Source organism: Eschscholzia californica, unplaced genomic scaffold (genome assembly GCF_041429995.1).
Source record: "Eschscholzia californica isolate CP2 unplaced genomic scaffold, dmEscCali1.0.p SCAF_5, whole genome shotgun sequence".
Taxonomy (NCBI): Eukaryota; Viridiplantae; Streptophyta; class Magnoliopsida; order Ranunculales; family Papaveraceae; genus Eschscholzia; species Eschscholzia californica.
In genome coordinates, this window is record NW_028238472.1 from 38,025,692 (window position 1) to 38,163,963 (window position 138,272).

The window sequence follows — 138,272 nt, forward strand, 5'->3', positions numbered from 1 at the left end:
ATTTAACTGCAAGGACAATCTGACTGTCTTGAACGTTAGTGAGGTTTCCGAGTTCCTTGCAAGTTCCCTCCCCAATGGAGAGGAGCAAAACGAGATTCAATGTAACAATCTCATCGTTCTGACTGATTTCAAGAAGACAAATTTTGACATCAACAACTTGAAATTGATTAATGATTTTGAAATTAACTAGGGTTGGGGTTTGTGAGAAAAGGATCTGTTTCGTGTTCTTGAAATTGAATCACCTTGATTTTGTTTGACATTTTAATTACAAGATTAGAGTTTTGAGATGTCATTAAGATCTAATGGTTCATTGAAATCTCAGTAAATTAGAAAGGCTGTGAGTTAACAAGAAAGAAAGAGACAGAGAGAGAAAGGAGGGAGAACTAACGAGAGATAATGAGAACGAGAAAGAGATAAAACAACAAGAGTGGGAGGAAGAGAAAGAAAATAAATGAGGAGATGAAGATTAGGGGGGAAAAGATAACAAAGTCAATTTTGCACCTAAAATGAAGATGCCCCTATGTCAAATCTAGTTAACCAAATTTTTTCGATTGGTAGACTTTTCTTTATGCCCCAAAAACCGTGGCCTTATAAAATAAGGTTTCATATTGGTTTAAATTTCAAAGTTAGATAATTTGGCGCATAGAGATTGTCAAGTCTTGATTGAATTTTCCTTTGCTAGATAATGAAAAGAGATTTTATTTTCTTACTTCTTTCTCTGTAATCTCAATCTTTAAAAGTAAATTGTTCTTATATATGTCACTTGATGGAAAAATTAGTTGTGAAAATTTTTATTGGTCAAAACTCAAAAAAATGATTACTACAACAACTAGAAATCCTCAAGAGTACACGACCTAGGTTTAACTTAGTAGTTTGTAGAAAAGTGTTAAATGAGGAGGAAATCGGAAGGGATTGATCAAATGAGAAGCTAATCTTAACTTCAATCATCCAAATTAAGGCGGGGCACTACTAAAAGCACTTGGCTTTTTTGTTATCTTTTAGCACCCAAGCTATTTTTCAGAAATTTTACCTTGTCAGAAAATCGAATGGGACGAACTCTTTTTGATTATTTTTATGTGGGAAGAAAATTACATAAAAGAACACTCAAAATCTGGTGCTTATAAAGTGTTCGGTGGACCTTAGTCAAACTAATAAGTTGCCTGCTTATAGCCCAATGGTCGGGTGCGTTAACAACACACATTATGGTAATTTTCTGACTTGATGGTGATGATATTGTTTAATTATGGATTTTAAGATTTTCATGATTAGAAATTTTTTGAGTTTGATTAGTAATAATGATAGGATGATCTTCTGAAGCTAATCAAAATAATTAAGTATACACGGGTAACTTATTTTTTATTTATGATGAATTAATATGATTTTGGTATGAATTGATTTTGTTTACGTTATATATTGAAATTAAGATTATGGCAAGAAGTTGAATACTTTGAATTTAATGTTGGACTGCTAAGGATAGTGATGTTATGTTAAATGTAGAGGTTTTTGGAGTTTTATTTGCAAATTCAATTCGATTGAGTTGAAATAAGGTACCGCACGATATAGTCTTTTGTCGAGCAATTCTGGGTCTTTTAGAATACTCGGAAGGACTATCCTCACACACAAAAGTTGTATATTAAGATGTCAGTTTTCAGGTATAATAGAAGTCATTTTGAGTTTGGAGAAGAAAGTTATGGTTGTTAGAACACGCAATGTACGATTAATAAAATTAGTGCACTGCTGCATTCTGTTTGGGGTTTTCAAAAATGTTGTACTTTAACATGACAAAGACTTTTGAATTAATTTTACTATGATTCTGAACTACTTATGTGTGTTCGACTCTCGATTTTGTTAAATATATAGACATTATTCATTGAGGTTAGGATGACATAATGATATCGGTTCAACCCGTGTGAAATTGTTGAGGTTAGGATGGAAATACAGTAAAAAAGTATTTAACTTTATAATTTCATGAGAATGAGATCGACTTCGCCTCTTTGAAAAAGGTGGTTCGACTTGAAATGACTGACTGACTGTCTTTTTTTTTTTTTTTTTTACAACTCTTGAATCTTGGATGTTTGATGAAGATGACTGGAACAATTATTAAATCACAAGAATTAAAAAAAAGGTAAAAATTATGCAGAAGTTCGGGGATTAAAACTGAAACCTATTCAGATACCATGTTAAATTCACAATTATGTGATAATTGGTGAGATAGATTGAAATAGTGGATATGATAATTTAACGTGATTCAGTGAAGATCTCCCCAATCTTCCATCCTTTCTCTTATGTTATCTTGTTTCCTAGTTAATCCAGGAAACAAGATAATATTTTATCTAATAATAGTAGATAATTACAAGAAATATCCTAAATTTAAGAAACTTAATCTTTTGGATCATCAAATATCTTGGGTTATCTTCAATATCTTTGGACTTCTCTTGATTGTCAAAGCTCGTCTCTGGATACATCACGTGTTTCACACATACCCAATAGGAATTGACTCGTGCATTAAAGAGAAAAGGTTGATGAGAGAGAGAGAGAGATCATGCTTCACCTTCATGTGTATTTGGCCTCCCTTAATTATGAATTTTTTTTTGAGAAATTGACTACGATCTTAACATACATCATGAAGATGATGAGCACGATAACCGTCTAATTTAAACGATAATGAAAGAGGCTTAAAGTTCGACAACATGAACGATGCGACGACTTAATGGGCTTAAGAGGGGTGTCCAACCGCTGCACCAAAGGATGGTGGACCCCGTTGAAGTGACATTGATGGTGGAAAATGGTGGTGGTGGACTGGTGGTCGTACTTGATGATTATGGTCGAAAATAGTGGTGGCGGTCCAGACAAAGAGTAAAACACAAGTTTTGGATCCAAAAATAAAATTGTAATCATCCAAATTCTATATGGGCTCAAACCAATGTTGGATGTGCCAAAGCAATTCCCAAAGATTATTATTGTATTTGAATAAATGGACAAGAAGGAAGGAGAACATAAAACTTTTTTAGCATGGCTACCAACCTCTATGTGGGGTCCCAAGAGTGTGCCGAAATGCCGCGTCCCATGTAAAGCAGAAGCATGGTTTATGCGTTATGTTGTCTAAGGTGTGTCTAACACAGAGATTCTCCAGTCAAAGATTGGAAAGCAAACTGTTCCTTCACCAATTTATACAAAAAAGAAGAGGAAGTCCAATAAGAAGGGCAGGCCTATCAACTCATATCTAATAAGTTTATACTTTTGTTATAGGAATATTCATATTTTTGTTGTATGGCAAAAACCTATCTACCATAATTTCTTATTATTTCTATTCTTGCTTATCCACATCTAGAATAACCCACTTTACTAGAATTTGGTTCTCTCTTGTGTCATGTGAGCACATAAGTGTGGTGTTGATTCCAGAGGTGATGAGACAAGAACTGCAGAAAGAAAAATAAAATGACGACAGTTTTAGTCATCTAACTTTGTTCTAGACTTCTAGTGAACTTTTTCTTAGTACAGTTGCTATATGTTGCATGAGATTTAATAACTGTGAATATGTGATGCTCGTTTAGAATCCCACACATGTAAGAATCATGTAAAGGCATTTGGTTGAAGTTACGTTCTTGTAAATTTTGTATAGCGGGTCCTCATCCTCAACCTTAACATCAATATCCTTCAAATCTGAGATAATCCCGTCAAACCTGTTCATATTCCTGAATAGAAGAACCCTCTTCCATTCTACATGTGAATAATTTGGATTTTAAGTAAACCCGATTCGTTAAAGTTTTCTTCATGAAATTGCTTTCTAGCTTTAACCACACACTCGTCGCTGTTGTTTCTCCGTCTACTAGGAAGGCCACGTCCCTCTCAAGACACAACATAATGGTTGCCCGTGCTTCGAGATCTAACTCTTCCCAATCCTCATCTGACATATCTCCTGGTTTCATTCCCGTCAACGTCTTGTGTATTTTCTACGAGATTAGCAAATTCTTCATCTGCAACCGCCAATCAGAAAAATCGGTTTTCCCGTTGAAGTTCTCTATCTCATTTTCCCTGATTTGACCGTACCACTTCTCGATCCCATCTTTTCTTCGTTCAATCTCAACAAGGCTCTAGTACCAATTGTTAATACTAAACGTTCGCGGAAGCTATCGAACCTATCCTAGAAATTGATCCGATTATGAATATTAATCAAAAAGCTATGCGAAAAACTAGATATGCAAACAGAATTAATGAGGTTCGGCTTAAAGCCTACGTCATCGGGCGAACAAGAAATCTTTATTGAAGGATAGAGGAAGACGACTCACACAACCCGCAAGTTCGTCCCAAGATGGTACCGTATAGAAATTTAACCTTCTATACTAGATCCTCGACGACCGAGAAATTAAACACCGTTCAAAACTATGAACAAAATTTCTCTCTCACTTGCTCTCTCTCTCTAGCTCTCTCTAAAGAATAGTTGTTGTGTTTGTTGTTGATGTTGTGTGTTGAATAGGCTCTCAAATCCCCTATTTAAATATAATATAAGCCGACATAACTATAGGAATTAGAAACTCAAATTGGTATGCATCCACGGACCATATGCATCCACAATTCAAAACCGCCTACATCCAACCTACATTTCATAGTAGGCCCAAACCCAAATTTGGTTTGAAAGCCCACTTTCAACAGTATTTTCATAATAATGTTCAAGAAAACGACCAGAAAATAGTTAGACGTTTGATTTCAAACACAAGTGACAATGACATTGTTATGACAGTCTTTAGTTATTTAAAAATCAAGACATCTTTTGCTTATTGTGTAAAATATCTTCACTCCAGCTGTCCGACACTCATTTTCTAAATATATGATCCACAACACTAACTAATATATTATCTTTGGTTTTGTTGTAGGAGTTCAAACCTAATGGATAAAGGATCCCGATTGGCATGAATTCTAGGCGTGTTCTTCTAACTACGGGTCACATTGTTGATTGATTACACATCATTGACGAAGTCAAGGACATTGGCACTACAAAAAAAATGGGGTACTAGCAACGGGAGAATAACGACTAGTTTTGCAAAACCCTCGGTATTGAATACCATTCCCCATGGTTTTGTACAAACCGTTGGTAAAATCACTTTTTTGTAATGGTTCAACAAAAATCTATCGGGGAAAAGGTCTTTAAACGACGGAATCGAGAGAGAAAAACAAGAAGTTAGTTTGTTGGGTTTTTTAGAGAATGACCCCCATTTATTTAGCTATATTAGGGGGACGCCCCTAAAAATATTTTCGTTTAGGCGTTAACCCCCAAAGTTCATTTTCCGTTCAAATAGCCGTGAAGTAGTTGTCGTGCGAATCACATGCTCGATCTCTGACCAAAATACCCCCGTCCTAATTTTTAGTATATGACCCCCATTTATTTAGCTATATTAGGACTACATCCCCAACCAAAATACTTTGTCCATTCGAATAGTTTATCCCGAGCCAATACCTTCCCATCTCACGATCGGTTGAATCACCCTAGTTACATGTCGAACCACTAACTCCGAAGTTCGCCCATAGACTGGGTCATGCTCACCCCTAGCCAGAGGCCAGAGCTAGATCCAATCCACGAATAACGCTGGTTGGTTTACCCTTGTTACGTTCTCTGTCTCATAAGTCTGAGGTTCGGTTATAGATTGGGTCATACTCTCCCTGAGCTAGAGCCAATCAGCGAGTGACTCTGGCCGAGGTGTCACTTGTACTCCGATGACAGGGTGGATCGTGTCTTTACCAGTCTGAGGTAGTTGTACCAAAAAATTACTTGTATGGGTCAAGTTCAAGTTATAACATCCACCAAACAGAACCCAAAAAAGAATGGAAGAACAACTAGTAGTAGTTGTACCCAAAAATGGTGTAATTGGTTTCAAAAGTCTTCGTATCATAATTGTTTCTCACAAAAATCTGATCTTGAATCTGTTAGTCATGTTTTAAGTAGATGGTATCCATTTCTTAGACATGGGTTTCGAAGAAAAGATGATATCTTAAAAGATTTTGCTAGAGAAGAATTGAAATCTAGAATAGAAGTAGAAGACCTAAATTGAAGAAGAAGGAGAAGGAATCAAAGAAAAAGAAACCGAGGAAGAAATTCATTCATGTTAAATCGGTTTTCAGATTGTCCTTCAACAACTAACCAAGATTCAGAGCAAAAAATAGAACTCAAGTTGACAACGAAGAAGAGCAAAAACAAGAAATTGGTGAACTCCAGATTGAAACCAGAATCCATTTGTTTAGATTCAACAGATCCACAAACTGAAGAAAAATCTGGATTTTATAGTGAACATTTTAATATTGGAAGCATCACTTATTCGAAAAGACGAAGGAGATACTACAGGTTGTGAAGTTGATGGTTGAGAGGAAGAAGATACTTGAGCAATAGGTGTTTGTGAAGCTCCAAGTGGTATTTTGGTTGGGGGTGTAGTCCTAATATAGCTAAATAAATGGGGGTCATATACAAAAAGTTAGAACGGGGGTATTTTGGTCAGTAGGCGCGCATGTAATTCACACCACCACTACTTCACGGCTATTTGAACGGAAAATGAGTTTTGGGGGTTAACGCCTAAACGAAAATGTTTTTAGGTGTGTTTCCCTAATATAGCTAAATAAATGGGGTTTTGGCCTAAAAAACCCTAGTTTGTTTGTTAGTGACGGTTTTATTTGTTATTATCGACGATGCATGCGTGAAAATCAATTCCATCCGTCGTGGGAAAACAATTGCTTGTGAACATTTCATAAAACTGGCCATTTTCCCAAAATTGCCCAAAACATTTCCCATTTACTAAAATTCCCAAAATCCTTCACTTTCTTTCTCCATGTACTGTTGCGACGTTGTTTCCCTTAGTTGTTATAATCTCCATCTCGATCGGTCTAGTAGTCCCTTCTCTCTTTCTCCATTTTCAACTCTGTTTCTCCATCTCGATCTCCATTTTCGTCTCCTGACTTGGTAAGTACTAGTTTCTTGGTATTCTTTTGTTTTTAGTAATATCTTTCTACTGTCTATCTTGTCATTCTTGAGAAATTATTAGTACTCACACGTTGATAAACTTTGTTATGCAGGATATGCATGGATTTTTGATAGGACAAAATATTTTGGATGAATTTTTAGCCCATCAATTAGTAAACATTACCCTATACATTTTTTACATGCCTGGCCTCTTTGAACACAATTTTTAAAAAAAATTTATTCATGTTTGACATATTGAATGTGATACATATTCGTTTGGTCGAATGGGTGAAAATATTTTGTTGCCTTTCGCGTGTTTGAAGAAATAATCTTTTAAGGGGTTAGGCATTTTGCGATTTAAAAAACAGGGGATGATACTGAAAAAAAATAAAAAATATCGGTGATGGTATAAAAACCATTAGTAATGCATTCTTGCCGTTTATAAACGGTAGGCAATAAGTAGTACAATGGTTTTTTTCTTTTTTGTAACGATTAGAGTATAGGAAATGCATCGGTAATTTTCAAAATCTAATGACGGGATTTAACAAAAACTGTCGATAATGTTTGAAACATCACGTACAGTTTCTTACACCAGTTGCCGTCAGCAACAGTATGACCTACTCCACTTGTAGCGACGGTTTTTAGTCATGGCAACATTTTTACCAATTATATTTTATTATTAGTGACGTTCAGAACTGTCGCTAGCACCCTATTTGTTGTAGTGTGGGTAAACCCATGAGTTTCATAACACTTTTACTGAATTCTGGCAGACCAGCTCAATGTGAGAGCACATATCAGAGACATAGATCTAGGCTCACATCCTAGCAATAAGATTCATCACACATTCTATGTCTCCTGATGGTCAATAGAAATACTTCAATCGAAGATCACAAGAGATATTTAGATGATGACACATATCTCTTTTAATTATATGTGTTTGCGACACATTCTTAAAGAATTCTCAAAGTTATCCAAAACCATTATGGAATTGGCTATGAACCCAGATAGTAACTTTTTGAATTATTGCAAAAAGAGATGCAGAATGCAGATGGTGTGTCTTTATTGATTTGAATATATATGTAGAGGAATCGATTCCAAAAGTTATTTTCACCCTGCCTTTATGCAAAATCAAATGGAACCAAAGCTTTCTCATAAAAAAAAATGGAACCAAAGCCACCTCAGCTTCAAACAGGATATCTAGCAACTCTTTGGTGGATTACATAATACTTTACTAGTGGGGATCAAAGAAAAGGTAGATGTGCTCACTCTAACATATGCCATTATATGTGCATATCATCTTTTGAATTAATATACTATGTGATATCATAAAATACAAGTTGCAATCATGTTGATGTTGTCTGCCAAAATATCACGAGTGATAATGGTTTTCGAGTAAATTAAGACTCTACCGGTGACTCGAATAAAATAAAAGGTTCTTCAAAATGAGAATGCGATGCTTTTTTTGACGTACTAAGTTTTATACATAAGTTTTTAGGGTGGAGAGACACACATACTATGTTAAGTATGTTGTCGTTGCAGCAACAAAAAAGAGTTGCAAAAAAAAATGGCAAGTTTGTTTTAATCCACTTTCTCAAAGGACCTCAGACGCCCCCCTCACGTGTGGGTTCTTTGAGTCAAATGCGTTTTTTTTTTTCGAGTGACGTAGAGGGCATATGACTTTTAATTACCACGTACAGATGTTAAGTTTGTTGTCATGCAACTCGAAGTCAATTGACAATGAGTGGAGAAGATGCAAACATTATACTTTTGGTTGTTGGAGTGCCCTTGGCAATGTGGTACTATTCCCATATATTAGCCAACTAAAATAAACTACAAATGTGAGCATAAAGCCTCATTTTGATAAGATTTAAAAGGAAGTATTTCAACATTTACTGTCCATTAGAAACAAATAGTGAGCTAGATACCTAGTTAATTAGAGGTAACAATATTGAAAATTGATCAACCACAGTTTAATTTGTAAGTATGAGACATATTGGATATACGGTTTAATATGCATTGAGAGAATGGAAGCCAAGGAATCAAATAAAAGATTTATGCAAGTCAAATAATGAGCACAGTCTGTCTAATTCTGCCCCTTCAAGAATGGTTGGGCTACTTCTCATTGGCCCTGGCTTTCAGAAACTAACTATGAGATTTTACATTCTTATTCTTCAGATTTATAATATTATTGTAAAAGTTGAAATAAGGGCTAAGAATATTCCTAAGACCAGGGTTAAGTCAAACCTATTTCTATTTGTTTACCTGATCCAAATTCCTTAACTAATAGGGAAATAAATATTAAATTGTTTTTGGCAGGTGCTTTGGGGTAACCAAGAAAATGTTTGGGGTGCAAAGATTTGAGTGGAAAAAGTTTTGTTTCCCTTTTATTCCCTAATAGAGAAATAAAATACAGTATTATGTATGGAAGAAAAAAAAAAGCAATTGTTGTTGGGAGAAGTCTTGGCTAGTTAGGACACGTCGGGTCAGTCAAGCAAGTCTCGGATATAACTAGCTCTGACCAAGTCCGAGATGTGCTCGGTCTTAGAGTCCGAGCGGGACTCGGAATTTTGGCCCAGGATGCGCCTTGGGCCAACCGAGCAAGTATCAGCTTGGGGCCAAGCAGGCCGGGAGATGCCATGTGGCCAAGGCCGAGAGTGTCCAAGGCCTTAACAAAGGCATGTCTCGGGCCATTTTGAGAAAGGTCTCCGACTGCATGTCGAGATTACTCGGGCCTTAACTTGAGTGGAGTGGAAAAAAAAATTTATTCCATTTCGCTCCAAATTTTTCTCCCATTTCATGTACATGTTTTTTTCCCGAAATTTGACCCAGACCAATCTAAAGGCAAAAGTGGATTTTCCATGAACTGATTTAGGAAATCTTATGAAATAAAATCAGAAGGCGACTTTTGCCAGGCTTTCACGAAAATAGACTAACCACCCGTTTGACATTGAGATGCCCTAATTATCTTCAGAAAAGCTACTCGTCTAGAAATTTGGGAAATGTAGCGAACCACGACTCTATGTCTTAAAGACTAATCCAAAGTTGCAAATTCTCATTGATATTATGAATGTCATATTAGGTTGTTATGTGCAGATGTATGTGAATGTGGAACTAATATGACCATAGAATTTTTATATTTGTTTTGAGTAAGGAAGGGTGTCTTTTGTAAAAAAAAAAAAAAAATCTTGTTTTGAGCACGGATGTGTGCCTTTTGTTATTATTATTCTTTTTTTTAGCATGATTGGGTGCCGCGTTGTAATTTTTAGTTTCAAGTTTATACAATCTGCATTTCGTTGAGTCTTGTAATTAGAGTTTAGGATCAATTGTCCATTGAAGAGCTAAAGGATGGGATCCTAGTACAAGTAGGAACATTCAATAGAGGTACGAGGATGGACATCTAGGTGTATAAAGACAAAAGAAGAATGATCCTAGCAGAAGACTAGATCCTCTTAGGTTAGGGCACATACTAGGATCCTTACTGCTATTAATTGTCTTCCACGCATCTACTTACTTATTTACGTTTTATGTCGAAGATGATTTTGTATGAGTTCAGAGTAATGCATTTTTGACAAAAACGTAAGAGTCTCGAGATTATAAAAAAAGAGTTTTGGATCTTGAGGCACAAAGATGGATCATAACAGATGGTGTAATCCATCAACCAAGAGTCATCAGGATATGATGAGTAAAGGAGTTTACTCACCCAAGACGTTAGGGTTAAGGGCATAGCTTAGTCTGCTTATCTCAGGGAAAATAAGATCTTGGAATCACTTTATTTGACCAGAGACGATTTTCATTGAATAATGTGGCAAAAAGGTTTTGCATAGATAACAAGTTTTATTACTTTCCATTTTCCTTTATGTAGTTTCCAATGGTGACAAAACTTGTGATCAACCTTATTTCAATCTTTGTAAGGGAAAAACAAATGAAAATAATTTCCTTAACTGGGAAAGGAAACTGAGAAGTGTTCTCAGATTCGAATACTTAGAAAACATCCTCGACACTCCAATTCCGACATTGACAGGCTGCCTCCACTGAAGAAGATTGTGAGCATGAAAGGGTTATCCCGAAAAGGTTTGAACCAGGAATACACCTTATATTAGCAACCATGGAACCAACTTTTTCAAAAAAGTTTCAAGGATATGGATGGCTACACGCTCATTTAATAACTAAGAAATATGTTCTAAAAGAAATTGTGATTGGAGAGGTATGAGACCTCTAAGGCTACACTAGAAACTCGCCTTGAAATAGAAAAACATATCAATTAGTATATAACATCTTCATAATTAGAGTATAGAATAGTATAAATTTGGTAGTTTCCATTCTTGTATATTGAATCACTTTGTATAAATACCCCTTGTAACACAACTCTTAATATATCAATGAAATATCATTCTTTTTCTGACATGGTATCAGACCATCGATCTTGATGCTTCAAAATAGTTGTGCGAAATTCTTCATCGAATCATCTTCATTCTCATTATTAAGTCTGAGTTGAATATATACTCAACATCAGATCTGTCTACTTCTCATATTATCATTAAATCAGTGATTTACATCGGTTTGTTTCTCTTCTTTAGATGAGGAGAGGACTGATACAATAAATTTCTTCATCGGGTAACACCATCAGTTTTAAGTTTACACAGTTTTTTTTGTTCTCGGCCATTAACTTAGCTTCTCTCTCTACTTCTTGTTTAAGAAAAGAAAAAAAGATTTATTTAGTTCTCCTATTTGTTTTTCAATGACTGGTGAAAAAGATACTCAATCTTTAATCACCGATGGGTCATCTGTTGGCTCCGTCACTGGTCACGACAACTCATATTTTTCAGCTGGAATTAAACTAGATGAAAATAACTATTCATTAAGGCATCAAATTACTGAGACGAAGGTTGCTGGAAAGGAAAAACATGGTTATTTGACAGGTGTTGATCCTCAACCGGAAAAGACGGATTCGTCGTATAACAAGTGGCGTGCTGCAGATTGTCAAGTTAGTAGTTGTCTATTTGATGCTATGCAACCCACTTTAAGCGACGACTTATTCGTTATACGGCTGCTAAGCAAGTGTGGATGCAATTAAAAAAAACATATTCTGATGGACCCGATGAAGCGAAAATATTTAACCTGCATAGAAGAAGTTTTACTAAGAAACGGAACAGTGGTTCCGTTGATAATTATTATAGTGAACTCACATGGATATTTCAGGAACTCAATTTGTTAAATCCGAGTAACATGGAGAACCCAACAGATAAAGAAACTAGACGTAAGGAAATTGAGTGTCTTCAAGTTTGTATTTTTCTTATAGGATTAGATTCTAATTTTGATCAGGTTAGAGGTGAAATTTTAAGAAAATGGAACCAAAGACTGAAATTGAAGCAGTGTATTCACATATTAAGCGAGAGGTTAATTGACAAGACACTATGTCACTTGAAAATACATCTTCCGAACCCACAACCTTAGTTACATCTAAATCCAAACAATATCGTCCAGGTAACCAGAGGTCAGACTCTACTCAAAATCGACCATCAATGAAGTGTACTAAGTGTGGCTTAGAAAATCATACAATTAAAGGTTGTTATGAGATTATTGGTTATCCAGCAGGATGGGTTCACAAAGGACCAAAGCAGAATACAAGCAGAGCATCGTTTGCATCTACAGACAACGCTCCAAAGATATCATCAGAATCTCCAGTAGGTACATCTAGTGCTACGACTTTAGCTACTTCAGGTAGATCATGCGATCCCTCATTTACTTGTAATATATCATAGATAATTGACACTGGTGCTACTGACCACATGACATCTAGCTTTGACGGTCTACATTCCACTAAACCATCTAGCCAAATCCATATTACTAGTGCTAATGGAACTACTTCCACTGTCCTTGGAGAAGGATCTTTTTCTCCCACTCTATCATCGAGTCTTGATCATGTCTTGGTTGTCCCTTCTCTTGATTATGACTTATTATCATTTCCACAGATAATTGATTCTTTAAATTGCACTATGTGTTTTTTGCCCTCGTATTGTCTTTTTCAGGATCTTCTTACTAAGGTCGTGATTGGATGTGGTACTAGAAGAGGACGGGTATTTATTTGGACTTGATAGAAGGTTGTAGTGAAAGGTTGAGTCAGACACATCATGTTAGAGGAATATGGATCAGAAAGAATGAAACAGTTTTGGTTTTGGCATAGGCGTTTGGGGCGCCCATCATTTAGTTATTTGAAACGTATGTTTCTAGATTCATTTTCTAAGTTTACAGAATTAGATTTTCATTGTGAAACTTGTATTTTGGCTAAAAGTCGTCGAATTTCTTATCCTTTGAGATTACATAAAAGTTTTATGCCTTTTATGATTGCTGATATTTGGTGTCTGGCTAAAAGCCCTATCATTAGCAGTTTCTGGTGGTTTGTGACATTTATTGATGATTGCTCCAAAATGACATGAATTTTTCTTCTCAAGCAAAAAAGTAAAGTTTTTGACAAGTTCAAATAGTTTCGTCAATATGTTCAAACACAATTTTCGGAAAAGATTATGACACTACGGTACGATAATAGTGCAGAGTATACTTCTAATGAGATGAGTAATTTTTATTCAAAATGACATTGTTCATCAAACGATATGTGCTAATACACCCCTAGTAAAATGGTGTTGCTGAGCGAAAAAATCAACATATTTTGGAAGTTGTTCGTGCTTCTTTGTTGGTGTTGCAGAGGATACTATTGACAACACTATTTCATCCACCACAATAGTTGAAGATGTGGTAACTCCACCTAACGAGTATGAGACATTGATGACTTCTAATATCTAACAAGAGGCAGTAGTTGAAGATATGATAGCTTCTGATCAGTCTACAGTAAATATTGAGCAAGATATCATTGCAACTCCAACTCCGCCTATAGTACCACCACCAGTCATCTAATCAGACCCTGCAAATTCTGATCCTCTACAGGTAACTGAACTAGATTCCTTTGATAATTCCTCCATTGTAGAAGGTATCGAAAATACAAGCTACTAGTTACCTCCTCGAACTACTAGACACATCCCCAAAAAACAATATGAACCTGATCTCATCTCGAACACAAAATATCTCATAGCTAATTAGGTATTTATGTATAGACTGTCTCCGTCATGTGCGTCATTTACATGTCAACTATCTGTTGTATCTATTCCAAGTAATGTGCATGAAGCTTTGAAGGACCCGAAGTGGACTCAAGCCATGAACGAAGAAATGGAGGCACTGCAAAAGAACTCAACCTCGGAAGTAACCACCCTCCTAGAAGGAAAACAAGTAGTAGGATGCAGATGGATATATACAGTTAGGTATAAGGCAGATGAAACTATTGAACGCTACAAAGCTAGACTTGTAGCCAAGGGTTACACTCAAACCTATGGTATTGGTTATTCTGAGACATTTGCTGCAGTGGCTAAGATGAACACAGTTCGAGTTCTCATCTCATTAGCAGCAAATTTAAATTGGCCTTTGCAACAATTTGATGCAAAAAATGCATTCTTACATGGTGATTTAGAAGAAGAAGTTTACATGGATCCTCCACCGAGATGCAAGATGAATTCTATCAAATGTAATATGGTTTACAAACTGAAGAAAGCTTTGTATGGGCTAAAACAATCTCCAAGAGCGTGGTTTGGAAGGCTTAGTAAATCCATGAAATTTTTTTGATACAAGCAATGCAGATCATACTTTATTTTTCAAACATAAAAATGACAAGATTACCTGGCTCATTGTTTATGTTGAGGATATGATAGTAACAGGAAATGATATTGTAGAAAGACTAGCATTACAACATCATTTGGCAAAAGATTTCAAGATGAAAGATTTTGGAGCTTTGAAGTATTTTTTGGGTATTGAAGTCGCCCGCTCGGAGCAAGGAATTTTTTTTGTCACAATGAAAATATGTCATTGATCTTTTAACTGAAACAGACATGTTGGAGTGTCAGCCAGCAATCACTCCTGTGGAGGAGAATCACAAACTTGAGTTATTACCGGACCAGGAGCTCACCAACAAAGATAGATATCAACGTCTAGTTGGCAAATTGATCTACTCATCACATATTATACCTGATATAGCATATGCGATAAGCGTGGTAAGTCAATTTATGCATGCACGGAGTGAGGCACACATGGATGTTGTAACTCGAATTTTGAGGTACTTAAAGTCCGCACCTGGTAAAAGATTGATGTTTTCTTCTCATGGTCATTTTGATATTGAAGGTTATACAAATCAGATTGGACAGGCAATGTAACTGACAGGCGATCTACATCTTGGTACTTCACTTTAATTTGTAGGAGGAAATTTGTTACTTGGCGAAGCAAAAAAGCAAAGTCTAGGTCAAGTGTTGAATCTGAATACAGGAGTATGACACAGGGAACATGTGAGTTATTATGGAGTAGAAACTTAATGGAAGAACTAGGTTTTAAATCCAAACAAGCTATGGAATTGCATTGTGATAGTAAAGATGCAATTGATATTGGAAATAACCTAGTGCAACATGACAGGACGAAACATATGTTTAAGGTAGATCGACATTTCATGAAAGAGAAACTTGATTTAAATATTATTAAGGTGTCCTTGCTCCGGTCTAAAGATAAATTAGCAGATATGTTAACCAAAGCAGTCAATAGTCGAATATTCTCCAACGCTTTAAGCAAGTTCGGTCACGAAGACATCTACGCTCCAACCTGATGGGAGCATCAATTAGTATTATCTTTATGATTAGAGTATAAAATAATATAAATTTGGTAGTTTCCATTCTTGTATATTGACGCACTTTGTATAATACCCATTGTAACACAACTCTTAATATATCAATGAAATATCATTTTATTTCAGACAAAACATGTATGCCCTCATGTTCTGAAATTGATTGGTCTCTTTGAAATCTTGGAGAGGATTGGATTTCCCTAATGCTATCAGTTGGCTACTCACATTATCCTACACTCACTTCATATCTAATCAAGTTCGATTGAACTATAACATGAGTGTTTGTGATAACTCCGTAGAGAAACTACTCATATTACTTAAACTATATGTATTTTATTATATATATATCCCGAATGTCAAATGTAGAAAGTGAACCACTAAACTTCAATGCAAGACGTGATTCTAGGAGCTCCTCACCTTTGTAATGATGTGGTTTTCTTTTGTTTTACTGATCGAATAATGATGTGGTTTTCGACTAGTGAAGATCAAAGTAAGTGAATATACTATTTAATTATGGTTTTTATGTGTGAAAAGATACATTAGTTTAATAGCTGTTATTTTAATCACGGTCAAAATACTTTGTCCTATGTTACAATAACAACATGAACAATTTCCATAATTTTTACGATATGCAAATAAAGTGGCCCAAAAAGACTTGAGAATAAAATAAACATCTCTGTAATACATCCCCTCTAGGAAACTCTAGACTTGTCTTTGGAGATCTTGTTCAATTCGTTTTTTCCACCAACTCCTTGCGTTTCCAATTTTTTATTTTTATGTGTGGAAATTCTACTCAAGTAGGCAAAAGGATTTAGATATTATTATAGTCTTTGTTCCACACGAATACCTTTTTCATAGGAGATGTAAATGCCTAAATTTAATTTTGACAAGTAAGTTAGTTGGGGTTTAGGCTTTTGTTATGTTAGTTGCGCTTTAGGCCCCTTCGGTTGGTAGGTAAGGGTTTAACTTAGACATCGTGCTTATTACATTTTGATGATGTATCAATGTCTTGTAACGACTATCCCAGTTCATTCCCAAAAGAATGCGATCAAAATTCCAACACTAGTTTTATTTTTTCAGTTTTACTTTTTCCCATTTTAGTGAGGAACACCATTTGTAGAGCGCCACTAATATACTGCCTACAACGGTATAGTATATAGAAAGCAGTTGTCTGGGTTAAAAAATAATTCATAATAATCCAAAAAGCAAGTAATTTGTTATATTAACTAGAAGCTGCAAAATATTATTGATATTGATACATGAAGCTAAAATAAAACTAGAAGCTGCAAAATATTATGGATATTGATACATGAAGCTTAAAATAAAAAAAGTAACCAGCAATCAGGTCATTTTTTAATTTTTTTTTTTTGGGTTCACAAAATGCCTTTACATATTAAACCCCTTTTTTGGTTCAGCGCCAAAAGCGGATTTGTAAAACGAACTAGCATCGGTCTTTTGAAGCTTCGAAATTGCCATTGTTGTAATCAGCAATTCTAGTTTCGGAAAACAAACCAAAGCTTTGGCTTCATTAGTGCACTACATATACGTAAGGTTATTGTTTGATTTTGGTTGAAACAATAGTATTTTGCTTAATTTTGCAGTTGAAGCATGATGTCGTTTGGTGAAAACAAGAAGTTTAATTTGTGTTTATCATAATGTAAACAAACAATAATTTGCTTCATGCTATATTGCACTTTGTTATTGAAGAATGGTGATGTTTGGTGAAAATAAATAGTAGTTTATTGCTGAAACATGTTTGATGTCAGAACGAATTGAAAATAACATACATATGATTGCTACACACAAACAATTGCTTGTATTTTCAATCTTTAATGCATTTTTGTGTTATACAACACACAGGGGTGGAGCCAGTATTTTGTTCTAGGCAGCGCTGACTTAAATAAAATTTCCATATTAATTTGTTCTTAGAAAGTATCAGTGCTTGTAAAAGAAAAATACATTTTTTATTCAATTACAATTGCTTCGTATGTTTAATGATTTTATGATAATTTTGTATTTCTACTAATAGACATGCTTAGGATTTGAGAAGCGCAAAAAAAAACTTAAATTACATTTGAGATAAATAAAAAAAAGTAGGACATAAACTCTTTCTCTAACCAAATAAATGAAACAATATACATATAGTAAACATTCTAAGCTAGCTGTCTACAAAGAGGAAATGTTCCGACATACGAGACCCTTCCTTTCGCTACAACGATTGAGACAAAGGATAGAAGTGGAAAAAGATTAAGACGGGAGAGAAACGTGAAAAAGAGAGAAGTGAAGAAAGACGAAGAGGAAGAGAGAAAGATGAAGTGAAACATACAAAAAAATATGTAAGGATAACGAAACAATAAAAATACAACAAATAAGCGCAAAAAGTAAATGGGCCAAAAAAGATGTTCCGACATACGAGACCCTCCCTTTCGCCACAACGATTGAGACAAAGGATAGAAGTGGAAAAGGACTAAGACGGGAGAGAAACGTGAAAAAGAGAGAAGTGAAGAAAGACGAAAAGGAAGAGAGAAAGATGAAGTGAAACATACAAAAAAATATGTAAGGATAACGAAACAATTAAAATACAACAAATAAGCGCAAAAAGTAAATGGGCCAAAAAAGAAGTCTGGACAAAATTGAGTGCCAAAATGGCAGTTGATTACGAATTAAGTCTAAAATTATGACTTCCTTATAAATTGAGAGCCAAAAAGATTAAGAACTAACCCAATCTATAGCCTGGCTTAGTCTTCAGATTTATCCGCCCTGACAACACATATCTAAAATTGTTGTTAGTCTTGAAAAAACTATTATATGTCTTGAACAAACTGTTGTTTGTTTATTGATTTTTCCTTTTCGTTTCTCATTCTTTTCTAGGTAACATGTTTGTCCCATTGGTCCAAATGCTTGCACCTGATAATCAACAGTTTGTATCAAGCAAACAACATTTTGTATCGAACAAATACATGTTTGTATTGATAAAACAATTGTTTGTATCAGACACATAGTTGTGTGAATCGGACAAGCAGATATTTGTATAGGACAAACAAATGTTTGTATGGGACAAACATCTGTTTGTATTGAACAAACATAAACATCACATTGTCTCAACGTCAAAAACACTTTGTCCCAAACAATCATCAGACCATACAACGAAACAAATTTAGAACACATCCAAAAACGAAGAAAACGAACGCAAAAAACAGCAGAAACAAACTTAAACAAACAAGAACAGAAACAAACTAAAATCATATCACAAATTTGAAGCAAAAAATATAAAAAAAATGAAGAAGCCGAATTCCTACCTCCTCACAAAAACAAATTGTAATGTCGGTTGTCCATAGAAAAATTTATGGTTGCCTTCAGTACTACCCAATTCTTATCCAGAGAAGTAAAGTTTAGGGTTATTTCCCAAATGGCCCCCAATTTTGTGACCAGCTTCCTGCATGACCCCCTACTTTAGCAATAATTTCCGTATGGCCCCCTTTTTGCATTATCTTTAACATTCCGTTACTCTCTCTCCTTCATCTCATTTTCTCTCTCTGCCGCATTATTTCAGCACGCCACATCATCGTCTTCACCGACAGGGGTTGCCGGCCGGTCAAATTTTCGGCTGGCGACCTTCAAAATTTTTTTCTCTCTCTAAAACAAAATTTTTTTTAAAAAAAAATTTTCTCCTCTCTCTCTCCCTAAACTCCGGCGAAGGGAAACCCCCTTCGCTGGAGTTTAGAGAGAGAAAGAAGAGAGAATTAAAAAACAAAATTTTAAAGAGAGAAAAAAATTTGAAGGTCGCCGACTGGCGACCCCTGCCGGTGAAGAAGACGATGTGGCGTGCTGAAATGATGTGGCAGAGAGAGAAAATGAGATGGAGGAGAGATAGTAACGGAATGTTAAAGATAACGGAAAAGGGGGTCATACGAGAATTATTTCTAAAGTAGGGGGCCAGGCAGGAAGCTGGTCACAAAATTGGGGGTCATTTGGGAAATAACCCTAAAGTTTACTTAGGGATGAAGTGTTTGAATTCCTACTCCTCAATGTGTCCCTCTGTGAAGTCCTTTTTTTTTTGTTGAACCTGTGAAGTCCTTTTTTTTTTTTTGTTGAACCTGTGAAGTCCTTACTCCCATGCATTACCACCTCCTCGACGTGTTGCCTTATGGGGTCTTTTCTCCCATGCATTAATTACTAAATATCGATCTCATATCTCATTTTTCTTGGTACAATCTGGTTAGAGAACTTTGGATTGAATATCTCCCTCCTCTCACTTTTACCTTGTAATATCATGTTTCTTACTATGACTTTTAGTGAGTAATAAACAGAGAGTATAATAACTATGATATCATTATAATTTCTATCTTTTTTCTTGATCAGTTTCTATTTTCTGATATTATAAAACTAGTTAAAAACATTGTGTCATCCACATGCCTAGACGAAGATATTGGCTTAAATTACCATTAATCAAATTATTTTAGATTAAACTGTTATTTAGTCATGTTATTTTATCCTAAAAGGTCATATTGATACGGTAGTGACTTTTTCTGTCATTAGACCAAATGTTTTTGGCCTAAATCATCTTTTTTTTCTTTTAGAGATGCATTATTATTAAATTACGATTATATTATAATCGGACAGATGAACATAATGTAAAGACACATAATTTAATGAGGTTCAGCCGGATATTCACGACCTACATCATCGGATAAAGCCAGAATCGCTACATATTTATTAACCACAATTGTGGGATTCGTTACAATAGTTGAATAGTAATCGAATGCTTAAACTCCTAGAACCCATCTCTTATTTATAGAGTAAATTAGGGTTTAGGATTTCCTAGTTTCTTCTAACTAAACTAGGAAACAATATAATCTTTACTTAATATTACTATTAAATAGTTACAAGAGATATCCTAAACATAGAAAAATATATCTTCGATATCTTTCATATCTTCCAATATCTTGGACTCATCTTGGTCGTCGGATCTCTTCATTTTGATCCGTCTCATATCTCAATACTCCCCCGCAAGTTGGAGCATGTAAAGATGTGAAGTGTCCAACTTGAAGAAAAGAATAAAATCACGTCTAAAAACTGCGCCTTACTTGAATTGGTCTGATTAGACGGAACAACTTACATAATCGGATTGACTGCAAAACCTTCGGCTCGGGTTGGTAAACAACGTAAACGACTCGCGGTGAAAACGTTTTCTCGTCTATGAAACTGTGGTGTACCTTGAAACGAACTTCCCAACTCTCCTTGGCTGGAATGAAATAAATAAAAGGAGTCTTCCCTTATAATTTGATGACCATGGTGTGCCTTGTTTTGAGCACATTTTAACACAATCTTCTTACCCTGGTCGGTTGATGGCAACCCAAAATGGGCAAATATTGACAACACTATTGACAACACTATTTCATCCACCACAATAGACAACACTATTTCATCCACCACAATAGTTGAAGATGTGGTAACTCCACCTAACGAGTATGAGACATTGATGACTTCTAATATCTAACAAGAGGCAGTAGTTGAAGATATGATAGCTTCTGATCAGTCTACAGTAAATATTGAGCAAGATATCATTGCAACTCCAACTCCGCCTATAGTACCACCACCAGTCATCTAATCAGACCCTGCAAATTCTGATCCTCTACAGGTAACTGAACTAGATTCCTTTGATAATTCCTCCATTGTAGAAGGTATCGAAAATACAAGCTACTAGTTACCTCCTCGAACTACTAGACACATCCCCAAAAAACAATATGAACCTGATCTCATCTCGAACACAAAATATCTCATAGCTAATTAGGTATTTATGTATAGACTGTCTCCGTCATGTGCGTCATTTACATGTCAACTATCTGTTGTATCTATTCCAAGTAATGTGCATGAAGCTTTGAAGGACCCGAAGTGGACTCAAGCCATGAACGAAGAAATGGAGGCACTGCAAAAGAACTCAACCTCGGAAGTAACCACCCTCCTAGAAGGAAAACAAGTAGTAGGATGCAGATGGATATATACAGTTAGGTATAAGGCAGATGAAACTATTGAACGCTACAAAGCTAGACTTGTAGCCAAGGGTTACACTCAAACCTATGGTATTGGTTATTCTGAGACATTTGCTGCAGTGGCTAAGATGAACACAGTTCGAGTTCTCATCTCATTAGCAGCAAATTTAAATTGGCCTTTGCAACAATTTGATGCAAAAAATGCATTCTTACATGGTGATTTAGAAGAAGAAGTTTACATGGATCCTCCACCGAGATGCAAGATGAATTCTATCAAATGTAATATGGTTTACAAACTGAAGAAAGCTTTGTATGGGCTAAAACAATCTCCAAGAGCGTGGTTTGGAAGGCTTAGTAAATCCATGAAATTTTTTTGATACAAGCAATGCAGATCATACTTTATTTTTCAAACATAAAAATGACAAGATTACCTGGCTCATTGTTTATGTTGAGGATATGATAGTAACAGGAAATGATATTGTAGAAAGACTAGCATTACAACATCATTTGGCAAAAGATTTCAAGATGAAAGATTTTGGAGCTTTGAAGTATTTTTTGGGTATTGAAGTCGCCCGCTCGGAGCAAGGAATTTTTTTTGTCACAATGAAAATATGTCATTGATCTTTTAACTGAAACAGACATGTTGGAGTGTCAGCCAGCAATCACTCCTGTGGAGGAGAATCACAAACTTGAGTTATTACCGGACCAGGAGCTCACCAACAAAGATAGATATCAACGTCTAGTTGGCAAATTGATCTACTCATCACATATTATACCTGATATAGCATATGCGATAAGCGTGGTAAGTCAATTTATGCATGCACGGAGTGAGGCACACATGGATGTTGTAACTCGAATTTTGAGGTACTTAAAGTCCGCACCTGGTAAAAGATTGATGTTTTCTTCTCATGGTCATTTTGATATTGAAGGTTATACAAATCAGATTGGACAGGCAATGTAACTGACAGGCGATCTACATCTTGGTACTTCACTTTAATTTGTAGGAGGAAATTTGTTACTTGGCGAAGCAAAAAAGCAAAGTCTAGGTCAAGTGTTGAATCTGAATACAGGAGTATGACACAGGGAACATGTGAGTTATTATGGAGTAGAAACTTAATGGAAGAACTAGGTTTTAAATCCAAACAAGCTATGGAATTGCATTGTGATAGTAAAGATGCAATTGATATTGGAAATAACCTAGTGCAACATGACAGGACGAAACATATGTTTAAGGTAGATCGACATTTCATGAAAGAGAAACTTGATTTAAATATTATTAAGGTGTCCTTGCTCCGGTCTAAAGATAAATTAGCAGATATGTTAACCAAAGCAGTCAATAGTCGAATATTCTCCAACGCTTTAAGCAAGTTCGGTCACGAAGACATCTACGCTCCAACCTGATGGGAGCATCAATTAGTATTATCTTTATGATTAGAGTATAAAATAATATAAATTTGGTAGTTTCCATTCTTGTATATTGACGCACTTTGTATAATACCCATTGTAACACAACTCTTAATATATCAATGAAATATCATTTTATTTCAGACAAAACATGTATGCCCTCATGTTCTGAAATTGATTGGTCTCTTTGAAATCTTGGAGAGGATTGGATTTCCCTAATGCTATCAGTTGGCTACTCACATTATCCTACACTCACTTCATATCTAATCAAGTTCGATTGAACTATAACATGAGTGTTTGTGATAACTCCGTAGAGAAACTACTCATATTACTTAAACTATATGTATTTTATTATATATATATCCCGAATGTCAAATGTAGAAAGTGAACCACTAAACTTCAATGCAAGACGTGATTCTAGGAGCTCCTCACCTTTGTAATGATGTGGTTTTCTTTTGTTTTACTGATCGAATAATGATGTGGTTTTCGACTAGTGAAGATCAAAGTAAGTGAATATACTATTTAATTATGGTTTTTATGTGTGAAAAGATACATTAGTTTAATAGCTGTTATTTTAATCACGGTCAAAATACTTTGTCCTATGTTACAATAACAACATGAACAATTTCCATAATTTTTACGATATGCAAATAAAGTGGCCCAAAAAGACTTGAGAATAAAATAAACATCTCTGTAATACATCCCCTCTAGGAAACTCTAGACTTGTCTTTGGAGATCTTGTTCAATTCGTTTTTTCCACCAACTCCTTGCGTTTCCAATTTTTTATTTTTATGTGTGGAAATTCTACTCAAGTAGGCAAAAGGATTTAGATATTATTATAGTCTTTGTTCCACACGAATACCTTTTTCATAGGAGATGTAAATGCCTAAATTTAATTTTGACAAGTAAGTTAGTTGGGGTTTAGGCTTTTGTTATGTTAGTTGCGCTTTAGGCCCCTTCGGTTGGTAGGTAAGGGTTTAACTTAGACATCGTGCTTATTACATTTTGATGATGTATCAATGTCTTGTAACGACTATCCCAGTTCATTCCCAAAAGAATGCGATCAAAATTCCAACACTAGTTTTATTTTTTCAGTTTTACTTTTTCCCATTTTAGTGAGGAACACCATTTGTAGAGCGCCACTAATATACTGCCTACAACGGTATAGTATATAGAAAGCAGTTGTCTGGGTTAAAAAATAATTCATAATAATCCAAAAAGCAAGTAATTTGTTATATTAACTAGAAGCTGCAAAATATTATTGATATTGATACATGAAGCTAAAATAAAACTAGAAGCTGCAAAATATTATGGATATTGATACATGAAGCTTAAAATAAAAAAAGTAACCAGCAATCAGGTCATTTTTTAATTTTTTTTTTTTGGGTTCACAAAATGCCTTTACATATTAAACCCCTTTTTTGGTTCAGCGCCAAAAGCGGATTTGTAAAACGAACTAGCATCGGTCTTTTGAAGCTTCGAAATTGCCATTGTTGTAATCAGCAATTCTAGTTTCGGAAAACAAACCAAAGCTTTGGCTTCATTAGTGCACTACATATACGTAAGGTTATTGTTTGATTTTGGTTGAAACAATAGTATTTTGCTTAATTTTGCAGTTGAAGCATGATGTCGTTTGGTGAAAACAAGAAGTTTAATTTGTGTTTATCATAATGTAAACAAACAATAATTTGCTTCATGCTATATTGCACTTTGTTATTGAAGAATGGTGATGTTTGGTGAAAATAAATAGTAGTTTATTGCTGAAACATGTTTGATGTCAGAACGAATTGAAAATAACATACATATGATTGCTACACACAAACAATTGCTTGTATTTTCAATCTTTAATGCATTTTTGTGTTATACAACACACAGGGGTGGAGCCAGTATTTTGTTCTAGGCAGCGCTGACTTAAATAAAATTTCCATATTAATTTGTTCTTAGAAAGTATCAGTGCTTGTAAAAGAAAAATACATTTTTTATTCAATTACAATTGCTTCGTATGTTTAATGATTTTATGATAATTTTGTATTTCTACTAATAGACATGCTTAGGATTTGAGAAGCGCAAAAAAAAACTTAAATTACATTTGAGATAAATAAAAAAAAGTAGGACATAAACTCTTTCTCTAACCAAATAAATGAAACAATATACATATAGTAAACATTCTAAGCTAGCTGTCTACAAAGAGGAAATGTTCCGACATACGAGACCCTTCCTTTCGCTACAACGATTGAGACAAAGGATAGAAGTGGAAAAAGATTAAGACGGGAGAGAAACGTGAAAAAGAGAGAAGTGAAGAAAGACGAAGAGGAAGAGAGAAAGATGAAGTGAAACATACAAAAAAATATGTAAGGATAACGAAACAATAAAAATACAACAAATAAGCGCAAAAAGTAAATGGGCCAAAAAAGATGTTCCGACATACGAGACCCTCCCTTTCGCCACAACGATTGAGACAAAGGATAGAAGTGGAAAAGGACTAAGACGGGAGAGAAACGTGAAAAAGAGAGAAGTGAAGAAAGACGAAAAGGAAGAGAGAAAGATGAAGTGAAACATACAAAAAAATATGTAAGGATAACGAAACAATTAAAATACAACAAATAAGCGCAAAAAGTAAATGGGCCAAAAAAGAAGTCTGGACAAAATTGAGTGCCAAAATGGCAGTTGATTACGAATTAAGTCTAAAATTATGACTTCCTTATAAATTGAGAGCCAAAAAGATTAAGAACTAACCCAATCTATAGCCTGGCTTAGTCTTCAGATTTATCCGCCCTGACAACACATATCTAAAATTGTTGTTAGTCTTGAAAAAACTATTATATGTCTTGAACAAACTGTTGTTTGTTTATTGATTTTTCCTTTTCGTTTCTCATTCTTTTCTAGGTAACATGTTTGTCCCATTGGTCCAAATGCTTGCACCTGATAATCAACAGTTTGTATCATGCAAACAACATTTTGTATCGAACAAATACATGTTTGTATTGATAAAACAATTGTTTGTATCAGACACATAGTTGTGTGAATCGGACAAGCAGATATTTGTATAGGACAAACAAATGTTTGTATGGGACAAACATCTGTTTGTATTGAACAAACATAAACATCACATTGTCTCAACGTCAAAAACACTTTGTCCCAAACAATCATCAGACCATACAACGAAACAAATTTAGAACACATCCAAAAACGAAGAAAACGAACGCAAAAAACAGCAGAAACAAACTTAAACAAACAAGAACAGAAACAAACTAAAATCATATCACAAATTTGAAGCAAAAAATATAAAAAAAATGAAGAAGCCGAATTCCTACCTCCTCACAAAAACAAATTGTAATGTCGGTTGTCCATAGAAAAATTTATGGTTGCCTTCAGTACTACCCAATTCTTATCCAGAGAAGTAAAGTTTAGGGTTATTTCCCAAATGGCCCCCAATTTTGTGACCAGCTTCCTGCATGACCCCCTACTTTAGCAATAATTTCCGTATGGCCCCCTTTTTGCATTATCTTTAACATTCCGTTACTCTCTCTCCTTCATCTCATTTTCTCTCTCTGCCGCATTATTTCAGCACGCCACATCATCGTCTTCACCGACAGGGGTTGCCGGCCGGTCAAATTTTCGGCTGGCGACCTTCAAAATTTTTTTCTCTCTCTAAAACAAAATTTTTTTTAAAAAAAAATTTTCTCCTCTCTCTCTCCCTAAACTCCGGCGAAGGGAAACCCCCTTCGCTGGAGTTTAGAGAGAGAAAGAAGAGAGAATTAAAAAACAAAATTTTAAAGAGAGAAAAAAATTTGAAGGTCGCCGACTGGCGACCCCTGCCGGTGAAGAAGACGATGTGGCGTGCTGAAATGATGTGGCAGAGAGAGAAAATGAGATGGAGGAGAGATAGTAACGGAATGTTAAAGATAACGGAAAAGGGGGTCATACGAGAATTATTTCTAAAGTAGGGGGCCAGGCAGGAAGCTGGTCACAAAATTGGGGGTCATTTGGGAAATAACCCTAAAGTTTACTTAGGGATGAAGTGTTTGAATTCCTACTCCTCAATGTGTCCCTCTGTGAAGTCCTTTTTTTTTTGTTGAACCTGTGAAGTCCTTTTTTTTTTTTTGTTGAACCTGTGAAGTCCTTACTCCCATGCATTACCACCTCCTCGACGTGTTGCCTTATGGGGTCTTTTCTCCCATGCATTAATTACTAAATATCGATCTCATATCTCATTTTTCTTGGTACAATCTGGTTAGAGAACTTTGGATTGAATATCTCCCTCCTCTCACTTTTACCTTGTAATATCATGTTTCTTACTATGACTTTTAGTGAGTAATAAACAGAGAGTATAATAACTATGATATCATTATAATTTCTATCTTTTTTCTTGATCAGTTTCTATTTTCTGATATTATAAAACTAGTTAAAAACATTGTGTCATCCACATGCCTAGACGAAGATATTGGCTTAAATTACCATTAATCAAATTATTTTAGATTAAACTGTTATTTAGTCATGTTATTTTATCCTAAAAGGTCATATTGATACGGTAGTGACTTTTTCTGTCATTAGACCAAATGTTTTTGGCCTAAATCATCTTTTTTTTCTTTTAGAGATGCATTATTATTAAATTACGATTATATTATAATCGGACAGATGAACATAATGTAAAGACACATAATTTAATGAGGTTCAGCCGGATATTCACGACCTACATCATCGGATAAAGCCAGAATCGCTACATATTTATTAACCACAATTGTGGGATTCGTTACAATAGTTGAATAGTAATCGAATGCTTAAACTCCTAGAACCCATCTCTTATTTATAGAGTAAATTAGGGTTTAGGATTTCCTAGTTTCTTCTAACTAAACTAGGAAACAATATAATCTTTACTTAATATTACTATTAAATAGTTACAAGAGATATCCTAAACATAGAAAAATATATCTTCGATATCTTTCATATCTTCCAATATCTTGGACTCATCTTGGTCGTCGGATCTCTTCATTTTGATCCGTCTCATATCTCAATACTCCCCCGCAAGTTGGAGCATGTAAAGATGTGAAGTGTCCAACTTGAAGAAAAGAATAAAATCACGTCTAAAAACTGCGCCTTACTTGAATTGGTCTGATTAGACGGAACAACTTACATAATCGGATTGACTGCAAAACCTTCGGCTCGGGTTGGTAAACAACGTAAACGACTCGCGGTGAAAACGTTTTCTCGTCTATGAAACTGTGGTGTACCTTGAAACGAACTTCCCAACTCTCCTTGGCTGGAATGAAATAAATAAAAGGAGTCTTCCCTTATAATTTGATGACCATGGTGTGCCTTGTTTTGAGCACATTTTAACACAATCTTCTTACCCTGGTCGGTTGATGGCAACCCAAAATGGGCAAATATTGACAACACTATTGACAACACTATTTCATCCACCACAATAGACAACACTATTTCATCCACCACAATAGTTGAAGATGTGGTAACTCCACCTAACGAGTATGAGACATTGATGACTTCTAATATCTAACAAGAGGCAGTAGTTGAAGATATGATAGCTTCTGATCAGTCTACAGTAAATATTGAGCAAGATATCATTGCAACTCCAACTCCGCCTATAGTACCACCACCAGTCATCTAATCAGACCCTGCAAATTCTGATCCTCTACAGGTAACTGAACTAGATTCCTTTGATAATTCCTCCATTGTAGAAGGTATCGAAAATACAAGCTACTAGTTACCTCCTCGAACTACTAGACACATCCCCAAAAAACAATATGAACCTGATCTCATCTCGAACACAAAATATCTCATAGCTAATTAGGTATTTATGTATAGACTGTCTCCGTCATGTGCGTCATTTACATGTCAACTATCTGTTGTATCTATTCCAAGTAATGTGCATGAAGCTTTGAAGGACCCGAAGTGGACTCAAGCCATGAACGAAGAAATGGAGGCACTGCAAAAGAACTCAACCTCGGAAGTAACCACCCTCCTAGAAGGAAAACAAGTAGTAGGATGCAGATGGATATATACAGTTAGGTATAAGGCAGATGAAACTATTGAACGCTACAAAGCTAGACTTGTAGCCAAGGGTTACACTCAAACCTATGGTATTGGTTATTCTGAGACATTTGCTGCAGTGGCTAAGATGAACACAGTTCGAGTTCTCATCTCATTAGCAGCAAATTTAAATTGGCCTTTGCAACAATTTGATGCAAAAAATGCATTCTTACATGGTGATTTAGAAGAAGAAGTTTACATGGATCCTCCACCGAGATGCAAGATGAATTCTATCAAATGTAATATGGTTTACAAACTGAAGAAAGCTTTGTATGGGCTAAAACAATCTCCAAGAGCGTGGTTTGGAAGGCTTAGTAAATCCATGAAATTTTTTTGATACAAGCAATGCAGATCATACTTTATTTTTCAAACATAAAAATGACAAGATTACCTGGCTCATTGTTTATGTTGAGGATATGATAGTAACAGGAAATGATATTGTAGAAAGACTAGCATTACAACATCATTTGGCAAAAGATTTCAAGATGAAAGATTTTGGAGCTTTGAAGTATTTTTTGGGTATTGAAGTCGCCCGCTCGGAGCAAGGAATTTTTTTTGTCACAATGAAAATATGTCATTGATCTTTTAACTGAAACAGACATGTTGGAGTGTCAGCCAGCAATCACTCCTGTGGAGGAGAATCACAAACTTGAGTTATTACCGGACCAGGAGCTCACCAACAAAGATAGATATCAACGTCTAGTTGGCAAATTGATCTACTCATCACATATTATACCTGATATAGCATATGCGATAAGCGTGGTAAGTCAATTTATGCATGCACGGAGTGAGGCACACATGGATGTTGTAACTCGAATTTTGAGGTACTTAAAGTCCGCACCTGGTAAAAGATTGATGTTTTCTTCTCATGGTCATTTTGATATTGAAGGTTATACAAATCAGATTGGACAGGCAATGTAACTGACAGGCGATCTACATCTTGGTACTTCACTTTAATTTGTAGGAGGAAATTTGTTACTTGGCGAAGCAAAAAAGCAAAGTCTAGGTCAAGTGTTGAATCTGAATACAGGAGTATGACACAGGGAACATGTGAGTTATTATGGAGTAGAAACTTAATGGAAGAACTAGGTTTTAAATCCAAACAAGCTATGGAATTGCATTGTGATAGTAAAGATGCAATTGATATTGGAAATAACCTAGTGCAACATGACAGGACGAAACATATGTTTAAGGTAGATCGACATTTCATGAAAGAGAAACTTGATTTAAATATTATTAAGGTGTCCTTGCTCCGGTCTAAAGATAAATTAGCAGATATGTTAACCAAAGCAGTCAATAGTCGAATATTCTCCAACGCTTTAAGCAAGTTCGGTCACGAAGACATCTACGCTCCAACCTGATGGGAGCATCAATTAGTATTATCTTTATGATTAGAGTATAAAATAATATAAATTTGGTAGTTTCCATTCTTGTATATTGACGCACTTTGTATAATACCCATTGTAACACAACTCTTAATATATCAATGAAATATCATTTTATTTCAGACAAAACATGTATGCCCTCATGTTCTGAAATTGATTGGTCTCTTTGAAATCTTGGAGAGGATTGGATTTCCCTAATGCTATCAGTTGGCTACTCACATTATCCTACACTCACTTCATATCTAATCAAGTTCGATTGAACTATAACATGAGTGTTTGTGATAACTCCGTAGAGAAACTACTCATATTACTTAAACTATATGTATTTTATTATATATATATCCCGAATGTCAAATGTAGAAAGTGAACCACTAAACTTCAATGCAAGACGTGATTCTAGGAGCTCCTCACCTTTGTAATGATGTGGTTTTCTTTTGTTTTACTGATCGAATAATGATGTGGTTTTCGACTAGTGAAGATCAAAGTAAGTGAATATACTATTTAATTATGGTTTTTATGTATGAAAAGATACATTAGTTTAATAGCTGTTATTTTAATCACGGTCAAAATACTTTGTCCTATGTTACAATAACAACATGAACAATTTCCATAATTTTTACGATATGCAAATAAAGTGGCCCAAAAAGACTTGAGAATAAAATAAACATCTCTGTAATACATCCCCTCTAGGAAACTCTAGACTTGTCTTTGGAGATCTTGTTCAATTCGTTTTTTCCACCAACTCCTTGCGTTTCCAATTTTTTATTTTTATGTGTGGAAATTCTACTCAAGTAGGCAAAAGGATTTAGATATTATTATAGTCTTTGTTCCACACGAATACCTTTTTCATAGGAGATGTAAATGCCTAAATTTAATTTTGACAAGTAAGTTAGTTGGGGTTTAGGCTTTTGTTATGTTAGTTGCGCTTTAGGCCCCTTCGGTTGGTAGGTAAGGGTTTAACTTAGACATCGTGCTTATTACATTTTGATGATGTATCAATGTCTTGTAACGACTATCCCAGTTCATTCCCAAAAGAATGCGATCAAAATTCCAACACTAGTTTTATTTTTTCAGTTTTACTTTTTCCCATTTTAGTGAGGAACACCATTTGTAGAGCGCCACTAATATACTGCCTACAACGGTATAGTATATAGAAAGCAGTTGTCTGGGTTAAAAAATAATTCATAATAATCCAAAAAGCAAGTAATTTGTTATATTAACTAGAAGCTGCAAAATATTATTGATATTGATACATGAAGCTAAAATAAAACTAGAAGCTGCAAAATATTATGGATATTGATACATGAAGCTTAAAATAAAAAAAGTAACCAGCAATCAGGTCATTTTTTAATTTTTTTTTTTTGGGTTCACAAAATGCCTTTACATATTAAACCCCTTTTTTGGTTCAGCGCCAAAAGCGGATTTGTAAAACGAACTAGCATCGGTCTTTTGAAGCTTCGAAATTGCCATTGTTGTAATCAGCAATTCTAGTTTCGGAAAACAAACCAAAGCTTTGGCTTCATTAGTGCACTACATATACGTAAGGTTATTGTTTGATTTTGGTTGAAACAATAGTATTTTGCTTAATTTTGCAGTTGAAGCATGATGTCGTTTGGTGAAAACAAGAAGTTTAATTTGTGTTTATCATAATGTAAACAAACAATAATTTGCTTCATGCTATATTGCACTTTGTTATTGAAGAATGGTGATGTTTGGTGAAAATAAATAGTAGTTTATTGCTGAAACATGTTTGATGTCAGAACGAATTGAAAATAACATACATATGATTGCTACACACAAACAATTGCTTGTATTTTCAATCTTTAATGCATTTTTGTGTTATACAACACACAGGGGTGGAGCCAGTATTTTGTTCTAGGCAGCGCTGACTTAAATAAAATTTCCATATTAATTTGTTCTTAGAAAGTATCAGTGCTTGTAAAAGAAAAATACATTTTTTATTCAATTACAATTGCTTCGTATGTTTAATGATTTTATGATAATTTTGTATTTCTACTAATAGACATGCTTAGGATTTGAGAAGCGCAAAAAAAAACTTAAATTACATTTGAGATAAATAAAAAAAAGTAGGACATAAACTCTTTCTCTAACCAAATAAATGAAACAATATACATATAGTAAACATTCTAAGCTAGCTGTCTACAAAGAGGAAATGTTCCGACATACGAGACCCTTCCTTTCGCTACAACGATTGAGACAAAGGATAGAAGTGGAAAAAGATTAAGACGGGAGAGAAACGTGAAAAAGAGAGAAGTGAAGAAAGACGAAGAGGAAGAGAGAAAGATGAAGTGAAACATACAAAAAAATATGTAAGGATAACGAAACAATAAAAATACAACAAATAAGCGCAAAAAGTAAATGGGCCAAAAAAGATGTTCCGACATACGAGACCCTCCCTTTCGCCACAACGATTGAGACAAAGGATAGAAGTGGAAAAGGACTAAGACGGGAGAGAAACGTGAAAAAGAGAGAAGTGAAGAAAGACGAAAAGGAAGAGAGAAAGATGAAGTGAAACATACAAAAAAATATGTAAGGATAACGAAACAATTAAAATACAACAAATAAGCGCAAAAAGTAAATGGGCCAAAAAAGAAGTCTGGACAAAATTGAGTGCCAAAATGGCAGTTGATTACGAATTAAGTCTAAAATTATGACTTCCTTATAAATTGAGAGCCAAAAAGATTAAGAACTAACCCAATCTATAGCCTGGCTTAGTCTTCAGATTTATCCGCCCTGACAACACATATCTAAAATTGTTGTTAGTCTTGAAAAAACTATTATATGTCTTGAACAAACTGTTGTTTGTTTATTGATTTTTCCTTTTCGTTTCTCATTCTTTTCTAGGTAACATGTTTGTCCCATTGGTCCAAATGCTTGCACCTGATAATCAACAGTTTGTATCAAGCAAACAACATTTTGTATCGAACAAATACATGTTTGTATTGATAAAACAATTGTTTGTATCAGACACATAGTTGTGTGAATCGGACAAGCAGATATTTGTATAGGACAAACAAATGTTTGTATGGGACAAACATCTGTTTGTATTGAACAAACATAAACATCACATTGTCTCAACGTCAAAAACACTTTGTCCCAAACAATCATCAGACCATACAACGAAACAAATTTAGAACACATCCAAAAACGAAGAAAACGAACGCAAAAAACAGCAGAAACAAACTTAAACAAACAAGAACAGAAACAAACTAAAATCATATCACAAATTTGAAGCAAAAAATATAAAAAAAATGAAGAAGCCGAATTCCTACCTCCTCACAAAAACAAATTGTAATGTCGGTTGTCCATAGAAAAATTTATGGTTGCCTTCAGTACTACCCAATTCTTATCCAGAGAAGTAAAGTTTAGGGTTATTTCCCAAATGGCCCCCAATTTTGTGACCAGCTTCCTGCATGACCCCCTACTTTAGCAATAATTTCCGTATGGCCCCCTTTTTGCATTATCTTTAACATTCCGTTACTCTCTCTCCTTCATCTCATTTTCTCTCTCTGCCGCATTATTTCAGCACGCCACATCATCGTCTTCACCGACAGGGGTTGCCGGCCGGTCAAATTTTCGGCTGGCGACCTTCAAAATTTTTTTCTCTCTCTAAAACAAAATTTTTTTTAAAAAAAAATTTTCTCCTCTCTCTCTCCCTAAACTCCGGCGAAGGGAAACCCCCTTCGCTGGAGTTTAGAGAGAGAAAGAAGAGAGAATTAAAAAACAAAATTTTAAAGAGAGAAAAAAATTTGAAGGTCGCCGACTGGCGACCCCTGCCGGTGAAGAAGACGATGTGGCGTGCTGAAATGATGTGGCAGAGAGAGAAAATGAGATGGAGGAGAGATAGTAACGGAATGTTAAAGATAACGGAAAAGGGGGTCATACGAGAATTATTTCTAAAGTAGGGGGCCAGGCAGGAAGCTGGTCACAAAATTGGGGGTCATTTGGGAAATAACCCTAAAGTTTACTTAGGGATGAAGTGTTTGAATTCCTACTCCTCAATGTGTCCCTCTGTGAAGTCCTTTTTTTTTTGTTGAACCTGTGAAGTCCTTTTTTTTTTTTTGTTGAACCTGTGAAGTCCTTACTCCCATGCATTACCACCTCCTCGACGTGTTGCCTTATGGGGTCTTTTCTCCCATGCATTAATTACTAAATATCGATCTCATATCTCATTTTTCTTGGTACAATCTGGTTAGAGAACTTTGGATTGAATATCTCCCTCCTCTCACTTTTACCTTGTAATATCATGTTTCTTACTATGACTTTTAGTGAGTAATAAACAGAGAGTATAATAACTATGATATCATTATAATTTCTATCTTTTTTCTTGATCAGTTTCTATTTTCTGATATTATAAAACTAGTTAAAAACATTGTGTCATCCACATGCCTAGACGAAGATATTGGCTTAAATTACCATTAATCAAATTATTTTAGATTAAACTGTTATTTAGTCATGTTATTTTATCCTAAAAGGTCATATTGATACGGTAGTGACTTTTTCTGTCATTAGACCAAATGTTTTTGGCCTAAATCATCTTTTTTTTCTTTTAGAGATGCATTATTATTAAATTACGATTATATTATAATCGGACAGATGAACATAATGTAAAGACACATAATTTAATGAGGTTCAGCCGGATATTCACGACCTACATCATCGGATAAAGCCAGAATCGCTACATATTTATTAACCACAATTGTGGGATTCGTTACAATAGTTGAATAGTAATCGAATGCTTAAACTCCTAGAACCCATCTCTTATTTATAGAGTAAATTAGGGTTTAGGATTTCCTAGTTTCTTCTAACTAAACTAGGAAACAATATAATCTTTACTTAATATTACTATTAAATAGTTACAAGAGATATCCTAAACATAGAAAAATATATCTTCGATATCTTTCATATCTTCCAATATCTTGGACTCATCTTGGTCGTCGGATCTCTTCATTTTGATCCGTCTCATATCTCAATACTCCCCCGCAAGTTGGAGCATGTAAAGATGTGAAGTGTCCAACTTGAAGAAAAGAATAAAATCACGTCTAAAAACTGCGCCTTACTTGAATTGGTCTGATTAGACGGAACAACTTACATAATCGGATTGACTGCAAAACCTTCGGCTCGGGTTGGTAAACAACGTAAACGACTCGCGGTGAAAACGTTTTCTCGTCTATGAAACTGTGGTGTACCTTGAAACGAACTTCCCAACTCTCCTTGGCTGGAATGAAATAAATAAAAGGAGTCTTCCCTTATAATTTGATGACCATGGTGTGCCTTGTTTTGAGCACATTTTAACACAATCTTCTTACCCTGGTCGGTTGATGGCAACCCAAAATGGGCAAATATAATCTTCACAAAACTAATCCTTGATGAAATCAGTACCAAACCATATATAAGGCGATTGCTCAATGATCAGAAAAAGATGATGGAAGTAATCACAAGAGGATATTAAATCGACGCAAAGCGATTGAAAGCTTATTAAATCACAACGAAAGAATATCTTCGATAATAGCGGAAGCAAAAAAACAATGATACAGGATTGATGAACCCGCTTTGATACCATGTGAAATTACGATTATATTATAGTCGGACAGATGAACATAAAGTAAAACACAACATTTAACGAGGTTTAGTCGAATATTCACGAATTACATCCTCGGATAAAGCCAGAATGACTACATACTTTATTAACCACAATTGTGGTGATTAGTTACAATAATTGAATGATAATCGAATGCTTAAACTCCTAGAACTCATCTCTTATTTATAGAGTAAATTAGGGTTTAGGATTTCCTAGTTTCTCCTAACTAAACAAGGAAACAATATAATCTCTACTTAATATTATTATTAAATAGTTACAAGAGATATCCTAAAAATAGGAAAGATATTTTCGATATCTTTCATACCTTCCAATATCTTGGACTCATCTTAGTCGTCGGATCTCTTCATCTCGATCTGTCTCATATCTCAATACTCCACCGCAAGTTGGAGCACGTAAAGATGTGAAGTGTCCAACTTGAAGAAAAGAATAAAATCACGTCTAAAAATTGCGCCTTACTTGAATTGGTCAGATTGGAGGGAATAACTTACATAATCGAATTGACTACAAAAGCTTCGGCTCGGGTGGTACACAAGGTAAACGACTTGCGGTGAAAACTTTTTCTCGTCTACGAGAATGTGGTCTACCTTGAATCAAACCTCCCAACTCTCCTTGGCTGGAATGAAATAAATAAAGGAGTTTCCCCTTATAATTTGATGAGCATGATGTGGCTTGCTTTGAGCACATTATAACACAATCTTCTTACCCTGGTCGGTTGATGACAACCCAAAATGGGCAAATATAATCTTCACAAAACTAACACTTGATGAAATTAATATCAAACCATATCTAAGGCGATTGCTCAATGATCAGAAAAAGATGTTGAAAGTGATCACAAGTGGATATTAAATCGACATAAAGCGATTGAAAAGTTATTGAATCACAACGAAAGAGTATCTTCGATAATAGCGGAAGCCAAAAAAAATGATACAGGATTGATGAACCCGCTCTGATACTATGTGAAATTACGATTATATGATAATCGGACCGATGTACATAAAGTAAAAACACAATATTTAACCAGGTTTAGTCGAATATTCACGACCTACATCCTCGAATAAATCCAGAATGGCTACATACTTTATTAACCACAATTGTGGTGATTCGTTACAATAATTGAATGGTAATTGAATGCTTAAACTTCTAGAACCCATCTCTTATTTATAGAGTAGATTAGAGTTTAGATTTTCCTAGTTTCTCCTAACTAAACTAGGAAACAATATAATCTCTACTTAATACTACTATTAAATAGTTACAAGAGATATCTTAAAAATAGGAAAATATATCTTTCATATCTTTCATATCTTCCAATATCTTGGATTCATCTTGGTCGTCGGATATCTTCATCTCGGTCCATCTCATAGCTCAATAATTATGACACTAACCATGCATGTAATTATTTATATTCTTACTCCCCCATGGTGGCTATTGTTTACTAATTTCCTTTCTAAACTAAGGTGGGATTGCAAAATGTCACAAAACCTCACAAGTTCAACTTATTTACTGCTTTCTTATCTTCTATGGACTTTTATGATTCCATAGTTCAATTATATGTATCACCTGGCCAGGTGAGAAATGAAAGAATATTTCTCTTTCTTTGAGACCTCAAACCAACTATATAAACCACCCACACCTTCTCAAACTCAAATTGAACTCATCAACATTACAATCTCTTCTATCCTCATCACCACTCCTACCAACCTCCTGTATTTTCTTGAGGTAAGGTGAAGTACTTCATTTTTATTATCTTCCACCATTGTATATATATATATATATATATATATATATATATATATATATATATATACACAAACACACACTTTGATCTCAAGAACCAACATTGTAGTTCGATCCTGAAGAAAGCCCAAACTTCATTTACTTCACCTTGAATTTCTTGAGTTTTTCTTGGAGTCTTATTAATATACTTATCTCCATAAAAGAACATGTTTTAGCTCGTCACCCCTCCTTCCAAATCTATTGAAATCTAGGTTTCTTCCCTCATTCTTCAACTCTTAAGAGCATAAAGTAATACAATAATCAACCACAACCTCTTCTTATATTTTTATTCATTTTCCTTAGAATCTCAAGTTCAACCATTACCTTGATTTTATACCTCAAGTTTCATGCTTTAATAGGTAAACCCTAAGAAACTTCCAAGTCAATCAACCTAAAAGAGATTATTTTTCTTCTATACTAATAAATAATGAATGCTTAAAAGCAAAACTAATTACCATTTTCATTTAATTCTACAGGACTTGTTTAAACAACACAATGAGTAGACCAGGAGATTGGATTTGCAGGTCATGCCAACACATGAACTTCACTTGGAGAGATACTTGTCAAGTTTGTAATGACATGAGAGATTACGCAAACTCGGTTGTCATGACGACAGGCGATTCTAGAGGATCGGGTGTTCTTCCAGGTGACTGGTATTGCACATCTGGTAACTGTGGTGCTCACAATTACGCTAGTCGATTCAATTGCTTTATTTGCGGAGCAATTAGGGATGATTGTGACAATCGTATTATCGGTCGTTCTGGATGGAAATCGGGCGATTGGATTTGTACCAGGTACATTCTCCTGCCAACAAAATTTTCCGATTAACCTAATCTTTGAATTATTTTATGGACCCGTACGCTAAACTACTCTGATTTTTACCCGAACCTTATGATTTGTTGTAAATATTTGCAAATATTTACGGTATATGAAACAAGTTACATATTATTACGTAAGATGGGGTGTTACGTTATGATATTCTTAAGAATATCTAAATGATGGAACGTCTGTCTTTGTATTTGGCAGCAAGAGAAGGTAAAATTGTTGAAATATATTGACATGATTTGAATCATATGCTCAAATATTGATAAGATAAAGCGATCTTCATACAGTTAAAAGTAACGTTGTGTGTCGATATATAGAGCTAGTCTTTTTTCCACAATAATAAAAACAATTATATTGGAATAAACAAAAGGTTTCGATTGTAACTATAAAGTTGTGAATAATATTCTTTTTATCTCTTTGGAAAAATAATTCTTGATTATAATCAAAATAGATAGTGAAATATGACTAATACACATCATCTTTTCATCCGAAAAGAAACAACCCGAACGAGTAAATTATTAAATCTTAAACACTCTGATTACAATGTCTGAATGGGTTGCTACTTGGCAGGCCAGGATGCAATGAACATAATTTTGCAAGCAGGAAGGAATGCTACAAATGCAACACACCTAAGAAGTTCTTTACAGCATGAACTCATTTTATAATGTATGTAAACTCGCCGATCTCAATTTTTCTTATCATTAAAATGAATCAAAGAACTAATTAATGTGAATTAGTTTTCCTCTTATTTCTAACATTTTTCATGGTTTTTATATTCAGGTTGATTATAGAAGTATGAAAAGAAAAGCTAATGAGAGATGATCCTAATATGATCTTATAATAATTATACTACTTTTTTGTTTTTTTCTTAACACTCATGTTTACAGTTACTCATTAATGAATGAGTGGTCATGTAAGTGAAAGGTTAAAGAACTTTTTTCACATATTTACAATGGAAGTTGCTGTTTTTGTTCAAGTGTTGTTATTATCTTCTTACTTTAACTCTACAAGAGCCTCCTTCCTTGATTAACCTTTTCAGCTCTTAATCTCCCCCATTAACTATTTTGATAGTATTCCTAAAGGGCATACAAACTATTCTGTAGGCCATTACTTTTACCCTTAACCCGTGTTTAATAAATTATCGTACTGGGACCATCAGAGTTTTGGAGTAAATGCACTACCATCTGGGCGCTACCAATTATTTACAAACCATAATAAATGGCCAACCATAGTAATGTTATTTGAGAAACTAAGACGAACAATAATAAATGTTATTAATCTCTACCTACATATTAAACTTTTGCCTATTCTAAATATTATTAAGAAACTATGGCAAACAATAATAAATGTCCAACCTTTTCCATGCACTACTCTCTTTCTCTCTAAGACTACAAGGGTTTTGTTCAAAAGATTTAAAGAGTTCTAAGAGTGCCTTAAAATGGGATAATGTGTGTGGGGTTGGGTGGGGAAGGGAGGGGCCAAAGAATGTAGACTCAGTCTCTCCTTGAAGCATCAATTGAAGAGCTTGTTGGTTATGGGACCATTCTTTTACAGCATGAGGGGTTCAACTGAAAAACCATTAAGGGCAAGAATTAGAGGATCAAAGATTCAAAGAATATAAAAGTGTGTCTTTCCATGTAAAGATTAAATGAGGCAATAATAGTTTCCTTTAAGTATCAAATCCCTAAAAGATAACTCATTTCTATATGGTGATAAGAACCAGATGCTAGCTGCCTCATAACACTTGAAAGGTATATATATATGATGCATAATGAGGATCAAATCCAAAAGTGGTCAAACAATGTTTTTCTTCTTTTTCTTCTATTAAAGAACTTTCACTTTTGAAGAAGGGATAATCCATTTTGGTCCCCTAAGGATGACCGACTCACCAAAATGGCCCCCATAAAGATGACCTGTTTCTACTATAGGCTCCTTTTAACTGTTTTCGTTCGTCAAACTCAATCAGCTTTCACTATTACAATTGATTGAATTTGACTAACGGAAAAAGCTCAAAAAGAGGTTGTATCGGAAGTTGTGGCTGACCCAGAAAAATTTATTTGTAAGGGAACTTTTAGTTATAATAAGCAATTGCAAATTATCCAAAATTTTTAATATGTGATGTTCAAGCTAGTGATTGCTATATCTTATCGATGCATTCTCAACCAACTCGGTTGCTGCTGACTTGTGAGTTATGTTGACATTAGTCTCCATATAAATATCAAGTATACATTATAATGTATAAAATTTATTTCAAAAGAATGAGACCATTTACGTCTCGAAAAATGATCGTCAAGAAAAGAGAGAGGGGGAGGGAGAGATGACTATGTTCAGAAAAAAAAAAAAAAATATATATATATATATATATATATATATGTATACTGTATATATTTACATGTATTTTTTTCTGACTTTTTTTTTTTTTTAGTGAATTAGTCACCCGGGAACAATTAACAAAGTTAACGGGGTGGGAAAAATGACAGATTTTATGGGAAAAATGAAATAAAAAAGAAAACATAAGAATAATATATAAAAAAGAAAATAGCTAACAATTAACAAAGTTAACGGGGTGGGTATCAAATTTACAAAGCATTACAAGTTAAAAGACAGATTTTATTTGAAAATAAAGAGTCAAAATAAAGAAATATAGGACTAACGAGATAGGTAATCAAAATATAGAGGGTATGAACAAATTTAGAATGAGGAAATCAAACCCCTAATGTAGGTGGGGGAAAACCACACTTCTCACCACTGCACCAAGCGTGATTACACGACATTTGTTATGTTGTCACTATTTTACCCTATATTTAGAACTAAGATTTAATTTTGGTCATGTAGGGCACATACCCCCGACTGCCCTAACATGGGTCCGCCCATTATTGGAAGCTGGTTAACTTTAGGGAGTCATTTTAGTGAATTAGTCACCCGGGAACAAAATTGACTTGTCCCTTTGAAGAATACTTGCGTGCGTGATTGAAACGTTCGCAAAAGATTGTGGTATGTAACCAATACTATTTTGCATGAGAGACGAGGCGGGTGGCGGGGGGTAATAAGATTCTTTTGAGTCAACAGTTGGTAGCCCAAGTGGTTCCAAGGTGTTGACATAAACTCCAGAAAGCCTTGGAGGTCCTAGGTTCGAATCTCAGAGAAGGTGGAATCTTTGATTATTTGAATTGGGATTATGAGGGTATAAATAATGTTGTTGGGCTTCAGGCCATTGTCTTGTTGGGCTATAGGCCCGGTCTTGTTAGTGTTTCAGTGGCCGGTTATCGAGCTTATCACATCTATGATGTATCACATGTCAAATATCACGACATACGTAGATCGTAGTCGTCTTCTAAAAAAACAATTCTTTTGCTAAAAGCAAGCAAAGCTATATCTTCCATTGATTTGAGGGAAAAAAATTTGTCATGCATTAAATGAAATAAGTTGAAAGAAGACTTTCTTTCCCAACATTAATTGTCTCTCAATTCTTACGGGTGAGTGAAGTCATATAAATTGGCTTTTTCATTCACAATATCATCTTTTAACTTTTTCTTTGTATAAGTGTGAGAAAAGACAGAGAGATCAAGAGAGGGTCTATAAGTGTGAGAGTGAGGGAGTTGTAATGAGATTTTGTAATCGGGGGAGTGTACTAGATTTTGCGTACTGTAACTCAGGAATGTTGTAACTTCGTAATCATGGTGTAGCTCAAAGCGGATGTAGGACTTGTTCTAACCTCTTACACGTTATTATTCTTTATTTGCTTCGTGGTTATGTTGTATTCATTTACCATAGCATCCTAAGATCCTGGTATTTCTACATTAGTGAAAAACTTTAAGTAGACTGACAACCTGTTTGGATTAGTTTTATTTTCTTAACAACTAGTATCAGAGCGTCCTAATTAGGAGTTACGGATTTTTCTATTGTCGATGGATGGAGTTACTAAAGTGAGTGTATCCAACGTGAATAGTGTCTCCCACGTGAATAGTATTTTCGGCGTGAATAGTGTTTTCCTATATGAACATTGTTTATATTAGTGTTGGACCTATGGATGATAAATAAAAAAACGTTGCAAAGGTTCGAGTTTTCAACTGTAAAAACATTTCATATTGGGAGCCACAAATTAGAGACTATTTATATGAGACATATCTTTGTACTTCATTACATGGACTTGAAAAGAAGAGTAGACTCGATGATGGAGAATAAGTTATTCTTCACTGCAAGTGTGTGTGTTTGATTCGTATCTCTCTTATGGAGGAAGTGTACAACAATGTCGAAGAAATATCTACAATGAAGAACCTAATGGACACTTTGGAGATACTTTATCAGAAGTCATAAGCCTCCGGTAAGATTATGTTGTGTGAGTAACTATTCAATTTGAAAATGAATAAAGGCGAGATTGTATCTGCTCACTTTGTAAAGTTCAAATCAATTACCTCCTAACTTTCTAAGGTTGACATTAGATTTTCGAATGAAGTCAAAACATTAAGGTTGTTATCATTATTACCATCAAGTTAGGATACAAATGTGACCTCTATAAGCAACTCGACAGCTAATGAAAAATTAATGCTAGAAAATGTCACGGTTGCGATACTCAGTCAAGAATACAGAAGACTATAACCAGGCTGCACCGCTTTTAGCTCCTCTTTAGGATCTGCCTTAAGCATGCAACAGGACAGAAGCAGAATATTTTATAAAAACTCAAATAAATCTAGAGACAAATTTATAGGCAAATTTAGAGAACAATCTTGAGGGAAATCGAAATCCAGACCTATAGTTGTGTATTGGGTATGCAATAAAGAAGGCCATATGGAGAAAGACTACTAGAAAGAAAAGGACAGAAGCAGAATATTTTATAAAAACTCAAATAAATCTAGAGACAAATTTATAGGCAAATTTAGAGAACAATCTTGAGGGAAATCGAAATCCAGACCTATAGTTGTGTATTGGGTATGCAATAAAGAAGCCCATATGGAGAAAGACTACTAGAAAGAAAAGGATGTTACTAGTACGGGAGACTTGGTGATCAAGAAGTCCATGTAGTTGTCGCTGCAGAGAACAAGTTGGTCTTTATTGTTAATGACAACAATGTGATTAAGCGAAAGTTTCCTATTACTCTTCAGGGGGGGTACAAATCAGCCTTTCTTAGTGTGCTTCTTTCCATGCTACATGAAATAAGGGGATCATGATCTCTTACAAGAAAGCTAGCTTTGGTCAAGTCTTCCTTAGTGATAGTGAAGCATGTCCTATCATCGGTGTGGGTGATGTGAAATCGAAAGTCAATGGTTCAACATGAAAACTGAAGGATGTACGACATGTTCCAAATCTGACGATGAACTTGGCTTACGTGCACCAAGTTTGTGAGAACGATTGTGAGATTCACTTTACTACGACAAATTGGAGAGTGATCAAATGAGTTATGGTATTAGCTCGAGGACTTCGACATAGTACTCTCTACCGACTTCAGAAAGACCTACTTTAGTAGTGGCTAGTAATGTTTAAGGTATCAGATTATAGCACAGAAGTTTGGGGCACATGAGGGACAAAAACATGAAGATTTGCATGCGGCAGATTATAAGTCAGAGGTAAAATCTGTAGAAATAAACTTTTATGAAGAATGTGTTCTAGGAGAGCAAAGACGGGTGAATTTCAACAGAGGCGACAAAAGCTTGAGGAACAAAAAGTTGGACCTGGTTCATACAAACGTATGGGGACTAGCTGATGTCGCTTCTCATGATGGTACTCAGTATTTTGTTACCCTCATCAACGACCACTGATAAAGGTATGGATTTATTTTCTGAAGATAAGTTTGATGTTTTGAAGCATTTCAGAGATAAAAGGCATTGGTTGAGATAGAAATAGGCCTGATGCTAAAATGTATGAAGCCAGACAATGGTGATGAGTATAATAGAAGATATTTTTATAACTATGTGTTACTAATGGGATGAATGGAAAGGACGCTCCCAGGAGTATCACATGAGACTGGAGTAATTGAGCATATGAATTGGACGCTAAATGCACGAGCATTACCTGAAGTTTTTTGACACAAATTTTAGAAATGACTCCTTATTTAATTAATCGGGCACCCATTAGATTATAGGATTCCAGAAGAAGTTTAAACTGACAAGAAGGTGAATCTCTTTTATCTGAAACTTTTCAGATGTGTTGCTTATGCTTATCTTAATCCTACATAAAGAAAAAAAAATAGTGTCAAATATAAAGAAGTGTATTTTCACTGGTTACGGAGGTGATGCATTCAAATACAAATTGTGAGACTATGAAAAAAACATAGCAACTCAAAGCAGGGATGTAACCTGTTAATGAAGATGTACTGTATAAGGACAAAGATGCAACACAAGTTGTAAGTGAAGGATCAATTACCAAAGTCAACAAAGTAAATATGTTGACATGGGTAAGACAACACGGACGACAAATAAAGTGGTAATAGGAGAGACTCCATGTAAAGATAAATCTCAGATTGCGCACTCCACTTGTAATGCGAGTTTCTCTGCCAGCTCCACAGGATCAGTCAAGTGTTCAAACCAAGAAATATACGATGTTTGTCCCAAGAAGATCATCACGTGCACCAAAGCCAAACCAAAAATATGCTAATGTGATGGATCATTTAGACTGACGGATGATGGTGAGCTTGAACATTTTATGAAGCACTTAAGAATGATGACTAAAGCAAGAGAGAGCTTGCCATGAAAGACGAAATTGACTCACTTGTGCAAAATGACACATGGTTGTTAGAAAACTACCAAGAGGTAAAAAGGCTTTAGAAAACAAATGGATTTATCGGAGAACGTCTGAAGCAAATGGCGCATTCCCTACAAAGCGAGATTAGTAGTGAAGGGGCTTCAGAAAATGTCTTCCTCATACATCTAAACCATACAAACTCTTTCGAAGTTTGCGTACCATCCCCGGTAATGAAGATGACAACAATCAGAATGGTACTCGACCTAAAGTCCCAAAACAATCTCTACCTTGAACAGTTAGATGTAAAAAAAAAAAATTTCTTCATGGAGACCTTGATGAAGAAATTTACATGACAAAGCCAGTCAGATTCATTGAAGCGTAAAAGGAGGAGATGGTAAGCTTCGAAAGAATTTGTATAATTTGAAACAAACCCTAATGCAATGATACAAGAAGTTCAATAACTTCATGCTCAGGAACAACTACTCGAGATGTAACGCAGATCATTGTTGTTATGTCAGAAGGTGTGATTCTGGTTACATCGGTATATTATTGTATGTTGACGACATGATGGTGTCTGAAACATCTCTATAAGGAATCATAAACTTGAAAGGTCAGTTGGCAGGTGAATTGGTCATGAACGATCTTAATGAAGATCGACAAATTCTTGGCATAACAAATAGCAGGGACAAGTGTAAGGGTACACTTATGCTCATCAAGCTGAATATCTTGAACGGGTTCTAAAGATACTCAATATGGAGGGTGCCAAACTAGTCGACGTGCCACTTGAAAGTCACTTCGAGCTTTCTATGTTCCACAGTCCAGTGATAGATGTATAAAAAGAATTTATGGCAAACGTGCCATATGTATCAGCCATTGGAAGTCTTATGCACGCTATGGTGTTAATAAGACTAAATAAGCAACAATATGAAGCGATGAAGTGGATTCTTGAGTACATGAGAGGGTTAACTAATGTACCATTTATGCTACGGACGAGGAAACTTTGTTTTAAGTGGATATGCAGATGCGGACTTCGCAAATGACCATGATAAAAGACGAAGTACGACATAGTATGTCAATACCTTGGGGTCGATTGCAGTCAGTTGGAACTACAGTTACAAAAGTTGGTCACATTGTCAATAACAGAAGTTTATGTAGTAGTATCAAAAGCAAGCAAAGAGATGACATGATTAAAAAAGTTATTAGTTGGGTTGAGCAAGAAAAGTATTTTTTACAGTGATAGTCAAAGTGTTATTAGTCTTGCCAAGAACTCAACCTATCATGCAAGGATAAAGCATGTACCGTTACCATTTCATACGACCGCTTCTAGAAGATGATGAGCTACTACTGCAAAACATTTTTGGTTCAAAGAATCCAGCAAACATGTTAACCACAGGGATCACATTTGAAAAGTTGAAGCATTGGAAGGCTTCAGTGAGTTCCTCAAACTCAAATAGACAGATAGCCACATCAAGAAGGTTGGGTTAGAACCAATTCGTGTTGACCGGTAAAGGTGGATATTCTACAACTCCATGTCACATGTTTATTAGACCCAAAGTGGAAGATTGTCATGTGATGCGGTCAAAGTAAAACGACTCGTTGAAATATTGATTTGAGGAAGAAATTTTTGTTCCATGCATTAGATGAAGCAAGATGAATTAAGACTGTTTCCAAACATTAATTTTTCTCTCAATTCTTACAAGTGAATACATGTCTATAAATTGACTTCTCTATTCACAATATCATTATTTCCTCTTCTAACTTCTCTTTGTACAAGTGTGGGAAAAAAAATAAAGAGATCAAGAGAAAGTCTGTAAGTGAGGGTGAGAGGTTACAGTGAGACTTTGTAATCAGAGAGTGCACTAAACTGTTTACCGAAAAATAATAACCCTATATTCATAATGAATTAGCTTGGTGCGGCTCAAATAGAACGTAAGATTTGTTCCGAACCTCTATTTTGTGGTTATGTTGTATTTACTCACATGCATCCTAAGATCCTAGTATTTCCGCATCAGAAATCAAAAAAAAAAAAACTCTAAGTGATCACCTATGGTTTTATTTTCTCAACATATTCATTGTGCCACATGAAGGAAAAAAGAATACCTAAAAGCGGATAAGCCTAAGAGGCACTCTTGGGATTTCATTAGAGAATGTTGAATAACTTCTATGGATTGTGTCATAAATGGCACCAGATGAAAGGATTTATCTACTATTTGAATGTCATATATTGACCCGTTCATCTAATACCATGCTTGCACTTGAATTAAAGCTCTTTCTTTTGGGCTAACCAGATGATACACAGCAGGCAGCTAAGACAAGGGTTCACGAGCACAGGACAAGCGCTTATTATTCGAAAAACATTCCAACTGCATAAAGAAGTTTTCCCTCTCTAGTTGAGCTTCTATCGGTTCACATCGGCTAAAGAACAGCAAGCACATTAAATCAAACTGAGAATAACTGAAATTAAAAGTACAATATTTCTGAATCACCTAACCAGAATCAGGATTTTAGTGCAACAAAGCTACATCTCGTAGCTTTTCTAACTCAGAAGTTGCAGTGTATGATACACAAGAGAACACGTAAAAATAGAAAGAATTAGGAGTTAGGGAAGATACCGTTTCAAATCTGTCACTAATCAAGTCATTTGAGTTTTGATTTTGAAGAACTCGGCATAGGTTTTGCGATAGTGCGAGCTGGAGTACTTTTGATGACCTTCTTCACATGAAAATTTATAGACGAGAAAGCACAAATTAGGGCAATCAGCATTGTAGGATAGACGTAAACCGCTTTTGTCGGATCTGTATTCGCTGGTTTCCCGAGGATTCCTTCCTTAACGAGCCCCCAAATCACTAAGAGTGTTCCAAACATGCCCATTCTTCCCGGTTTTATAAGACCCACAAGTGCTCCTGCCACAGAGAAGTAGCTTCCTGCGAGAACCTGTATAGGACGTTAATCGAATTAGAAAGATGAAATCAGTGATATCTTGCAAGCAGATCTCTCCAGTATGTTGCACGGGTACAGCTAGGGCCTACCGGCTAGGCTATATAAAACCATGCCAGTAATCAGTACGTGGTATACTGATGATGTATACCTATTCGAAATGCTATTCTCTGTTCTGGTACGATGGGAAATATTATACTAGACAACACATACTGCACTAGATGCATACAGAATACGCAAACTTATTCTCAGACATTCTTGTAAAACTTATAATTGTAAATCCGTAACTTACTAAATATTTCATAGTTAACTAATCAACTAGTTAAGCTTACAGATTGTCACAAAGAAATTGGGCTATTTAAGGTTCGGTGCCGCCAAATTTCGAGTAATGCATCGCACAAGTACCCACTAATGTACGGGACATCTAGTATACCGTACGCAGGGGTAGAGTTTCTGATTACATTGATTGAGAGAGAATCTTGTTAAGCCTGAGTAAGCTTATAGGGGAGAAATGCAGGAAGTATTCAGTTGTACAGACAAAATGTACTTGGAATATTTGGTTCAGTCCTTTTCCACCTTAGTCACTTTTTGCATGCAAATTTGGGTGTTTGTCTCCTTCATCTTTCTCTTCTCTCCTCCATCTCCTGGAGGAGGTAAGATGGAATGCCAAAAACCGGCTCATATAAATGTCCGATAAAACTTCTTATCTAATAACTTAAGAATGAGAGGAAAGAAAAGCCTGAGGTGAACAGATAAATCATTGTTCTGTACTTCTTCACTGCCTTTTGTACTCATTCTTTTGAACAAAAACAAGATGAGAAACCATGCTTCACAAAGAATATTTCTGATTCATACTTTCGATGACGTAGTTTAAAGATGTAGCCATAAGAAGAATAAAAAGGAAAGTTGAGAGATTTAGAACCTCTAGACGCTGTAGATCAGTTACTGGGGAGGCTTCCTTGACATCAGTAAGGTTATAAGTGTTTAATAAGCTATCCCATTTTGGAATTGTCATATTCTTGACGAGTCCATTAACCACAGCTCCTGGGTAGAGAAGACCCTTTACTACAACTGCAGGGAAGACTTCACTTGCTATTAACTGCGACGATGTTACCTCCAACGGTGTTGTACACATGCCAGATCGACAAGGGATCCTGTAATTGTGCCAAACAACAGATTGCGTCAATATCACCCAACAACAATAAGAAGTATAAGAATTTAAAGCTGAACAGCGTCATTCATATACAGGAAGACAGCAAGCGAACTCACGCATTTTGATTGTCTATCAACATAATGTAGGACAGAAATCACTGAAACAAATACTTGTGCGAATAATCGTAAATCTGGTTGATGTCAATGACCTACGAGGGCATTCGTAAGAGCATGCACAAATAGTCCATCTTCAGTTCTCAAATTAGCAATCGAATTTGAAGGTATTTCATAATTTCACTATTTACCGTAGCCACAATTTAACTAGTCAAAGTCCTTAACTTCTAGACAATTTCCTAAGCGTACTCAATGACTTAAGCTAAGACAAATAGAACAAACTCACGTTAAAAATACATAGAAACAGACGTTAAGTACATATATGCCTCTATTATCGACAGTCTAGTCCAGCTTTGGAAGAGGATCTAGCTTAAATTTCACGGCCGTGCCAGATGCTGGTTGAAAGAGATCAATGCTGTTTGTTACGCATTCAAGAAGTCACTCGACCACCTGGGGAAACCCATAAGTAGTGGTCAAGGGCTGCCCTTGACTCCTACGACCTCCATTTAATAAAAAACATTCTCAAATCAAAGTCAAAAGGTTCTAGGGCGAAGACCCCTGTTTCCTGTGATAGGAGGAGAATCTGCTACACACCGGTAATGTCTTTCTAATCCACACCTTCATGGAGGAGACAATTTCACCGGGTCCATTTGGATGACAGTGGGTCACTTGTTACACCATTCATGAGGGTTGCTACTTATGTGACTAGGAATTTTATAAACTTAGGACATTTAGTAACTGCCTCCGTTTACGGGAGTTCCCTTACATAGCTTATAACACTTCCCTTTTCAACCTTCCATCAACGGGAGGTATCAGGCGCTATACTATGTATTAATAACGGTCAAATTCAGAAAATATTGATCAAAGATTTTGGATAAGATTGGACTTGATATTTTCCAATATATTGAACATACTCTTTCCTACTTTATATATTTTCTTTCCTCTCTTACGTATCTAGAGCGATTCCCTAACAAGTTCAATCCTTGTTGGGTTTTTTTCCGCTTGTCTCCAACTGAGATCATCACTATATTGTCTGGTTTATCTTTACCGAGGTCTTCTTCTTTTTTGGAGCTATTTCTCTATCCGATTCAATATCGAGGTTTTGGGTGAATCTCTTCACAAGGTTTCAAATGCCTCTAGTTACGAGCATAATCCGCTATAGATGAATTACCACTTAGCAGGGTCCCATGTTTTTAATAAATAGTATAACCTCAAAGTATCCTATCACATCAAAGTTCAAACATAAAACTTATGTCTTCTAGTTAGGAAATGTCTTGTGCAATTAAGATATTCCATTTCCTAGTTTCAAAATTGAAAATCACTTCCAGTGTGTGTTAACAACCTCATCAACTCAATCACTTGACTCAGAATTAGACCAGGAAAATCAAAACAATTTAGTCAAAAAACAGATCTAAGAAAGAAAAGACAAACAACATCAAAGAAACAGATCCCTGAGATCTCTCTTGTTTTAGAATTGGACTGAGAATTACAGTAATATCTAGGAACTTGGATAAACTTTAGTGCAAATTTTTTTTTTTTTTTTCAATTATACCTAATTAAAGAGATGGGTTTGATTTTATAATCATCAATTAAGAAAACCAACTAAAGATTTAAGGTTTTATAACTGACCTGAAGAGAGGGATCTGAAGGAATATGAGAAAGAAATAGATTTTAGGAGCCATGGAAAATAATTTTCCTACCCATCCTTTTGAAGACGCCATTTCGAACTGCTAGAGAGAGATGAAGAGAGAAAGACCGGAAACAAGATTCCTATATCGTCTGGTTTTTGTACAGGATTAAAGAAGTTGTTCGGCTGCTCTAATACCACTTTGTTCTTAAGAATTGGTTCCAATCTCTGAAAGTCGTATTTTTTACTTGTAGACCAACTTGTTTGGACTAGTTCCAATTTGGCCTCAAAATTGTACAAAGTAGAGTTTTTGACCCCCATATTTATAATTCCGTTACTCAAACTTAATTCTCAAATGTTTTGTTTCTCGTTTTACTATTCATTTTTAAAGATTTCCCTCCCTTCATTTTCTCTCTTTCCACTCACTGGAAAAAGTCGTCGGCATGCGATCGACCGGTCGTATGCGAGGGACATTCAATTGAAAAGAAATTTTTAATTTCGGTATGCTTCGTCTTCTTCCTCTCTCTACCACCACCTATAACTTCTTTGTCTCTCTCTTTTCTTTCTCTCTATAGAAACCAAAGATTTGGGAATCCCGCTATCAATTACATGCACATCAACAAATTACATAATATTAACTAGCACGAAATTTATAATGTACAAACCCACCATCTTAAATCGTTTATGGAAGCAATAAAACTTCACACTTATTTGCTTAGATATAATTTACCATGCATTTTGACTTGTATATAAAGTCGACACGTATTTATATTTGTATAAGAAACGGGAAAAGTTATACAAAAATATATTATATAGGAAGTTAGTAAGTATAATATACAAGCAACGTATGCCTCTTATTAAGATCATACTTACTGCTTAGTTTGTCTGTCATCATATAAGATTTCAAATATGATGATTATGGAAGACCTAAAGAAACTCTAAAGTTGTGATGCGTCAAATATTGGTCAGCTTTGACTAGTCAAGAAGTCAATAGACTAACCTAAGTTGCACGTATTAACACCTACATATCTAGAGAAAAGGCCCTCGATAGAGCCATCAAGGGGGTGGATCTTGCAGAGCTTTACCACCTGACCCAACTTTAATCGGATGGATTGTTGAAAGGTCGGCACGAGTCTCTTAAAAAACTTGAATCTTGCGCTGGCCCAGAGTCAAGCAAAGAGGTGGACCTGAGTCAATTTTGCCCATGAGCCCTACATAAGTTGTGAAACATAGTGGGGAAGTCTGCATAAGTCAGTTCAGCACCTTGAACTCTGTTATGTATCGAGGCAAGTAGAGAGGTAGACCCAAGTCAGATCTACTATTGAGTCTTGCTCTGATTAAAGAGGCGAAGCAGAATGTCTGCAAAAGTTTAATCAACACCTCGGGTTATGCCTTGCCCAAAAAGAACGACAATGACGTGGATGGGCAGACAACGACAGTGCCAAACTTCCAAACATCCGCTTTCAAACATAAACTATTATTGTCAAAGGATTTATCAATGTCACAAGATATGGACTTGATCAGATATTATCTTCTAATGGCCATAACACGTGGCTCTCAACAAGCCAGTATCCCCATACCGCATCATCTAATTTGGTGCTTCGCAACCGCCCTCCAAGCCTATATAAGCATATCAAGTGGGCGACTCTTACACATTCTCAGTTGACTACTTCATAACCCTTAATACTTGACTGACTTGAGCGTCGTAGTGTCTTTTTTTGCAGGGCCCCTCGTCTCTGGTTATATTCAGTTCAGGAAGGACATTCAGTAGAGTTCGCAATGATCAATTTTCTTGAGGGTACCCAGCAACCAGTTTCCAACGTCATCACTTATTTGGCGCTAGATTAAGGGGTGTCACTTCCGTAACCCCAAACTTTCTTCTAACACGAATTCGACAATTTTAAGCACTTTGTTCGCACGAATTTAATCACAATACAATTTATCAATTGAATTTGAAAAAATGTAGAAGAAGACTAGCAGCAGAAATTGTTTTTCTAAAGGAAGAGACAAAAATGAATGCTGATGCATTTTCCGTGATGCAAAAAACCTTGTCAAGGGTACAAGATGAGTTAGATCAGCTAAAGAACAAATAGTGATAAGGGCAAAAAAGAGAACCCCTTTAATCTCTTGCCAAAAATCTTTTGGCCACCACCTATTAAACCAACAACTCCCTGCATCAACAATGACAAAGATTCAGAAGTCATTACAAAACTCTGTTAGAAGGAGGAAGAAAAAAAAAGAAGACAGAAAGAAGAAAAACACAGAAAGATGAAGAGACTCCTAAAAGATCATGAGGAAGCAACCTCGGGTATAGAAAGAGAGGGTCACAAAGATCCATAAATCCTTGTTCTGGAGTTCGAACACGAGGATGAAGGACCTTCTTTCAGATCACTAATGGTGCAACGACTCGTAAAGATGAAAAGATAGATATCACAAAAGGAAACTTCACGACTGGGTTAGCTAACTCTGCCCCCTTCAAGTGAGAATCTTGAATGTCACAGGACCAAAAGTTCAAATGCCATATCCTGGAGACCTATGATGGGTATGCCGACCTTGAAACATTCATCTCCGACATTGTAATTATCATTAATCTAACAACCACAAAAAAACCAATTATGTGTCGGGTATTTCCTACGGTTCTAAAAGGGGTCGGTGCAGCAAGGACTTCGTATGCTTATTTCGAGCCAAGATCTATCATTTCCTTCAATCCTTCAAAGAGTTATCCACAGTAGTAAAATGCGACGGAAGACCTCAGAAGGCCATAAACTCGGTCTGGAACGGAAAAGAGATGTTAAAAAGTTACTAACAATAGTTCAGAAACGAGATGGCACAAATTCCCATCTAAACAACGACATAGCCAGAACTTCTCTAGAGAAAGAAGTAATAAATACATACCCCATACTAGCGATAAGTACCTTGACATACTTGTTTATCAGAGTACAAATTATGATAGTAGCAGGAGAAAGACTCTGCGACATAAATTAAGAGCACCAACCTCAGACAAATCAATCTCGAAGAAGGGGGGAGAGAAGTGTTCAATAGCAAACGACAAAGATCGATTTAAGAAATCTAAGCAAGAATACAGAGACTATACGTCCTTGAATGTGAGAAGATAAAAGATTTTGGAAGTGCTCATCAAAAGAAACGCAATAAAACTTCCTAGGCCGAACATAAGCAGAGTTGCCGAAGGGTCGAATGACAGCTCCACTTGGTGTGGCTGCCACAAGGAGAGCAGACACAAAATCGAGGATTTCAGGCATCTGAAAGATGTTATCAAAACATTGGATCGAGTTAGAAAGCTTGATAAGTTTATCAGGAGAGGCGTCAGACCTGAACCTAACAAGAGTTACAATCATATTGAAGAAAAGAAAGGGTGAATCCGGCCAGACATTGATACAAAGGTCCTTCAAACCTCAGCCCGCGCTTCGCGCACCTAAGAAGATCATAATTTAGCCTCTAATAAGAACAACACTGAAAATATTATGCCACCCAGTGGAAGAACTATCCTCACCATAGAAGGATGGCTGACGACCAGAAGAACTCTCAACCACACCTACAAGAAATGTACCTAGAGGTCAGAGACTTTAGCCCGTCCATGAAGAAAGTAGAGATCAAAACTACATCAATTGTCTCCATGGATGATGACTTCTTTTGCTTGATCATTCCCGCAATGCTTCTTCGGTGATATTTGCGTTTGTGGAAAATTTGACAATCCACAGGATGTAACTCAATTGTGGCAGCTCAACAGAAACTATGACAAAGAGGTTTTTCGATTACTACAGATATACACTAATTTTCTTAAACCACGTAGCACAATTCTGCTCGGATTTGGTATTAACCTAGTTAGAGCGTAAATGACTTGGATAAGGGTCGATATTTGACCATATTTGAAACCTGCAAACCTGCTCCCTAGAGCTAAATTTTGGACCCATTTAGTAAGGTTGATCTAAGAAGATCGTTTGACCTTGTCGTCTGGGAGGCAGGATTTCTGTTTAAGACGGTTATTAATGTTAGCAGTACCCATATGTATTTCGGTTTAGTCGCTTTAGAGATCTTATCGTTAACTAGAAACCAACTGCAATTTGTAGTTCTCAATTGATCAACCCCTATTGGTGACGACGAGTTACACTAAGAGCAATGGACGTGATCTAAGAATATACTACAAAGACAAAGGGTAAAAATCTAGGGCCAAACAGCCGAAAATATTAGACCCGCAAGGTACGCCCAGGAAAACTCACACACCCCGAACAAGACTCGGGCATGGCAACGTCGGCCAGGGCGACAAGTCCTCTGGTGGCCCTTTGGCCGGGGTGAAACTCCGTTTGAAAGGACTTCGCCTGGTCTTAAGTCCCTAGGGGCTCTGGTCGGCTTTGAAATGGACTTCCATTTGACATAAAAAACTAGATCAATTAGTGAATATTGTGGAGAAGTTTTCTATTTACCTTCTCAGCTACAATAAATCTTACTGTCTGCAACTAAAAGTCATCTAGTTGTTGGTTAGAAGAAGTGATCTTCAAAAATGTATAATCACACCCATCACAAGGAGATCAAGAAGGTCTCGAATCAGGACTCTAGGTTTCTAGCTAACCTCCAACGGACCCCGAGTATACAGTATTTGAAGACTTCGAGCTAACATTGACGCTACAACCTCTTAACACAAATTAAGTTACCTTCTTGAACTGTCAAAGTTAAGATTTAGTATAAAACTACTTTGAAAGTGTTCCAAAGGTCGCATCTAAAAATTGGTTTCAAAGTTAGCTCTCTAATGAAAAATTATGTATTCGATTTTTAAGAAAAAGGGGTAATTTAATCTTTATATGTAGTAATTGATTTGTTTGAATCTCCCCTCTTGTATTGATTTGTTTGAATCTCCTCTCTTGTTCATTATAGTGGTTTCCTTGAATGTGTTCAGGAGAAAATGGTTATTTAAGCACACTTCCTTTACATGCACTCCAAGTACAACAAATTCTTTTGTTGTAATAAAAAAGATTAACAGGATAACCAAAACTAATAAACTTGATGCAAAAACCTCTTTAAGAAAAAGAGAAGGCGAAAAAAAAAACACAAAATCAATCAACAAAATCACTTGGGAGGCTCTAGATCAAAGAAATCTCCTTTTCACTACTTCAGATATCAATGAGCACGAGGTTGACATTATACCGCTTGCAACTTATCATGAGATTGCCTTTGCTTCTCTTGTTCTTGAAGTTTTGGAAGGTCATGGAAATGATTTTGTTCCTTCAAACAGCTTGTCTGTGTACAAGATCGGACAATGGAATCTCCGGCGAGTGGAACAACTGGAATGTTATCACAGTTACAGATCTCTATCATAAACCCATCCGGATCATGGAAAAACAATTGATCCACATAAATTCCACCTTCTTCGACCCTCCTTTGCACATGCTTTATTCCCAACTCCGTCAATTTTCTATCCACTGCCACCATACTCTCGCACTGCACCCATAAACATTGTTAGTCAGATTTGGCAGATTGAAATGAAAGTTTGAGAATAGTCCCACACGAGAGAAAGGCTATATAACAACCAAAAATATAATGTCTAGGTTCTCTCCACTCATTAGCAATTGATTTTGATGACCACAAACTTAACATGGTATCAGAACTAAGGTCATACGTCATAGACTTAAAAACCAACACGTGTTCCACATCACTCGAAACAAAAACATGTGTTAGGGCGTTATGCTAGCCACACCACACGTGAGGGGCATGTGAGAATAGTCCCACATGGGAGAAGGCCTATTTAGCAACCAAGAATATAAGGTCTAAGTCATATCCGCTCATTGTCAATTGATTTTGAGTTGGATACCACAAACTTAACAGAAAGTTTCAGCCTCCTAAGGATCAGCGTGATTTTAAAACCATCTATCTAAATTTTATGTAGACACTAAAATAATCCAACGCGGAAAAAATACTTATAGACAAAAAGCTTGCTATTTGAAAACGGTGCTTCCTCCAACACTGTAAAAATGTATTTTCATGTGCAAATTGAGAGTTACTCATCTAGCTATATTTTACGCGACAAACAACTCCTGCTTTCAACTGTTGTTTATATGAGTTTATTCTGCCGAACTTCGTACACAATAATCTCATAATTAATGAACAATGCGTTACACCAGCACTTGTCGTGTTTGAACCTAATTTTGATACTACATTATAAACATCATGAAAGGAAGACTTTAGTTATTTTGAGTAGGATGGTTTTGTTTGTCAATGTTTAAACCTCAAGACAACTTGAGGAGCTTTATTAGCCTAGCCATTAAGAGAGAGAAGTGGCCTACCCAATGAAAGTCAGCCACATCAGTTCGACCATCTCGGCCTATTTTTTCAGGCCATTAAGCATTGTTAATTTATCTTCTTGTAAAGGTATAAAGCCTTGTAACACCAAAAACATCCACGAGGCAACACTTAGAATTCTAAAGCTTAAAAGAGCCCCTTACATATTTTGCTTTAAAAAACATCTCTAATGCAAAACTCAAATATCTAGAAATGATATGCATCATTTATTTTTGTGATCTCCAAGAAGACACTTTAAATTTATAAATTTATAGTGTCCTCCAATGCAAAACATAAATGTCGATCAAATTTTAGAATTCTTGTTTAGTGTCACTTTGGACAAACCTCCCTAATATTATATCTCTAAATGACCACGTGGGAGATAGATAATTTAGAAATCCACTTTTCACGTTTGAAACCTAGACTTTTTGGAGTTTGTTATTAAGTCTTGCATGGAAGATACTCTAAAGAGCATGTCCAATAACACTCAAACTTAATAACTCTTAACACCACATATAATTTCTTAAGTTTTTCTTTAATAATTTTCTCAGATTCAAAATGATGTAGTTGTAATTATATAAAGATATCTCAAAAAGACATTCAATTTGTAGAATGTCATCATTAAAGATCTTTAATTGCTGAACTTCACACTTATAATATTTAGACCAATAGCAAAAATCTGTATTCCTTCAAATTTTTTTATAATGTCATATTCCCAAAACAAAATCATTTCACATATCTGGATGGGAGACACGAGTAATCTCTATTTTACCATCTAGAAATGAGAATTCAAAATAGGATAATGCTAGTCGGACTCTCAAAGTGCCGACGAAGTCACGAAATGAAGCACTTCGAGAGTCTGGGGTTGTAAACCCAAACCACTTTGGTCAAAGTGGTTTACAACCACTCTTACCACCCCCAAACTCTCAAAGTGCCTCATTGCGTGACTTTGTCGGCAGTTTGAGAGTCCGACTAGCACTATCCTTCAAAATAACTAACTACTTTATTTATTTTTTTTTCATAAACAGTCAAGTTCAAAAAATTTATTGTAGAGGCACAAAAAGAATTGGAAAATCTCTATCATGCAATCTAGGGATGAGAATCTCAATTAGGATATGAGACATTACACAATTTTCTATTCTTTCTAATTTTGCACGGAAGATGCTAATGGTGCAAGTTGCACCTTCTAGTGTACTGTAACTGCCATGGAGAAACTACCTGTAGGAGCCACATAAACACTCTCAACCCCCGACCAGTTCCACCATCAAGTTGCAGACTAATGGATTTTTTTTAATTTCCCACCAAAAATTGCCCCAACATTTTCTACCAGTGTTCTTTTTTCTCGCTGTTGGTGAGACTATTTGGCAATTGGGCCAAACAATTATGATAGCCAAACAATTACGAAGGGATATTTGTTAATAAGTTAAAAGCCATTCGAACATGAAGCCCAAACAATTATGAAGGGAGTTATTTGTAATTTTGTTAGTAAATTGAAACTTATCCAAACTCAAAATCATTTGGCAATAAGTAGACATATCTGATATTGTGAAATGTGAGAATAGTCCCACATGGGAGAATGAGTATCTAGCAACCAAGAATATAAGGTCTAGGTCCTCTCACTCATTACCAATTGGTTTTGAGTTGGATGGCTACAAACCTAACATGAAACAAACCATGTAATACTATTTATTACATGGACCTAATCATAAAATTATATTGGTTTATCCAATAACTCCATAATTAAGTTTGTCTTCATCTATTTTAAAATTAATCGACAGCAGACCTCTGACTTATAATTGAAGTATCTATACACAGTGCAAGTCTCTTGCAGCATAAGACATATTTCACGAGACATATCGTCCATCCCAATTTCATCAGTTTAATCTCAGCTTGACATTTTTGGTAGTTGTATTGGTTTCATAATGAAAAAGGCGAAGTATATACAAGACATTGACTTAATTTATGACAGTTGAATCAAGTAAAAGAACGGGAGGGTGTACATTTAATATGGGAACTGTATAAGTTTCTGGTCATCCAACTCAAAACCAATTGGCAATGAAACCAATTGGCAATGACTGGAGAAGACCTATACATTATATCATTGGGCGCTAGTTACCCTTTCTCCCATGTTGGACTATTCTTACACGCCCCCTCACGTGTGGCGTTGTTAGCCTAACACGTGTTTTTTGTTTTGGGTGACGTGGAGCAGGTGTGGCTTTTAAGCTCCTATCACGTGTGGGCCTAACTCTGATACCATGTTAAAGTTTGTGGTCATCCAACTCAAAACCAATTAGTAATGAGTGGAGAGGACCTATACATTATATTCTTGGTCGCGAGTTACTCCTTCTCCCATGTGGGACTATTCTCACATGAACCGGCCAAGCCATCCAATCCAAACGAATTTGGGTGGGTTTGGAGACCGATCCAATGGTTGTCTGGATTTTGGTTCGATCTATAGATTTACTTGAGAGATAGCCAAATCAAGAAATTTAATATTATCCTCTATATATTAGATATAAAAATATATGATTGGACATGATGAATAGTGGAGACTCAATTGTTTATCGCTTTTATCTTCTTCGGATGTTGACATATCAAATTAATTACGTACAGACTCAGTGGTTTATGAGACAATACTAATTTTCAGCAGATTTTAAGTATAATTGTGGGGGGTTTTAAAATCAAAAACTCGATATTTTGTTCTTGATAAAAGTTTAATCTTTGGTTCGTTATCGAAATTGTGTTCGTTAAATCTTAATCTTTAGTTCGATTGGATAAAAAACCATGCATAGTTTGGTTCGGATCATGGATAGGCTCAAAAATTCGGTTACCGAACCAACGTTCACCCCTAACCGAACGGAGAGTTCACTCTTTTGTCTTCTAGTATAAGTTTTTTTTTTTTTTTTTGGCGAAAATGAATCATCATGTCATAAATTAAGTCAGAATCTTTTGTACACGTACTACTTCCATTTAATAATTAGACTCAACTTGACCTCCATTTAATAATTAGACTCAACTTTGCAAACTTATCCAAACTTAGTTTTAAATTTAAGAAATATATTGTTTTGAAGGAGTTCTTGAATTTTGAAATGTCTAAATTGAAGTTAATTATCACCTGGAAAGAAATGTGATTATCTTGGGGATTAATTTCCTTTTCTTCTCCTACTTTTTCTGTATCCTTAGATTGCAACAGATGAATGCCTATTCCATAATTGAATAACCTAAACAAGCACAAAATCAAATGAGATTCAAATTTCAATAACTTCCTCTCTTTTTCTTCTTAAATTTCAGTGATTGAAATTTACCATGCACCATCAAAATCAAAAGATCCAGGCCTCCTGATAGGGAAAAACCCTAGAACATTTTGATAAAAATCAATTGATTTTTCTACTGATTTACACATAAGTGAAATATGATTCAATGATGTTAAATGCAGAGGACCTCCCATGTTGTTCTTGTTCATCTTCTTTAACTGCACAATTCATTTCAGGTGAGATTCAACAAAATTTGACCAAATTAGAGAAAACCCATATCCAAAAATCAAACATGCAACAACACTACTCACCTTTTAGTGATATAGAGAGAGAAAATAAGCTAATCTAGATAGAGATAGAGTTGGAACTGAGGTGTTCTTGAGAGTTGGGGAATCTATCTTGCATGGCTCATGTTATATAGAGTTTTCAGATGACGTCTACTAAGTTATGACACGTATTTAGTTTACTACACGTCACTAATACTGAGTCAGATAAAGAGACACGTTCTGACTCGGATGAAGTAATATCCTGACTACAATATTGAACAAGAAGCACGTTTGGGTTCCAATAATCCAATTTAATTAGTGAGAAGTTAGCTAATCTTTGCTGTATTAAGGACGAATTATACAAGATTTTGGGAATTAGATATAATTAAGGGTTGAACGTGAATTTCTATTAAAATAGATTAAGTAGGACGGTTAGCTAATGAGACCCCACATGGGTGCAATATTTTGTAGATTACTTCATTTTTTTTTTGGCCATCTTTCACTTAATCCAAATTAGTAGGAGACAAAGTTACACCATTATACTACTCCATGTTACTTTCATTTGAGAAGAATATGCACATCTAGATTGAAGGTTGATAGTGCTTGTGTTAGTGTTTTTAGTACTAAATTAATATGGATTGATTATTAATTAGGGTTATTTCTCTAATGGCCCCCAACTTTGTGACCAGCTTTCCGCCTAGTCCCCTACTTTACGAGAAATACCCATATGGCCCCCTTCCGTTATAACACCGTCACTCTCTCTCCTCCATCATGTTTTCCCTCTCTGCCAACTCACGCCACATCATCTGTTACGCCACCTCATCACCATCTCCGGCAGAGGTTGCCGGCCGGCCAAATTTCCGGCTGGCGACCTTCAAACTAAATTTTTTTTTCTCTCTTCCTCTCTCTCTCTCTAAAATTACTCCGGCGAAGGGACAATGATGTTTATTGAAGCTAGAAAGATGACCCGCATGCCGCTATTACTTAGAAGTATTATGTCGCCTAGACCACTTAATTAACTAGCTTGTCTAATTCTTTGTTAAAAGATCTATTTACATAACAGAATGCAAAAGATACAAAAGAGGCACATAAACGTTTTATCTCTTTCAAAAGGTAAAGCGAGTCTCGTGCGTTTGAGATTTGCCCTTCGATCCTCCTTTAAGGTGAGATATAATATTAACCGAGTCACCAAAAAACACCACTTTCTTTTTGTTGGAGGCACTACAAAAACACGTCACAGATATAACGGCCGAGCCGTTACAAATAGGCCGAAAAGCCGTTATAAAAGGGCTATTGCAACGGCTTTGAACCGTTATAAAAAAAATTTGAGCCGTTATAAAAGGTCGCTTTGCAAATACAATTGTAACGGCTCCTGCCCGTTACAATAAATCTTTTTATAACGGCTAAGTGTGGGTTAGCCGTTATAAAAGACCTCACCAAAATGGCGGGAAAAATGATGGCGCCAAATCAGAAAGAAAAGTTGTAACGGCCCTTTTGCAGATAGCCGTTATAAATGCTCTTCTTGTAACGGTTCCTTTTTAGTAGGACCGTTATATATGTGTTCTCTTGTAACGGTTGTTTTGAATATGACCGTTATATATGTATTCTCTTGTAACGGCCTTTTAGAAGGTAGCCGTTATAAATGCCTGATTTGAAAAAAAAAATTCAGTAGCTCTGCTGGAATCCAACTGCAATTATATTGCAGCTTTTACTGATGACCCTGTTTATAATTCAGAAAAGTAAAACAAAAGAGACAGCTGAAGCTAACCACACAATAAATAAAACAAAACAACTGTATTTGATTGATAGTAACACAAGTTTCAAGTTCATGCATCGATCCAACCCAAAAACGTATAACATTATATAAAATCAAAATCTCATACGCTTCCTTCACATGGTACATTCAGATCATCAGCAGGAGTTGGACCTCTTCGCACTCGGCCTTGTATAGTTCCACATTGCATCATATGTAACTCCTATAGCTGTTAAATAAGAGTTACAACACAATTTAACCACATTTAGAATCAGAAAACCCCCAAATTCATGTAATGATATACACTCATCGCTCATTTGGTACTAAACTCATGTTCATCCTAAACAAAGGCTTTAGACAATTTAACACCTTTCACAAACAGTACCTACAAGATTACCACCACAATTCACATAATAAACAGTTCATAGATTTCAAAAAGTATTTTGCAGCAATTCATTAATGAAGTGGTTACAATATTTATAGAGAAGTCAGTTAGTTAGATACACATATTACACAAAAGCTACTCATAACAAACACCAAGTAAAAGTTCTAACAGAATTCCTAATCATAACGGATTTTCTAACTAATAATTGAACATAATATCTTATAGACCCATATCAATCTATGTTCTTTTTGAGGAAAGAAATCAAGAACAAATAAGGAAAAAAGGCCTTCTACTACTTCAAAAGGCCATTCGTGCTCAAAAGGCCATTCGTGCTGAAGGGGCATAGTGTTTATCCCGTTAAAAGGCCATATGGTTGTTGTCTTACTTTAAAAGGCAAACATACAAAATCACCCATGTAATAAAAAACATCTGACGGTTTTTTTCTTTCTGGTAAACCAAATAAGCAGTATATAGGAGTATTTAAACATATTAATGACCTCACAACACATGGCAGACTTAGGGATGCAAGTCCATTGAAATTGAGAGGAAGCTGTCAAGCTCCTGATTATGAACTTATATGCTAGAGTACTGTACGAACTCTTGAGACTTAGGGATGCAAACAACCAGGTCAGTGAATCAATCTACAGAGGCATGATGAGCCATTGCTCCAAAACTAGGTCAGAAAGTTAACTGGGTTCTTCGAAGTCGTCTTTGTCCTTTTCGATATCATCTCTTTCTTAGACACAAAATATTTAAAGTAGACAACAAACATTTTAGTAATATATGTAGATACACACAAAGACACATCTGAAGGACAACTTAGAGTTAATTAAACATTTTTATGTCGTCCCTCTATGGAAAACAAGCTCGTATATGCTCATAAACCCTAATCACACTATATCTCAGTCATGTTAATATCAAATTACGAATGTACTCGATGTTGTGAAGAGAAAGAAACTCACTTGTCTTTCTAATTAACCTAAAAATTATTTAACTATTTAATAGAGGGAAACAAGCTTACCTAGGTTGTGAAGATTCTGAAGTAGTTGGTTGTCGTTGTTGTTGAAACAGTGCCATCAATGCAGCAAAATCTCTCTCTCGTCTCTCTGCAATTTCAGCTTGTCTCTCTGCCATTTCAGTTTGTCTCTCTATCATTTCACGCATTGCAGTTTGGCCTTCTTTAAGTTGATCAACTTCCTTTCTGAGTTGGTTATTTTCATTTTGAAGATTTGAAATGACACCCGAGTTTGGCTTTTTAAAACCTGCTTCCTTTGGTGAAACATGGGGCATGAGTCGGATTCTCCCACGTGTCTCGGGTGGCATCTGGCTTCCGAAAACATCATTTGGACCAGGGGTGTCGACATACTCGCATCCTGAGGTGTTCTCGCTTCGTCGTTGTTCCAGGACGCTATCACATTTTTCCTGTTAATATTATACACTCGATAAGATTGACAAAAACCACATGATATGAAATAAAAACAATAATTAAGTTTAATTAAAACTTTACGGAAATTATTGCTGCTTCCTCAGTAACATAGGTTCCATCACTTCTTAATCTAGTCTTCTTCCAAACTTGATATCGACTAGCCTCAATGCCATATTTCTTTTGAAACTGCAATATACAAAGTAAATGAAAATTGTCATTTTAGTACAAAAGTAATTAAATTGACAAAAAAAACGTAAATGAAACTGAAAATGTTACATCATGGTATTGTTGAGCCATAGATACACGCCCTCCACAGTACGGGTACTTATTCTTAGCCTTATTCCTTCTATTGGTCTCTGCTACCATCTGTATATCGAAAAAAATATTTTGTTAGTACATAAAAGTTTAACTCAATATACATATGGATCGAGAAAGAATATAACCTGTACTGTGTCCTTGCTCCAATAGTCGACAACTCCAAACCATTGACTAGCGGCAACACCTGGAGGGACACATGATTTGCACTGCTCTATATTTGGAAAGTAAGGTGTAAAATATTTACGCTTCACTTTTGCTTTCCAGGTTCTCCATCTCTCATTAAGTTGCTTCTTAATCCATTTCATGACATTTTCATGTTCGGGGAAATCAAAGTACACCTTCAATAAATAAAATTAGTAAAATAATTTTATAAGAAGTAATAAATAAGAAAAAATACTATTCATAAAAAAATTGAATCAAATGTTTACCCGTAAGTCTCTAATTGTTGCATCGATAGAGTCAGACTCTATTTCCCCCCAATCTGGTACAGTCAATGGGAAACGAACCGTATCTCTCGAAAAATATGATATATACTTCGCTAAGTGCGCGCCATTCAGCCCACATTTTCATGTTCGGGGTTTTAATAGTTTTAAGAATTCATAAATTACCATTCAATAACACAAATTTTTCATTTAGATAAACCTAAACAACCCTCAAATTCATTCATTCCCATAACCCAAACAGGAAAGGAAGATAAAGAACTGAATAAACAAAATTTAGGTGTTTTACCAACTACCCATGATCCAAAACAATACTAAAAAAGATTTTAAACTTTCTACATAAAAATAACTCAGGAATATGATCTCTTTACTGGATTCATAATCAAAATTTAATACTACTAATCAAACAACAAGTGAGATTAATTAAAGGGGAAAACAAACAAGAAGAAGGATGGGATAGAATGAGTCAAGATTATTTTTTTTGTTTAGCAGAAAAGATTCCACTAGTTAGTATGGGTTCAAATAGATTACATTTTTTTCATATCTTTATCAGTGTTCTATATTATAGTAAATACTTGACACCTTAATTATTGTTTTCAAGAAACAACTGAAGAGAATTTCTTGCCGGAATAGTCTATCTTCCTACTTGTGACTCCCCTGAAATGGAGGTGAATTTCTATCACTACAGTCTAATAGACACTTGCTGTTACAAAGAAGCGAAAACATATGTGAAACAAAAAGACTACTAGTACCGTTTTTCCAAGTCATTTTTATTGAAGTAAATGTAATGAAACATGATATCCATGCCAAACAACACAATACAGTTGTAAAGGATTACAAGATACCAAGAAAAAACATGTCCAACACCAAGAATTAAAATTGAGGTCGATCAACATTAAGCGACTGGTTGGTAGGTTTATTGCAAGAAATTGTGATGACTTGATTGGTAGCTAGCCACTATTTTATAGATCATTCATTAGGTTTAGGTTTAGACACAGCTAAACCATTCTCTACCCAAGCAGCATAACCCCCTCCCATTCATAATGAACACATTAATCTCACCCTACCCACACTAGACTAGACTAAACTAGACTAGATTCCATCTCCATACTTGCTTAAACAACCCAATATCCTCCATCATACAAAAAATAAAATGAAACACTAAAACCCTTTTATTGAACAAACATTCTTACTAGTTTCGATCCGGGAAGATACAGAAATCATTAATGAACTCCAAAACTAACAACCAAAAATGGGTATAATGTGATCATTTTGGAAATAAAATCTTGGAGTGGAAGATAGAGAAAAAAGATCCATTCTCAATAGTATCAATATTATTCATAAGGTCTTCTTCATTAATGAATTCCAACTAATTCTAACACAAAATCCACTTTAACTCATGAAATTAGTAAATTTCCACCAAAATCCATCAAAAAGAGACAGAAAGAGATGTTATTGATTCCCTTCAACATGTAAGTCTCCATAAAGCAACAACTATATCAATTCTTTTTTCATCTTTTTCTTTTAAAGATACTGATCTCCACTAAAAACCCTAGAAATTTTCACTTCTTGTCAATTCCAATCTGTTATTCATCTTTCATGATCACTTCAACATGATGGATTTTCACAATCACAAAATCAAGAAAAAAAAAAAGAAAACGAAACTAATCAATCTGGTGTTTACCTTTTTGAGACAGCCGATTGAGAGAGATTCCAACAAGTAACCCTAAAAAAGAATCCTAATTTATCAAATTTAATGGAGATGGCTATTGAGAGAGATTCCAACAAGTAACCCTAAAAAAGAATCCTAATTTATCAAATTTAATGGAGATTGCTCTACTCACAGAAACAAGTAAGTAAAATTGGTACTTACTATTTCAGCGAGTGGCTTGGCGGGGACGATCCCTGCGTCGAAGTCAGCAGTGGTGGCCGGTGGTGGCACCGCCGTGGAACTCTAGGGTTTTTTTGCCGGTGAAGATTAATGGGAGAGGAAAGCTTCGATCACCGGCCGGAAGTATTACTTTCTCTCACTGATAGAAAGAGAAAACTGAATTTAGGACCGTGGGGTTTCTAGGGCTCACAATTATAACGACCATAAATAATATAGGCCGTTATATAAAGAATCTCTTGTAACGGAGGTAGGCCGTTATAAAAGTACGACTCATTTATAACGGCTGCGAAGCATGAAGCCGTTATAACAAGCCGTTGTTATAACGGAAAAGCAACCGTTATAATAAAACTACAACACGCCAGACGCGGGAAATTAATTGGCGCCATCGAAAAGTTGGCGCTAAATTAAATAGCTCATTTGCAACGGCTATCTATATGATAGCCGTTATAAAAGAGTACATACGTATAACGGCTCACGTGGAAGCCGTTATGTATACTTTATTTGTAACGGCCCAGCGAAAAGCCGTTACAATTAGCCGTTACAAATAGGACGTATTTTTGTAGTGAGGCAATGGTCCATTTGACTGCCTCCATAAGTGTCATTGCCTCCCCTTCATCTACTCTACATGTTGTTGTTGTCGATTTCTAAACAATGCATCTTCTTGTATCATTATAAGCAACAAATGCCAATCCAACAGGTTCAATAATCAACTTTTAAAGAAAAAAAAAATCAACAATCAACTTTTAAAAAAACCAAAATATGTCTTAGTGGCTGAGTTAGGACAGGAGTTTGATCAACTTATCATGGTTTAATGCCATAGTAGTTTGCAACTTACTAATAAGCAAGATGGCATTTTGAATGATTGTTGTTCCTGATGGTTCATGACCCTTGAAAGTTGAATGCCTTATCAAATTAAGCTTTCAAACAATACAATAATCAATAGTTCTTTTGCCAACAAATATGTATATCTGTTCTTGATCTAATATTTTGATTTGCTTGACCCAACAAATAATAGTTTCAGCTAGTATTGTATCCAGGGCCGCCCTGAGTTTACGGTGGCCCGGAGCGAGGTTTGAAAATGTGGGCTTTTCTATCAAATTGTAAAATGTATAAATGTAGAGTTAATTCTTATTTGACCCCCTACTTTGTGACCAGCTTCTTTTATGGCCCGCTATTTTCTGTAAATTCAAATATGACCCCCTTTTTTTATGTAAATGTCCTAACTACCCCTCCTATAAATATCTTTTCAAAATAAAATCAAAAAGAAAACTTGAATTCCGCCTCACTTCCCTCTCCACCACTCATATCTCTCCACGTCACCTCTCTCTATCTCCATCTCACCTCTCTCTCCAACTCACCTCTCTCTCCCTCCAACTCACCATTCTCTTCTCCGCCACGGTCGCCAACCGAAAATTTTTTCGGCCGGCGATCTAAACATAAAAAACAACTCTCATCTCCCTCTGTCTAAACACTCCGGCGAAGGGGTTTTCCTTCGTCGGAGTCGGTCTGTTCGTGAATAGACCAGATCTGGTCTATTCACAAACATGCCAGATCGGTCTGTTCATGAATAGACCGACTCCGGCGAAGAGAAACCCCTTCGCCAGAGTATTTAGAGAGAGAGAGAGAGAGATAAGAGTTTATTTATTTATTTCTTATGTTTAGGTCGCCGGGCGGCGACCGTGTCGTGGAAGAGAAAGGTGAGTTGGAAGGAGAGAGAGATGTGAGATGGAGATAAAGAGATGTAACGTGGAGAGATATGAGTTGTGGAGGGGGAAGTGAGGTGGAATTCAAGTTTTCTTTTTTATTTTATTTTGAAAAAATATTTACAGGAGAGGTAGTTAGGACATTTACATAAAAAAAGGGCCACATTTGAATTTACAGAAAATATGGGGTCATAAAAGAAGCTGGTCATAAAGTGGGGACTAAATAGGAATTAACTCATAAATGTATTACATGAAAACTGTAAGTACTGAAAAATATTTCATCATATTTATATAACAAAATAGTTTTTTTGATGATTACAATCACTGAAATTTTGTTCTTCTTGAATTTTCGATGCAAAGTCACTAAAAATCGTCAAATAATCAAGACTATCAACCATATCCTTCTCAATAGATAATATAGTTAACCCGTTTAACCTTTCTTTCAACACAGTAGATCGAATGTAAGACTTAATCAACTTCAACTTAGAAAAACTTCTTCCTGCAGAGGCAACAGTAACTGGTATCGTTAACATAATTTTATAAGAAACCATGTGTTCGGGTAACAACCTTTCTTATCTTTCAAAAAATCTAGCACTTCAATTGGTCTTTTGATTTCATTTGGTAAAAGACGCTTCAACACTTTCAGTTCAGAAAATAAGTCTAGCCCGTCTATGTCATATGACTCATTATGCTTGAAAAAGATTTCAAGGCGAACACATGAATCTCTCAAATCGCCATCATCTTGGGAGTTTAACTTTTTTAACTCAAACAGAATACCAAATATTTCTTTTGTACTTCTGAAATTGCTCGATTCTGCTCTTAAATGAACAGAAATAATCTAATATGTATATGAAATAATTAACACTAAATGCTTCTTCAGGCGACATTGATGGATCTTCACACACATTCTCGTCAAACTCTTTCTTTCTTCAAATAATACGTTTTTTCCCGAAATGTTGCTTCAACTCCCATCTTAATGGTAATCTCTTTAGCTTCAATCATGTCTTCTTCAAATCTCACTTCTCTATAATCTTCAAGATAACGAATGAGTCCGTTCAATTTCTTTAATGCAACATCGATATTTATATCTTCAGTTTGAAGTGTTTTGCTAACAGAGTTTACCGCAAACAATATAATATGCCAAATAACCATGCTCAAAAGGAATTCAAAATTTTCAAAGTCTTCTTCTAATATATTTTCGGTATCATGAACTGTTTTTGGATCATCACTTGTCTCCGCCGATTCATCTAAAGCTTCTAGTAATTAGGCTTAAAGATTAGATTTTGATCAATAGTTTTTGGTTAACTTAATAAACCCTAGACCATCTAGATATTGTCAATTTTGTTAATATATATAATTGGAAAGAGAGGGAGTAAATAAATAGAAGTTTAGATTTAGGTGAAATTAATAAACTTTACAATATCTAAAGATCATATATTTATATATAATAGGAAGGTGAGAGAAAAAAAATAAATAAATAGAAAATAAGACTTGTTCTATCCTAAATAAGGCAGTAACTAAATGACTTTGAAGAATCCAAGAAGGGAAGGTGAGTAGGTGACTAGGTGAGATAAGTAGATGACAATGGATCCCTCATCCCGTAGTGGTAATGCATAAATGGATTGGTTTGAACTCTACTGGTGTCTGAGGTGCTCCAGTCTTTAGGATGAGGGCTATATAGGTTTCGTTAATCTCATGTGACATCTCTTTGGTATAGAAATATAGTTTAACCATATCATTCCCCACAACATACCAAGTAATATAGTGGGTGGATATGTTGTTTATGTGACTCTCTTTAAGATAACAAATCTTAATATTTTTGGTTAGAGAAAAACAGTGTTCAACCACTTTTATTTTCTTTCTATTTGATAAATCAGAAAACGACGTATCTTTTCTCAACTAATTGAGAATGACGAAAACAGTAATATAAAATTTAAAATTGAAGAACTGAAATCAAAAGTAACAAATATCTGAGTAGAGGATACCTCTGCCTTTAAGATACCTTACAACCTATATATTAGTAGCAACTACATTGGTGCATGTCTCCTAGTATAAAACAGATCACATTTCGTAATCTGAAACATATACTTAATCTAGAAAGTAGCATGGAAAATCTTTGGTTTCAATACACTTATCTCTTGTGGTGGTGGTGGAAAGGTCGCAATCAAATGATATTTCACTTGAAATAGTTGGACCTTCAAAGATGTTCGTGGTCTGCATAACAGGATGTGAGATCTTCTGATGCAGGCGCATCCCAAACGGCCCCACAAGGCCACACGAACATGTCCTAGTCGGCCAAAGATTAGCAGTTTAATAAGAGTCCTAATTTAAGTATGATTCATAATGAATCTAGGTTTAGGAAGTTTCATTATTTTTAGTGTTTCTATTATTTAGGAAAGTCCAGTTTGTGTCTATCTAGGAAAGTCTAATAATCTATAAAAGGGAGTCCAGTCTTTGTTTATGATTTATATTGAAGAGAAAACCAAATCAAAGTTTATAGTTTATTAGGTTTATTCAGTTATTTTATCGTTCTTTGTTTATTTTATTGTCTACTTTTAATTTCGCTGCGTTCTACATCATCTTCGATTGATGTTTCGAAGAACCCTAACATACCCTCAAATGAACTTTCCAGTTTCTGACTTCCTCCTCCTCAGAATGTAATCAAGATAAATATAGATGTCTCTTTTAAGTTCACAGAAGCTTCAGCAACAACGATGACTCGCAATCATCTCGAGTAGTTCTCAGATCTGTGGCGAAAACTATCCCGCCGGTTTCTCCTCTTTTCAGTGAGATGCTAGGGTTTGAAAATGGGTATAACTCTAGCCGAAGACTTAGTTTCGGCAATTTTTATATTGGAGAGTGACTCGAAATCTATGGTTGGATATTTAGTCGAGCCAGATGTTGAAATCCTGTTGCGTCTAGTAAACCACGTCAACAACTTTCATGTAAGGCCCAGATCGCTCCCTCTCTACAAATTGCCTACTGACCCGGGGATTGCAACACGTTGGCGCAATCCCTAGCTTCTTCTGTTTTAGTGCCTTAACAATGACGCATTGCCGATTTACCCTTAAAACTCTTACAATTCTCCTTTTACCTATTGTATCTATTTTATTATTAGACCAATTGTAGCCCTTTCTTTATTTTTATTTATTTTGTTGAAGAGAAGATACATCAAAGTCAAACTAGCTCGAGCACGAAATAAAGTCCGAGAGGGAGTGCCATGTGCATCTCTGGTGGTGTCTTTTACCCCATTTAGCCAGGGAGCCAGCTTGCTTGTTATTTTGTCTTGCAGTGTAGGAGAAGCTGATGCTGGTAAGCTCTTCCTTGAGATAAAGTCTCAATGTGTTTGTCGGATTGCCATTGAATGGATTTGCTCGAGTCTTGGAGATATCTGATCACATTGAGATTATCGCTTTCAATCTGGAGATACTGTATCTGTAATTCTGTCGCCCAATGCATAGCGCGGAGAATCGCTAAGCATTCACATTATTCCGTATTGTCATCTGACAGTATCTGATAACGCTGCTACGAAGTTTCACCAGTCTTGTAAAAGAAGCATCTACATTGATTTTGAGATATGGTGCTGGTGGTGCGATCCAATGCAACTGATTTTTCTTGCCTACTTTGGAGATTGATTTTAGAATTTTAGTGGGAGTTGCTTTGATTCTGATGATAACCTGCATATGGGTTTGTTCTGCGAGGTGAAGCATTTCTCACATCTCGCTTTCCATATAAACCACAAGATTTTAGTATATAAATTAACTAGTTCATCATCTAGATCTTTCCATTGAAGAATCCAGTCCTTAACATTGGTAATATTGCCTGTCAGAATCCGAAAATGAAACCAAATAGGTCTAGCATAATTGGGTCTCTATTCTCTATAGAGGGAGACGTGGAGCTAAAAAAAAAAACCCTAAGACAGGAAGGACCAGATAGATATTTGGAATCTTGAACCCTGAAGTACCAACTAAAGCTTATTTTTCTTCAAAATTTATTGATTCCTAGGGTTACGGTTTAGGGTTTAAGACCTCGTTTCTTCATCTGCAATGGAAGAAATTACTGAAGCAGTTAGCAACATCAACATCACAGATCATAGGAAGAACAGGATTCAGGTCTCTAACACTAAAAAACCCCTTTTCTTCTACGTTAATCTTGCCAAGGTAAACATACTTTATCTTTCAATTTCTTGTTATCTGGCTTTGGATATTTTACCTTTTCTATCCTTCATCTTATGGTGGTGGAATTGCTCTTAATGTGTTTATAATTGATTTCTGATATTAATGGATTTGCCCTATTCAATTTCAGCTATTATCTTGTCTGTCTATGTATTAGTTTATTTCTGCAACTGTGTCACTTGCTGAAAATATTCCTTTTTGTGCTAATCATTTTAGGTATAAAGGTTAGGGTTTTCTTATTGCTTTTTCAAAGTTGTAGTGCTCATTTGTTATGTTTACTGTCTTGAAAAAAGTATATAAACAATAGAAGAAAAATATTTGGAAGACATAGATGGATGTAGTACTAATCTGGTTCGATAAAAAATGATACTGAAATAGTTTTCTTAAGGCAAACAAACTGAAACCGTTAACCGCGAAGCCCACTAGCTCAACCACATCTTCCACGAAACATTTCCACTTTTGGACCGACCGAAATTTCCACCAAAACCAAAATTTCATTCCTTGGTATAAAGCCTATCAAGACGTGGAAGTGCTGCTTACGCGAAATTGATCTCTGAAGCCATGAAAGAGAAATACAAAAAAAGTAAAGCTGCAACCTTTTATTTTCTGGGTAAAACTCCCCACTCTTTCTTCTCTCCTTTTTTTGAATATAAATTCTTCCCGATCCTGTTGTTGAGAAAATATAGAAAGCAATAGAAGAGAGAAATTTAGAAGACAAGAGATGAAAGTAGTGCTAGTCTGCTTCAATTACAAGTGATACTGAAATAGCCTTTTGTTAGGTTTACAAAGACGAACCCATCACTACCATTAACCCTACTAACTCAACCACATCTTCCACAAACCCACTAAGTCTTACTACCCACACATTAACACCACAAACTAATTAACCATAAACCATTAATACATTAAACGACTAAGATTTTCGTAAAACTCAATAGTTAAGAATAAAATAAAACAACTTATTTATTTCCAACATATTAGGTATTAAATTTGTGTTATTTTTCATTTACAGAGGTATATGCAGCAACATAATGAAGTAGAACTTTCTGCTCTTGGAATGGGTAACAATTCTATACATCCATAATCCATGTTTGTCGCCATTTTTATGTTCCATTTTTTTTATCTAATATATTTATACTTGTGGATGATATGTTATTTTTTGAACTGTGGATGATATGATTTTGCTTGGCTGGATTGTTTAGAATTACCTGTTCTGTAACAAATATATATTATGAACTATTTTTTATATGATATCGATATGTTGACTAGTTGCACGTATTGAATATATATTATGACTAGTTTGCACGTATTTAATTATGACTAGTTGCACGTATTGAATATATATTATGACTAGTTGCACGTATTTAATTAATGATGAAATCTATGCAATGGATACTTATTCTTAGTAATTTTTTGGATCATTAGATACTCTTGTATGCAGTTACTTTCTCGGATGATCTAGCTACGTCATTAGGTAAAAGTAAAATGTAAGATTTATATGTACATTTTGTGTGGAGTTGCATAATGTCGTGTTAGGAATTATGACCCATGTAATAACTTTTGATTTTAGTCAACCTAGAATGGAAATAACTAACGAGCATATCCATGTAATGTGGAAATAACTACAGATTCATAAAAATGATGGCACTGTGACGCAAATGATGGAAATAGGATTTAATTCTTTGTGACAAGATGATCAAGTAAGAAGAAAACCGAAAAAACATTTTACTTCCTGTAATAATAATATACGGAGAGTTCAAATGAAAATTAGTTACATTTTGTTAAGAGTTTGTGTACGATGTTTGAGGATTATACAGTAATTTTCTATCATAAACTATGTAGATATATATATATATATATATATATATATATATATATATATGTTAAGAGTTCAATTAAAAATTAGTTACATTTTTGTTAAGAGTTTGTGGAATTAGTTACATTCAAGTTCGGTTTCTTATGCCTTTTTATCTATTTCAGGCTAATTAGGGACTAATTTAAAATTTCTCCAAAATCGTACAAAAAAAAGACGCTAAGTCAAGTTTTGTTTCATAATTATGAAAACCGAAAAATTATACAGCGCCAACACAGGGAACACACGAGTGTCGCTGTTAGACTACACATAAGTGTTCTTTCTCTACGCTTAATGAAGTTTATAACGTGATTCTAATTTATTTATTAATTGTTTATCTCTAGTATAATCAAAACTATATATAGTAGCTACAAAATGATTTGTGAAAGTGAAAACATTATGTTTATACTAATTGAGATTGTTCTATACAAACTTGAAACAAGTCAGTTATAGTTGAGTAACCATTTGCCAGTGTCTATTACTTTGAGATTTTTCTTATAAAGTCTTTGCTTCTTGGATCAAGGCATATTTGTAGTTAAAATTTTTTTATTGTTCATATTATTCTTTAGCGTAGTCTTGTAGTTTCTCTTTAAAACCAAGTTTCTGATCGGCATACTCTGGCGTATCTATAGCAATTTCAACTGTTGTCACAATTGCGGAGATTCTGAAGAACAATGGTCTGGCTGTTGAGAAAAGTAAGCTTCTCTTTTCTAATCCTGTTAACATTTCTAATTTTGAAAAAGATTCCGTTAACAAAATCCACGTACATGAACATATGCAGAGATCACGACATCTACTGTCGACATGAAAGACGAATCAAGAGGGCGCCCCGTCCAAAAAGCAAAGGTAAGAAAGAAAGTATTAAGGTTATCAATTGATACTTGACAGTACCGGATTTAAGGCACTCCGAGTGAGAAAAATGTGGAAAATGAGTATCTTTATTACAAGGATATAAATCAACCAGCTGAATTTTCATTTGTTTTAGATTGAGATATTACTGGGAAAGACGGACAACTTTGATGAGTTGATGGCTGCTGCAGCTGAGGAGAGAGAAGCTGCCAACGCTGAGGAGTAGAATTGAAGTATTATGAGGATATTAATGTCGTTATATCAGCTTTGTTGTTTCCGTATATGTGAATGTTTTTCCGTATATTTGATTGTTTTTCCGTATATGTGAATGTTACATGCTGGTAAATGCTCTTAAATGCAATTTTACAGTATTCTTAGTTTTAAGATATTGGTAAATGTGGGTAGATAAAGAGTGTTATTTTGATGAGTTTCTGTAAAAACATATAGTATTTTTTCGCCTTCAATTAGTGGTGGCCAACGGGCCGTGCCGACACAGAAACGGACCGGCACGGCCCGTTTATTTGAGGACACGGAACGGTCCGTTCTGTGCCGTGTCGACCCGTCACGGGTCTGGCGTGCCGTGTCGGGTCTAGGATTTTAGAGCCCCAGACCCGTTAAACACGACCCATTAGACATGCAGGAACGACACGGAACGGATCGTACACGGCACGACCCGTGGGCACGGAACGACACGGAACGGAAACGGCAACAACGACACGCTAGCAACGACCCAATTTAGTTATTTGAATTTTTAAGCATTACCTAGGGTGTACTAACATCCTCAAAACACTTTTAATCTTTTTAATTTTAAAAAGTTACTTACGGTGTACAACCCTCTCTTTTGAGGGTGTTGTACACTTCCACCCCATTTATTAGTAATTGGTGTAGTACAAAAGAGGTTTTACTTTTTTTCTTTTTACTTAGATTTTTTTTTTGTTGAAACAAACTAAAACTTATTTTCAAAAAAATAAACAAATAAAGTGGTAAAGATAGTCCCACACCTAAACCACAAAATATAAAGTAAATGTGGAGAGTCTTTATACAGCTCTTTTCCAATAAAATAAACAAAGATATGACATAGACTCTAAAGTTTTTGTACATCACAATTTTTTACTTGAAAAAAAATGTAATATTTCTTTTATTACTTTTTTTTTACAAGTAAAATATTTATGAATGGGTCGGAGCCACGGGAGCGACTATAGGAACGCCACGGAACGGCCACAGAAACGACCAGAAACGCAACGGGAACGGCCGGGCCGTTCCCATGGACCGTTTCTGTGCCCAGACCTTTGTGGTCTGGGCACGGCACGACCCGTTGGCCACCACTACCTTCAATATTCGTTTTTTCTTCAAACTCTCAATCTTATTTACTGTCTTTATTTGCTTCGGAAAAATGGCTATCTGAAATCCACTGCAAATGTTTTCTTCAGTCTCTTAAGCACATACTTCAATCCATTGCTGGCCAGGATCACATAATTAAAAATAAAGAGTCAATCTGGTCCATTAGATAAATCTCAACCATTGGGAGGAGGGAAAAAGATACCCTCCTGCCTTATTATATAGATTTTCGATTTATTTTATCTATATGTTCGTCAACCCTTATCCTCTCCAAAAGCCCACTAGCAACATGTCAACCCAGTTGCTCGGCCCAACCAGAACCTCTTGATTTTTTTTTTTTTGATGAAAGAGAACCTCTTGACTAGTGGTGGAAATGTTGCCCCGCTAGCCCGAAATTGCCCATGGATACCCGAGCCCATGATTGACCCCGGGCACCCGCTACCCGTTGCTGGTAGATCCCGCCCGGCCCGATGAAATTTGGTGGGCGGGCGCGGGTAAAACCCCTTGCCCGACCTCCCGCCCGCACCCGAGTCCGATAGGGCAAGCCCGATTGGTGCCTATATATACCCGTCCATTTGTGGTCCATTAAGAAGCCTAAAAGAAGAAATTCACTTCAAATCTTCAATAAGGCGGAGAGAACGTATGCCGTTAGATGAGGGATCTCTAAGATATTGCTCATCCGTTAGATCTAGGGTTAATAACTGCACCACTACCCTATTATATATACCCCACGTTCCCCCTAAACTTCTATCTTTTTCACTTTTCTTTCTGTCGTTCTGGTACTCTGCTAGTGTTTCTCTTTCTTCCATTTCTTTCTCTCTAGTTAATCTTTCTTTCTTTATCTCATTCCTCTATGAGTTTCTGATTATCTATACAAGACTTATAACTAAGACCAATACAAATCTGTAAACAAGATCTATTATTAAGACCAAATACAAGCATATATATATATATATATATATATATATATATATATAACATTAACAATCTACTGAAATATGAAAGAAGAAATGAAGTGATTCCCTAAACAAACAAATAAAAAAATGATTTAGACTTGGTTGAAGAACTATGCCCAATACCCGAGCCGCCGTCGCCCGACAGCCCGACTTCTTTAGTGGGTGTGGGCGGGTTTTGGGTAGAGAAAAATTAAAAATTACCCGCCCGATCTACCCGACTACCCTAATAGCCAAAGAAAAGATCTACCCGACCCGCCCGAACCCGAAGTGTTTTTAGTCGTGGACGCCGCCCGATTCCCACCCCCACTCTTGACTTGGATTATAGTAAGTGATTTAAAATTGGACGGAAGAATTGCATTCCTTTAAAGTTTTATGATTTGTGACTTTAAAACAATATAAATTTGTTCTCAATATGAGAATCTCTTTGATTAAAAAAATCAATTTAACGGGAAATAAAATGAAAATTTATAGAATTACAAAAAGAATGTTCCAGATACGGTAAGGATTGCTCTTTCCTTAAGACGGTTGATATTAGGGGTGGGAATCGGACGGGTTCGGACGGGCTCGGGCAATATATAGCCGGACTCGGGCAATATATAGCTGGACTCGGGCACGGGTATGCCTAGCCTGCGTCTAGGTGCCGGGCGGATCGGGCGGGACAAAAGTCAACATATCAGAGCCCGTAGCCCGTCCAAGCCCGGCTGTCCGAGCGGATTCCACCGGACTCGGGTTATTTTATTAAAAAAATAATTAAACCATCAATATTTCTAATATAAAAAACGAATATTAAATATTATTATCATCATTAAATCTTACATCATTTAAAAAATAAACAACTAATAACACATTTACATCTCTTCTACATTAAGTTACATATCAATTATCATCATCAAAAATTACATCTCATTACTTGACGCTTCCTGAAAACACCAAATTTTTTTACAATGGTCTGATTTTGAACTCAAAAAATTACATCTCATTACTTTTTTTTTTTTGAAGCCAAGGGAAACATATTCCATTCATAGGTGATAAAATCACATTGTTTACATGGATGATAATTCATTCTTATTTCTCTCCTCTGAATACTTCACAAGAGTTACATACCTTTAAATGCAAAGTGCCTCATGAAGGGAAAGAAATTAGACTAGGCACAGACACAATGATCCTAAAGATCGAGAAAAGAGACCCTAATGTCTGACAAAAGGATCCTAAAGATCCGTGAAAAGAGACCCTAAAGGTCTGACCAAAATTGAAAGAAAACTAAAAGAACCACCGCTGTTGTTGCCGGAAAATAGCCACCGTCGCCGGAAAACCGTCGCAGGAAAACCGCCGCCGTCATCGGAAACTGTTGTCGCTGCAAAACCGCCTCCGCCTCCGTCACCGGAAAACCTACGCCATCACACCACCAGAGAGATCTCGTCACCACAGAGATCTCGTCACCACCACGCCACCATCATGAGCCACCATTATCAACATAAAGAAACCCTCCGTCAACGTCTCTTGATCCTTTCTAGGTTACCTTTTCTGGCAAGAAGGCCGTTCGAATTGCTTTAGGAAAATTACAGGATTAATATTTTCAAATGAGAACAGTAGTTTGATTAAATCATAAAGATCGAACTTCTCCATCATCCAATCCAAACACTACCACCAGATTCAAACATTACCACCACTAACCCCACCACCACCACAAACCACCCCACACTACTAGATTCGTCACCACCAACAGCAAGGGAGGGAGAAGGAGAGAAAATCAAAACAAAAAAAGAAGGATCGAGGTTAATCAAACTACATCAGAATTAGATAACTATAGAAAATCCTAATCAATGGTTAATCAAACTACACAAGAAAAAACATATACATGTCTGTTAAAGATTCATTTTTGGGGGAAATATTTGTAAAAGAAGTCATTTTCTTCCTCAATAGAAGTAATTTAATTGAAATTATCAAGCTTTTAAAGAACTCAAACAATAGTTCATACCTGAAGCAGAAAATCAATAACAGATCTGACTCGTGAAAGTCAATATCTGTTTTACATCATTAAACAAATCAACAATCACAGAAAAAACAACATAAAATAAAATATGAAAAGTAAGTACTAATGGTTAAGATGAGTTCAAAGACTTCACCACGTCATTTGATCCGTAGATCATCAGCGTATACCCATTACGAACATAACATCTTATCTTCAACCCTCATGTAGAGATCAGAGAAATGTGGACAGTAGATTTGATCTTAAAAATACACCACAAATTCAAATAAGGTTTCGGTTTTCGAACTACTAACCATTATGAAGCACCGAGAGAGTAGAGAGGCAGCGAGAGAGAAGGAGAGACAGTAAGTAGTAATTATAATGGAGTAATGGAGACTATTCACTAATGGTTATGGTTTAGGGTTCTCTGTTTAGAGATAGAGAGAGGCGGAAAGAGAGAGAGGCAGACAGAGAGAGGTGGAGTCGTGGAGAGAGAGAGGTGGTAGCGATTTAGGGTTAGGGTTCTCTGTTAGAGACGACTTTTATAGCCGTGTAATCTTTAATCCAACGGTTGAGATATAATTTGAAGGGACGCCTTATCTCAGCCGTTGGATTAATACTTGCACGCGGATCCTAAGCTAGGTAGCGAGTAGGGTAGCTGGGCGGATCGGGTAGTCGGGTATCGGTGTCTTTCTCGGGCACGGGTATCGGGCGGGTTGACGCGGACGGGTGTCTGACGGACCTAATGGGTCGGGACTCGGAATTGAGGGCCTGTCCGAGTCCCGCTCTATAAGCCCGATTCTAACGGGTCGGGTAAGCCCGACTCGGGTTCCCTTCGGTCTGCGGGTCCAGACGGTTCGGACGGAACGGGCCGCGTTCCCGGACCGTTTTCCCAGCCCTAGTTGATATGAATAGAATTCCAAACTATCACCTTTCTCTGAAAAAGTAATACGTTGTGTCAGAATCCAACAAGTAGATTTTCAAAATCTATGGTCTCAGTAGACCAATCCAATAACAAAATAAAGACTCAAACATAAATAGACAACATTAGACTCAGATGATACCAAAACCTTCAAACCAGTAACACCTATCCAAGTGGTTACATGGTTGTAGAAACTTCATACCTTTCGTTTTTCCTTTATAGGTTACAACCAACTTCCCGCTCTACGAAATGACCCTATTTGGCACCTTTGTTTGCATTAACATATGAGCAGAAGTTGAACCGACCTCTACTTGCTAAATTGTTTTGGAAGTTACAAGTCAAACCAATTTGGTTGGAGGAATGCAATGGCTAAATATTGCATCAATAACTACATCATGACTTATGAGAAGTTTGAATAAATCAGGAACAACTATTTGGCATCATAACAAGGAGCTGAAAAGAGAATATGGTAGTTTTGATATAAGACATTGGTGTGACCTCAGAAGATGAAAGTGTAAACTGAGTGTAAAAGAAATACATCTTCTAATGTTTAAGTGCTTTTACAATAGGAGTGCTTTCAGAATGTTAAAGACCTAACAAAAGTGTAATGGCCTATATGCTAATGGATTCTTAGCTAAATCAGAAAAGAAATTTTTGTCACTTGCTGTAACACCCCTATTCTCTATATATATCAAATTAGGTGGATATAACAAAAACTCTAGGTCAATTTGGGGTTTTGTAACGCTCCATACCTACATCATAAAAATAGAAGTGGGTTAGAAGGAAAACTAGGGCTGCTTGAGTTGATTATATAAAAAGGGGTCTAGAGCTCTTTTTGTAGATCTAGAACAAAACTTAGAGAGAGAAAGAGAAATGGTATTCTTTGGAGAAGATTTTGATGAATAAGTTGAAGAAATCTATGTATTGTTTATGTTATGGTTAGTATATCTTCAACAAGCCACTCTTAGTGAATGAAGAATGGATAAAGAAGAAAAGAGGTAGAGATAGAGTTCTCTAGAGAGAGAAAGAGGCATGATTGTGGTCTTGATGTCATCTAAGGCAAAAGAGGTAGATTTCTTATCTCCTAATTCTTTTGTAGGCTTTTTCAATTGATTCCATGATAGGTTTAGTATTGTTAATCACATAAAGTTCTATAAAGAATGATTGAATGATTTAGATATTATTAGTTCTATCTTGAATTCCATAAAATATCTATATAGGACAATGTTTTGATCTAACTTCAAAATTAGATCTGGATTGATTGGTAACGAATCTAGGTGTCTATCTTATATGGTTGGAAAGGTCTGTTTGTCTACTTTCTAGTGGTTCAAACGGTGAGTTAATTGGAGTTCCGAGCGAGGAGTTACAATTGTTTTCGTACGAGGTGTCAGAGCAGTCCCTACTGTATTTCTGTCTAGATTAAAAGTAAATCTGGTACTGATTGATAATGAATCTCGGTGTGTATCTTATATGGTTGGAAAGGTCTGTTTGTCTACTTTCTAGTGGTTCAAACGGATAGTTAATTGGAGTTCCGAGCGAGGAGTTATAATAGTTTTCGTACGAGGTGTCACAGCAGTCCCTACTGTATTTCGGTGTAGAGTAAAATTAGATCTGGTATTGATTGGTAATGAATCTCGATGTGTATCTTATATGATTGGAAAGGTTTGTTTGTCTACTTTCTAGTGGTTCAAACGGTGAGTTAATTGAAGTTCCGAGTGAGGAGTTATAATGGTTTTTGTACTAGGTGTCACTACAATCTCCAATGAACAAATTGATTGAGATAATTCACATGGTTTCTATTCTTTAAGCAATGTATTTCTTAGGTATATGATACCTTATATTGGTGAGTCTATATTTGTTAACTATTATTGTTATTTGTTTGTTTAAGGTTGTGATCCACGTGGAGATCTATTATGAGTATCATCCATTTTGATTTGTCATGTGTTGTTGGCTTGAATGGTTTGGTGAACTTGTTTGTAATTCTTTATTAGAGCCAATATTTGTGGTGTGATGCTATTATGATTGTATGATGCTATTATGTGTGTGATGCGATGGATGTGATGGAGGGTTGAATGAGTTTATGTGGTTGGTTCGACCCTCTCTACCTGAAGTGATGTAGGTATGGAGCGTATGGGGTCGGCGCTAACACAATGGATGACCTTGTGGGCCACACTCTCATTCGACTTATGTTTGTTGTATGATGCTATGATGTGATGGAGGGTTGAATGAGTTTATGTGGTTGGTTCGACCCTCTCTACCGGAGGTGATGTAGGTATGGAGCGTATGGGGTCGGCGCTAACACAATGGATGACCTTGTGGGCCACACTCTCATTCGACTTATGTTTGTTGTATGATGCTATGATGTGATGGAGGATTGAATGAGTTTATGTGGTTGGTTCGACCCTCTCTACCGGAGGTGATGTAGGTATGGAGCGTATGGGGTCGGCGCTAACACAATGGATGACCTTGTGGGCCACACTCTCATTCGACTTATGTTTGTTGTATGATGCTATTATGTGTGTGATGTGATGGAGGGTTGTATGAGTTTATGTGGTTGGTTCAACCCTCTCTACCGGATGTGATCGAGGTATGGAGCATATGGGGTCGGCGCTAACACAATGGATGACCTTGTGGACCACACTCCCAAACAACGTGGACACCAACTTGTCATATCATTCGACGAGAGTTGGATGATTGTGTCTTTTGGCATAATGTTTTGTCGACTTAATTGTCAAGTTAGGGTTTTATAAAGGTCTAGCTTGGTGAATGGTGTGATCTGTTTATATCTATTGAAAAGGAGAAAGATTATTATCACGAGAGTTAATATTGGATTAGACTACGAGGACGTTGAAAGCCTAATAACCAAGAACATAAGTTACTAATTTCTACATGCGTGTGGTAAATCTCGTTGTATTATGTTAGTTGTCACGTTAAATTTCAAATAACGCTAATAATGAATATGAATGAAATACTTCCTTGATTGGGGATTGAGCTTGCCTACCCGAGACTTAGGTTTGAGGAAATCTACTGCAGTTGGGTTTTAACCCAGCTATTTCATTTTTCAGGTATTGTTTGTGCACTCATGGTAGGCGTCGCTCGTGGATCCAGTTTGAAGGTCTCAAATCTTCGATTTCAAGGCGGCTTGAGATTTAGGATTTGGGGCGTTACAAAATGGTATCAGAGCTCTAGGTTTAGTGTTCCTAGGGTTGTATTGTGGGTTTGATTGTCGACGTTAGACATGTAATTATTAGAAACACTTTGATTAGTGTCTTGCACAACCGGTTGAATCTAGAACATGTATTTTTGGAATTATTTTCTTGTGAAAACTTTAAAGAAGTTTGTTTTGTGTTTTCTGAATCTAAATTGTGGGTGTAATTTTTCATATGAAGGATAATGCGTATTGATGTGATGTGTTTTTGTCTGTGATACGTGTGATCAAATGTCTTATTTGAATGTGATGTCAAACTTTAAGTATGTGATCGTGATTATAGCAATCTATATGTTTATGATGTATACGAGGGTAGTAAAACTCTCTACTTTTATGGGGCTTTGAATTATTTGAATGTATGTTGTCGCTAGTGTATTAGTTGTTTATGAATTACTTAATAATTTGATTGAGTGAGAAAATGTTAACCGGAATAGAGGTCGCCTCGACGTAAAGGTTGATACGAACAGATGGCTACTTGTGGTAGACTATCTAGTGGAGCATTGAGTTGGATGTTTACTCAATGAGCAATGTCAGAAGTTGGCTCGCTTCCTGCTCATAAGAGGTGCGATGACTGAAGGGTCGCATGGTTTATTGGAGAGGATTAAGTCGATGCAAACATGGATAGCAAGTGAAGCTATTAAGTGGATCTCGAAATGGGTTATAACCTATCAAAAAGAAAATTGAAATGTACGGATTTCTAAATTGCATAATCAATCTGGTTGGAATACGTTGTTATGAAAGTTTTGATGTCATATGAGTTTTCTATTATGATATAGAGATTGTACATCGCTTGTGCCTTGTATCGAGTCTGATAACTTATGATTTGTGGTAGCGAGCTTGTACATGTTGTTTGCTTAAACCCGTGGGTACAGAGTGCCTTATGTTGTGTTGTATTTTCTTGTGCTTGTATAACATATACGTTTTAGCATTTGCTACACTTGATTGCATATTGTTTGTGATTATGGTATGTTAGATTTCGAGGACGAAATCCTCTTTTAGGGAGGAAGATTGTAACACCCCTATTCTCTATATATATCAAATTAGGTGGATATAACAAAAACCCCGTACCCGTGTGGGCTTGGGCCTGGGTGGTTAAAGCGGGGACAATATCGGCAACTGCTAAGGCTTGGGGCGTTACACTTGCACCTTGAAACACTGTTGTGCAACACTATATTCAAAAATTGTTCGACAAACTAAGCAACATAGTAACAAATCATTTGTTGAATCTTTCACGGGATAAGATTGAGAAGATAAAGAAATTCTAGTCATGTTCAAAAAATCAAAACTATTTATGCACCAATAGAAGCGTTTTTTGATAACTACAGAGTCGAATGCCAAGATAGGCCCGGCCGCCCGAGCTTTTGGCCACAGGTGGAGGTGATTATTGAACATGATGGCAGTATTAGATTCAAACAATTAAATATTAGGGTTAGTGGTAAGGTGATAAACATACTTTTTTTCTTAACTAAAACCTTTTAATGAAAAGTAAAAATAAAATGATAAGCACAACAATTTTTAAATAAGCTAATGTGTAACTTAATGATTTGATCTTTTTCCTAGCCGTCCAAAATTCAGATTCCTGATCATTGAGGTTATTGGTAAAGATTGATTTTTTTAGTCAAGATTTTTGATGTGATTATATTAGGGATAAGCATCAAAATAGCTTTAAGAGTAAGCATCTGGCAGGTAAAGGTTAAAGCATTTGAGTTTATAGATGGTTGATTCTCATTTGGCTTCTTCGACCAACTTTTTTTTTTTAATGAGAAAGACCAACTTGTCTATAGCTCCTTCTATTTCACCAACTCCAATTTTAATCTACTTTTAACAGTTTATTCTTGACACGATGAGTCACACGCGTAAAAGAACAGTTCAGATCAAAGTCAAACTTTGATCAACTTTGAATTTCTTTTGTCTTTTAGTGAAAATGACACATCATGTCAAAGATCTTGTCAAGAATTTTGTACATGTAGCACTCCCATATTTAGAAATATGTTATTGTGGCTTTTTGTTTATTCTAAAATGTATATGAAAGTAAACATTTGCAAATTTTCTTAAATAACAAGACTTTGAAGCTAGCAGACATGAGTTGCTCCTAAGATATAGGGAAAATGAAACGAATAATACTCTGTTCCAAAGCAACAAGGGTGAAAATAATGCAGTTATAATTGCCCTATCAATAAGTCAACATACAATGTACTACTTTTGAACAAGTTGAAATGGAAACTCTGAAAGTTGATATGCGCATAGGGCATCGGCCCACCTATGTTAAAACTATAAATGTAAATTTATTTATCCAGTAAATTAGTAGATGACGAGGTGGATTAATTTAAGAAATTAAGTAATTTGTGGGTCAAGTTAGTGGTAAGTTAGTAGAGTTAATGATTTAATTAGTGGATATCATGTTAGTAGTGGTCTTAATTAGTGGGTTAAAGTTTTGTTCTATAAATATATCAATGTATACCCACCACCCTTTAGTGCAATGGTTGGACACCCCTCTTAAGTCCATAAAGTTGTGGGATCGAGTCTCGGTGGAAGAAGTTTGCCTTTGTCGTGCTTTAGGCCTCTTTCATGTTGTTGGGGCCTCTTTCATTCTTGGTTTAAATTAGGTGGTTATCGTGTTCATCACATCTTCCTGATGTATCAATGCCTTGTAACGACTAACGTAGATCATAGTCGAATTCTCAAAAAAAAAAAAAAAAAAAAAAGATCAATGTATGTAGTTTAATTTAAAGTCTATTTGAGTCAAGTAAAGTAATCAATTCAGTTTTCTTCTTCATTCTTCTTTAAATGTGCAGTCTATTTCCTTTATTATTTGGAAATTAGTAATTGTTCGTAGCATTTGGTATCAGAGCTAGGAATATTTTGCGATTACTAACCTAATTGCAAAATGTTGGGCAATCCAACCTCAACTTTCGCGATTTTGTGGGAAATTTTTTGATTAATGGTGTATCCAAATGAAAGCAATATTTGGCTTCCAGCAAATTTGGGAGGTTATCGAATTTTGATATATGTAGAACCATTTGATCAGGTAACACATGAACCTCTCTCTCAAGTCCAAAAAGATAGTTTGAGAGAGAATAAAAAGAAGGATAGAAGACACTGTTCTTTCTCTATCAAGATGTTAATGAGATTGTTTTCGAGAAAATGTCGAAAGCCGAAACAACTTAAGAAATGTGAGATTTGTTACAAAGATCCTAAAAGGGTAATGAGAAGGTAAACAAATTTGAAGCTTCTAGCTTTACGAGGTGAATTTTCATAGGATTACCTCTGTGAGTATTTCTAATTATTTTTGTAGAGTTCAATCTATTGTGAGTCAATGCGAGTTAACGATGAAAAATTAACTGATCTACGTGTTATTGAGAAAATCTTGTGATCATTGCTGACAAGTCACTTTGACTATGTTGTTGCTGCAATTGAGGAAGGAAAATACCTCTCAACTATGTCAGTTTGAAGGTTTAATGAGTTCATAATGTTCCCATCAATATAGGGTGAACCAGAGCGCTGTTGCAGAGTCTATAGAATAAACTTTTCAAAGAAATTTTTTGTTTGAAAATAGTGGTCCGAGTGATGAAGAAAACCATGGTAAGAAATCTAAAAAAAGGAATTGTATGACCAATCTAAAGTTAGATGTTTTCATTGTAAATCTTTTGGTCATTAATTATAAATTAGAATGTAGAGCTTCCAATAATATTCTGAGGATGGTAACTTTGTTCATGGTGATATAGAAAAGGGAGAAACTCTTTTATTAGCTTGCAGAATTGATGATGATTATTGGGTAGAAGATGATGAAGATGGAGTTTGGGGTTTCTCAGTTGAAGAAAATTATCTAATTGGAATCAATATTGACGATGACAGTAGCTCCAGATTCTCAATTAATTGAGAACACAACTATTACTCCCAATAATCATGATCATTCAAATCGAGAATTACGTCTCGGTCCAGCTTGTACGCGAGTTATGTCCTCAAGGTTTAAGACTATGTTGTAACTAATGATAATGATGATTCAGACAAACAGTACTTATATACAGGGCGTAGTAACCATATGTATGGTAAGAAAGAACTATTTTACCAATGGGATCAATTAAAACGTGGAGAACGCATTAGAAAACAAATCTGATGTCTCAATTATCGGTAAAGGTAATATTATTATATGCTTCAAAGAAGTTTCACGTGATAATATATCTGATGTCTATTATGTTTCTAGTTCATTAGAATTCATTGAGTTTGCGACAACTTTCTGAGGAATGGATCAAATGTGGGGTGGATTTCAACCGCGGATCGGTAGATTGTGATCCTATCACTTTTGAAGAACCAGAAAAAATGTAGGGTAGATTTAAGTCATGATTATACATCTGAAGTGTATTATGTTCCTAGGTTGCGTTGGAATTTATTGAGTTTGAGACAACATTCCGAGGATGGGATCAAATGTAAGGTGGATCTCAACCGTGAATTGGCAAATTATGATCCCATCACTTTTGAAGAAGCAGAAAAATGTAGGGTAGATTACAACCATGAATGATGAAATTCATTCAATTGGAAAAAATGATACTCGAGAGTTCTCTTCCAGCGTGAAAGAAATCCATTAGGGTAAAATGGTTTTTCAAGACCAATTACAAACCATATGATGACCAAGTAGACAAATTATTAATGAAAGAACACGAACACAATCAGATTTATGAAAAGTTTTCAAGGCCATTAAAAATTAATTAATTCATTTAGTTAAAGATCATGATGAGCATTACACTATTTGAGTTTAAGAAAGGGTATTAAAATTGTAAACTCAAATTTGTTTATCCGGTAAATTAGTAAATGATGAGGTGGATTAGTCTTAGTAATAGTGGAATATTCGGGTAAGTTAATGGGGTTAATGTCTAAGTAAGTGGTTATTATTTTAGAAGTAGTCTTAGTAACTGGGTTGAAATTTTTGTCTATAAATAGATTGTGTGCAAAATGGTTGTTTAAGTAAAAAATTTTCATAATAACTAAAAAACAAGTAATTTTTCAATTAACCAGAAGTTGTCGAAATATTATGGACAATGGTACGTAAAGTTTAGAATAATATGGTTTATTAACAACGAGGTCCACTTTTATTTTATTTTTGGTTCCCAAAATATCCTTACACTGTAAAACTCACTTTTCTCTAAAAAAAAAATAGAACTCTTTAGAATTTCTTCTTCTTCTTCTTCTTCATTCCTCAGAAGAGGTTCTTCATATTCATTGCATCAAAACTTTCAAAAACTTCCTTTTATGATGTAAAGAAATCGTGTGCTTCTGCTTGAAGCCTGATTACACCCATAAACAAACTAATAATGTAAGTGAACATATATCTAAGCACTTAATGGGAAATTTGATAGATTTACACCACCAAGTGAACATATTCGACGAGAAACGAGCAAGAAATTGAATGCTTACATATTCATGTTAGATCTGTTAGGTTTACAGCAATGCCTTCTGCTAAACTTGATTCAACAAAGCAATATTATGCAACTCGTAGTTTAGTTATTGGTTATGCCGTTTGTATAGTTTATTCGCAGTTATTAACAAACGACTTTACCTACTAAAGAAGAATAAACTTTTCAGATTTGAACAAGAAGAAACTTTTCTTTTTTTTTGTTCTCAGTTCTACAAATCAAATTTGCAAAATCTGCAAGTCGAGCTACAAACCTTGCAAATCAGGTTCGCAATTTACATTTTGCAACCGCAGTTTGCAATTTACATTTCGCATACTCTATTTGATGAAAAACGAAAAAAAGATGCCATTTTTTTCCTGATTTTTTTTTAAAAGAGGTATTGAAGTGGATTTTTTTAGAAAGCTAATGAAAAATCCTTTCTAAATATACAAGTTTTATCGAAATCCGACGTGTAATGAAAAAGTCATATATATTTAAAGTTAAAAAATTATATAATTAGTTATAGAAAAGGTATTTTATGTTAGAAATCTTTGATTTATGGTTGATGACCACCGCATTTTGTAACTCCCACCACCATAAGTTCTCCACCATTATTTGTATTCAAACACCATTATTAGTTATGACTCTATATTGGTTATGTAACTCATTTAGAGGTCTATATAAAGAGGTTCCTTGTTAATGAATAAGACGTACCAATATACCAATGTATCAAAATACTAATGTATCAATCTATCAATGTACCAAATGAGAGAAATTCTCTACAAACACAAGCATGCAATCTAGTTCTTCTTGTTTTTATCTCTTGATCTGTATTTTCATTATCTTTGTTCTTCCTTCTTTTATTTTTCACAACATGTTACCAGCACGAATTTCTCCATGATCATAGGGAAGAAGAAACTATCCACCTTCTTGAGCAAAATATAAACAAATAAAATATTAGTAAGTTTGTTCAACTCTTATTAGTCACTCTTTTTTGTTGTATATCTAAATTTTCTTATTATTCTTATTTATCTCTGACTGTTATGAAAAATAAAAGAGGGAAGAAGAAAGATAATGGAAATATATTAACCAAGAGATAGAGACAAGAAGAACATGATTTGTATTCATATGTTTGTAGATGATTTCTCTACTTTGATATATTGGTATATTAGGTACATTGGTTCACTAGTTTGGTACATCTTATTCACTAACAAGAAAGCTCTTTATATAGGCCTCTTGATGAGTTACAAAACTAATACAAGAGTTACATATAATCAATGGTGCTTGAATACAAATAATGGTGGAGAACTTATGGTGGTGGGAGTTACCAAAGTGTGGTGTTCATCCACCATAAATCAAAGATTTATAACACTCCCCCTGGATGTCCACCACATCAGATATTGCCTCATTAAAACCTTACTAGGAAAACCCAATGGGACAAAACCATAGTGAAGGAAAAAGAGTACAAATTCTTTGTTTATGTACATCTTTGATGAACACATAATCAGCCTCATTAAAACCTTGTTAAGAAAAACCCTATGGGAAAAATTCTTAACGAAGGAAAAAGAGTACTTTGTGAAAATATAGTATATAGTGTCTTCATAAACTTGCTCCCCCTCATGAAGGTTGAGGGCATTGTTCAACTTTTTATCGTCAACTTCTTTTTGGTATATATACACAAAATACAATTTGTAGCATTTGACATTTCAAGTTGCATTAGTATAATGTCTTAAAGTTCATCCATACTTTAACCTGAAGCTTGTTAATCCTTTACGGATATCGATAGAAGTCACTATTTAGTGATCCGTATTTGTATATCATGTACATCAGTAAGATAACTATAACATCTTGTGAAATTCATGTACTTATCACATTTCGTTGTATAATCCACTTGACACACATAAGAGGTGTTAAATTCATCATTCGATGACTACTGTCTTAAAATAGAGTTGTCTCGCCAAAACCTTGTCAGGAAAATCCAACGGGACAAAACCTGAACGAAGGAAAAAAGACTACAACTTTTAAACAAATTATAACAATTTTTAATACGCATAGTTGTCTCGTTAAAACCTTGATAAGAAAAACCCAATGGGACAAAACCTTAACGAAGGAAAAAGAGTACAACGTGATTGACATTTTATATATGAATGATAGTTATTTTCTAAAACCACATTACAACACACATACTGTATTGTCTGTACTATATTAGGTACTTCGGGACCTGAATTTCCATGACATATGATAAGTTAAGACAATATGAATTGCTTTGAACTATAGCCTTTTAGTAATTCAGAATATGTTCATTTTCAAGATTTTCGTTACTCGAATAATCTTTTTCAATACTCCACTGTTAAACTTTGATAAACTCTTCAGGAGTCACAATAGGATTTATAAATACTTCATAATATAATTCGGAGATTTGTAATTCATATTGAAATTTTATAAGTGGACGTCAAATCCTTTATAGACTAAATGACATTTCTTACACATGTCTACTTTATTACCTTCGGGGTAATTCTTAATTGGTGTTTCGATTTCATGTCTGAAGACTTAATTATTTTGTAAGAAAATCCACAAGTAATGAAGTATCTCGTCTAAAGTTGACCAATATTACTTAGAGTAATTCCGAGTCAATATGCTCCCAGTAGCTACTATATTCAGAAATACATCGTCTGAAATGATTTATTTGATTTTTCAAAATTTTCACAGCATACATAGTTCAATGATCTCATATATGTGCCTTTGTAAAAGGTCCGTGTCTCTTTTTGCACATATCCTCTTCAGGGGATTTTATTAGGAATATGAATCACATTCATTTCTAATTTGATAGCCTCTTTAGGAGGAAAAATTATTCCTTCAGTGTCAAGGAGTATATGTCACTTTGATAAACTCTGGTAATTTTTCCATTACCTTTATCTGGATATAAGCATATTAAGCTCTGAAAAATATTAATATCTCGAGGTAGCAAGTTTTCCGTATATTCATTCCAAATGAGAGAAACTCGATCATTTTCAAGTATTTTACGACATTGAATATAGGACTTCCTCCCCCTAATGTCGATAGATTTCCGTCTTATTTATGAGCACATACTTCGAGGATGTGACAAAGACGAACGAAAATCAATTGCTTTAGGCAAATTTGATTGTTATTTTCATATCATATTTACCATTAGGCAAAAATTACTATCTGATCACAGGTTCAAGTGTGAGCAATTTGTTATAATATCACAACTTCGAGTGTGATTAATTACATGTGAGATATATCATCTTCATGTGTTTTTATTTTATTTCATTTATTAAATCCATCATCACTTTCTTTTAGGGTATACAACTTTAGGTGTAATTTGAAAGCGGATATTCAACAAATTCTATTTTTTCAAGAATTTACAAATCATCACCTGAAAGAAGATATTATAACAACTTGAATAGATATTCTGAATTTCTGTAGTATTTTCTTACCACAAATTCAGTTGTAATCTCTTAAGAATCAATTGATATTTTCAATACTAAAACATCAATATTTCTCATTCTTCAGGAACGAGCAAACAAATTTTGTTTTGCAAGGGGTTATCTTTTTTTTTTGTGATAATTTACCAACTTATAGTGGTATATAATTTCACCCTTTAGAGATTTGATTTATTATTGTCTCGTAGAAATTTTATACTTCAAACTCTTGTAGAAATTTTGAGATTTGAAGACTTGTTTCAGACACACCAAACTTCAGGTTTGATTATCTCATATACAAAAAGATGATTCAGTTTGATCTTAATCAAATTTTGGTGGTTGAGTATCCTCTTCGGAGAAATCTTTTTTAACAAACCAAAATATGCACTTATGATATGTTCATACAAAAATAAACATTAGTTATGAAAGTAATACCAATTTCTTTTTTAAAGCATAACTTACCTTGACCTTACCATCGAATGAATCACATGAACATTCATATTTGATTGCAATGTTAATTATTTCATTATTAGTATGTATGCAATTCTCATATCCTTCTCATATGATTCAATATGTCTTAACAACAATAAAATAAGTGGTTAGCGATAAATAAGAATGAATAGTTTGTAAATTCAACAAAGAAAGATTCAAATACCTTTTAACTTAGCAATCACAATTGACCAAACTTACCAATCTTTTATTTGCTTATAACTTGATCAAGGAGTGAATAGTTTCTTCTTCCCTTTAAGCATAGAGCAACTCGTGCTGATAACGTGTTATGAAAAATAAAAGAGGGAAGAAGAAAGATAATGGAAATATATTAACCAAGAGATAGAGACAAGAAGAACATGATTTGTATTCATATGTTTGTAGATGATTTCTCTACTTTGATATATTGGTATATTAGGTACATTGGTTCACTAGTTTGGTACATCTTATTCACTAACAAGAAAGCTCTTTATATAGGCCTCTTGATGAGTTACAAAACTAATACAAGAGTTACATATAATCAATGGTGCTTGAATACAAATAATGGTGGAGAACTTATGGTGGTGGGAGTTACCAAAGTGTGGTGGTCATCCACCATAAATCAAAGATTTATAACACTGACCATTTTTTTGTTGTTGTTGAGACATAACAAACAATATCAAAATGATAAAAGAATTAAATAGATGACAATGTTGAGAAGGTTAGTATTGCAAGACTAATATGAATATCGATCCAATCTATTCAATGATAAGGTCAAAGTAAGTTATGCCTCCAAAATAAATTGGTATTACACATATAGCTAATGTTTGGTTTTGTATCAATATATTTTAAGTGCATATTTTGATAGATCTTTTACAGATACATGAAGTCAATAATTTTTAAGATATAAATCTTAGGGATGATGAAATGATAAAATTATTCCATAGAAGTGCTTCAATTCTCCCCTCCTATTGGATCTGTTAATAAAGATTATTTAAAGGAGAAAATTTAACTATCTGATTTTGGTTACAATGAATCATCTATTTGTACATGAGATTACCAAACCTGAAGTTTGATTGTGTGAAATAAGTCTTCACTCAAAATTTCTATAAGAGTTTTAAGTACAAATTTTCTATGAGATGATAATAACTCAAATCTCTAAAGGATGAAAAATATATAACCACTATGAGTTGAATAATTACCAAAATAGTAAACTATTGTAAAACAAATTAAATTTGTTTACTCATTTCTGTAGAATGAGAAATATTGATATTTCAATATTGAAATTATTTTTCATTGATTCTTAAGAGATGACAACTGAACTTGTGGTAAGAAAATACTACACGGCGAGTTCAATATATCTATTCAAGTGGTGATAATATTTTCTTTCGCGTCTTTAAACGGTGATCAGTTGTAAATTCTTAGAAAATAGAATTTGTTGAATGCCTGCTTTCATATTACCAAGGTGTAATGCCCAAAGAGAAGATGATGATGGATTTTAGTTTTTTTTAAATCATACGAAGATGATATATCTCACATGTAATCAATAACACCTGGAGTTGTGATATAAGAACAAATTACTCACACCTGAAGTTGTAATATTAGAACAAATTGCTCCCACTTGAAGTTGTGATTAGATAGCAGTTTTGGTCATACAAATCATATGATATTAAAATAGGCATCAAGATTTGTTTGAAGCAATTAACTCTATTTCCCTCTTTGCCACAACCTTGAAGTATGTGCATACATGACATATGATTTTTTATTATCAAATGAGACAAATCTTTTAACATTAGAGGGAGGAAGTCCTAGATTCAATGTCGTAAAATACTTGAAAATTATCAAGTTTCTCTCATTTAGAATCGATAAAAAGAGAATTTTCTACCTCCAAATATTGATATTTTTCAGAGCATAATATGCTCATATACAGATAAAGGTCATGAAAAATGATCAAAGTTTATCAAAGTAGCATGTGCTCTTGGACACTGCAGGAACATGTTTATATGAGAATTCTCCTGAAAAGGCTATCAAATTAGAAATAAATGTAGTTTATGTACCTAAATAAAAATCCCCTAAAGAGGATATGCCTGAAAGTAGAAAATGACCCTTAATGAGGCACGCACACTCAAATGAGAAAATTCATTGAAACATATGCGCTTTGTGGAAATTTCAGAAATCAAATAAATCGTTCCAGACGATGTATTTCTGAAAATAGTAGCTACTGGGAGCATGTTGATCCGGAATTACTCTAAGTAATTGGTCAAATTTTGAAGAAATACTTCATTATTCACGGATTTTGGTAATTATCATTTGGTGCTTCGACTACATGTCTGAAGACTTAAACTTTCAAGAGTTGTACTCTTTTTCCTTCGTCAAGGTTTTGTCCCACCGGGTTTTCCTTGTCAAGGATTTTCTAAAAGTTGTAGTCTTTTTTTTTTCGTTCAGGTTTTGTCCAATTAGATTTTCCTGACAAAATTTTGGTGAGACAACTCTATTTTAAAATAATAATCATCGAATGATGAATTTAACACCTCTTATGCATGTCAAGTGGATTGTACAACGAAATGTGGTAAGTACATCAATTTCACAAGATGTTGTTATCTTACTGATGTACATGATACACTAATACGGGTCACAAAATAGTGACCTTAATTGATATCCCTGAAGAATTTAACAAGCTTCAACTTAAAGTATCCATGAATTTTAAAGCATTATATGGATGCAACTTGAAATATCAAATGTTACTTATTATATTTTTGTGTATATATACCAAAAGGAAACTGGCGATAAAAAGTTGAACAATGCCCTCAACCGTTATGAGGGGGAGCAAGTTTATGAAGACATTGTATACTATATTTTCACACGTATTTTTTTTCATTCCTTAAGGTTTTCCCCACGGGGTTTTTTCTAACAAGGTTCTAATGAAGCAGATCATGTGGGTTTCAAAGATGAACAGATAGATGAAATTTGTACTCTTTTCCCTTCACTACGGTTTTGTCCCATTGGGTTTTCCTAGTAAGATTTTAATGATGCAATTTCTGATGCGGTAGACATCCAGGAGAAGTATTATAAATCTTTGATTTATGGTGGATGACCACCACATTTTGTAACTCCCACCACTATAAGTTCTCCACCATTATTTGTATTCAAGCACCATTATTAGTTATGACTCTATATTGGTTATGTAACTCATTCATAAGTCTATATAAAGAGGTTCCTTGTTAATGAATAAGATGTACCAATATACCAATGTATCAAAATTCTAGTGTACCAATCTATCAATGCACCAAATGAGAGAAATTCTTTACAAACATAAGCATACAATCTAGTTCTTCTTGTCTTTATCTCTTGGTCTATATTTCCATTATCTTTGTTCTTCCCTCTTTTATTTTTCACAACATTTTAGTCTTTATATGTTTTTTGACCTAAATAATAATTATGTAATGTTTGCTACTTTTTACTTATTTCCAATATTATTTGACTTATTTGGTTAAAACTCCTTAATTTGAAGTCAAGTCAAGTGATGAAGTAATCAATTTAGTTTTTTTCTTCGTTCTTTTTTTTTTGTTGTTGAAAGTCTAAGATATTATTAATAAATAAGAGTACGGTTACTAATACATATTGAAAATAAGTTTGAGAAAGATTTATTGCATTGATGTATCCGAGTCTATTGCGCGAACTTGTCAGTTGGTTTATTGTGATTTATTTGTTCTTCTTTGTACATGCATTTAATTTCTTTTATTATTTGGAGATTAGTAACTTTAATTCAGCAGTCTCTTTGCTGGTCTTTTTCCTCGCCAGCCTCATCGTTGGCACGCCATAGGCCCACCGTCCACCTGCATGGGACCGTAGTAACGGCTACCATATTAGTAATCATTTGAAGGTGAGGGAAGATGTAACAAGTTCCCTAAACTTCCACGACTCCATATAGATACAGATGACATCAAATCTTTAAGTAGTGGTCACACAAATAATGATAAAGGCTCAATCACATAATGGAAACCAATTTTAATTAGCACTAACAACACTTTTATTAGCAAAATTCAGGTTATCCACGTTTCTTAAATTCCCCACTATTCTTTCATTACCATAATCTTTTATTGCTTTATCTTTAAAGATCAGGTCAAAAGACATAATCCATTAATCCATTTAGTTATTCAACTCTATCTTAACTGTGATTTATTCTCTGTTCCAAACTATAAATATGAAACAAATTGTCCGGATGCAAACTCAACAAGGAAATTTGGATTTTCTAGAGCTATAATCCTTAAGCTTTAATATCAAAATACAAACAAAAATGAGGTTTACCTTTGGAATTATTCTTGTTTTGGTCCTTATTGATGTTCTTCTTGTTGACTTTGTCGTTGGCGATCTTGGGTCTGCTACGTCTTATAATCCTCCTTACCTGCGTACGTCGTTGTCTCACAATTACAAATATTCTTTTTATTTCGGGTCGATCTTAGGTAGTTAGTAAGTCAAATGTAGATTTGACTTAGCTAATGCTAAGTCAACCCAAAAGGAGATCTTTGTTGACAAGGGTGATGTAGTGAGGGAATCAAAGAAGACATTGAGCACAAACCTATTCCTGGCCCGAGCCGAGCCCAGGCCCGACCCTAACCCAGGCCCATAGTTCAAGTAGTGCATTTCTGAAACCTTGAAGTCTCAATAAAGGAAAAATGTAAAAGAGTAGCAGCTAAAATCAAATAAATCAAATTGGGTCTTCGTAGTTACTGTTTTATTGACATAGGTTACAAGAGGTTCAACTAACATGAATAACCAAGTAGTTTGAAGCTTAAAGACCCCCTTAATATTACGTAGCACAAAATAAAAGTATCGTGTACTAACGCTTCCTTTCTCCTTGATGCAGCAACGAAATGTAACGGATATAGTCAAGAGCAATTCCCCGAAGGAGGTATGTTTGTCGCAGCAAGCATTGGATTATGGGACAATGGAGCAGCATGTGGTCGAAGGTATCGAATGAGGTGCATCAGTGGATTGAGAAGACCGTGTAAGGACGGAATAATAATTGTACAAGTAGTTGATGTATGTCGAACTAATCCATGCCCGGCAACTCTTCTCCTCTCAAATAAAGCTTTTGATGCTATCTCAAGATACCCTGATACGAAAATCAACATCGAATATGCTCAGTAATCTTTCTTCCATGTTTCTCTTTACATAGATATTCCCTTCATCGATAAAACAGAATATGAGGTTGACAAAACAACGAAGGAAAGAAATTGACTTCTATTTTGTTGTTCTTTTTGCAGGATTTGATTGTTGCAAACTCGTCAAACGTAACTAACTAGTCATGGAAAATGCATCTTGTGTAGAATGGAATTAAGTTTGCTTTCCAATATTATCGCACTAATATGTAACAACACTAATAACATAATTGCACATGTATACGTTAAAGAGGGTGGTGATCTTCAGAAAAATGTATGGAAGATAAACTCAATAAAGCAGAATGATTTTATCAATTCAACAAACACCAATACAATTAACTTTACTTCAAGAAAGTAAATGCAAACAAGAACGGTTAAATCAAAGGAGATTCTTTGTCGGGTTTCACAGAAAATGAGTACAAAGTTAACTAAAAAAGGCCGGCATTTTGGGGAAATTAGAAAAAGAAAAAAAAGTTCAGGGTACAAAATCTCTTAAATGAGTTCTTGAGCTTTATAAGAATCTCCCTTCCACCAAGATCCTTTCAGCGGAGACGAGTAGGATATCTTATAGACGCTCTCTACAACCCTTTCTTATCCAAACAAATTTCTCACAATTATGCAAATGCTATAATTTCTACCATTTCTTTGAAGTATTTTGCAAACAAATTGGGTGCAATGTCATTCCATGACATGAAAAACTTAAAATGACAACAAATTTGAACAAGAATTGATTTCTAAAGCCTTTCAGAAGCTTCTAATAGAAATAAACTCAAACATAAAGACTTCACAGGTTGAAGGGTGCTTCATTTTTTCTCCATTTTTAATGTTAATTAACACAGTTCCCATATAAAACTTATTTTAACTTGCCAAACATTTTTTTTTTGCAAGTAGAGTAAAATAATGTTTGTTTTGATGCTGATTGTATCATATGATATAAACAAAAATAGAAGTTAACTCACATTAAAATTGAAATAACCCAAGTGACGGTTAGAAGTTGGTTGTTTAGTTATTTCTGTAAGTTCTTTACTGGGTTAGTGTTATCATTTCTTTAGGATGACTCTAATAGTGGAGAAGTGTTCCGTTGTAGTTTATTTAGTGGGTTAGTGGAGTCTTACGTTTAAGGATCAGTTATTTCTTAGCTTATCTATAAATATGCAGTCTGATTATCAATGAAATATCAATTTAGAAACAACATTTGGTATCAGAGCCACAAACATCACCTGTTTGATAAACATCCCCATAGAAGCAGTAGGTTTCTTCTTTGCAGCAACAACTTAATATGTCTGATAAAGTGGTAGACAACTTTGTCCAACCAGCTATACCCCGTTTCGGTGGCCACTATGACCATTGGAGCATGTTAATGGAGAATTTCTTGAGATCAAAAGAGTATCGGACTCTCGTAGAAAGTGGTATTGTTGAACCACAAAATGCAGGAGGTTTAACAGAAATTCAGCAAAAGAAGTTAGAAACTGAAGTTGAAGGATTTGAAGGTGAAAAATTATTTATTCTAGGCAATTGATCGTTCTATATTGGAGACTATTCTGCGGAAAAATACCTCCAAAGAGAAATGGGATTTAATGAAAAAGAAATACGGGAAATGCTAAAATCACAAAGGATTTTGACAAAAGAAGTTACCCAGCTGATGTGGCGGATGAGGTTTGAAAGTTTGACAAAATCTGAATCGTTGAGAGTTGAATATCACAACTGCCACATCAGCTGGGTGCTTTCTTTCGTCAAATCCTTTGTGATTCTAGCACTTCCGAAGAAATACAGGGGATCGGCAAAAGTGAACCGTTCACAACTTCAAGCACTTCGTAGAGATTTTGAAACTCTTCAATTGAAACAAGAGGAGTTGGTGAACGATTATTTTGCTAGAACAATGACAATTGCAAACAAAATGAGACTTCATGGTAAAATAACTTGAAGTCTTGGTTTTCATTAATGGAGAACTTCTCCTTTTATATACAATACAAACTTGATCAAAAAGATAAAGGGTAGAAAGGAGAAAAACAAGAAAAAGTTTCCTATTGGACCTGTCCTAACAGCTCCTGTCCACAGCAGAAGAAGGTGGAGCAGAGGAGGTGGAGAGGTAGTACTAATTGTTGCAGTTTTGTCTGTTGATAGAGAGAGGAAGGAGATGACTCAAAAGGTATTTATCCTTACACCTTGTTTACAACATCACAAGTGCACAAACACTAGCTGTATACTTCAATTACACCATCAGTTATGGTCATTGGTTGAGGGCAGCCTATGCTTGTAATGTGGGCACTTCATCTTCTTCATCCAGGTTCTTCATTTTCTCTCAGCTGGAATTGGTTCATTCTCTTACAGTCCCCCTCAAACTGAGGACGATTACAAGTCATTAGTTTGCCACAGAGAGAGAGAAACGAAGGGGAATTGAGACCTTTGGTAAAAATGTCTGCCAGTTGATGTTGAGATCGGATGAAGTGAAGTCGAAGCAAACTAGAGTGAACCAGCTCTCTTAAGAAGTGTAGGTCAATTTCCACATGTTTCGAGCGTTTGTGAAGAACGAGATTACTAGCAAGTGATTGAGCACTTAAACTATCAGAGTATAGATCAAATGTAATCTGAGGGAACCCAATTTCCCGAAGGAGATATGGGAGCCAAAGTTGTTCAGTTACAGCACGAGCCATAGCCCTAGCCAAAGTTGAAGACTTGAAGCACTTAGCCGTGAAAGATTGAGATGATTTTGAAACTAGACAAACATTTTGTATGAATGAACTACAAAAAAAAATATTCTAGAATTACAGGTTCACGAAATTAGTATTGTTAAAGACGACTAGTTCGTTATTTTATTAGTCTCATTTTTGTAATTATTTATTTATTTATTTATTTATTTATTTTGTAATGTAAAATAATTGGAAATGATTGATATGTGAAAGACAATGTTTGGGTTTTGCACTTGTTAAGTGACTTTCATTTATTAAGTGTGGGCCGACAATTTTCGATCGTTTGTTTTTTCATTTGGTAAGTAAAAATGACTTCTAAGTGGTGCCAAAGTAAGCTTTGACTATTTCATAATGCTAAAAAAAGACATCTTTACCCCTCACCTTATCACCTAATATAACAATGATCAATTTTATCATAACTAAAAGCAAAACTTTAAATAATTGATATACACAAAATTTATTTATGGTTTTAAAGAAGAATCTTCTTCTTCATCACCCATTCCTCGATAAACTCTTCTCCTAGATTCTTCTCATCTCTTCTCCTTCACTAATCATGGTACCACCCGAACGAAACGTGATTCGTTTATCGTTCATAATTCCTAATTGTTTGAGGTTTATGTTTTCGACACAAAATATTCATAAATTTTAATTCTTATTTCAAATTTTCAATAAGTCACGAGCTTAATGAGTTAGTATAAAAAGCTGCAATTTAAATACTTTAAGATCAAAATAGACAACTACTAAGCTCTGTAGAAATTAGAGTTAATTAAATTTTTTTTTTTATACAATTGGATTTGATGAAAAACAAAAGAGATAGCACTTGCCATTGATATTATTAATGAGTGATTATCACTTACTAAATGATAGCACTTCTAAATGCTAAAAAATCAAATGCTCTTTTTTTTGTTGGTAAGGAATCAAATGTCCTCTTGATGTCAACCTAGTTGTGATGTGCTTAATTTATAATGATCCAACTATATACATTTGTAATTTATTTTAATTTAATTAAAGATTAATATATTTTCAAGTTTTATTGTTCTAATTTCTACCTTTTAAGTGATATGACACTCATTACCACTTAATTAAGTATATGTAATAGTCATTAGTTTGGCATTATTCTAGATTTAAAAAAGAAAATAAGAACTTATTTTTGTTGAAAAAAATTAAAAAATACATCGAAAAATTAATTTTAAGCATATACGCACTCCCCCTCCTCCCCCCCAGCCCGTTATTAAGTCCGACCCAAAAAATTTTTAACCCAAGTTGTCTAGGTTGCGTGCAAGCCCATTCTCTTCAGGGCAGACTGACCCGATAAATGACAATAGTTGAAGGAGATCCATTTCGTTTTGGTGTCTTGTCCTCTAATCGTTCATGTTGCATTGTGATATGTAATTTATTAGTTGTTTCTGTTGTTTCTCTGGTATTATGAAAAACCAAGAATCCGGTCTTCATGTTTTAATAAAACAGAGATACACATTAGAGTGTCTTTCTGAAATAAATTCAGAGATAAATTTAAGTCTGAAAAATATTACTATTTTTGAAACAGATTAAAAAGAAAACTAATAATTTTAAAACATAATTTAATTAGATGGTTAGAGAGAGAAAGCCGAGTCGAGTTGTCTCTTTCCTTAAGACAGTGAACACCCTGGTATTAGTACTAAAACCAGCCAGATGTTTGTCTTCCAGGATACAACGGCTATACCTTTCAGGATGACGACTAAGAATACTTCGTATTTCTGAAAGCGTGCGAACTTCAAACAAGCGGTAAGAACCAGATGCAAGTGACTACTTAAACTCTAAATGCTCTTAACTTTGAATGTTAAAATTTTCCGTGTTTTGTTTGCTGGATTCTGTTTGGTATTTATAGAAGTATTGGTGACACTTCAGACAGGTGCCTATAGACGAATGGATGCTTCTCAACAGACATATTTGACTGTTGGTTTTCGGGTGCCATCTTCACAGTCATATCTTGCGCCTTGAACTCCCACCGTTAGATCATCAACGGATCTATCTTAAGGACGCCAATCATCATAACCGTCAGATCAAATCTATGACCGTAAAATCAAAGGCTCTAATCGCTCCTCGCAACGAAGCGTTCCGTGCGGGCGACTCTAAAGTGCCCAATGCGCCCTAAACGCCCATTCACCCACGCCGCGCGTGCGTGTGCGTGGTTCGCATAGTGCGAACCACGCGAAACATATTTTCATTTCAACCAACATACCATAAATATATGGAAGATTCTATATAAGGAAATAAAACATTTCCTCTATCATAAATATGGTACTAACTCAAAATCCCGGTTTAGAGTTAATGGTATCCATATCAAACTAATTTTGTAATAACTCACTCATACGGAATCGGATTTGGACAATATATGGGTCTAAATTCAAGTACTCGACGAGACGAATCTAACTAGACATCCTGCTCGAGATTCTGATGAATATAGGTACATCAAATTAAGGAAAAACCGGTCCAGCTGCTTTTGAGCATAGGTACCGATTCCGACAGTTTCTTCATTCTTTGTTTGATAAGGGTATATATGCTCCATTTCGCTTTCCTTTTACTAATATTTTTTTTCTATATATGTTGCTTGCTACTTGCTAGATCTTTGCTAATATATAAACAACCGTGTATATCTTATTTTAGATATCAAGAAAAACAAAATCTACTCGATGGTCGATGATGGTGTTCAACTAAGATACGAAACAATGGTGAAAATTTATTTTCCGTTTCCAGATAGTTTGCTATTGTATTCTTTCTAACGCTGACACCTAGGATGTGGTCCGTTTAAAGTCCGTTTTGTCCATTGTGGGCTGGTACCCATGGAAGGCTTTGTGCAAAAATATATTTCTTTTATCCGGTCCGAACCTACCTGCTAATGGGTTATGACATACTGATTAGAACTAAAGGTGCCACCATTGTTAATTTTACCATACACAGTCCTATATATTTTCTAAAGAGCTCGACAATAATTCTATAATTTCAGTTATGAACCTGATTTTATCGATCTAGTTTTAATATAATAAAGCTGTATAATCAAGTATTTGTCATGTAAATCAAGAAATAAAGAATTTTTTTCTCACATATTGATTTGGGGGCTCATAGACGGTCATGTAAAAGATCCTTGCACCATGTGAAACTCTGAACTAGGATAGTTGGCCTAGGGGGAGCCTATATAAAAAAAAAAGTATTGTAGTGGGTCGGATGTGTGACATTTTTTTTTTGTAAAATTTTAATATGTTATTCGGGGACCGGATTTAGGATTTTCACTTAGGGGTGTGAATTTATATACTTAAATAATTATCTTTTTTTTGCAAACACAGAAATTATTAAAATACCTATATTCATTAATTATGTTACTACATCAACGATTACAATTTCACTAAAAACTTCTTTTTCAATAAAAGCTTATATTTATTAGTAATAACAAGAACTGTAATAAGATGGTGCGGACCAGCCTTCCGGGCTGCTAGTGATAATGTCTTTGGCACACCTGGATCTCACGATTTTAAAAGGCCTTAACCTATTAAAAGGAGCACCACACTCCTGTCTCTCACCAATGTGGGATTGTTTACAACAAGAACGAACTTAAAAGTTTGTTATTGTTAGAGCAAATTGAATAGATGTACCTAACTTTAATTTATTTTGTACGTTTGTAGTGTACGTTTATTCTATTATTCTTTTTTTTTGTTGAAATGATATTATATTGAACTAAACAACAAGAGTTCTATTACAGTACATAGGAGAAATAAAGTAAGGGATGTTCTTCCATGTCTGCGTCCTATTCCTTTTCCTTGCCCATTTTGCCAGTCTGTCTGCCGCTTGATTGAATTTCCTGTTCGCATATGAGAACTTAACTGTTTCCAACCTTTGCTTGATTTCCTGTATTTTTTGTATATGAGTTTTGGATTGCCACTGTATTTCATTTCTATGATTCTGTAAATATTGTATCACGTTGATATTATCACTTTATATAATTATTTTCCTGTAGTTATGGGCTTCCGCCCATTCCATCCCCTTCAGGATAGCTATCGATTCGCATTCCTCTGCATTTCTGCTTCTGGTTGTTGTCGTATGAGCTTCTAGGAATTTCGACTCATTGTTGTGTATGATCAAGCTTGTTCCTGCAATATTTTGGATGTCGATGAACGACGCATCTACATTTATTTTCACCCAATCTAAATTTGGAGGGGTCCATTTATCTTTTATCGTTTTGGTTTTTATCAGGGTATTCTCCTTATATTGGGGAAAGTTTATTATCATAGATTTTATTTGATCTATCTAATTGATTTCATGTTGAAAGCAGTGGTCACAACGTGCTTTCCATATATTCCACAGTATCGTCGCATAATGAATATTATTGGTTGTGATACTACCTTGTGAGTTTTGTTCCCAAGTGAAAATCCACTCTATCACCGAGGATATTTTTTCAGAGATAATATTGAAGTAAAACCATATGTTTTTTTCCAGTAGATAGTATAGGAGAGCATGATCTATAGTTTCCACTTCGTTACAGTTCGGGCAAGTCAGATTATTGTCGATATATTTACCTATTCTCTCCCTAACCGGGAGTGCTTTGACACATATTTTCCATATGAATAATTTTATTCTGGGGATGACTGGAATCGACCATATAAAATTCCAATTTGGTGATAATGGTAATGAAGAATTCATACTGATGCACAGATTTTGATACGTGGATTTGACCGAAAAGTTTCCCGATTTAGTAAGGGACCATCTTCTCTGGTCCTCATTGTTGCCTACAATTGGGATTGACAAAATTAAATTTCTAGTTTTTTCATCAAATGTGTTTTTAAAAAGTTCTTCATTCCATTTATCCTGTTCAATCAGTTGTGAGACCTTCGTAATGTAAGAGTTATAAAAATTAGAAGGGGGATGGTGTAGTGTTGGGATCCAATTATCTTTCCACCCCTCTATTATTCGATTATGAAACTAGTGGTTCCATATTTAAATTCTGGGGGTACAAAAGATTTAGAAAAGAACTTTAATTAAAAGAAATATTTTTTAAATTAAATAAATAAAAGCAATAGGTTGAATCCTATTTTGAAGGGATCCAACCAAAATTAGTCATTTCTAGAAGATCCTTTGTCGAAGGATTCCCATTTGGGAGCTCCGTCCACCCTCTCGGAGAGCCAAGCCAGAGGGGCCCTATTGGGAGACCTTTCTGGGCTAGGCTCTCAAATTTAAATGTACGACTAGATCATGTCAATAAGTCATTAGCCGCTCTTAAGGGCCATAATATGAGCGGTATAAACACCTTCTTGCAGTACCATTTCACCACGTCCCTTAACAAACCTGAATAGCCAAACGAGATCTCTTAGTCGGCGAAAGAATTTAACGGGTTTGATTTGATTTGATTTTGCACATTTACCTAAACGACCGGTATTCTGGGCCTTAGGATCAACCTAATGGCCAAGCTTTTGACTACATATCATATACTCTACTCGAGGCTAGAATAAGTTTAGGAGGAATCAATTCTCAATGTCAACTTAACATTCACTATATAGTTCATGTATTATGGAGACAAACCTAATTGATTTCTCCCCACTTCATCCGTTTCAAAATCACTTGTTTTCTACTAGATTCTCTTTCGATTGACATCAGTCACTAGACTTCCAAGTTTAGAAGATTTTGAGAAATAAACTATATTAACGAGAAAAAAAACATTATTAACTAATGAACTAACATTACTAAATCACCTATTTTTATTTCATCAAAAACAACAACCACCTATTTTTAATGATAGTGTGCTCATCTCTAGATACTCCTATATAAATATTTGTTGTTACATATGAAACTAAAGTGCCTATATTAGGGTTTTGAGTAGAGGAGTATCTAGGGTTTTGAATAATCTAAGATTTGAGTGGTGAAGAAGGATTGTACATGAGTAATCAAAACCATTGAAAAAAAGTAACTTATTTTCCCAGCCTTTTTGGAACAAGTAGTCTTTTTCTACCTGTAATGGTGGTGGATATTCAATCTTAGTAAAGTTGAGTTGAAAAAGTTTTTTAAGACTAATACATCAAGATTCTAAAGAGGTTTTGACATACCATTATCACTATAAGCATTTCAACTTCTACAATTCTTTAAGTGATACCCAAACCTTATTTTCAATGCTTTTTGTTTTTTAGAAAAATATTCAATGCTTTCCTAATTTGTCTTTCATTTTCTTATCTTAAAATGATACTATATTCTTGGTTAATACCAATGCATGATTTCAATTGTCGAATGATTTTAAAAGAATTTTAATTCTTAAATTAATATCGTAATGATTAATTGACAAGGATAGTGAAGGTTAAGTAGAGATGCACGCTTCTTCAAGATGTCAAAAGTTCACCATACATTCTCACGGAGATTACAGTGGACAGACTTCGTACAACCCAAAGGCATCATTCCCTTTGGTTTGCACAACCAAAAACTTATTCCGACGGTATCCAGGAAGATAAAAAAAATACGGATTGTATCAAAAATTATTTACAAAAGAATATGAGACTATCTTCAGGTGTCGAGGGGCAATAAATGACCTAGATAAATCTACGAGCTCGATTCGATTATACTGCCTACTCTTAATAACCACCTGAACTCCGAATCGTCTTCTGACTGAACAATCAGATGCATTTTTTGAAAGAACGGTTAAAGGAGCAAGTGATCGCCTCTCTCGCCATCAGTTTCTCCTCAGACATACCCCCCGCTCGAGCAACTAATCTTATTCTTTCTTGGATCATGTTCGTGAGATTGAGAAAAAATCAATAAATTTCTCTATCTGAATGATCGGTCTCAATTCGGGAGAGGCACTAGTAATAGGCACAAAACCATATGTTCTGGTTCTACATTTGTTCGAATAAAATCAATAACTGCATGCATTGCACGGTGGATGTGAAGAAGTAGATCAGTATCGCGGCAATAATGAGCCAAGCTAGTATTTGCAGTGAATCCCCCCGTTATGGCTTCTATGGGATTTCTTATAATTTGGATATGTTATTTTGGGGTCAATCTATTCGGAATAGGGCTAAATAGTTATGGTTCATTCAGATTAACAGCTAATTGAAGAGTGACCTAATACATAGGAACAGTAGAGTGCTTTCGCCGTTGGTGTTCTTTCCGATCTCTCCGCATTTCACCGCTCCACCGGAAATTCCCTCTGCCCATACTGCAGCTTTGTATTTCCACCGCCTGCCCAGGGTTGAGCCCTGGGATTTGACAGCGGACTTGAAAAGCCACCTACAAACGCTTTATGCCCAATTCTGAATAACGCTTGCATCCTCTCTCTTACCGCAGTTGCTGGCACAGAGTTAGCCAATGCTTATTCCCAAGATACCGCCATTGCTTCTTCTCCGGGGAAAGAAGTTCACGACCCGTGGGCCTTCTACCTCCACGAGGCATTGCTCCGTCAGGCTTTCGCCCATTACGAAATTCCCCACTGCTGCCTCTTGTAGGACTCTGGGTTCGTATCCGTAATAGTGGGAAAAGAAAAAAAGGCCTAATTTCAATTTTTTTAGGAATAGTGGCGTTGAGTTTCTTGACCCTTTTCCTTAGGATTAGTCATCTACTTCTCGATTGAGGCAGGAAGGGATATAACTTAAAGTGTTACTTAAGTAGTTATTTTTGTAGTTCGTTAGTATATATACAGTTCTTCCGAGGTGAGTTTTTTTGTTGTGCACAAAAAGATCTTTCGTTTAACATTTCCAAACAAACTCGGTGGATATGTAAAAGATATTCTTTCTTTTCCATCACTTTGGCATGTGTAAAAATAATATTGTGACATTTCATTTCCAGAAAATAATATCTTTTTATTCTTATTAATTGTTTCTGATTCACCAGCTTTTATGTCTTTAGGAAGGAGATTCATCAATTCTGTTTTCATTTGTTTCATCAATGTAACTATATTATTAAAAAAAAAAAAATTTATTTTTAAGTCGGAAAGGTTTTACTTTTATCCTGGGAGTATTAATTTAATAGGATATAAAAAGGTATCCATTTATATCTTTTCAATCAAAAATTTCAAAAAATAGGGCCGTTAAAGAACTAGCACAAATAGAAGTGATTTAAAAATAATTTTTGGTCTTATGACCCAAAAATCTACCCCTAATAACACATTTAATCCACCCTAAACTCCAAATGGTTTTATAAACCAAAATATTTAAATAAATAGATATCTAGTCCATTTATATCCATCTCGAGATAAAACCCAAATCTCTAGGATGCTTATAATTTCATAATACCTAAGCTAACCTTATATAAAATGAAACACTTCTGTTTTAATCAAATCCACCAATATTTGGTTTCCATTTTTATCTCCCTCTTTCTCTCTCCAATCACGATCTTAATAATCGAAACCATTATCTTCATTTCCAATCAAAATTGGAAACTAAAATATTTTTCTCTTCCTAAAACCGAAACCTATATTCATTCTCTTTTTGAAGAAGCTTCAGGTCTCATTCCAATCCAATAAACCAGTTGAAATCTCCATTGTTTATTTCGATTTCCATCAGAAAGATTCAGGTTAGTACCTTTGTTAATATCTACAGCTGCTTATGAGGTTAAAGTAACAAGTTTAATCTTTCTTTCTAATGTTTTTCATCATCATCTTTAAAGATATCTATGATTTTCATTATAATCGATTTCATCTCTATATCATCTTCTCAAATATTCATCATTATTCATGATTATTTCTCTCTAAGATCTTCATAACCGATTTATGATGTTAATGATAAATCCTTGTTTATTAATTCATTATTTTCGATTATGTTTATGTTTGTATCCATGTATTATTTTATTTTTCATTAGATTTAGGTTACTGATCTTGAGGTTTAGAACATTTTTTTATATCCGATCCGGTAACGATACCATTTTTTATCCAGAAAAGATTTCGTACGTTGTTTTGTAACAGAATGTAAACGATATGTAATTTATACGAAATTATGTGTGCTTTATTTAACATGACACATAACAGTAGGTAAACAGTGTGTAATGTTACAAAAATTATATGCAATGTATTGCACTTTACATATTTTTTTTTTACATAACAGTAGCCTTGTTATTCAAACTAAAGTTTTGTTGTCTCCAACACATGATGAATTTTATAAAACATTATACATAATTTACTGTATTATACATGTCGTTTCTGGTAAATTATATGTTTTGTTGACTGATGTATATGTTTTTCTTTTTGTAGTTTTGCTGCTACTGGTGGAATTTCCTACATAAGCATCCAACCTACGTAAGACTGCGAAACTAAAATCTGATGGTTGGGATAAAATATTTACTGAAGTTGGTCAGTTGTTTCGATTTTCATGAAAGAAGATTTGGTTCGTTTGTCAAGAATGATTTAAATCGTGTAACTGTTGTTTGTTGAATGACTCCGATAGTTGAGAAGATACTGCAGTGTAGTTGTATAAAAAAAATAAAGTTCTGGTATAAATAATGTGAAATATTTGATAAATTACGTTGTATACATGGGAAATGATGCTTTCCTCGTAATAAATAACACATAATTACGAACTTGTTTCATAATTTGTATTTGTTGTATGGTTACGTATGAGTAAAAATGAAAACAAATGCTGATGTAATGTTCGTAAATTGCACATAATTTATGAACATGTTTCATAATTTGTAAGGGATGTTTGGTTATTTTTAAGTAAAAACGAAAATTAAATGAAAGAAAGTGATATATACGTTATGTATATTAACCCCCAAATCACGCTAAATTGATCCCAGAAAATATACTCTTTCCGAATCCGAAAGTTAAGTGAGAGAAAATTGATTTGAATCGAAAAAAAATTACATAATAAGAGAGGGAAATTTGATTTGGTTTCCAAATCTGTAAAGAAGAGAAAGAAAATTGATTTGGAAATATCCGTTTGGGGAAAGTTTTGATTCAGTTTCAAAATAGATGATATATGAGAGAGAAAATCTTGCTTAAATTATATCATTTTTTCCTTTTTTAAACCCTAAATCACGTTACAATATGTCGTTTGAATTTTGATTTGGCCCCACTTTAAAAAATCCCGCAAAATTTGTTTAGGAACATGGAAGGTATTTTCTCGGGTTTTAGTCCCAAGAGCAAAAGGACTAGAAAACCATTTTTTGGGAAGATTGGACCCTCAACCCTTTTTTAACATTATTTTTTTCTATGTACCCATGGACCCATTCAAAAATGCGAAAAAGATATAATGATCCCGATATAAATATAAAATACAAGCATTTGTGGGTTCAATGAAACCTCTAGTAAATGCCCGCCCGTAACCCAGTAAATAAAGTACATTACATAGTCCGGTTTAGGGATTGGTGACCGCCCGTAACCCAGTAGATAAAGTACATTACATAATCCGTTTTAGGAATTGGTGACTTACCCATTCAGTGACTTTCGCACTAGACGTTAGAAATCCCCAGAAAATATCATATCCGTAAAGCAGAAACATAGACTCACTCCTATGAATGTGGAAAATATACCGTATTAGTCAATTCGATTCGGAATTGTGGATTCATCTATAACTCGGACATGCGTATTTTTTATTTTCCGATTGATTTACATGTTTCATTAATGGAATTTTTTTGATGTAGTGTGGATCCATACGAATTCGCTTATCCTAAAAACAAAGAAACCTGACTAGAATGATCCTGTATTAAGAATTAAATTGGCGAAAGGAATGGGTCATAATTATTCACTATATTTATTCCTTTTTCTACTTGATTGGCCTGGTCGAATCATGTGCAATGGTCATTGTAGTTTTATATATCCTACCATTCTCCATGACAATTCGAATTCTGATTTATTGGCAAAGAGCGAAGAAATAGATTCATCATTCTTTAAAATGTTAAAAAGAAAGATCTTTTTGTGCACAACAGAAAAACTCTCCCCGGAAGAACTGTATAATCATTGGTATTCAATGAAATCGACATAATTCATTATCATACGGTTGGGATCGATCTAAACCACCCCATCCTGTATACGATTCAGCATGCCAACTATTAAACAATTAGAAACACAAGACAACCAATAAGAAATGTCACAAAATCCCCTTTTCCTGCTAGGACTACAAATCTTGTATTTTACATATCCATATGATTGAGTCCTTGGGTTTCCGAAATAGTGTAAAAAGAAGTGCTTCGAATCATTGCTTAAGTAAACACATATGAAACATATAAAATACAATTAATCCTGCTGTGAAACAAGCTATTATCGCGAAAATATGTGAATATAACCAGCTATCTTTAAGAATCTCGTCTTTTGACCATATAATTTATGGGATGGTCGTGACATTAGCACTTTTATTTGCGAATCCTTTTGTTTAAGGTGGCCAATACGTGGACAACTGTTTTTTTTATATGGACAACTATTTTCGGGCCCGGTGCGAGTCAATTATGCTTGACTTGGTTGACTTTGATTTAATAAGGGGACAACTCCATAAAGTCTTAAATACTAACAGCTACTCACTTGTGGACCATTAACAAAATAATAGTTCAAAATTGAAAACCTAAGTTGTCTTCTTCTTCATCATCTTCTTCTTCTTCCTTCTTCTTAGTCTTATTCTTATTCTTGTACTGCTACTAAAAGTAAAATATAATTTCTATCACTTCCTTTTGTTTTTTATCAAACCCTAGATAAATGAAGAAGATAAAACTCATCAATCTCCACTTCCCTTATTTTTTTTAGTAAACTACAGTTTCTACCACTTCTCTTTGTTTTTAGTGAACTATAGTTTATACTACTTCCCTTTGTTTTTTTTATCAAACCCTAGATGGATTTTAATCAAACCCTATATTGATGAGGTAAGACTCTAACTTTTTTAATTTTATTTTGTGTGTTCGTTTGGGTAGTTTGAAAGGATACAAAACGATTTCAAGGCAAAAAATCGAAGTGAAGAAGAAATTTTCAGAATTTCGTGGAAAATCTACGAAAATATGCAAGATTTTCGTGGCAAGTTTCCTTCTGTCTTGCCAAATTTTCGTAGGAAATCTACGAAATTGGCAAGTCAGGTTTTTTTTTTTTTTTTTTTTTTTTTTACAAAAACTCAGAAATTAAGATCTCTCGTGTTTTGTCGATTTTCCAGGAAGCACGAGCAACTCTACTTGTTTGTAAAAAAGTCTTAGGGTTTTGAAATTTTTGATTTCTGGATTTTAAAAGTTTAACGGGTTTTAGGGTTTTTAGATCTGATTTTTCTGGTTAGGAATATCCTTCAACAATTCCCTTCCCGTTGTTTGATGTCATCATAATCTTCTCCAAAAAAATTCTCTCTAGAATTTTGGGTTGATGATGAAGATGAAGTAGTAGAAGAAGACCAAACTTACTTAGGGTTTATGAGAAAAGAAGAAGGTGTTAAAATAATACATCTAGTTCTAAGAGGACTTGAGTGAAAATAATAGAGAGTTGTCCCTTTAGAAACTGGTGTCCATATAAAAAAGTTAATTATTTTAGTTGTCCACATAAGATAGTTGTCCATATAAGAAAAACGGTTGTCCACGTATTGGCCACCTTGTTTAATCCTAGAAATTTGACAACTTTTTCTTATTTTATTGCCTTGGATTTGTAACTTGTTTTTTTTGAAATTATACGGGAAGGACTTATTTGAGGATGAGGAATTAGCAGACCCACTCACTTTCTTTCTTCCCGTTCTTACTCCAATTGAAACATTTGTGGTTTGTAGAAAGCGTTGCAAGAAACGAGGTATTTCACAATGGGTCAGGTTTTACTACAATGACTTAAAATGCGTTTAGATAACATACTTTTTCGATTGGTTACGGCTTCGACCACTCTTGGAGCCCGACAATTAGTTAACCATAGATATATTTTAGTTAATGGTCATATAGTATTGTAATGTGCTTCGCCGTGAGTATCAAGTAACCATGTACATAGAGTTATAATCGGTGATTTGACAACATATCCAATAAGAAACCCAAAATAGAATATTATTTCTAATGCTACGGGATACGGTTGATTAGCTGATGTTTCAAAATTTAATCTTGGTTCATTAGAACAAGAAAGCGAGTGAAGAGCGAGTCTTTCATATGATTGCAGTATAGGTATGACCAATCGATTATGACGATTCTACATATAAAAATAGAAAAAAAAATTTATCAACGAAAGATCTTTTTCTGATATTTATACCGGATTAAACCAATGAATTGGAATACGCGTCTTGATTTACTAAATTCTCTCACATACAATCTGATTCTTCTTTTCCAACGAGGATAGTGAAGGTTAATTATGCATGCTTCTAAAAGATGTCAAAAGTTCACCATACTTTCTGATGTAGATTGTAGTGGACTTCTCGTCTAAAAATATGGGCCTCACGGTCAAGAGAACAATAGATTTACAGCCAATCCCCTTAAGTCTAGAATTAGGAGTTTCCAAGTTTGAGTATTTTACTTATTTAGGAGTTTCTAAGTTTTAGTATTTCATTTGTTCCAAAATTAGGATTAATACCAATGAACGAAACTTGAGTTTAGTAATAATGTCCTTCCTAATTTGAGTCTACCTAGAACCCTATAAAAGGGAGGCCAACAATCTGTCCGTGTTTTTCAGCTTCTCGGACATTATTAATCAAGTTTATTGTATTTCCCTTCGGTTGAACAATTATTCAATCAAGTTTTAATCTTCTTATTAATTTATGTGCATATACATCAAGTGGTATCTAGTGCCTCAGTTCTCGAAAGAGATGGGAAATCCGGCTACTAACAATACTCCAACAAAAGAGAAAGATCCAACTTTGGCTTCTGAATGTGAAAACATTCAGCAAGGGCTATCATCAGTCTCGAAATTGGAGGAGACTTTGGTTCATTTCAAGGAAGAACACAACGAGAAGTTTAATGACATTCATCACCAACTTCATGAACTTGGTGAAGCGATCAAAGAAGTCAACAAAAAACTTAGCGGTATGTGTTCTAACTCAACTTCTTCTAAACAACAATCACCACCACCTACTATTCATATTATTGACCGACGACCACCCCCCTTCCCTACCACCATCCACAACTACACCTATTCCTAGGATAGAAACCCTCATTGATCTACCATTCCTACAACAAGATTCTAGGTTAGCTCACAGCTCCTATACCCCCGAAGTTTTTCAAAATTACCAACATCTCTCTCCATTAACCAATACCTTTTTGGTGTCATCCCTTAGTCTTAAATTCCCTACCCGTCGATCAATACAACCCCATTTAGTACCCTAGCTCGGTCAGTCCATATATAAACCCACGCCCTACACGTCGATATACCCTGCCCGCTCATATAACCACAATGGACAAAACCCTAACCAACCCCACAACCCGCACACTCATCCAACCGTGAACACTACCTGGCACCACCCCAGCCCAACGAATCAAACCCGATCTGTTCCCTCACCGACTGTCCCATCACCACGTGAACCAGCCTAGTCCAAATCATGGACCTTACCATTACCCAGTCGCATACATCACACCAATTCAGTTTTTGTTCCTTACCCTCCCCGTATTGTATTCATATGGAGGTGCCTACTTATGATGGGTCGATCGATATTAAAGAATTTGTGGATCATGTTTCCCGGCTTGGGAATTTTTTAAAGTTATGCAAGTAAACATTTAGGAACAGGTATGTCATGTTACTTGTTATTTGACTAAAACAACTCTTACTTGGTGGAAACAAGAGTCTGAACGACGACACCTTGATGGTTAATTCCTATTACTTCATGGTGTGAACTAAAACCTCTAATGTTAGCCCGTTTCCTCCCTCTTGATTATGAGAATCAACTCTGTGTGGAATATCTTGGTTGTCAACAAGGTAGATGTCCCGTTGAGGAATACTTAGAATTTTACCGACTTAGTACCCGCCTTAACTTACCTGACACAGAGTCGATGAAAGTTGAAAAGTTTAAAGACGGTCTTCGCAATGATATTAAAGATTTCATCAATCTAATTTTTTTACTATTTGGTTTTTGAATGCATAATTGTGGTTGGGGCATTTGAATTTGGTGCCATAATTATTTATCGAGGTCTTTCTACAAGGAGCCAGGCTATGCAGACCATACATGAAGAAATTAACGCCCCTAAAGCGACGGATGAAACCTATAAAATGACGGTCGCTAATCCTTACAATTAACATCCCTGGTTAAGTGTTATCGTTGCTATGAAACTAGGTACTACTCTAATGTTTATCCATCTCGAGGGAAAGTTGATCTCATTGAAAAACAAAAGGACAACGATTCAGAAAAAGATAATGTTGAGCAGGTGGTCACCAATCCTAATAATGGTGATCGTGTTATGTTGGTTACATTGAAGATTTTATTCACTTCTTACATGAAGGATATCTCTCAGAGGAAATATTTATTTGTTGCAAGAAGGACTTTAATGCAGAATGTGTGCACTATTGTTATTGACAATGAATTCGTAGAAAATCTGATTTCTGCCAAACTTTTCGACTACTTAGGTATCCCCACTATACCAAAACCTCGTAATGTAAACCGTGTGGATACAATCGGCCACGGCTACACATGTCGACTGGATGTGCCAGATAACTCTTTCTATATTGATCCTAAATACTTTGATGAAATCACATGCGATGTTACGAATATGTATATGTGTCACCTTATCGTAGGCCAACCTTGGCAATCAAATGTGGATGCTTAACGTGGGCGTGCTAATACTTATGAGTTTCTCTAGAATAAGAAACTTGTCACCTTGCTGCCCCTTGAAGAAGGTTTTGAAGCATTGAACTCTCTTAAAAAATGGTTGGGGACAAACTTCGTGAGAGAAGGGGAAGTTGATGTAGATTATAGTGAGCCTCTCGATCAAGATGATGGGACTCACGACCAAGAGAACCAATGGGCTCACAGCCAACTCCCTCTAGTTTAGAATTTGGAGTTTCTAAGTTTGAGTAGGCCGGCACTTTGGGGAAATAAAAAATATTCATGAGGTGAAAATTTTTGAAAGGAAGATATGAATTTTGATAAATTTTTCAGGGTGCAAAATTTTAAAGGGAAACAAATCACCTTCTTCTTCCTCATCACCTACCACCAACACCAAATCCGACCACCATCATCTCCAAATTCGGTCACCATTACTAAATCCGACCACCATCATCTCAAAATTCGGTCACCATTACTAAATCCGACCACCACTACCATTTTTGGCATTTTTTTTTTCCGTCCACCACCACCTTTATGTATCCTTCTCCTCTTTCTCTACTTCTCTCTCTACTCCTCTTTCCCTCCAATCCGCTCTCTCTTATTTAATCCGGCGAAGGGGAGGATCCCCTTCTCCAGAAAACCGACCAAATCGGCTACTGGTTTGGAGACCTCCCAAACCGTCACTGCTGGGGTTCCCTCAAACTAGTGAAGGTTTGGCAGGTCCCCATACTAGTGTCGTTTTCCAGCGACTTCTTTCGCCGGAAAACGGCTACAGAATAAAGAGGAAAAAAAGTGGCAGGGAAGAGAAGAAAGGGAGGAGAAGAGAGAGAAATAAAGGAATTAAGGAAGAGAGAAAACTAATGACGTTGGTGGTGGTCGAAGAAAGTTTCTAAAAAGAATTTAAGGTTGCAGGTAATGGTCGTTTGCCAGTGACCATTGCTAGAGTGGAAAAGAATGGTGGTGGAGTTGTGTAGAATAAAAAAGAAAGCAAAAATATTTCGCTCAAAATGGTTTCCCTCTAACAATTAAAAAAAAATGAGTCAACTAATGTTGACCAATTTTTAACAAAGTCTTTGCACCCGGAAAATTTTTCTTATTTCCCAAAAGCGCCGACTTATTTTATTTTTTCCGAAACTAGGATTAGTATCAATAAAGTGAACTTGAGTTTAGTAATTATCTCCTTCCTAGTTTGTGTCTCTTTGGAAGTGTTTAAAACCCTATTAAGAGGAGTCCAGTCTGTGCTTGTTTCTTAGCTTCTTAGACATTATTAATCAAGTTTATCCTATTTCCTTTTATTTGAGCAATTATTCAATCAAGTTTTAGTCTTCTTATTATTAATTTCTGTTGCGTCTACATCACTTTCTGTCTTTGCATCATCTTAATCAGAAAGATGTTCCTCAAGTAGATGTCGGAAAGCAGCTACCATAAAATAGTCTTGAAAATCGTCCTTGTACCTTCGAGTAAATGTTCCTCTGTGCTTTAAGTGAGTAGATAGAGGTACATGCAAAGACACTATAGCGCTAAAATCAATTCATTGTTGTGATGTTATAAGTCAATAATTGGAGGGTAACGATCAGATCCTTTTCAGGATAAACATGTGTTGTTTCTATAAGCTTGCATGGCGATGGTGAAACACTGGGTTAAAGGATGTCATATGTCAGTATTGTTAATATAATATTTTTTTATCATAGTATATATGATCGTATCTTGAGATAAGGCAAACAGATATTCAACTCTATCTGAACTTCCGCGTAATCGAAATTTTTAGGCAAAGCAACGCTAAAGGTGTCAAGCATACTCTAGAGACCTCCTGTTCCAGGGTTCCATTATTGCAGAACTGACTTTGATCCACCCTTCTGCTGGTTTTTAAGTCATGACAGAGCTTAATGTGCCTACGAGACTCTTTTCCAAACGAAGCAGGGTTTATAATTTGTGCCCTGCCAAAGTAGGGTGTACATTGTGTTAGCTGCGCATGGCTTATAATCTGGAGGTCTCATCTGGAGCAAGTCTTAGAATTTTTGGTCTGTCGTTACTCTTCGCCTGATGAAGCAATGGCTTATAATCAGTGGTCTGGCGAATCATAACTTACTTAGTGTCTGGTTTGGCAGAGCTTATAATCTGGGCGTCTACTTGAGCAGAGCTTACTCTTCGCCTGGCAAAGCAAGACTTACTATTTGCCAGACAAAATAAGGCTTATATATAATCTCAGACCTGTTGAAGGCAAGGAATAAAATTTCACGAAATTTCACCGATTTCAGGAAATTATTGGGAATTTTTAACTACATAATAAAGATTTCGTCCGACATAATAGAAATCTAGCAAAAAATGTGGAAGAACTGTAAATAAAAATATATCTCTTCCTTCATCTTCTTCATCTTCATTATTTTTCATAAATCAGTAGGCTTAAAGGAACATGAACACAGAGTACATAAAAAAAAGGCTTAACAACTAGTTCCAAAATTAACAAGTGCAGGGCAGACCTAGTTATATCTGAGGCAGGACAGGGCAGAAGCTCTTAAGATGAAAGTGTCGTATTGCCTTGATACAGGTTGACTCGTTGGGCTTTTGGTCATTTCTTGACTTATCGACGTCAGTAAACTTGTTGATGTAAAAAAAAGGGCTTTCCGTTATCAGTCAGGGAATCGAGACTTGATGCATGACAGCGTCTATTATGATGGATACTCCGTCTAGATTATTGATACTCCTTCCTTCGATTTCCGCTCCTTTCTCCTATAAACCTAGGGGAAAACCTGCAAAGGGTTCAGAAACCTCTCTGACACTCAAGACAGTCAGATTGCTCTTTGCAGTTAAAAGATTGAATATTGATTGATCCTTGAGGAACGATTGAGTATGTTGAACTTACTCAGCTTACCTTGAAGAAGGTGATGTGATGCCCTTTTATAGGACGATTTGGGCCGACTGTGATACACGGTCTAGATGAGACAATTGTGATCCACCGTTCGGGAATTAGACTACCGTTCGTAGTTAGGGTTTTCCTTTTGAGTTTATCTCATATCTAGGATAAGTAGAAGTTCCTATGTTCATGGATACTTCGTAGATATCCTTCCGAGTTGATAGATCTTCTAGGAGATGTTTCCTACTTTGAGACTCTTGAAGCTCAAGTTACTTAAACACTTAAAATCTTTAACCGACTGAGATCTTTAGGAAGATTCCGGATTGAATCGGTAAGCGTGTCGCACGGTTCTGCCTTCCCATGTTCAGGGTGTAAGGCATGTGCCTTGCTTACGTGGACCCCCTTGCTCTTCTTGAGAATCCTAGGGCAGACCTGGTTGTGTCTTAGGCGAAACAGGGTTGGAGCTCCTTAGCTGATCTTTGCCGACCTCCCAGTTCTGGACTTAGGTGACGGATCTTCATGGGTCCAACAGTCATGTTGCCTTAAGTCGGGTTGACCCGTTGGACTTCTAGTCTATTCTTGACTCATTGACGTTAGTCAACGGTTGAACATTTTGTGCATCATCAAAACTGATGACCATTTTTTGGTTCATCAACCACTGAAACCCAAATTCCACCACCTCATTGTCTATCGCTTTCTAATTCCAAAGTATATACGGAAACCTTCATGCAGACAAACTAGCCAAATAGGCTCGTAAAAACAATCGTAATCGTGTTTCGGATGTGTTTCCCTTGTTCCTTCTGAACTACTTTGTATGTTGGTTTTTTGTTATTTAAGGTGCTTTTCAACAAAAAAAAAACTAGCTTAACTTTCTATTCAATTTAAAATACGGAGTAAATGATTTCGAAACGTAAACAAAGTAAAACATACAAGAGTGTGAAACTGTTATTGTCCATTACTATTATATTCAGTATTTGCCAGAAAAAGAAATACCAATCGTTATAAATCTTTGGCACTTTAAATTATACTGTAAAAATTCTTTACAAACAAAATATGCAGATACTAATTTTCTTTTTCTTTTGTTGAAAGATGCAGATAATAATTGGTAAGTAAAAACTTGACATAAGTAAAATCTTTAGTAAATTCAAATTACTAATAACTGATAACAGGAAGCAGCTAGGTTCATCCATGCTCATAAAACAAGTGACAAACAAAGTTATCTTCTATATCTTGCAAAACAGTAGTAATAGATAAACATTAACAATTATTCCACGTAGTCTAACGCACTATCCTTTTACTCTCCATCAATAATATTTTATCAGACACATATCTGATTATTGAAGCCCCATTTTGATCAACTTTCTTGATACCCATATTTGAGATGTGCACTACTTGGTAGGGCAAATTGACAATCAAAATTTGTGTGTGAGAGAGAGAGAGAATGCCACTGGAAAGAATGATTGATATTCCCATATCTAATCTTGCACAGGTTAATTGTTATCTGAAATAGTCAAATGGAACAAGGGTTTCAGATATATGGACAAGGGTTAATGGCTTTATGTATATCTATAAAGAGGGACCCAACTTTTGGAACTTATATGGAGAGGGACCCATTTGTGAAAGTAGGTGGGCATGTAAAGATTGTTAATTTCTTTTATGGGTGTAAAGCAATCCCACAACAGTGGTGAGACGGAGTGTGGTACTCCTCTTAAGAGGTTAAATACCCTTCTTTAGTGAGACTTTTCAAAATCGTGACGTCCAGAAGTGAACAGTATCACTAGCAGCTTAGAAGGCTGCTTCATAACACATGATCATCACGATTCACTCTGCTATGATGCGATCTTGGGAGAATGGTGCTTCTCTTAAGAAGTTAAGCACCATTCTATAGTGAAACCTTTTACAACCCAGAAGCGCCAAAACAGACAATATCACTAGAATAAGGATGTCCACACCATCACGTAATATTTCTCCTTTTATATGGAATGGAAGAGTTATTACATTTATTACATAATAGAAATATATTATTAATTTACCATACTAAGTTCTATCATAAAAGGAATAAACGCAACGACCTGATTTACAAAAAAATTTGAGTCCTGAATGCCATAAGTCTCAACGCCCATCTAATATTCGAACCTTTTGATTATTTTAGTGTCCGAATAAATTTTGAAGGTAAACTATTTTCACTGAAATTTCATTTTCATAGTCTTATGAGCATAAGAAGAAACGTTCAACTCTCTAGTCTCACATCGCTTACGAGATTAGTGTCAGGAGCTTGAATTGTAGGTGTATCTCAAACTTAGTGAATACCGACATCTTTTGGGTGGGCTTAGAGCTTTCTCCGAGAACAAACTCCATACTCATGGACTTGGGTCTGATGTGAAAAAGCGAGGACAATATCTACAACAAATAAAGTTTGGGGCTTCACACCCCGAAAGTAATGGGTGATTTCTCTCTTTTTTGTTGCAAGTATGGGTTAAGTCTTCTCAGTGCTCTAGTCCTACAGTAGAAGTATTGTTAAGTGCTGGAACCCCTTTTTATTCACGTTGTATGTTCGCCTCATTGGGAAATGTGGGACTACAAATTGTATTATATTCTCACCTACTCTCATTTTCTCTCTTTTTTTTCTTGTATATTTAAGATATGGTTTCTATCACGTGAGTAAGCCCATGTACCTACTTTAGATTTCTCATTGGTGGCAACCTCTTAATTAATCTCTTATATATGGATCTGTTGGTACAACGAAACAATTTATGCAGGTCAATTCTTCAAAATTCTACGATTTATCTGAAAGGCCAGATTTGATCAATGCATTAACAAATCAGTTCAAAGTCATGTGCAACTCATTCAAAGAATACAGGAGTCACCACATAACAATAAAAACGACAACACCCAACATACCCTTGAGCCACAGAATAAATGGAACCCACCAACAGATCCGTTCTACAAAATCAATGTAGATGCCACTTTCACTCACATTACAGAAAGAGCAGGTATAAGATGTATCATCCACGATTCCCAGTCTCAAGTTATAGAAGCCTTATCACACACGACCAGAGGACGAAATTCAGAAGAATGCGAAAGCAAAGCGATTCTCAGAGGTATACAATCGGCAATACAAAGGCAAATACAAGACATACATATAGAATGCGACAACAAGAACATTGTGGAACACCTCTAGCACCCTAAAACCTCCGTGCATTGGCAATTCATATTGCATATCAAGATGATTCAAAAGCTTACTGTGACGTGTTCTTCACCTATACGCACCAACAATACCCAAACAGTCAAATTGGCAAAATGGGTGCGCATCCCCAACTGCTCGAACTCGTGGAATTCCTTACCTTCCTTTCAAGATCCTTAGGTTGTTTTGTGTTTGGTTTTTGCTTTCCTTCATTTGTAATTCTCAACAAAAAAAAAACAAAACAAGATTTCGACAGTTTAACAAGTGTCCAAGGATGGAAAGAAAATCGAGTATTAATATATAATGAACTATCTAACCGCAGTTTATATTAATTGCCGATCAATATTAATAGCCAATTAACATAAACGAGAAATTGGTTCGAAGATATAACTTTAATTAAAATGACAAGCAATATTTTGTTTGGTTAAAAACTCAAAATTGATACTTTAATTAGTCAAAAATTCAAACTTATAGTATTTGTTTAGTTAAAAATCTAAAATCTTTTACAGCATTTTCGCAAGTTGTTGCAAACTTGTTGCAAAGTCGCTGCAAGTTGTTGCAAAGTCCCTGCAAGCTGTTGCAGACCTGTTGCAAATTACGAGAATAGTTAGGAAGCGGAAGACTAAAAAAATTAGGTGATTATTTTTCACCAATAAAAAAATTTATAAGGGAGTTTTGACTAAATTTCCACAAATCTTAATTGTGGTAATGGTAAAGAATTGCTATCACAAAAAAATATTATTTTTCCTCTGATTACCAGAACTGATGAAGAGAGATTTTTTTAAAATGACTCAAGAATCTTATAATCTAGTTAATTTAGTAGTTCCTTATTCTGGTTAGTAGAAAATTAATACTTTTAGTAGTTTCAGAATTTCACGATTCTTGTATTCTATTTCTTAGAAGTTGTTATCGAATTTGATTAGGTTTAGGAAACACTAATGCTATATAAAGAAAATCCAGTAGTTGTTTAATTCATTCAATTTTGATTCAGTTTATCAATAACAACTATGTTTTTAGTTTAATCTTATTAAGTTACAGTTTTCAAAATTCTAAACGAAAATTTAAGGCTTTTAAGAATTTTCTACTGCGTCAGCTGGCATCAAGAGCGAGGTTTCTCTTGGCTTAATGCAGAAGGCAAGGCTTGAAACACAACCTTCGACGGTGATCAGGGTACCAATGTTGTAGGGTTAGCAATTGACAAGATGAATCAACAAATAGACCTACTCGAGGTGATGTTGAAAAACCATCTAAACATCAATGAAAACCTTAGACAGTCAACCATTAACAGGGAATGTTTTGAGGGGTTTGTCCACAACCAACCTATTAATGGATACGGTAATAGAGAACGTGTTGAGGGATTTGCTCGTAACTAAACTGTTAATAGCTACGAAGAAAATACAACTACTATTACTAAAAATTTGAAGGTCGTATCTAGTTGTGATGTTTCTCTAATTGTGAATCAAATTACTGATATTATGTCTGACACAGAAATTCATGTTAACTGTGCTATTAAGCAAGTTGTTGAAGAAATAAATACTGACGTTATTGAGATCACATAAGAGTTTAATATCACTAATTCTCAAGATGAGGCGTTTCAAATTCACGAAGAAGCACAAAGTTGAACGGAATGAAGATGAGAAACTTTTTGAGTTGGATTCAATTCCAACTGATTGTTCTTCATATGAAGATCCATTTTTTATATTTTGTGAATCTAGAATTGTTTCTCAGGGAATGGTTAGTAATTTCATCAATTAGTCGTCATTAAAGTTTATGGTCTTCAATCACTGTAATCATGATCCTTACAAATTTATTTTGGTGGTGTGAATAAATATTAAACCAAATTACAAGTGTAGACGGGACATTTGTGATGACATAATTCGATTTTCTTTCAAGTATAAATATTTGGTGATTTCTATACATATTCTCGAAAAGGCTACATCAAGGGAGTACCAATCAATATAAATTCAAATAGTTTAGTAAAATCGAGGCGAGTTTCATTAAAGTGGAGGACACTAATGCAAGGGGATCTTCAGAAAATAACTCAAGAATCTTAGATATTTAATAATTTATTTATTTTAGTAGTTCCATATTTGGGTTAGTAGAGAATCAATATTTTTAGTAGTTTTAGAATTTCAGGATTCTTGTATTTGATTTTTTAGAAGTTGTTATTTCGAATTTGATTAGGTTTAGGAAACCCTAATAGTATATAAAGGAGATCTAGTAGTTGTTTAATTCATTCAGTTTTGATTCAGTTTATCAATAGTAATTCAGTTTTTTGTTTAATCTTGTTAAGTTTCGGTCTTCTAAGTTTTAGATGAAGATCTAAGGCTTCTCAGAGTTTTCCCTTGCGTCAAAAAAGATAACATGACATCTTTTTTGCGTTTTCGATCTCATTAATCATTTTTTTCTCTAGCTTTAATTTTTTCTATTCTTCCATTTTAATTTCTATTATTATGGATATAGGACTCGGCCAAGTTAGATCAGGTATCCAACCCGAGCCGCCACAACCATGCAACATCCAACCGACCACACTAAGCGGATTAACATCCATCGACTTCTGATATGGAACTGTGGCCATTCCAGTGTGGGTAGAGATATATTTTCGATAATAGTTAGTTCTATAGTAGTTATCCAGAATGAATATTTTATTCAATTTAAATACGAATCAGTAGTTATTTATTGTAGTAGTTATCAGTAATAGATATTTGATTGATTTTAAATAAATATTAGTAGTTATCCATTTGGTATTTCGAGTTTAGGGAATTCCTATATGTAAGCCTATAAATTCGGTATTTCGAGTTTATGGATATAGGACTTGGCCAAGTCAGATCAGGTATCCAACCCGAGCCGCCACAACCATGCAACATCCAACCGACCACACTAAGCGGATTAACATCCATCGACTTCTGATATGGAACTGTGGCCATTCCAGTGTGGGTAGAGATATATTTTCGATAATAGTTAGTTTTATAGTAGTTATCCGGAATGAATATTTTATTCAATTTAAATACATATCAGTAGTTATTTATTGTAGTAGTTATCTGTAATAGATATTTGATTGATTTTAAATAAATATTAGTAGTTATCCATTCGGTATTTCGAGTTTAGGGAATTCCTATTTGTAAGCCTATAAAAAAAACCTTTAAGTTTGTAATAAAAATGAGAGAAGTTAGAGAATCTCCAATGGAATACTCAAAGTGCCATATATGTTTTTTTTGGAGTTTTTGATAAAAACACTTCTTTAATGCAACACTTCGTTAGACACTCTATTATGAGGTGGATACATTTATTATACAGAATTCAGTGTGTAGCTAATTTCATATCTAGGGTTGTAGATGAAACCTATATTAGATCTTTTTTTAGACATGTTTTGATTGATTAAATCTTTTGATTGTGTTTTAATGTCTACAAATTGTCTTATACATAGTTATAAAATGGTTTTATCAAGAATATATTCTAAAGTTTAAATAGTTTATTATATTAAATTCCGAGTTATAAGAAAAGGGCTTTAGTTGATTAATTGCGTGTTTTTAGAAATGGATTTATATGATAGAGTCTAAAATCCTAAATCGTTTCTCATCTTGCTCCCTTCCTCTTTAGTTAGTTGTTGTTTTCTCATTAAAATTATTTCAAAACATAATCAATTTTATGAATGGGGTGTTAAATTCTAGATTTAAAGCAAAGTTACTTGTCCTTGGAGATCGACTCCAGTGTTACCAGATTTATTATTACTTCATCCCGTATACTTATGGGTATAAACCCCTTTTTGGGCATATCAAATTTTTGTAGTATAGTGGTAAGTGTTCCGCCTATCACACAGGTGACCCGGGTTCGTGCCTGACCAATAGGGCTTACTATGCTGCCTGGCTAGCATTACTATGCTGGCTGGCTAGCAGGGCTTACCACGTTAATACTGGAAGCCTACGAAGCAAGGCTTACAAATTTTTTTGTGCCTGACCTGCAACACGTACCACGCCACCTGGCTAGAAGGACTTACCATGTTAATATTTTTACTTTTTCGCAAGTTTGAAATGCTCAGATGTTTTGCATAAAAATATTATAACCTTTATTTGATTTATTAACTTGGAACTTTGATAGGTAAACAAACAATTATAAACACAAAACAACTAGGTATTTGAATCAAAACAAAACTTATAAAGATTTAAATGGTAGCGAGAATATATACTTATAATTCAGAATATAGGCGCATCTTCGGGATTCCTCCGGAGGGATCCCATTCATAATCGTCTTCTGCTTTTTGTTTGGCAGGGCTTCTGTTAGACCTTTCCCTGAGTCCCCTGTCGAATTTGAAAGGTGTGGTGACCAAAAATCGTATTAGGGCCGCCAACGACAGAGTGACCATTTGAGGCGTCAAACCCCAAGTAGGCGTACTCGTCCCCGTTTGAGTCCCAACCCAAAAGTCTCTTGGTGGCTTCTTTTAGTCGGACTTGACGAGCTTACTTCAAGACCAAAACGTGTACAAAAAAGATGTTCCGCATACTCAAAGTTCCATATATCTTAAACTCTAGGCGTCCAAATCTCAACGCATCTGGATCGCCGCAAATTAATAGAATAAATCATTAACGAAATATCCTCCACACATTAAATATTCCTACGACGAAAAGGATCACAGACTTGAGAAACTTGCTTTAAAAGTAAATATTTCACTCAATAATGAACCATGCAACGTGGAAACATTTTATGCGCTCGTATACGCGTCACTCGGAGCAGTTACAAAATAACATGCTCAAACCATTATATAAGTCACCTTATCCCGAGAATTACGACATTAATTTACTTCGTAATAGTCAATCATTACTCCATGTACGCCTTCCAATGGACTACTTCTAATGACTATGCAAAGGGGGGTAGCTCCATTTCTCAAATCATCAGATACAAAAAAAAAACAAACACTTCTTTTTCTTTACACGTTCTATATTCTTTACGATGCTATTGAGCTTACGAGTTCTTTGATCGTTATAGGTATGCTCGTCTTCTCCTACCTATTTTACACATTCTCTTATTCACCTTGCTCTTGTTGTCCACGTTGTTCAGATCGACTCGACTCTTAAGTAGACCAAGGATTTCTTATTGCTTGAGGCTACCGTTAACAATGAAATTAGTCAATGTTTCCTAATAATCATTATCCTCGTAGACTCGAGCTTCAGGCATTCTAGGAGTCGTTCCATTCTCCGACTACACGACAACGGTGTTATTGTTTACCCTTTCTTTACGCTTATTATGTCTTCTCTAAGAACACTAACTTGACCGTTAAAGACTCTTTAGTCAGCACCACCCCGGGGTCCCAGATCCTCATGGGTTTGTTTCTGTCGTTTCATCTTCTTTTGCATATTCTTCTACACGTTGTTGGTGCCCATCAATCAAGATCTCGACATTTACAATTCCAAAAGGCATTTGGATCGCCGACCTTCAAACTTCCAATACGTAGACTTCAGACCATATACAATTTGGCACCCACCGTGGGGGCCTCCACAACTACCAAAGGAGATAATCAACCAAATACAAGAGAACATGACATCTTCCCCTCCCGAGGTTTCCTTTCAAGCTTGCTGCACTTACTGGCCAAATGCGAGATAAAACTGAAAGCTTAGAATTGATAAAAGAAGAAAATCATTTAGCCTAAACGAAATAGAAGAGAACATGACATCTGTCCTTCTCGAAGTTTTCTCTTAGCCCTGAGTATTTTTAAGCCGATGGGAGGGAAGGAATCTCCCAGGAAACCTTCTTGTAAGTTCAACTAATTGATGTATGACCAAGGCGTTTAGGTAAGCTTCTTTTTTCCCCTTACCGGGATTTAGCCTTGGAATTTCTCATCCTTCCTCTTCGACCACGAATGTAGCCCCCTCGTACCTTATTCCAAGTATGTCTGCCACTTTGGCTTTCTGTTGTTTCTTTCTAGATTCTTGCCTCGCCATAATATATCCATGGCTTCCAGGGTCTTGTTGCCTCCCATAAAGGGGGTTGATCCCCATTCTGGGTGGCGAATAAGTTTCTCGACAAGGATAAAGTAAATCCCTCTTTCTCTCTGCTTTAGACTTCCTCAATTATTCCATTTCTTCCTTGAGTTTTGAGAAAGTGGATTGTATGAGCGACAAGTTTTCGACATCGCACTTCTTGTTCACGTTCAAGCAAGTGATTTTCGCAGCTAGATCAGCCTCTACATACATGAGGAATCCAAGGTAGTTTTAAACGTAAACAAAATATATTTAAATTTGACTCATATGTTATCATTCAAGATGTGAAGAGTCAACTAAATGAATTACTCTTCGCAATTATGGGCCTGAACCTGCAAATAACTTAGAGACCTCTCTCACGCTAAAGTCAGTAAAGGTGTTTTCGGAGTTAAAGAATTAAATTCAAACTCTGCGTTTAAAAATTGAACCTTGCCTTGTTTGATTAGGGCGAACATTTTTGTTTATAGGCTCGATTGGTCGACTTTAGGTGAGCGGATGAGATGAGGTGGTGAAGATCCACCAACGTAAAAAAAAAACCACGTTTTGTGGTGGTAATAAGGATATGTTTCCTTATTTGCATATAATATATACCTTATTGATCTTCTTACCAGTTTTCTAGATTATTTGTGGAAAGTTGCTTCCCGACTTATTCTTGCTTTACACTTTACTTGGAACCTTGGGGCAGGTTAGAGCTTTACTTGGTAAACCAAGACCCGGATTCGCCTTCCCGTGTCTTGAGGCAAGACGAGCTTAAATGGCCAAGAAGATATCTGCTGACCTCTTTTACCACTCGAAAACCCGGAGCGGAACTAAGATCAAGGTTGACCTGGTTGGTTCTAGAGCCAAAGCAGGGCTTAACACGCCTTAGAGACAGGTCTTAGGTGGCATAGCTCCTTCAGATTCACCTCCATGATGACTTGGACAGGGGTTGATCTGGGTGGTTCTCGGTCTTTTTTTGACTTATTGACTTTGTAAACTGATGACAAATATTTGGATCATCAAAGTTTACCCATTCGCAGAAGATAAACAAAAGGTCTGAGGAAACTAAAATCTTTTATACCCCTTAGCAACCTATCTTGACTACGGATTCTTCTCATGACCATTAGAGAATCGATCATGGCACCGCTTTTCATTCCATAATTCATGACAATCTCCAAGATATACTAAAACGCTCCAGAAGCTATACATCTTAGTGACTCTCAGGTAACTATGTTTTGAGATGTCTCTCTCATCAAGTCATAATTCTTTTGAATGTAGTTGTTCTAACGTGATGCATAATTTCCATGATTGTAATCAATTGTGATAATAGTGAGACTAATAACATGTATCACTTATTCATGTTTGTTTCGGTCAATCTCTCTCAATTTGAAAATAACAAAAAGAAGGTGCTATGTGTAATGAGGTGAGATCGGTCCAGATTTTCCCTAAAACCTACATTGACAGGGTATAAGAAAAAACGTCATTCTTAATGCCCCAAAGACTCCAAAGGCCACCCGACCCAAAATGCTTTGGCACTTACTAATTTTAGGAAAGACACTTATAACCGGGCTAGGATTCTTTTTTTTTTTTTATGAAGGCCAGCGCTTCGGGGAAAGCTAAATAGTTTCCGGAGTGTGAAATTTTAAAGGGAATATGCAAAATTTTGAAAAGTTTCTGGGGAAACATATTTTATGAGGAATATGGTTCAAAATAAAAAAAAAACTCTCCACCTCACCTCCCTCCGCCTCACCTCACCTCCCTCCACCTCACCTCTCTCTCTCTCCACCTCATCTTCTCTCTCCCTACCATTCTCTCTCCCTCTTCTCCGATTAGGTCGCCGGCCGGAAAATTTTCCGGCCGACGACCATGAAAAAAAAAAAATTCACTCATTCTCTCTCTCTCTAGAAACCCCTTCGCCGGAGTTCCGGTCTGTTGAAGAACAGACCAGATCTGTTCTTCGACAGACCAGTTGAAGAACAAACCAGTTGAAGAGCAGACCAGTTGAGGAACAGACCAATTGAAGAACAGACCAGTTCCAGACTGTTTTTCAACAGACCGGAACTCCGGCGAAGGGAAACCCCTTCGCCGGAGTTTCTAGAGAGAGAGAGTGAGTGAGTGAGTGAGTGAGTGAGTGAGTGAGTGAGAATGGTAGGGAGAGAGAAGATGAGGTGGAGAGAGAAGATGAGGTGGAGAGAGAGAGAGAGAGGTGAGGTGGGGGTTTTTTATTTTTCCTTCTAACAACTTACAAAATAAAATTGTCAAACAAAATTGACCAACTTTTGACCATGTCTTCACACCCCGGAAACTATTTTGCTTTCCCCAAAGCGCTGGCCTTTATGAAATGTGCTTGGCTTCTTATGTCTTCCAAATGATGTGAGACTGTGTCCGACATAGCCTGCCCTTGACCAAGCGAGTTAGACAAGTTGCAACCCTTTCCAATTGGGCTTGCAATAGTTATGTAAAAATCCCATTAATGGAGTAAAAAAAATCAAAAATTTTTCAACGAAAAAAATAAAACAAACATTCCTTCCTTTATTTTCAAAATATGGTATGGAATTTATTTTTTTAAAAATATAAAATTCTGAAATGTGTTTTTGCCCACCCAGATCTAAATAACAAGGGTAGCTTTTTATTAATGTGGGGTATGGCACTAATGAAGAAGCCTCTAAACAATTGTGGTGTGGTTCACAGCTCTCACATAAAAACCAAAACTTAAAAATAAAACTATCCATACCATCAACAAAAAGAGAGGTTCTAGTGTCAATGAATATTATGCAGTGGACAGTGGCATGTTCAAGATTCCCTTTTCCTTTTCTTTTACTAACATTCTCTTCAATAATTCCACATAATAATGTGCAAATAACAAACCCTAAATAAATGGCTAGAAACTTCCAATTACATTCTGATAAACATAATCTATTACTCACTAGGGCAACTTTATCAAATACAAGTGTTTAATTTTATCTGATTCATTTTGATAGTGGAGGCCACTATTTGGGAGGAAATGTTTCAGCCTTTCCCCTATATATATAATGAGAAGCTCCCAAATACAAAACCAAGTTGTGAGTTGGAGGATTTCAATTAGCATTTCAAGCTCTTTCTATTATAACTTGCTTGTTTGGAGTTGGGAAAACAAAGACAAAAATGGTTTGTAATTTTAGTTACCATCTTTATCTCATTTTGTTCAAGTCTTTAAAGTTCAATGTGTAATGTGTTTTCCAAGATGAGTTACTAGTTAAGCTATTCTAAAATTAAGCTACATTTTTTTTCTTTTTCAGGTGGAAAAGATGGGTTGGGCTGTGGCTGACTCGGTCGACTACAAAGGTTTCCCCGCTGATAAAAGTAAAACCGGTGGTTGGGTGCCTGCAGCTCTAATATTAGGTCTGTCTTTTGCAGACTAGTACGAGTAATGTATTTGAATACTTCAACAGTTCAACCCATAATTGCGCAAAAGAAAAAAAACATTCTACTTGAGGTTTTACGACTTGAGATTTTGATAAAAATTGAAAAAAGACTCATTAGTAACTTAAGCACATTATGATCATAGATTTGTTGATTATAATGTTGGAAAAGTCGTTTTTCTAGACGATCAAAATGCTGGTTTTTTATTTATTTGAATACATTTGGAAATTATACAAAGAAAATCACTATAACTTGGCACAATTAGAATCTCATAAAAACCAATAAATAAAAGAGAAAATCTCACCTAGTCAAGTAGCTAGATTCCATTTCCAAGTCAATATAAGTGTTTCAACAAAAAAAAAAAAAAAAAAAAAAAAGTCAATATAAGTGTCTTTAAGTGGATCTATGGTTTGATTCTATACATTCTTTTTGAAAGATACCAACATAAAATATGTTTATATGAAATGATTAGCCAAGAATATTATAACTTTTTTTCTTTTTATACAATATATATGTATATATATATATATATATATATGTTTCATTCTTTTCCTTATACATTAACATAATAGATATCTAGCCAAATGGTCCTACATCAAAGAAACCTTTGAAGACTACAGAACAAATATATATAAGCTACCTGCTGGACAGTACATAAAAGTGAAATTCAAATGCATTTTACCTTTTACTTGAAAATCGTATTAGCTTGATACTCAAATACATAAGAAGAATTCGGTCAAGAATTTAGTATACTATGCAAGTTAAATAAATACTGACGATTTAGCCGTTTCAATTGTCATGTAGCACCCCTTTTAGACTAATTATAAGGACTATCTCAAACGATACCAAAAATGATCGATTTAATAGTCTAAGAAAAATATAGTAATGGACAACATAGATTCTCATTTAGCACCTATATATGTTTTGATATTTAGTATTAGTTTTTGAAGAAATATTTTACGAGTAGTGTGCGATGTTTACAGGGATAGAAATCTGCGAGAGGCTCTCAACTATGGGAATAGCTGTGAACCTTGTGACATATCTTGGTGGTACAATGCATCTCCCTAGTACCTCATCGGCAAATATCGTTACCGACTTTATGGGCACGTCGTTTCTACTTTGTCTTCTAGGGGGTTTTCTTGCAGATTCTTTTTTAGGACGATACAAGACTATCGTGATTTTTTCATTAGTCCAAGCACTGGTATGAGAAGAAAAAAAAACTACTGTTGATAAAAATTTACATTAACTTATACATTTGTTTGATTTAACAAAATTATATTGTGTTAATTGATGAATCAGGGTACGGGCGTGTTAGCGATGTCTACAATATTACCACAATTACGTCCACCACCATGTCTATCGACAAGAAAATGTGAAGAAGCAAATGGACTTCAAATGGGTGTTTTATATCTCTCTTTATACCTTATCGCTTTAGGTACCGGAGGCTTAAAATCGAGTGTATCAGGATTTGGAACAGATCAGTTCGATGAAAAAGACGAAAAAGAAAAATCTCAAATGGCCTACTTTTTTAATAGATTTTTCTTCCTAATTAGTATAGGAACTTTAATGGCAGTAACAGTTCTTGTTTATATTCAAGATGAAGTTGGACGAACTTGGGCTTATGGGATTTGCTCGGTTTCGATGTTTATTGCTGTATTTATATTCTTATCCGGAAGTAAGAGATATAGATACAAGAAAAGCGCAGGAAGTCCTATTGTTCATATCTCTCAAGTTATAGTAGCATCTATTAAGAAAAGGAAACTCAATTTACCTTGTAATTACAACCTATACGAAGATTCACCTCAGTCTACCCGAATAAATCACACCGATCAATTCCGGTTAGTACCATCTTACCAATATACCCTCTCAGTATAAAGATTTGACGAAAATCTTGTTCTACGTACATTTTAGGATTATTACTAATGATTTTTGAATTGTTGTAGTTGCTTGGACAAGGCAGCAATTGTTGCTGATGGAGATTTTGACAAAGCTGGTTCCTTGGTCCCAAATCCATGGAAGCTATGTTCAGTGACTAGAGTAGAGGAGGTGAAAATGATGATTAGTTTATTGCCAATATGGGCCACTACAATCATGTTTTGGACTACTTATGCACAAATGATTACCTTTTCGGTAGAACAAGCATCGACGATGGAGAGATCTATAGGAAATTTTCAAATTCCGGCCGGTTCACTTACTGTATTCTTTGTTGGAGCCATATTAATAACTCTCGCTGTCAATGATCGCGTAATCATGCCTCTATGGAAGAAATGGAAAGGAAACCAAGGTAAAACATATATATGTTGTTCTTTTACTTTATTGTGTTTTAAGGTTTTAGTAATATATATTTTGATTGTATGTTGTAGGGTTTACAAATCTGCAGAGAATGTCAATAGGTCTAGTCCTATCCATAGTAGGAATGGCAGTGGCAGCACTCGTCGAAGTGAAACGTTTATCGGTAGCGAAATCCACCGACAACATAAATCCCACCAAAGATCTACCAATAAGTGTTTTCCTATTGATCCCACAATTTTTCTTGGTAGGGTCAGGAGAAGCATTTATTTACACAGGTCAACTTGATTTCTTTATAACACAATCACCAAAAGGAATGAAGACAATGAGCACTGGCCTATTTCTTACTACTCTTTCTTTTGGGTTTTTTCTTAGTAGTTTTTTGGTATCAGTAGTTCAAAGAGTAACTAGAACCCATGATGGACATGGATGGTTAACTGATAATATCAACAATGGCAGACTTGATTGCTTTTATGGGCTTTTAGCTATTCTTAGCTTCATTAACTTTGGATTCTACCTTGTCTGCGCGATGTGGTTTAAATCGAATAACGACAATAAAGAGAAGAATTCGTTGGAGATGGGAAGTGTTGGTGCTGAAGAAAAGTGCTAGTTCGTTACATCGATAATAACTTGTTCTATTATCACATAGTTGTAGTAAGATCAATGTTGCATGCATGCATGGATAAAGTAGGATGTTTGTTTCTTTCTTCCTCTCTTGTTTGTAAAAGTTTGGATGAATTTGCTAATTAGTGTTGGTTTACTTTTCTCCTTCTTGTGAGAGGTTTATTAGTTTATAAGATATCAATAATATGGTTTTGTTGTTGTCTTACAATAGTAATATTTGTAACTTATTATGAACTAAGTGGGTCATGAACAACTATAAATTATAATTCAAGTTTAATTTGAATCCATATGGAGATGATTTAACAAAAATTCTATTTATCCGTCCAATTGGTCTCTCCTCTAGCACTCCACTTGATGTGGCGATCCCACTAGACTACTAGAGTATATGCATGCTTTCACCATTCTTTCTCCATTTGCTCCACGCTCAAGTAATATATTGCCACATCAAGTGGAGGGTTGGGGAAGGGGCCAAATGGAGGGATGAATAGAATTTCTCATGATTTAATAGCTATGTTCTCCTCTTCTTATGAACTATATAATTCGAAAAGACGATTTACAAGTTAGAAAACTATGAAATAGTGTAAGCGAGAAACCAATAATTGAAATGATTCAATATATTTATATAAGTACATCAAGTTTTTTATATCAATAAAATTACTCAAGAAAGTGATAGTATGTTTTGACAATATCTGCCTTGCGTAATATATAGGCTATACCTTCGTTTGATTGCCATAACTTTCTAAAATGGTTGAAAATCTGATATTTATAAATTAGGCGCCTCCCATTATTGTTAAAGCGCGTTCCGAGCTGCCTCCTTGACTACAGTCAATCTCTGTTTGCTACTCTAAAACCGAGCTTCTCTCTTATAGCTCCAAATATATAGGCGCCTCTTGCGCCTGGTTGTGTTTTTGCACCCCATCCCCATGTAGGAAGAATTTTGGGAAGAAATGTAGAAGATGGGGGAAAAGGAGAAATTAGACATTCCAATCTACCAAGATGTCATTCATTCAAATCAATTTGTTTGATTAAGTACAGAGGTGACTGGGCGAGAAATTTCATATCCACTACTCACGGCGCATTTCTACTTTGCCACACTTACGTGACTCGACTTGGTCAATTTACTTCGGGCGAAATTGTAACGGTTATGTTTTTGTTACGGGATTGTACCCTGTAGCAAAATGGTCTTAGTTGAAGCCATTTGCTAGGCACCTTCAGCCATTTGACGTAACAAAAGAGCGGTTGCTACAGAATTTAGCTTATTAGCTACAGTGTATGCCCATAGCCAAAGTTGCTGCTTTTGTAGTGATATATGACTTTCATTTGTTCTTAAATGGTAAACTGATATGAGAGTGTACTTCCTTAGGTTTATACTCCAAACTTAGTACCTTAGACCGAGTTTCTCCTATAAACTGCAATGATAAATAATGAGTTCTGCCACAAGGTGCCATATTACCAAAAACATGAGAAAAATTAAAAATGCATAAGTAGAAATGCATGCAAGTTATACACAAGGCCCCTTAGCAGTTATCAATATTGTCCCCCCGCTTTTGACACCTAGGTCAAAACCCAACAATACGAGCTTTTGAGCTAGGCAAATGCTCTAAGATCCCACACAAAAGACCACGATACTTGTTAAGCTTGAGGACACACATAAACCCATCTCTGGTCATTTCTCCAAGTAATGTGGGACTATCACACTTCCCCACTCTAGGAAACGAGTTGTCTTCGGCAATTGTCAATATTGTCCTCGCTTTTGACACTTAGACGTAAACTCAACAATAGGTGGTCTTATTCGTAGTAAAGGCTCCACGAGCCCAATAAAAAAGCCTCTACACTTGCTAAGCGTGAGCAGACACATATTGTCCAGGCTCTGCACGCTTCTTGAAGTGATATAGGACTATCACAATCCCCTATTTTTAGAGACGGATCGTTCTCGGGTCTAAACCATTTGTAACACCCCCGAGCTTATTAGTTATAAGTTTTCTTCGGCTTTTGACACACATGCCAATCTATTGGTACGGAGTTTTGTTCCTAGAAAAGACTTGATGAACCCAACCAAAAGGTCTACATCACTTCCTAAGCTTGAGCACACACCTATAACTCAGACTCTCGGCCCTTACCCAAGTAACATGGGACTATCACAATGTTTGACTATGAAATGATAGACACAGTAACTAAAGAAACATAATGAAACTTTGTCCAAAATAGCATTGAAACCATGGAAGTGCAAAACCAGAAGCCAGGTTGAATATTTAAATCCCATAGATTTTTCTTCATTTAGTCTCAAAATCACAGAAATTACAACCAAGTTTCTCCTTAGATGAAATATATATATATATATATATATATATAAGTTAGAAGCACAGAGAAACTACTGCATGCATTATTTGGGGGAGTAACTACTAAGTAGCTAGGTTAAGCAAGGAACAGGAGGAGAAGTAGAAAAAGCTCTACCATGAGCATTGAAGCAGGAAGAGTGAGTGTTTTTGCTTGAGACAATGTTAACCTTGTTCATTAGTGTAAGAGGCAGTTTCCATTCTTTGGTTGTTTCTAAATTGCTAGTGGCGGTTTAAGCATAGGCGGTTTAGGCATCACTGATTGTGGTGGTTTCCAATTCTAAATTGGAATTGGTTTCCAATTAAGGAGTGATGCCACCGGCTTATATTATTATAAATAGGGGGTTTGAGTGCCAATGTAAAACACCAACACAAGCAACAACAACTCTTCTTTAGAGAGAGCTAAAGAGAGAGAGCAAGTGAGAGAGAAATTTTTTGTTCATAGTTTTGAGCGGTGTTAAATTTCTCGGTCGTCGAAGATTTAGTATAGAAGGTTAAATTCTATACGGTACCATCTTGGGACGAACTTGCGGGTTGTGTTAGTCGTCTTCATCTATCCTTCAATAAATTTTTCTTGTTCGCCCGAGGACGTAGGCTTTAAAGCCGAACCTCGTTAAATTCTGTTCGCATATTTGA

The 138,272-nt window shown here is 35.3% G+C and overlaps 7 protein-coding genes and 1 long non-coding RNA gene across 11 annotated transcripts; 5 read left to right on the forward strand and 3 right to left on the reverse strand.

Annotated features, from left to right (window-relative positions):
• Positions 1–37,765: 37,765 nt before the first annotated feature.
• LOC147539025 (uncharacterized) lies at positions 37,766–39,686 on the forward strand. Of its 2 annotated transcripts, none has more exons than XM_086641865.1 (4): positions 37,766–37,833; positions 38,362–38,679; positions 39,281–39,376; positions 39,491–39,686. In XM_086641865.1, exons 2-3 carry the CDS (start codon positions 38,381–38,383, stop codon positions 39,360–39,362), a joined length of 381 nt encoding a protein of 126 aa, XP_086497991.1. In that variant the 5' UTR covers positions 37,766–37,833; positions 38,362–38,380; the 3' UTR covers positions 39,363–39,376; positions 39,491–39,686. The 2 variants fall into 2 exon arrangements, with proteins under 2 accessions (XP_086497991.1, XP_086497990.1); XM_086641864.1 differs by having other exon boundaries at positions 37,766–37,828.
• An 8,136-nt stretch (positions 39,687–47,822) lies between these two features.
• LOC147539026 (tail fiber) lies at positions 47,823–107,175 on the reverse strand. Of its 2 annotated transcripts, XM_086638897.1 has the most exons (4): positions 106,937–107,175; positions 51,221–51,465; positions 49,248–49,479; positions 47,823–48,322 (listed from the first exon to the last, which is right to left on the reverse strand). In XM_086638897.1, exons 2-4 carry the CDS (start codon positions 51,310–51,312, stop codon positions 48,026–48,028), a joined length of 621 nt encoding a protein of 206 aa, XP_086495023.1. In that variant the 5' UTR covers positions 51,313–51,465; positions 106,937–107,175; the 3' UTR covers positions 47,823–48,025. The 2 variants fall into 2 exon arrangements, with proteins under 2 accessions (XP_086495023.1, XP_086495022.1); XM_086638896.1 differs by lacking the exon at positions 106,937–107,175 and having other exon boundaries at positions 51,221–51,514.
• LOC147539027 (glyoxylase I 4-like) lies at positions 56,126–61,154 on the reverse strand. Its single transcript, XM_086644156.1, has 4 exons — positions 61,075–61,154; positions 60,815–60,981; positions 60,625–60,730; positions 56,126–56,672 (listed from the first exon to the last, which is right to left on the reverse strand). The coding sequence occupies exons 2-4, from the start codon at positions 60,970–60,972 to the stop codon at positions 56,373–56,375; spliced, it is 564 nt and encodes a 187-aa protein (XP_086500282.1). The 5' UTR covers positions 60,973–60,981; positions 61,075–61,154; the 3' UTR covers positions 56,126–56,372.
• Positions 62,809–67,390, reverse strand: LOC147539028 (uncharacterized). Of its 2 annotated transcripts, XM_086644155.1 has the most exons (7): positions 67,225–67,390; positions 67,036–67,077; positions 65,037–65,249; positions 64,870–64,959; positions 64,675–64,779; positions 64,189–64,589; positions 62,809–63,011 (listed from the first exon to the last, which is right to left on the reverse strand). In XM_086644155.1, the coding sequence occupies exons 3-7, from the start codon at positions 65,214–65,216 to the stop codon at positions 62,993–62,995; spliced, it is 795 nt and encodes a 264-aa protein (XP_086500281.1). In that variant the 5' UTR covers positions 65,217–65,249; positions 67,036–67,077; positions 67,225–67,390; the 3' UTR covers positions 62,809–62,992. The 2 variants fall into 2 exon arrangements, with proteins under 2 accessions (XP_086500281.1, XP_086500279.1); XM_086644153.1 differs by lacking the exons at positions 67,036–67,077; positions 67,225–67,390 and adding an exon at positions 65,340–65,654.
• LOC147539029 (uncharacterized protein At2g34160-like) lies at positions 72,530–76,205 on the forward strand. The gene is made up of 5 exons (XM_086643353.1): positions 72,530–73,105; positions 74,133–74,181; positions 75,605–75,667; positions 75,754–75,818; positions 75,958–76,205. The coding sequence occupies exons 1-5, from the start codon at positions 72,992–72,994 to the stop codon at positions 76,045–76,047; spliced, it is 381 nt and encodes a 126-aa protein (XP_086499479.1). The 5' UTR covers positions 72,530–72,991; the 3' UTR covers positions 76,048–76,205.
• LOC147539030 (uncharacterized) lies at positions 81,797–84,427 on the forward strand. Its single transcript, XR_015226347.1, has 2 exons — positions 81,797–82,074; positions 84,072–84,427. It is a non-coding gene; the product is annotated as an uncharacterized LOC147539030 (long non-coding RNA).
• On the forward strand, positions 97,748–98,992 carry LOC147539031 (EG45-like domain containing protein). Its single transcript, XM_086643423.1, has 3 exons — positions 97,748–97,924; positions 98,383–98,662; positions 98,783–98,992. The coding sequence occupies exons 1-3, from the start codon at positions 97,813–97,815 to the stop codon at positions 98,787–98,789; spliced, it is 399 nt and encodes a 132-aa protein (XP_086499549.1). The 5' UTR covers positions 97,748–97,812; the 3' UTR covers positions 98,790–98,992.
• Positions 107,176–131,889: 24,714 nt separating the features above from the next.
• LOC147539032 (protein NRT1/ PTR FAMILY 6.2-like) lies at positions 131,890–135,508 on the forward strand. The gene is made up of 6 exons (XM_086644238.1): positions 131,890–132,132; positions 132,264–132,366; positions 133,371–133,588; positions 133,687–134,225; positions 134,331–134,671; positions 134,751–135,508. Exons 1-6 carry the CDS (start codon positions 132,130–132,132, stop codon positions 135,284–135,286), a joined length of 1,740 nt encoding a protein of 579 aa, XP_086500364.1. The 5' UTR covers positions 131,890–132,129; the 3' UTR covers positions 135,287–135,508.
• The last annotated feature ends 2,764 nt before the right edge of the window (positions 135,509–138,272 follow it).

What these genes read in the sequence shown, in the direction of transcription:
- LOC147539025 (XM_086641865.1), top strand. Translation starts at nt 38,381, where the DNA reads ATGAGTAGACCAGGAGATTGGATTTGCAGGTCATGCCAACACATGAAC. An exon ending in GGCGATTGGATTTGTACCAG is followed by an intron (nt 38,680 to 39,280) that starts GTACATTCTCCT and finishes GCTACTTGGCAG; the next exon opens with GCCAGGATGCAATGAACATA.
- LOC147539029 (XM_086643353.1), top strand. Translation starts at nt 72,992, where the DNA reads ATGGAAGAAATTACTGAAGCAGTTAGCAACATCAACATCACAGATCAT. An exon ending in TCTACGTTAATCTTGCCAAG is followed by an intron (nt 73,106 to 74,132) that starts GTAAACATACTT and finishes TTTCATTTACAG; the next exon opens with AGGTATATGCAGCAACATAA. An exon ending in ACTTTCTGCTCTTGGAATGG is followed by an intron (nt 74,182 to 75,604) that starts GTAACAATTCTA and finishes GCGTATCTATAG; the next exon opens with CAATTTCAACTGTTGTCACA.
- LOC147539032 (XM_086644238.1), top strand. An exon ending in AATCACACCGATCAATTCCG is followed by an intron (nt 134,226 to 134,330) that starts GTTAGTACCATC and finishes GAATTGTTGTAG; the next exon opens with TTGCTTGGACAAGGCAGCAA. An exon ending in GAAATGGAAAGGAAACCAAG is followed by an intron (nt 134,672 to 134,750) that starts GTAAAACATATA and finishes TGTATGTTGTAG; the next exon opens with GGTTTACAAATCTGCAGAGA.
- LOC147539028 (XM_086644155.1), bottom strand. Translation starts at nt 65,216, where the DNA reads ATGAAATGGATTAAGAAGCAACTTAATGAGAGATGGAGAACCTGGAAA. An exon ending in GGAGCAAGGACACAGTACAG is followed by an intron (nt 64,960 to 65,036) that starts GTTATATTCTTT and finishes TTCGATATACAG; the next exon opens with ATGGTAGCAGAGACCAATAG. An exon ending in AGGAAGCAGCAATAATTTCC is followed by an intron (nt 64,590 to 64,674) that starts GTAAAGTTTTAA and finishes TAATATTAACAG; the next exon opens with GAAAAATGTGATAGCGTCCT.
- LOC147539027 (XM_086644156.1), bottom strand. Translation starts at nt 60,972, where the DNA reads ATGAACAAGAACAACATGGGAGGTCCTCTGCATTTAACATCATTGAAT. An exon ending in TTTGATTTTGATGGTGCATG is followed by an intron (nt 60,731 to 60,814) that starts GTAAATTTCAAT and finishes GTGCTTGTTTAG; the next exon opens with GTTATTCAATTATGGAATAG. An exon ending in ATAATCACATTTCTTTCCAG is followed by an intron (nt 56,673 to 60,624) that starts GTGATAATTAAC and finishes TTATGGGTGCAG; the next exon opens with TGCGAGAGTATGGTGGCAGT.
- LOC147539026 (XM_086638897.1), bottom strand. Translation starts at nt 51,312, where the DNA reads ATGGCGTCTTCAAAAGGATGGGTAGGAAAATTATTTTCCATGGCTCCT. An exon ending in CTTCAGATCCCTCTCTTCAG is followed by an intron (nt 49,480 to 51,220) that starts GTCAGTTATAAA and finishes GCACAATTACAG; the next exon opens with GATCCCTTGTCGATCTGGCA. An exon ending in CTGATCTACAGCGTCTAGAG is followed by an intron (nt 48,323 to 49,247) that starts GTTCTAAATCTC and finishes CGTCCTATACAG; the next exon opens with GTTCTCGCAGGAAGCTACTT.
- LOC147539031 (XM_086643423.1), top strand. Translation starts at nt 97,813, where the DNA reads ATGAGGTTTACCTTTGGAATTATTCTTGTTTTGGTCCTTATTGATGTT. An exon ending in TTATAATCCTCCTTACCTGC is followed by an intron (nt 97,925 to 98,382) that starts GTACGTCGTTGT and finishes TCCTTGATGCAG; the next exon opens with CAACGAAATGTAACGGATAT.